At 44.3% G+C, this 115,471-nt stretch overlaps 3 protein-coding genes across 5 annotated transcripts in view; 1 reads left to right on the top strand and 2 right to left on the bottom strand.

The window, feature by feature from the left end:
• Positions 1–2,494: 2,494 nt before the first annotated feature.
• CMTM7 (CKLF like MARVEL transmembrane domain containing 7) lies at positions 2,495–59,617 on the top strand. Its single transcript, XM_059390782.1, has 5 exons — positions 2,495–2,691; positions 45,954–46,127; positions 52,922–53,020; positions 55,831–55,912; positions 58,983–59,617. Exons 1-5 carry the CDS (start codon positions 2,539–2,541, stop codon positions 58,994–58,996), a joined length of 522 nt encoding a protein of 173 aa, XP_059246765.1. The 5' UTR covers positions 2,495–2,538; the 3' UTR covers positions 58,997–59,617.
• On the bottom strand, positions 43,344–94,181 carry CMTM6 (CKLF like MARVEL transmembrane domain containing 6). Of its 3 annotated transcripts, XM_059390780.1 has the most exons (5): positions 93,947–94,181; positions 82,827–83,003; positions 78,732–78,830; positions 44,308–44,438; positions 43,344–43,552 (listed from the first exon to the last, which is right to left on the bottom strand). In XM_059390780.1, the coding sequence occupies exons 1-4, from the start codon at positions 94,082–94,084 to the stop codon at positions 44,316–44,318; spliced, it is 537 nt and encodes a 178-aa protein (XP_059246763.1). In that variant the 5' UTR covers positions 94,085–94,181; the 3' UTR covers positions 43,344–43,552; positions 44,308–44,315. The 3 variants fall into 3 exon arrangements, with proteins under 3 accessions (XP_059246763.1, XP_059246762.1, XP_059246764.1); XM_059390779.1 differs by lacking the exons at positions 43,344–43,552; positions 44,308–44,438 and adding an exon at positions 72,182–75,069; XM_059390781.1 differs by lacking the exons at positions 43,344–43,552; positions 44,308–44,438 and adding an exon at positions 77,761–77,872.
• A 15,150-nt stretch (positions 94,182–109,331) lies between these two features.
• Positions 109,332–115,471, bottom strand: part of DYNC1LI1 (dynein cytoplasmic 1 light intermediate chain 1) — a 41,672-nt gene continuing 35,532 nt past the window's right edge. Inside the window, exons 9-13 of the mRNA XM_059390778.1 lie at positions 114,525–114,584; positions 114,357–114,401; positions 113,579–113,699; positions 112,100–112,255; positions 109,332–110,267 (exon numbers count right to left, since the gene is read on the bottom strand). Coding sequence (XP_059246761.1) covers positions 110,155–110,267; positions 112,100–112,255; positions 113,579–113,699; positions 114,357–114,401; positions 114,525–114,584 — 495 coding nt within the window. The 3' untranslated portion in view covers positions 109,332–110,154. The remainder of the gene's footprint in view (positions 110,268–112,099; positions 112,256–113,578; positions 113,700–114,356; positions 114,402–114,524; positions 114,585–115,471) is intronic.

Genomic DNA, 115,471 nt, shown 5'->3' with positions numbered 1-115,471 from the left:
TTATGAGAGATAGTTGAGGTTAAATGAGATCACAAGGGTGGTGCTCTAATCCCGTAGGATTGGTGTCCTTATAAGAAGAGGAAGAGACCCCAGACCTCCCCCCAACCCAACTCTTTGTCTCTCAACCCCAGTCCCTATGCACAGAGGGGTGAGGACATGTGAGGACCCAGTGAGAGGGTGAGCATCTACGATTCAGGAAGAGCGGCCTCGCCGGAAATCAGCTCTGATGGCCCCTCGATCTTGGACTTCCTGCCTCCAGAACCATAAGAACAGAAGTCCTGAGCATGCCTGATTTGAACTCCTGGTTCTGCCTGTGCCTGAACTAGGTCTCATGTCTGCATTACCACACTTACACAAGCCAATGAATTCTTTTTGCCTGAGTTTGGTTTCTGTCACTTGCAACCAAAAGCACTGTGACTGATACAGAGTCAACTCTCATTTTATTATGTTCTTTCAGAAACAGGCAAAACAAATCTATGATGACCAGAAAAGTCATCATAATTACATTGGTGTAAATGAGTTGTAGTCAGACAGTGCCACAATAATTGAAGCCTTGGAACCTATACTCCCTCGGGGCAGGTGAACAGAGAAGAACTTGGGAATTCTTGAATTCTCACCAGCTCCTTGGAGATCATGCATCTGTTTGGCTTTCTCCCAGGGTGTGAAATCTTTAAGTGGGGTTAGGGAGTCCTCTGCCTAAGCCCTTGCTCCTCCAAGGGACAGCCCTTCCCACCAAGAGGCATCACACTAGCGTAGAAATCTCCATATTCATGGTAGCAGGTCTGATCTATGGAGTCTTTTCTTGCACACCAGGCCGGCACATTTGCCAAGCACCTTGCTCAGGGTTTTTTTGTTTTGTTTTTAAGATTTTATTTATTTATGAGAGATAGTTGAGGTTAAATGAGATCACAAGGGTGGTGCTCTAATCCCGTAGGATTGGTGTCCTTATAAGAAGAGGAAGAGACCCCAGACCTCCCCCCAACAGAGAGAGAGAGAGAGAGAGATCACAAGTAGGCAGAGAGGCAGGCAGAGAGAGGGGGAAGCAGGCTCCCCGCTGAGTAGAGAGCAGCGAGCCCAATGCGAGGCTTGATCCCAGGATCCTGAGATCATGACCTGAGCCAAAGGCAGAGGCTTAACCCACTGAGCCACCCAGGTGCGCCTGGTGGCAGTCTTCTAATTGGACAGCACAGGCAACCTGTAATTTCTGAGAGGCAGATTTTTTTGGTGATTTACAAATGAAGTTACAAGTTTGGCCACAAGGAACACTCTGCTCAAAGGGTACGTTGATAACATATCTGCCGGTGGTAACCCCCATTGGGCCTGTCTTCATTCAGAAAATAACCCAGAGGGGCTCAGTTCATGATCTTAGGTTCCTGAGATTAAAAGCCCTGTGTCAGGCTCTACACTCAGTGTGGAGTCTGCTTGTCCCTCTCCCTCTGTTCCTCCCCCTGTTCTCTCTCTCTCAAATAAATAAGTAACATCTTAAAAATAATAATCCAGAAGGGAAACAACCCAGTATGTTTCACAGCTTTTTTTTTTTTTTTTTAATTTTATTTATTTATTTGACAGATAGCGACCACAAGTAGGCAGAGGCAGGCATAGGGTGGGGAGTGAAGCAAGCTCCCTGCTGAGCAGAGAGCCTGATGTGGGCCTGGATCCCAGGACCCTGAGATCATGACCTGAGCTGAAGGCAGAAGCTTTAACCCACTGAGTCACCCAGGCGCCCCTGTTACACAGCTTCTAATGAAAGTAAACGTAGGCTCACCTTGTGACCCAGTAAGTCCGCTCACAGGTATTTACCTCAGAGAAATGAGAGCTTACCTCCACCAAAACGAACAAAACTTTCCAGAATGTTCACCACAGCTTTATTAGGTACAACAGGAAGATCTTAAATGCAGTGTTGAGTGAAAGCAGCCAGACACAAATGAGACTACTCGGTATTCCAAGTATAGCAAGTCCATAAACAGGCAAAACAAATCTATAATGACAGAAAGCAGAATAGTGTGGTTGCCTCTTGCTTGGGGGCCAGGGGTGCCATGAGGGAAGGTAGATTGGGAAGAAGCACAAGGGATCTTTGGGGGGTATTGGCACTTTCTATTGATCTGGTGATGGTTACACAGGTGTGCATATAAAGGGAAAGTAGTGGAGCTGAACCCGGAGGGTTTGCGCGCTTCAGTGGGTATAAAGTACACTTGAGTCAAGGCCTCTCCCCACATGTCCGCAGCGACGCCCACACAAACCCCCCGGAGGCCCAGACCCAGCTGGGGCCCGGCCCCCGCTCCCGGGAAAGTGCCGGCCAGCCCCACTGTCCGACTGTGTCCCGCCAAGGCGGGGCCGCGGTCTCCCGCGCGGGTCCTGGACGCGTGCGCCCCGCCCCCACGGGCGCCCCGCGACCGCACGCCCGGGCCCGCTCCGCCCCGGCCCCGCCCCCGTCCCCGGCCCGCCCCGGCTCGGCCCGCCCCGGCTCGCCCCGCCCCGCTTATCTGGCCGGTCGGCCGGGGCCCGGGAGGTGGCCGGCGGGCGGGCAGGGGCCGCGCGATGTCGCACGGAGCCGGGCTCGTCCGCACCACGTGCAGCAGCGGTGGCGGCCCGGGGGCCGGCGCGGGACAGCCGAGCGCAAGGCCCTCGGAGGGGCGGCTGGACCCCGTCTACCCCCGCACGTACTCGGCCCTGCTGAAGGTGGCGCAGATGGTAAGAGAGGCCGGGGCGCGGGGCCGGGGTCTCGCGGAGAGGCGGGGCAGGAAGGGGAGCGGGCGGTGGCGCGCGGGGCGGCTGGAGCCGGGCGGAGCCCGCGGGAGCATCGCTCGGCGGGCGGGGCGGGGCACGGCGCCGCTACGGTCAAGTTCGGGGAGGGCTTCCTTCGGAAAGTTGGGTGCGCTGCCCCGGCCCTGGAACTCAGCCGCGACGCCGCCCTCGCTCCCGCGGACGCAGGTCTCCAGGGCCCCAGGCTTTTTCCAGCCAGCCCTCTGCGGGGCCCGGCCCGCTTTCCGACAGAAAGCGCAGGCAAAAGTTGCTTTTCCTCTTCCTTCCTCTTCTTTGGGCCGCGCCGCTTCGAACCCGAATCTGGGGTGTTAGAGTCGCCAGGCGGGGCGCTGAGGCGGCGAAACCCGTCCTTCTCCCCCTCGAGGCCTCCTCTTTCCTCCCAACCGAAGAGAGCAGGGTTGCCCTGCTCTGGGCGCAGTTTCGCAGAGGAGAGGAAGTCCGAAGTTCTCAGTTCCCTGGTGGGGAAACGGAATGGGGATCCTCGGAGACAGCCGTCCTAGACCCCCGACCTCTCAAGTTCAAGGGAGGGTCCGGGTCTTAGGGGGCCGCTGGAAGGCAGAGGATCGATGGGGAAGCTCCGTTTTGAGGAGCCTGTGCACTAGTCCCCCTGCTAACTGTAGGGAGTATCCAACCCTGTATTTACTGTTTTTTCCTGTATATACATACTTACGGTAAAGTTTAATTTACCAGTTAGGCATAATAGGAGATTAACAATGACTAATAATAAAATAGAACAATTAAAACTATATGCTGGAATAAAAAGTATGTAAATGTGGTCTCTCACTCTCAAAATGCCTTTTTGTACGAACTCACTCTTCTTGTGCTGATGTGAGATGAAAAAAATGCCTGACGGATGAGATAAAGCATTGTGACATAGCATTAAGCTGCTATTGATCAGATGACTGCTTCTGCTTTATGGTTGACTGTGGGTAATTTAGCAAAGCTGCAGATGGGCAGTGCTGGGGAGTCCTCATTTGGGAGAGCCAGAGTCACCCGAATGGGGAGTCACCTATTAAGCCTGGCAGGCTGCAGGTCTAAGCCCTGAGTAGGACAAGCGTGGTGCAGGTGGTGGCCTCCACCAGGGCTGACGTCATCTGGCCTGTTCTCTTGTTCCCCACTCTTTTCTTTCTCCCCATTTTTTTTTTCTTCTTTAAACACATGTTCATCTTAAACACCTTTCCCATTCGTCTGATGTGTATTGTGAAACTAGGTTGGGCTCTTGGTGAGTCCACTCATTGTAATGTTTGCAGTGAGAATGGTGGCGGGGGAGGTGGTAGTTTTGAAGAGGCGTGTGGAGAAAAGAAGGTGGACATAGGGACAAGGTTACGTAGCCAGAAGCCGGTGTTTCCTATGGCAGGCCAGTCCCAGGATGCTGGACACTGTGAAAGCTTGCCCATGAGTCCAACGCACTTTGTTCTTGTGTGTGTAAAAGGGGCTCTCATTTCCTGCTTAGGCCAGATCTGAAGGGAGGGGTGCTGAGTTCTCTTTTCTCTAAGAAGGGTGTCTAGATGGACCAAAAATTAGGAAGTGTTAGCTATGAACAACAACACATTGTGCTGAGGAGTGTTGGTTTTGAGCCGGGCATTTTTGGACTCACATTAAGACTGCTGATCAGCCAAATAGAGGGGACCAGCCTACCTCTTCATCCTTAAAAGGTGAGCGGGAATGAGACAGACCCTAATGGAGACTGGAAGACATGTCATGAATGAAATAATGAGTTTGGTGGCTAAAAATTAGGATCATAAGGACTACTTCTTCTGGTCCATGAGTTTCATGGACAAAGGTCATGGGTTTAAGAAGGCTCCATGTTGGTCCATGAGTTTGGTGGGTAAGGTTTGTGGAAAAGAGAAAGCTCCATTTCATTGAAAGTTCCTCCACTAGCCTCTTCGCCTGTGGCCCTTATGCTGGGTTGCAGGTGATAGTCATAGGGCCTGTTGTTCCATAGAAGGGAAAAAAGACCTAGGGAATTGCTTCTCCATTGTACCCCTTAAAATCATCTTCACGGGATTCTAATGCCTTCTTCTTCCCCTGAGGAGGCCCCTGTGATTGCAGCCTGGTTTGAGCTGACCCCTTGAAAGTGAACTTGTCCTTGCAGGGTAATCATATAGAGAGACTCTTCAGAGTTGTCTACTTGGGCCTCTTATCTAACTCTTTCCCATTCTCCTCCTCTTCCTCTTCTCCTGGGGCCTGCATGGACATTTGATATTCTTTCGTCGTTTTCCTGGAAACATGTGCATAGCCAGGAATTAACCACATTGGGGAAGGGCAGATACAGCTAAAATGGCGCCACCAGTGGGCACTGTATCCATGGGTCTCTGATTTAGACCACCGCCATCTCATTTGCATCCTGAAAAGGCTGAACTGAATATCCTAGACTTCCCATTAAGTGTTTTCCTCATGGTCTGATCAGCAGACCTGTCAATATATTACCTTAAATAATTGAAAAGGCTGTTCCCTTTGAGAACAACTTCCTTTCCTTGCTTTGCATCTCTCCTGGGTCCACCAGTACCAGAAAATGAAGAGAGATAACAGAAAGAAAGTGAGTTTCTTAGTGAATGTTAGTACTTGTCACTTTAATGAATCTTTATAATCTTGTGGCTTCAGTAGTTTAGTTTCTTGGGTTTCCCTCTTTAGCCAAGAGACTGTCACACTTGGTGACCCTAAAGGAGCAGGTTTCTTTGTTGTTGTTAATAGCTCTTGTTTTTTGAACCCTATCATTGTTCTTTGTAAGGCACTAGGGAGGCATGCCTGGGTGGCTCAGTCGGTTAGGCATCTGCCTTCCGCTAACCCTAATCCTAACCTGAGCCGACGGCAGACTCCTAAACCGACAGAGCAACCCAGGCACCCTAAAAGACTACATATTCTATGATTTCACTAATTAACAGGTAAATTTCTAGAGACAAAGTTGGGTAGTGGTTGCTCAGGGCTGAGGAGTTTGGGAACAATGGGGAGTGGCTGCTAAGAGGTAGGTGGTTTCTTTTCGGATGAGGAAAATGTTCTAAAATGGATTGTGGTGATGGTTGCACAACCCTGTGAATATACTAAAAACCATCGGTTTGTACACTTTAAATGTGTGAATTGTATCTCCGTAAAGCGGCTAAAAGGAAATCTAGGGAAGAGTTTGGAGGGGGGACTCTGTGTGGTGGGTGTGGGAGCGCCACAACACAGGAAACTCCCCGGCCATCCTCCCCATCCACTACTAGACAGAGGAATGTCCCCTGCAGACCTCACAGAATCTGAGCCCAGGGGGGTGCCCTGAGGTCCGGAGGGGTCCAGATGGCCCTGTGTGTGACCTCGCCAGCATTCCTCATCAGTGCAGTTGTTCAGCAGACACTTATGAGTGCCATGTTCATCTTTGTTTCTGCGGGAGCAGGGGGCTGTGACCAAGCCCTTACCCTCAGGAAGTCTGTGGTTTCACCGAGGAGACAGATGAGTCCCAAAATTGACTGGTGGGGGAGGTTAAAAAAAGAGTCTGGTTGCCTATACTAGGAAGGAAGGAGAGAGGTTTGAAACCTTCAAGAAGGTCACATCTGAGTTGAAACTTGAGAGCTGAGTACAGGTTGGTGAGGTTGGGAGTGCACCTTTACCTCTGGAATGTCTTTATTCAGTATGTTTAAGTTGGAGATAAGGGATAGTTTGGGGGTGTTGGAGGAGAAGAGAATACAGCAGGACATGAGGAAGCACTTGGGCAGTCCTGATATCTAGAAGGAGGTGTCATCTCATTTCCTGGGTATCTTCTGTGTTCTCATGTGAGGCACATGGAAGACAGACCCTTTCCGCATGTGCAGAGAAACAGAGGCTGGTCCATATGGAGGGAAAATCAGATTGTGGTTTCACAAGCAGCAAATATAGAAACTTATATGTCCTCCAGAAGTTTCATTTATTTACTCAGCAAATATTTGAGCACCTGTTGTATGCTAGAACATGCTGAAAAGAAGAGTAAATAAGGCAGATCAGTCAAATAGGGGAGATAAACATTAATAAAACGATTATAAATCTGTAACTGTAAACTGGGACAGGAGCTCGGAAAAAGAAGTATTAAGTGTCATAGAGAATTAAATGGAGAGTCTGATCTGTCTGGGTGGTGAGGAAGGGCTTCTCTAAGGAAGGGATATTATATTGGAAGAATGAGGGAACGGCATTTCCTGATGAAGGAGAAACACAGTGACTCTGCAAGTCTGGAAAAAGGAGTATTGCTGTCGTTGGAGGGCAGGGGACAGAGGTGGAAGTGGTTTGGGTGAGACTGGAGAAAAATGCAAGGGCCAGACCCTTGGGGCCTGCAAGATCACCTTGAGGGTATGGTCCTTCATCTAAGAATACCAGGAAAGCGGGGCACCTGGGTGGCTCAGTGGGTTAAGCCTCTGCCTTCGGCTCAGGTCATGATCCCAGAGTCCTGGGATCGAGCCCCACATCGGGCTCTCTGCTCTGCAGGGAGCCTGCTTCCTCCTCTCTCTCTGCCTGCCTCTCTGCCTACTTGTGATCTCTGTCAGATAAATAAAGAAAAAATCTTTAAAAAAAAAAAAAAAAAAAAAAAAAAAAGAATACCAGGAAAGCATCCTGTCACCATCCACCCAAGTGGTGGTTTTCAAACCAGGGCTGTACCGCCCCCTAGAGGTTATTTTGGAACTTTATGGAAACTTGGTTGTGGCAGGGTTTAGGATCATATTATATATATACATTTTATTAATTTCGGGATAATAATGAGAGCATTGCCAATAATTAGTATCTTAAAGAGATGTTTTATCTGGAAGAAGCTTAAAGGAGCCTGCGCAGGCCAGGTGGAAGCTGAGTGGGGTTGTGAGTCAGGGGAGAGTACACTTAGTTTTCTGGCATGAGAGAGCATTCTAAATACCCTCCAGCAGGCCAGGGCGATTATGAGCTTCACTCTGAAAATTCACAGCCCAGTTCCCAAACAGAATTGGACTGTGGGGATGGGGGGGGGGGATCCCAGCCTCTGGAGTAGCTGGGAATGGACTTATGCTTGGAGACTGACCCAGCATAACCCAGAATGGTCCACCCCTCTTTGTTCTACTTTATGTCTCTGTAGCAGGGCAGCAGCAGCTGGGTTCCCAAATGCAGTCTGCACATCCCTGTCCTATTTCCTGGAAGGCAGAGGGTTAAAGGTGTTAAAGGCAGCAAAGAACCTCACTGCCAAGATTCTTTTACTCGTGGCCCAGTCCTAATCCAAGAACAATTTTCCATCAATAGCCAAACAAATAAAAATAATAAAACATAACAAGTTAGGAGCTTTATTCCCAATGACAGAAGTAATGCTTGTTCTTTGTAGAAATTTGGGGAAACATGCGGTGCCTGGGTGGCTCGGTCGTTAAGTGTCTGCCTTCAGCTCAGGTCATGGTCCCAAGGTTCTGGGATCAAGCCCCCCATTGGGCTCCCTGCTCAGTGGGAGGCCTGTTTCTTGTTTCTCCCTCTTCCACTCCCCCTGCTTGTGTTTCCTCTCTTGCTCTCTCTCTCTCTCTGTCAAATAAATAAAATCTTAAAAAAAAAAAAAAGAAAGAAAGAAACTTGGGGAAACACAAAAAAAGCAGACTGTCTGTTTTCCAAGATTAGTCTTTAAAGTAAAATCTTATACCATTTCATAGTAGACATCTATAATTTGGGGTAGTTTCTTTTTCTTTCTTTCTTTTTTTTTTTTTAAAGATCTTGCTTATTAGAGAGAGAGAGAGCACGAGCATGGGGGAGAGGCAGAAGGAGAGGGAGAAGCAGGGAGCCCCATGTGTGGCCTGATCCCAGAACCCTGGGATCATGACCTGAGCCGAAGGCAGACACTTAACCAACTGAGCCACCCAGGGGCCCCTGTTTTGTTTCATATAGAAAATTAGAATGACATATATCTATTTTGTAAAATGCCTTTTTTGGGGGGAGGGGCTTAATATGCGATAGATGTTTTCTTGTGCCACTTAATGTTTGTCTGCCATTTGGTTTTTAACAGCATCACTGTAGCCAGTCATGGCTGTACCAAGGTCTGGGTGAACAGCCCCCTCCCCCTTGTTGTGGCCCAGAAATCTTCCAGTTCTGTCCATGTACAAACAAAGCCGCGGTGAACTTCTTGTAGAGAAGTCCTGGTATACACATCCCTAAATCCTTCCTCAGGATAAATGGCAGTGACCTTTCACAGAGATAGAGATGAAGTGTTTTGTGCCCTTTGGAGCCTGGTGACATTAAACTGATATAAACGTTTTAATATCTAGAAATTAATGAGTGTCCCTTTATCATCCAGAAATTTCAAGGAGCCAGAGGTGATGGTAATAGTATTTGAAGTTGTAATAGTGTTTTTGGTGTCTGATGGTTTGGGAAAGGAACAATGCCATTGATGGGCTAGAAGATTCTGTAGTGCTCTTCAATGCACTTGAATCTGAGTAAAGACAACAGCATCTGCATAAATTTGAAGAATGATGGTACCACAGCTTATTTATTCAGGTTGCAAAGCATGTGCGTTTCTGCACTACTGGCAAGAATTCCCCTCCAGGGCACCCCAAAAACTACCTGCCTCCAGATTGGAAGCCAGTGGCTGGAGAAGAGGAAGACACCAGATGGAGGGTCCCCTGGGCTACAGGGGCTGGGGGAGCACAAGTGGGTGCGTGTGTGGTCCCTCATGAGGCAGAAGGGAGTCCCACGGGTGTTTGGGCATTACCGTGGGTATTAAAGACCCTCTAGGGCAATCCTGGGCCTCACTCGGGGACTCCCTGTGGGGGTCAGTATGTGTCGTCCAATTTCGGGATCAGGGAAGGGCTCCTCTCTGCTCCCTTCCTCCCAGGCCCTCGCCCTCCCGCCGTGCTCCCAGTGCTTCCTGCTCAGCGCCAGCGCCACTGGACCCTCCATCTGTTTCCTCCCCCTGTCTTCTGCCCTCCTGCGCCAGCCCAGGCGTGCTGCCCATGGAAGCCTCCCTCTGACCCGCCGCCTGCCACATGCTTGCCGCCTTTGTCACCAGTTTGGCTCGGCCGCTCCCTCGCCTGCTGCTCACTCTCTGGCATTCCTCACCGGGGCCTTAGCAACTCCTGGCATCCTGGCAACATCCTGGCGCAGAGCCGGCTAGTGGCTGGCTACTGCTGGCTGCTGGTGGCTGGGCAGCCCCAGGGACTTTTCGGAAAGAAAGGAGAATGGGAGGGATTCTCTCCCCACCCTATCCCAGCTCCCAGGCAGAAATCGCAATCAGAACCTAGAAGCTGCTCAGCCTCCTACAGAAAAAGAAGTTCACCTGGTTTGTGTTTTAATCAGCACCGATCTGATTGGAACATGGCCCTTCCTTTCCCCAGAGCAGCCATACTTTTTTTTTTTCCTTACTTCGGACAGGTAAAAGGATAGATGGGTTGACAGAGAAGGAGAAATTGTCTGTAAAGCACTTTCCACGTATTCCTCACGGAAAGGATTGCTGTGAAAGAGGGGAGGGGTATCATCCTGAGTTTTAAAGATGGAGAAGATACAGTTCCTTAAGAAGGGGATGGGAAGGAGGAAATAAAGGAGAAATGAATTACATCTTCCAGGTGCAGAGTAAATTGGAACTTTCTGGAAAGCATCGAGAATTACTAACTACCCTGTGACCGCAGCGTGGTTTTATTCACTTTGTTTTCTAGGTTTTCTTTATTCCCCTAAGACGGCGGCCGCAGTGCTAGTGATTGTGAAGAAGTCTTTTTCGAACTTTTCCTCTCAAGTGATAAAAGTGATACTTCAATAATAATCACAGAGTTGATCACTTACTGAGTTCTTGTTACCTCATTTAATCCCCCCATGATAAGTCAGTTCTGTCGTTACCTGCATTTTATAGATGAGGAAACAGAGGCAGGGAGGTTTGGTAACTTGCCCGAAGTCACAGCTGTAAAGAATGAGGCTGGGTTTTGAACCAGCCAGCTTGTGTCAGATCTTGAGCTCATGAATGGACAATTTGGGGTCATTTCATTCTCTTTGCCAATACCCTATGAGTATTTTCCCATGTCATTAAGCCTTATTTGAAAATGATGGGATATGTGCCATTGGTTGTATCTTAACTGATCCCGTCGGCTCCGCGTTGGTGGATAGGCTGCGGCAGATCTGAAGGGAGGGGCTATGAGACTCGACAGCAGGTGCCAGTGGCAATTTCACCCTTTGCCAGAGATGAAATCAGCCAGAGTAGGGAAAACTCCTCACTGGGGTATTGAACAGTATGTGTATAGTATTTCAGAAAGCATATTAACATGTCACGCATAGGGCTGCTGGAACGCTTGAGAGGAAACCATCACTATTATCCTTGTTTGTAAATCACAAGTGCCTCCTGGAAGGGTTGGGACCAAAGAGGGGAGCTAAGGTTTGTGTATTTGCTGTAGTATGTCTGGCAATTTCCCATGCAGTTTCCCTTGGTTTCACCCTTTCAGTGACCCTAGATTATTTATCTTCCCCTTCTTTTGGTTGAATAGAGGCTGAGAGGTGTTGTAACTTGCCCAAGTTTCAAATATTCATTTAATTCTGGAGCCAGCATTTGAAGCCAGGTGTGGGCAAGGCCTAGTCTTTTGCCACTGTGGTATGCCATCCATTCAGGTAGGGTAAGCAGGCTCCCAGTCTAGTCCAGGGTGGCAGATGCACCCCAGGGTGACCCCCCGTGAGTCACAACCCTGTGTAATCCATCCTCTTGAGTGTGGATGGACCCTGGGACTTGCCTCTAGCTGACAGAATACAGCAGAGCTGACGGGATGCCATCCCCATGGCTATGTCATGTCATATGCCAAGGTGAATGGATGTTGCCGATGCAGTTCAAGTCCCAAATCTTGTTGATTCTGAGTTAATCAAAACGAGATCGTTTCCAAGGGAGCCTGATTTACTCATGTGGAAGTCCTTAAAAGAAGTACTGGAAGGGGGGTTCACCTCGGTGGCTCAGTCAGTTAAGCGTCTGCCTTCGGCTTAGTTTATGATCCTTGAGTCCACACCAGGCTTTCTGTTCAGCCGAGAGCCTGCCTCTCCCTCTGCCTCTCCCTCTGCCCGCCACCCCCACCCCCTGCTCCTGCTTTCTCTCTATCTCAAATAAGTAAACAAAAATCTTTAAAAAGAAGAAGAAGAAGGTACTGGGTCCTTCTCAAGAAGGAGGTTCTCCTGCTGGCCCTGAGAAATCATCTGCTTTGGGAGTGGGGCAAGGGGCCAGGCAGAGGCCCATGTGGCAAGCATCTATGAGTTGTGTCTAGAAGCTGAGAGCAGCCCTCAGCTGATGGCCAGAAAAACAGACCTGAGTCCTACAGCTTAAGGAACTAAAATCTGCCATCAACCACGTGGCCTTGGAAGAGGGCCCCCAAGCCTCAGATAAAGCCCCAGGTTGGCCAATATCTTGCTGCAGCCTTGTGAGACCTAGTGCAGAAGACTCCCACCTGGGGCTCCGGGCCAGTGGAAGCGGTGACAGGATAAATAAATGTTCTAAGCTATTTAGTTTGTGGTCATTTGGTACACAGCTGTAGATAACTCCTGCACCCACAGAAGCCTCTCCTGTGTCTGCTCCTTGTCAGGGATGATGAGGCTACAGCAGTGCCATCCTTATAACAGTAATGACCATATTATTTTTATATGAGCTATGATCATACGTCACTGAATTCCTGGGCAGTGAATCTGGTGAGCCCTTGCTGTGGGCATTGTGCTGCCTGCTTGATCTGCAAGAACTCCACTTGTCGTTATAACATTTCTAGGAGGTGTCCATATTCCCATTTTACAGACGTGGGGGGAGGGGGCCTTCTCTGCAGCCTTTAGGCTTGTTAAAACTGCCTCCCCAGCAGTCCTCTTTTCTTCCATGGTCCCTTCCAGAGCTATTCTAAAAAATAAACTGATCCAAACAGAAGGTATGACTGTGTAATTTCTCAAATTATGTTTATTTTTTAAAAACAGATAACATGATCAGGGCGCCTAGTTGCTCAGTCAGTTAGGCGTCCAACTCTTGATCTCGGTTCAAGTCATGATCTCAGGGTCATGGAACTGAGCCTTGCATCAGGCTGCACACTCAGCTGGGAGTCTGCTTGAGATTCTCTCTGCCTCTGTCCCTCCCCTCACCAACTCACTCTCTTTCTCTCTCTCTCAAATAAGTACATCAGTCTTAAAAAAGAAATAGATAACAAGATCAAGATTTTAAAAGTATAAAAACTCGAGTTTCTACTCTCCCTCCCTGGAGGCCACCAGTGATACCAGTTTCTTGTATATCCTTCAGGAATTATTTTGTGCTTCTCTGTGTCTGTGTGTGTGTCTGTGCACGCATGTGTGTCTCTTCTCTCACCCCCGATGGGAGCATACTTAAACTCGCTGTTCTGTACTTTTGTTACTTAGCTTTCCATCTTGGAGCTAATTCCACGTCCATTCATAAAGAGTTCTCATTCTCTGTAACAGCTGCATTGCCTTGCAGAGAATGGATTTACCATCATTTATTGAAGTAGTCCCCACTGACAGCACTTGGGTTATTTCCAATCTTTTGTTCGCTCAGTGCTGTGGCAGATAGCCTTGTACATAACACAGTGTGGTACATGTACGGGAATATCAGAAGGAGAAGTCCCTAAAATAGAATTCCTGGACCAAATGTGGCCCGTTCTTGGAAGTCTTTCGTCTGTCTCAAAAGTCAGCATAACAGACCTTACCTTGTGATCTTCTCCTTCAGGCCGTCAGGCGTCTTCCACATTTATTGACATTGGGAAAGACTGCTTAGTGTTTGGTGTTCAGAGTTCCACTTAGCATTAAGATATTAAGAACTGGGAAAGTTTAGGGAACAAGAAAATTGTGTGACCAGCATTTTTCTTAGAATTTCCCAACATTCATCACAGGGAGTGTTGAAGTCCGCTTCTGTAGAGTAGAGCTAGAGATGTTCTTGTGCATTTGGTTGGTTCTGAGGGAGGGAGGCAGGCAGAGGCAGGAGAAGGAGCCAGACAAAGATGGGTTTTATAAGTCTAAGCATCGGCCTGATGTTTCAGGGTTCTCTGGAAAGTGAGTGTACCTTGATGTTTCAGGGATCTCTGGAAAGTGAGTGCACCCTAGAGATTCTCCTGTTTTGAGGCCGGGGAGCTGGGCCTTTGTACCCTTTATTGACTACAGACCTGGGGTGGTGGGGAGGAGATGAACCTCTGAGCCAGACCACCGCCCCTGTCTGAGGGGGAATCATTAATGCATGTGGGCGGGGTTAGCAGCAGCGCCCCCTGCAGTGCCTGGGCAGTGGTGCACCGACCTGGTTAAACGGAGCCTTTGGAATTGCTTGGGTCATTCTGATCTCTTCTGAGGCTCTGAGCTGATGCAGTCTGTGGCCAGCTGACTGCAGACTGCTTCCACCTGCAAAACTGGCTTATCAGTATTCTTGCCCCAGGCCCCCTCTGGATCTGCAGTGCCAGGCTGCTCAGCCTTCCAGACTTCTGATGTTACTTTTTGAGGTCCACTTAAATAGTCCTGTTATTTTTTGTCATTTCCTATTTGAAACAAGAGGAGAGGAAAACAAATCAACGTGTACTGGATGAAAAATAAACTCAATAGGGAGCAGAAGTATTTCTGTAACCTTTTAGAAGGGAATGATAAGCAATGTCACTGCCATCATACTGTAGTTAACTTGATTATATCTGTTTTAACTCCTTGGAAAAACTTAAGAACAGAACCACAGGAATTTTTCCTGGAGAAAAATAATCTGATTTCAGAGCTGGGGACTCTTTGACATACTGTTGTGAGTTTCACGTGGAAAAGGTAAAAGAGGCCCGTCTAACCTTTTATTGATGTGACCTGGTTTTACGAGGGTTCCTTAAATATTACCATTACTGAGCAGTACATCCTATTTATTGACCGCCGCTTAAGTCAGAGGTAAAAAATCTCTGTCACATAACGTACATTCCCCTGGATCTAACGGGGTCTCCTTGCTGACCTACTCTCACAATTTGTGGTAACATCTGTCCCCCATTTAGAGATGTGATTGCTACTTCAACATACAGTTGCTTGCTGTGATTTAGGGATGAAAAATTACTTTCTAGTTTAGTGGGTTGAAAGACGGCCCCCAAAATATAGGTCTGCGTCCTTACCCTTGGAACCTATGAACATGACCTTTTTTGGAACAAGGGTATTTTCAGATGTAATGAAGTTCAGGGTCTTGAAATCATTTATCCAAATGTACCTGTGAGATCCCTAAGTCCAATGACAAGTGTTTTTAGAAGAGACACACAAAGGAGAAGGGGATGGGGACTTTTGGCTTTGAAACCCTCTCCTACCTTCCCCAGGTGTAATAGGAAACCAGCCCCCCATACTGGGAGGGCAAGCAGAGCTGAGGAAGGAGGCACATTTAATAAACAAAGGGAACTTAGATACAAGGCTTTTCTTGGGCAGCAGCAAGATGAGGCAATTCTGTACCTGCCCAACAAACCTTAAAAGTTTACACCAAGGCCTTAACTGGGTTCAGTCACATATATGGTCCAGATGTTCTCCACATTGCCTCACTGTCTCAAGGCTGTGTCCTTGGAGCAGCCTCTAGGAATGGGAAGGGTCAGTGGAACCCACATTCCAAGGACAGGGAAGGGGCAAGGAGCTCTGAGTGCTGAGGTCCAGCTTACAGGTCAACTCGTGGTCACATTGGTTTGATGACCTTCTCCAACAGTGACATGAAGATGTGACAGAGATTGCTGTGATGTGGCCATGAGCCCAAGGGTGCACGGCAGCCACCGGAGGCTGGAAGAAGCAATGAATGGATTCTCCCTAGAGTCCCCAGGGAGAACTAGGTCCTGCTGCCACCTTGGTTTAAGCCCGATGATACTGATTTCTGGGTCTGATTTACAGACTTGTGAAAGAATAAATTTCTGTTTTTCTAAGCCACCAAATTGATAGTAATTTTTTACAGCAACCACAGGAAACTAGTACAGCCAGTTCAAGACTTTCCACTGTGGTTAAATTCTAAAAATCCTTAGCAGCGTAGACTGTAGACTTTTACTATTTTCTCCGTGTAGAGGCATTGCTTGCTTCTAGGAACAGTGTTTCAGAGAAGAGATGGCCATCCCCTGACACTCTGGATGGCAATTACATTTCAATCTTCTTTATTTTGGTACATCTTTTTCCTTAATAGCTTATTCAAAAAGAGAAGCAGTCCTTGAATTTCTGCTGAGAAAAGCAGGACCATAAAGATAGAGCAAACATGAAGAGAGCATTGGAGAGTCATTCTCAGATGCAGAGTAGAGACAAAAGATGAAAAGTACATTCCAAAGAACCGCTTTTGGCTTTCTTCGGGCATCGAATGAAATGTCCCCAATTCCCCCAAACCATTAGATTGCCAAGTAAATTTTATAGCATTCCAATAGAACTTTTAAAGATAAGATATTGCAGCCCCAAAATATGTCATCTTTTTTTTTTTTTAAGATTTTATTTATTTATTTTACAGAGAGAGAGAGACTGTGAGAGAGGGAACACAAGCAGGGGGAGTGGGAGAGGGTGAGGCAGGCCTCCTGCCGAGCCCTATGTGGGACTCAATCCGGGACCCTGGGACCATGATCTGAACCAAAGGCAGATGTCTAACGACTGAGCCACTCAGGTGCCCCCAAAATATGTCTAAAGGTGATTGAGTTAGCCCTGCTTGTGAAATAGTTGCAATTTAAAAAAAAATGTCTGTAGGGGCTCGGTTGGTTAAGCATCTGCTCAGGTCATGATTCCCGGGTCCTGGGATGGAGTCCCACATTGGGCTCCCTGCTCCGTGGGGAATCGACTTCTCCCTCTGCCTCTTCTGCGCCTCCTGCTTGTGTTCCCTCTCTCTTTCTCTCAAATAAAATAAAAATTTTAAAAATATATAAAAATTAAAAAAAAATACTTGGAGATGTGCCCTGTGACTTAAGTCTCTAATTATAAATACGTTTATACTTTTAATTTATAAATAATTCCAGATTTACAGAAACTTTGCAGGAACAGTTCAAAGAATTCTCCATATATCCTTCCCTGCAGATTCTCAACTATTAACCTTTTAACACACTTGTCTAATAATCATTTTGCATATATATGTATATATTATTTTTTCCTTGAATCAGTTGAGAGTAAGCTGCAGACGTCATGCTCTTTTGTCCAGGAATACTCCAGTATGCATTTCCTACCAGCCCTATTATCTCTCCCACCAGCCTTATTTGGATTTCGCCAGTTGACCCACTGATGTCCTTTTTCTCCTCTAGGATCCCGTCCTGGATCATGAGTTATATTCATTTGTCCTGTGTCCTTAATCTCCTTCAAGCCTGACGAGTCCTTTTTGTTTTTCGTGACCTTGACATTTCCAAAGAATCCAGGACAGAGCCACTCCATCACTGGACATTAAAGTTACTTTGGAGGGCAGTGTTTTATAGCCACGGTTGATGCAAAGGAAGAAGGGGAAGAAAACACGTCTGGATCCTGACATACACCTTATCTCAATTTTTATGCTTACGAGACCCTTTTGTAAACTTCCTTTCTGAAGTTAGTTGTTTATATGGAGCTTAACTGCCTGTCCTAGTCAAAAAACAACAACGATGACAAAAAGACAAAAAAGAAAGACTTAGCTCACATGTCACATCCTTGGGACAATGGCTAAATTTTCCGAGGGCTCGTCACCTACCATTTCCCATTCTATGAACTTGACAGGAATGACCTCACTTAATCTTCCTGACCTTCCCCTATCATTTAGATACTACTGTTTTTCATATTTCATTGCAAGCATCGGAATTCACTGTAATTGTGCAGTCAGTTACTGTGGTACAGGGTTCAGTGTGGTGACATATTTAGCTGTTCACCCCAAGCTCACGCTCCCTCTTTTGCAGTGTGGGCTGGTTCCTGATGGACAGTTGTATAGGCAGACATTTCCTGCCGGCTGTGTCCCTGTGGCTCTGCTGCTAGTTCTCGCCAGTGGAATCCTAGTAGAAGAGGTATTTGTTCCTTCCTGCTGGAGGCTTTTAAGGGGCAGGATTCTCTCTCTACTCTTTCCTTTTCTGTCAGCTATACATGGAAGCTCCAAGGCCCTATTTCTCATATTTTACAGATCAGGAAACAGAAACAAATCTAAGGGTAGAGACTGCCTGCTTTCCTACTAGACCACTCCTTGCCCTGCCCGAGAGGCCTTCTCCAGTGCCCTCCTCTGAAGTCATCCCCCTAACACCACCCTAACCCCACCACCCTGTCATTTTCCCCAGTCTTGATTCCCTCACAACAGTTCTTTTTTTTTCTTTAAGATTTTATTTGAGAGAGAGAGAGATAGTGAGAGAGAGCAAGAGCAGGGGGAGAGGGAGAGAGCAGACTCTCCACTGAGCAAGGAGCCTGACGTGGGGCTCCATCTCAGGACCTGAGTGAAGGCAGATGCCCAACCGACTGAGCCACCCAGGTGCCCAGTTTTGTTTTGTTTTTAATGAGTGAAAGTATATTTTCTTGCCAAAGCCCCTGGTAATAGCCCTCCTTTCAAAAAAGTCAGCCCACGTGAAACCTGGATCTTCTCAGATGGTGTGGTAATGCCATGTGGGGAGGTGCCTGTGAGAGGCTGGGGGTGGGCCCCGCTCTGGGAAGGGCCCCTGTGCCAGGCCTTGAAGCACCGCGTGCCCACAGCACTAACTTCAGGCCAGGATGTTGGTGGGGGGTCTCCCTGCGGAGGGAGGAGAGGATGAGGAAGATACAGATGAGACCCCAGTAGGGAGAGACTAGGATGCCCGGCCTGGAGTTTCTGGTAAAGTGACATTCGCTGCCCTGGCTGCTGGTGTGAGAGCACCTCTCTTTCCTATTTAGTTGACTTGACAAGTTTCCACTGACTCACACTGTGAAAAGAGCGGGTTGCTGTGCCAGAGCAAACAGAGACAAGCCTAGGGATGAGGGAAGTGTCTGTCAGTGTGTCAAGCTGTCAGGACAGGATTCCGAATTTAACACGATGCTGGCAGATGCTGAATAGTGGCATTACAGAATTGGAGTAAAGGCTAAACAAATCCAGTGCCAGATGTGGCGAGCTTGCTTTTGGATTTCTATTTCTGGCTTAGGCGCTAACCCTAGGGTGGGGTCCTGGTCGTGGCCCTTTGGCTGGCAGGGCGCTATTTCCTGGGACTTCATCAGACATGCCTGTTGTGAGGCTCCAGTGATGAACAGGGCAGGTCCATGTCTCCCCTGTGGGCACAAAATCCAGACCCTGAACAGGTGTCAGGTTTCATTACCTCTGAGGCACGGCTAAGAAAAAAAGAAAATGGTAATTCGATGACACTTCTCTTATTGGAATTTTTATTTTATGCTCATTGGAAGAGTTCTCTTACTTTTATTATTTATTTATTTATTTATTTATTTATTTGAGGGAAGAGAGAGGGGAGGGGAGAGAAGGGGAGAGGAGGGGCAGAAGGAGAAGAGGGAAAATCTTAAGTAGGCTCCATGCCCAGTGTGGAGTGTGATGGGAGGCGGGGTGCTTGATCTCAGGGAGCCGAAATCAGGAGTTGGACACTTCACTAACTGAACCAAAAGGCACCCCTTGAAGAGACTTAATTAAATCGGAGTTTTATATACTCTTAGGAAAACATAAAAAGAAAAACTGATGAAGGAAAATAAATTGCTTAAGATATTCCTTCAATCTTTTTTACCGTCAGAGCCCTCCTCTTCTAAATTCCTTTTTTTTTTTTTTTAAGTATTTTTACACACCCTGTTGTCCTTTGTGCCATCAAGAGTGAGAGCAGTGGAGCATTCCTTAGAAGAGTTCATAAAAGAGCTGAAAGCCGTTGGTGGTGGGCTCACAGGCTCTCTTTGACTCCCGCTCCGGCAATGATACCGAACACGCCTGATTCCCCATCCCGCCGTCTCAGCTCCACAAACCGTTGGTTCTCAGCGCTTTAAGGTGTGCGCCACTCGTGTCTCTGGAATGTTCTTCCATGCTGCTGACACCCTTTTGAAGTTTTGATGCCAGCATATGGCACAGGGCAGGGAAAGATAACTACTCCACAGCGACGGTCTGGTCGGCCAACGGCATTTGTAAGTTATAGCCCTGACTCCAGGGAAGTAAAAATGAGCAAGGTAGAGCATCTCTGAATGAGTCAGGTGTGGTTAGTGTCAGGGTGGTGAGTGTCATGGAGGCGGAAGGAGGGGATGCTGTGAGCACAGGTAACAGGGGTCCTCCCTAGTCCATAAGTCAGACTTGTCTAGGGAAGGAACCTCCCCTGAGTATGGGAAGGGGCAAGGCAAGAGAAGGCGGGAGTGTCTGGGAGGAGGGAACAGCCTTTGCAAAGGCCCAGCATTGGGAAGGAAGGTAGAGGGCTCGAAAGCTTCTTGGTCAGTTCACAAAATTGGCTTTTCGGTTGTGGTAGTATATGGAATTACTGCTAGCCACAGAAATTAAAAACAAAATTCACCCATGGCCTCACCATTCCACAGACTCCAGAGATGATCTAGTTTGGTCCTTGTCTGAGCGTGTACATGAAGTTTGCGGAGCTGTAATCCTACTGATTATAATCATGGATTCTGCTTCCTCCCTTTTTTTAAATTAAAAAATTCCTTATTTACTAACATGTCTGTTGCTATAAAGTCTTTGTAATTGTGCATAATATGTACAGTCATTGAAATGGATATTCTTTAATTTACTTAACCATTCACTTTTGAACATGTGGGTTGTTTTTGAGCATTTAGCTACTATAAATGATATTACATTGAACATTTGCCGAGGTTGGCAAACTACAGCCCCCTGCATCCAAATCCAGCCTGCCACCTGTTTTTGTAAATAAAGTGTTATTGGGACACAGCCAAACTCATTCACTTACGTGTATTGCATATGGCTGCTTTTGCACTGTAGTGGCAGAGCTGAGTAGTTATAACAAAGATTGTATGGCCTTCAAAGCCTAAAATATTGACTTACTGGTCCTTTACAAAAAAATTTGTCAACCTCTGGGGGCGCCTGGGTGGCTCAGTCTGTTGAGCATCCAACTCTTGATTTCAGCTCAAGTCCTGATCTCAGGATCATGAGATGGAGCCCTGCGACAGGCTCCATGTTAAGCCTGGAGTCTGCTTAAGATTCTCTCCTTCTCCCTTTGCCCCTCCCCACTTGTCGCTAAAAAACAAAGAAATTGTCAACCTCTGTTGTTGTACAATACTAGAGCTTTCTTCTGGTTAGCATTCATTTTCTTAAGATAAATTGCAGGAGAGAGGATTTTTTGCTCAGAGGATATGTATGTTATTTTATTTAATTCAAAGTGATTTCTAATTTACAGCCTGTATATGATCCATTTAGATGGTGAAATGTCATGGAGACAAATGAGCCAGTTTATTGACCATTATATGTTCTAATAATTAGAAGGTATTATTAAAACAACTTTGGTCAATTTTGTTTGTATTCAGAATTTACTAATTTATACCTTCATTTTAAGCTTCTTTTCATTCCCAGTATTTCTTTGAGTTCTTTGCTGTAACAGTAGAACACTAGCTTCTATAACAAATAGACCCTCAGTTCCAGTGCTTTCACACAATAACCTTTCCTCTTCCTTGTTCCCTGGCTAGGCACCACTTCTTACCTACAGCTCTGTACTTTGGAAGGAGGAGTACAGATTTTGATATCACTTAGCCATCTCTGCTATAGTTGCTATTTTTTTTAAATAGCATTTTAAATCATTTAAAATCATTTTTAATTACAGTTAGTTTTTTAAATTTTAAATCATTTAAAAATATATAATATACATATCACATATAATATATACTCAATATATAATGTGTATTATGTATAATTATATATGTTCACATAGTTCAGTTTTTGACTTTGGATCAGGTCATGGTCCTAGGGTCATGAGATCCAGCCCTGCATCGGTCTCTGTGCTGAGTGAGGAGTCTGCTTGTGATTCTCTCTTTCTCTCTCTCTGTCAACCCCACCATTCCCCACTCCCATGCTCTCTCAACAAAGAATTCACAAAGTCTAAAAGGATAAATTGGGTAAAGTTTCTATACACCTCTCTTGGGCTGCCACAGTTCCCTGTGGCAACATTGTTTCCATAGTTCACTTATACACATTGTTGGTTATCTTGCTTTTAAAAGTTTTTATTATGGGAAATTTTCAGCATCAGCCTGCTAAGAATATTATAATGACCCCACTCTGACCCATCACGCAGCTAGAACAATTACCAGTACATTGCCAACCTTGTTTCATCTCTGTCTCTGATCTACCCCACAGATTATTTTGGAGTAAGTCCTAGACGCCATATTTCAGTATGCATTCTTTTTTAGTAACAAACACTTATATTAGATTACTATTGTTACAGCTTAAAAAACTAACTGTAATTCTTTAACATCATCAAATATCCAGTCTGTTCAGCTTTCTTCAATTGTGTGTTTAAACAAATGGTTTGTTGAAATGAAGATCCAAACAAAAAACACTTATTGTGTTTCCTTTATGTTTCTCAAGTTTCTTTTATGTGCTCATTTTTAAATTAAATTTTTTTGAGAGACAGAGAGGATGTGCAGGAGTGGTGGTGGGGCAGAGGGAGAGAGAGAATCCTAAGCAGGCCCCACACCCAGCATGTAGCCCAACATGGGACTTGATCTCAAGACCCTGAATCATTACCTGAGCCCAAATCAAGAGTCAGACACTTAACTGACTGAGCCACCCAGGCGCCCTCTCAAGTTTCTTTTAATCTGTGCATTCCTTTCCCTCCTTCTTTTTCCTTATAAATTTATTTCTTGGACACACCTACTCATTCATTCCTTTGGTTCATTCCCATTGAGTAGATGTGTCTGAGTGCATCCTTATGGTATCATTAAGAAGTTCTCCAGTCCTCCATGTTTCCTGTAAATTGGCAGTTAGGTTTAGAGGTTCATCAGACTCAAATTTGTTGCAAGACCACATCATGGGTGCTGATGTGTATTTCCATCAGGTAACACGTGATCTCTCTTTATCTCTATTTTCATGATTGTTAAAATGGATTGGTGGGCCTGTGTGTTGTCAGCCTGAGCCCTTCATTATAAGGTGGGCAAAAACTATAAGGTTTTTGTTTGGAACTTGATTTCAACAAACCAGTTGTTTGTTGCTTTTTGATATTTTTCACCTTGCTGTTTTGATTTTACAGTATATATACACACATATTAGAAGTCATGGCATGGGATTCTGTAATACATAATTACTTATTTGCTTCTTTCCTCATTTGGTATCTGCCCCACAATTGCCAGTTGGGGCATGAGACCTGTTCCAGAGTCTGTTTCCAGGAAACTCTCTCCACCCCCTCAATCCTAATGACCAACCTAAGCTTTTCGGATTAAATTTTTATTCTTAACTTTGCACGGACTTTGAAAGTTTGTACGTGCTTCTTGTTCTTCGTAATGATACTTCAGCACTGTATTCATAGTTCCTATTTGGTGCAAATCCCTGCTCTTCCCTCCTCTTTGACATTTCTTACCAAGCCCCCTTCTGTCACCTTCTTCCTTTAGGAAGAGGGAAAGTACAAATTACTGAGATAATAAATACTCAAATCGCACAGACTGTCTGCCCCTGAACAGATGTCCACTTTTTTTTTTTTTAAGATTTTATTTATTTATTTGACAGACAGAGATCACAAGTAGGCAGAGAGGCAGGCAGAGAGAGAGGAAGGGAAGCAGGCTCCCTGCCGAGCAGAGAGCCTCATGTGGGGCTCAATCCCAGGACCCTGGGATCACGACCTGAGCCAAAGACAGAGGCCTTAACCCACTGAGCCACCGAGGCACCCCAAACAGATGTCCACTTTAAGTCAATATCCATCTCTGTTCCTTGGGGCCAAGGAGAAAGTTGAAGAAAAATAAAGGCCAAGCATTTCAGATAGAGCCCCTCCTCACTGGGGGGAAAAAGAAAGCTGATGAAGTGGTGGTTTCTATAGTTTCTCACTCACACACCGAAAGAGACTCCGAGAAGATTCAGTGAAGGAAGAGGCGGTGATAACCCAAGAATATTATGATACACAGCCTACAGCTTGTTCACCATACTAGAATGTTGCGTGGACCCAGTGAAGCTTTTATTTTGCACATAATACATGTAGAGCATGTAATTAGTACCCGGTGCTGTACTCAGTGCTTTTCCAGTATTACCCCGGATGAGCTAACCTCTAAATGAGGTCGTTTGTCATCCCCACATTCCAGATGGGAAAGCTGAGCCTCTGGCAGGTTATGTAGCTTTCCCGGGTCACACAGCTAGTGAAATCCCCACTGCTGGAGTGAGAGTCCGGTTTAGTCACCTAATCTCTTTGTGCCTAAGTTTCTTCATCTGTGAGATGGAGATGATGATATGGCCTGGTTCCTAGGCTACTATCTAGATCCTGTATGAAGCATTTGAGCTCTGAGGAAATGTTAATTATTCTATTACCTCCTCTCAGTGCCTGGTGCGAGCTTTACCCCTTTCTCCAGAAATCAATGGCGTCTGTTCTTCATATTGATAGTAGTCCTGTTTCCTACAAGGTCTTCATCCTCTTTTCCCCTTTGCGTGTCCCCTTCTTATTTCTTGGACTCCGTGCTGGTCCTTTTGATGGGAAAGTTAGATTGGCCTAGGTCAGTGTCGGAATGAGGAGAGAACTCATTCCCCCTCGTTCGGGGTACGTGGAACTTTTATTCTGCCCTCAGTTTTCTGGTGTTGAATGTGTCCTATGTGCCAGGCTCTATTCTTGACCCAACAGAGGTATCGAGACAATGAAGAAAGAACATAGGCTTTGCTCTTGTGTCTGCCACCCATCAGCTGGGTAACCCCAAGTCAGTCATGTCGCTTTTCTTGATCAAAAATTTTTCTCCTGAGCAGTAGGAGGCAAATGTTCAAGATTCCCTGTTGTTCTCAGTGTTAGGCATATGGACGTGTGTGCTGGGTCAGAGTGTGAATCATTGGGTACCTTCAAGAACACCTGGGCCCTGGCGTGGGTGAGCTGTGGGTGTTGGGGACTCTGCCATTTCTACAGCAGGGGAGTTTCTGGAAGGTTTTTCTGTCATGATCAATAAAATTCCAGGGCAGAGAAAAGGTCAGAGTTCTGAAAAAAAAGAGGGGGGCTATGGAAATGGCACAGTAAAGTCTTTACAAAGTGTAGTGAGGACTGGGGCCTCTGAATTTTTTCTTGTCCCCAGATCTCCCACTCTGTGGTTTGGCAGCATCATTGCACCATCTCCCTGCAGAATTTTTTTTTTTTTTTTTTTTTTTTGCTGTGGTGGGGCGGGGGTGGGTGGAGTTTGGTAACAGCTCTGTTGAGATATAATTCACATACCATACCACTTAAGGTGTTCAACTCAATGGTTTTTAGTATAGTCACAGAATCTGTGCTGCCATCACCACAATTCATATCAGAACTTTTAGAAGAGTTTTGTCTTTCAACACATGCGTAGAGTCATGTCTCTGTCACCACAGAGTGATAGAGGACAGCCCCATCACCCTCCAGAATGCCTTTGTGCTGTCCCTTTTTAGTCAGTCCCTCTCCCCACATCATAACCCCTTTGCCTTTCCATGTAAATTTTAGAATCAGCTCATCAACATGTACCCGTAAAGCCTGCTGGGGTTTGGTTGGGATTTTGTTGAATCCGTATATGGATCTGGGGAGAATTGGCATGTTAGCAGTGTTGCATCTCCCAATCCATAAACAGGTTTTGCCTCTCCACTTATTTAGGTCTTCTCTGATTTCTTTTATCATTTTAGTAGTTTGAGCAGTCTCTAAAGTTAGATTTATACCTAATAAATACTTTTTATACTAAAAATACTAATAAATACCTTTTTTCCTTTTTTTTTTTTTTTTTGGTGTTCCCATAAATAGTCCTAAGCGTTTTTAATATTCAGTTTCAGTTGTTCATTGCTAATGTAGGCAAACACGTTGACCTTGCAACCTGTGAGTGACATCGCTAAGCTCATGTATTAGTTCTTGGATCTTTTTATGGAGATTCTTTGAGATTTTCTACGTAGACAATTGTACTGTTTACAAATAAAGAAGTTTTATTTCTTCCTTTTCAATCTATATGTCGTTCATTTCTTTTTCTTGGCTTAGTGCAGCTTCCAGAAGTATGCAGAATAGGAGTGGTGAGAGATGACAGTCTGTCCTTGTTTCCTATCTTAGGGGGAAAGAGGGCAGCCTCTCACCACTAAATCGGATGTTAGCTGTAGATTTTTGCAAACGTGCCCTTTATTGGGTCAGGGGACCTCCCTGCTATCCTTGTTTGCTGGAGTTTTTTTATCATGAATGGGTATTGAATTTTGTCAAATACTTTTTTGGCATTAATTGATATGCATGTTTGGTTTTACATCTTTAGTCTGGTAATATGATGTATATACATTGATTCTCAAATGTTGAACCTGCCATGCCTTTTCTGAAATGAAGTTGAGTCACTTGTTGTGACTCAACTTTGTATATTTATATTTTTTATACATTGTTGGATTTGAAAGGCTAATATTTTGTTGAGGGACTCTGATAGCCTAGAAAGAGTAAGCTGACTAATGATTCAGCCCACTTCCAGTCTGTCCCTTCGAGACATTCACGTACTAATAGTCTGATGTGGGTTACTCAGAATTCTTTTCTCTCTTTCCTCATCCTGTGACAGCTTTTGTTCTAGGCTTTACCTGTTTCTCACTTCTGCCCACATGTTAAAACAAAAAACAAAACATGAGATTGTGGACCCAGTTCAGAAACAGGATTTAGGAAGAAGCATGGGAGCCTAGTAGCCAGATTCAAGCTGAGGGGCCTCCCCTTACTGTGGAGCTAAGTGCCTGCTGTGGTGACTGCCCTTGGAATTGCTGTGTTGGATTTATCCCTTCCCCTTAGCAGGTGCACAGGGGTGGGGCTTTGTTTACACCACACCCTCTGCTTCCTTTAAAGGCATCTGCACCAGGGCAGAAGCTGGGCTGCTTCCTGGGGACTAAAAGGCCCTCTTTGTCTTGTCACCAGGCGGCTTTTGTGTTGGTGGGAGAGGACGCTCGGTGACTCTGCAGTACGGTAAGGGGAAATGCAGGGAGTGGCTGGGTGCCAGCCTTCCTAGGTTATTTTTAATATGTGAAGGCCAAGCGAGTGGAGAACTTTCTGAAGGCAGGTCTTTGTTTTCCCCTGGCGTGCAGATGCGAGAGAAGTGAGAGAGCAGAGACATCGGAGAAGGGCCTGCTTGACACCTGCCTTCTGAAATGACTTCGCTGAACCTGGAGATGCAGGTCACAGTAGTCATGCCTTTGAGCTGGGGACAGCGTAGCTGCAGGAGGGAGGCGGGAAGGGCAAGGTGTCCCTTTTCTGGCCTGTTGGAAGGAGGTGGTTCCCCATGGGCACAAAGAGGCCTTTGTGCTCTCTAGAAGCCTAGGCAGCCAGAGGGCAGGCAGAAGAGGTCCTCTTTGGGGGGCTGCTCTCCCAAACGGGGTCAGAGAGCGGGGGTGGTGGGGGACAGCTAATGGCCTGCAGAATGGGTGAGGCCTGGCAGATTTTTCTTTAATCTGTGGCTCGTGTGTGAAAGAGTTTGGAATTGCCAGCTCTTTTTTTTTTTTTCCCCCAGCTCATTTTGAGCATTTTGTCAACACTCGGAGGAATCTGAGGCAGCTACCTCCCTACCAAGCTAGCAAAGGGAGTTTCCTGTTGGAACTCACCAGCTGCATGGACGAGGTGGTGGGAGGGTAGGGGTCATGCAGTCTGGGTCCTGGAGGGCCACCTTCTCTCCCACCCATCGCCTCTGGCTGATGCTTTCAGTCCTCGTTGTCTTGCTGGAACTAACAGAGCCTTCTAACTGACCTGAGTCTCTTCTCTCCCATCTCCAGCCCACTTACTGGATTAGGTGTCCAGAGATACAGTTTTGCCTGTGGCTCTTCTCTACTCAGTAACCTTCACTGGCTCCCCATTGCCCATCAATAGTGTCTACTTTTTGAGCCTGGCTCCTCCTCCTGCCACTCCTCCCTGCCAGCTTCATTCCCATCATGCCCCTTTACACGTGTGTGGGGTTTGCCCCAAATGGACAACTCACCTAGTCCCAAATATTCCCTGTGCCTTTGCATCCCTGGGCCTCCCTTTGTCATGTTCCCTCTGCTGGAATTCCCCATGTTTCCTTCACTGTATGTTCAAATCCTACCTCCTACAGAGTCCTTACAAGGGCCACGTCTGCCTCTCACAGAGGACGCCTGACCTTCTCCTTTTTCCAGACCCTTCCTCACAAACAGCACCTCTTGGACGGCATTTATCCCATTTTCTTTTAAGGTAGTTGTGTCTGGGTCTGAACATCCTCACCCTTTTGGAGAATCATTGTGTAAGAGCTACACTGCTAAGAGCTTCTCAAACATCCCATTTACTCTTCCCAAGAAAACCCTGAAAAGACTTCTAATACCTATTCTTTGTTGAATGTTTACTAGAGATGTTCCAAGCCGTTCTCAATATTTTGCCCAAATCGGCTCATTTAATCCTCCCATCTACTCTGTGTGGTAGATTTTATTATCCCCCTTTTAAAGATTTTATATATTTATTTGACAGAGAGCAAGCACTAGCAGACAGATAGGCAGGCAGAGAGAGAGGAGGGAGCAGGCTCCCTGCTGAGCAGAGAGCCCGATGTGGGGCTCGATCCCAGGACCCTGAGACCATGACCTGAGCCGAAGGCAGGAGCTTTAACCCACTGAGCCACCCAGGCACCCCAATTATCTGCCTTTTAAAGATGAGGAAACTGAGTCCCAGAATGGTTGACTGGCTCACTAATAATTGTGTTTGCTGAGTGACTATTGGACCTCTAGAGGTTGCCAGCCATGCTTTAGTGCTCCCACTTGGCTGTACTTACAGATTGAGCACCAGCCTTTGGCCAACACGCAGGACTCCCTTCTCTCCTCCTCACTGGGTCCCTTCTGATGATCAGACAGCCTTAACAATTGTGGTTTTCCATCAGTGACACATGCTTACAATCCCTTAATGGTCCTTGCATACTTGCCTTGTCGTTTTTTATCCCAGACTAATTTCTTCTTCCCCTGGCTGGCACTTTTTTGGCATGACACTGCCTGGGTTTTTAATCAAGGCCTCCCACGCCCACATTCTCAGATCCAACAGCCACTCACTTCTGGCATCAGGCCCAGGGCTGGATGCCAGGCCTCCTGCTGGGACTGGCCCCACAGCTTCTCCAAATATTTACTTCCCCAGGACACCCGCCAAAGTATGGGCCATGTAACTCATTCCCTGCATTACAGTTTCCTTAGGATTGTCTTGGGCAGAAGGGGAAACCAGCATAGCCTTGTATCCCTTGTGCTGAGCACAGGGCTGACACCGTGGTTGGTCCTTCCTAAATAATCACTGAATTAATAGCTTTATTCTTTCCCTTTTATTTTATTTTTAAAGATTGATTTATTTATTTGAGAGAGAGAGAGCACGCAAGCACAAGCAGGGAGGGGGGACAGAAAGAGAGAGGGAGAGAAACCCAAGCGGACTCCCTGCTGAGCATGGAACCCAATGCAGCGCTTGATCCTGCGACCCCGAGATTATAACCTGAGCTGAAATCAAGAGTCAGACACTCAACCAACTGAGCCACCCAGGCGCCCCTCTTCTTTCCGTTTTAAAAACCAGGGTTGCCTGACTGGGAAACCAGGGCTGTTTTGAAATCAGATGTGTGAATTAGCTTTTGCTGTCTGACAAATAGTCATAACCCTTTGGTGGCATATAACAACAGGTGTTTATTGCTCACATGACTGAGGTCGGCTGGGATTGGCCCTGCTCTTCGTGAACAAGGCTTGCTTCCACAGCTGGGGGTTGGCTTCTGTCATCTGATATGGGATATCACTGTCCCCATGTCTCCTGTCCTCTAGGCCCCTCAGGACAGTAGCTTAAGCAAAGAAAAGAGATGGGGGGGGCACCTGGGTGGCTCAGTCAGTTAAGTACCTGCCGTCAGCTCAGGTCAGGAACTCTTGGGATCGAGCCCCATGTTTTCGGGCTCCCTGCTCAGTGGGGGCCCTGCTTCTCCCTCTCCCTCTGCTCCTCCCCCTGCTCATTCGCTCTCTCTCAAATAAAGAAATAAAATCTTTTTTCCAAAGTGGGGGATGGGAAGATAGCATGGCCACAGAACCCACGTTAGCCCGAATGAACTTGTTGAACCTAAATCCCACGTGGGCAGCAGCACGCAGAGTGCACGTAGATACAGTTGGTGGTTGGCCTTGTAGCCAAATGAAGTCGTGCCCGGAAGCACACGTAGATGACTCCTACCAGCCGAGCTGCTCCCCTCTTTGTCCTCCTCCTCCTCCCTCGTGGGTTCTGGGCGACAGGGTGCCCTAGACCAAGAGCTCTCCAGAGTTGCCTCTGAGCGTCACTGGCATGTTTCATTTACCTCAAGCAAGCCGGGGCCTCAAGGGGCAGCGGTGTTAGCTCAGGCAGAGCCTCTCGTCTGCAGATGACTGAGGATGAGCATGGACTCAGTGCCGCGGGGCAGGGGTGGGCTCCATGGAGCCGTTCTCGCGTCATCCCCCTGTGGTGATTCATTACACAGTACTTCACGGCGAGACTCTCAGGGTGACAGCTGCCTTCCGGCTGAGCCTGGCCTGAGAACATTCTGAGGGGATGTACTGAAGCCGGAGTCCCAGGTGCAGGTCACAGATGTTGGCTGTCTCTCATCTGGGCCCACCGCTGCCTTCTGGATGGAGCTCCACTTCCTTGTGCAAAGAATCAGAACCTGAAACCCAGAACAATTCATACGCTACTTTCAAAACAGACCAAGCGGGGGCCTCTTCTGTTTTCATCCACAGTCCAGCTGCCCTGTGGCATACGAAGTTACCCCAGAACTCGGTGGTGTAAGACAGCCACTTCTTCTCTGGAATTCTGTGGGGGCAGGAATTGGGGCAGGGCCCAGTGAAGAGGCCTTGACTTTGCTCGGTAATGCCAGGGCCTGGGCTAAGAAGCCTTGAAAGCTGGGGCTGGGATGGGCTGCTGATGCTGGCTGGCGACGGGGCCCTTAGCTGGGGCTGTGGGCTGGACACAGCCACGCGTGGCCTCTCCAAGAGTCTGAGCCTCCTTGTAACATAGTAGCAAGGTTCCAGGTGTGAGCATCTTTTAAAACAGAGGGCAGAAGGAAGTCAGTACTGAGATCTGTTTAACACCATATTTGAGGTGGCCACCAAGGCTGTTGAGATCGATGGAGGGGAAATAGATTCTGCTTCTTGGTGAGGAACAGCAAGGTTCTGGAAGAGTCTGTGGGACTGCAAATGCTGCTGTGGCCGTTTGGGGAGTCACAGTCAGTGACTGTGCATAGATAGAGTGTTGGGTGCTCTGTTTACACCTCGTTACTGAGGCGGAAGCTGCAGAGAGCTGGGTTAAGCCTTCCTTGCCAGTCCTCCCCACCGCACCGTCCTGTACCCCCACCCCAGACCACTGAGTCCTTGGGAAAACTTTACAAATCAGGGCTTTGCTGATGCATTCATCTGCTCAGTCTCACAGCTTGGGAAAAACATAAAAGAGGCAGGAAGCAATAATACTGTGATTAGGAAGCACATTCTGGAATGAAATGGAAAACCTGAATCCCACCTCTGTGCATACAGCTCTACAACCTGGGGCAGATGCCTCTTCCATGCCTCAGTTTTCTCATCTGTGGAATGGGGGTAATAGAATTTACCCCCATGCCTAATGAAATTAGCCATTCATGGAAATAATAAACCTGCACCCCACTCAGGTCCCAGCAAGGGCTATAAGCCCTGCCCCTGCCCCCTTCTGGTCCTGGAGAAGATTCTTTGGCAGTCACAGTCTTTTATTTTGTTAATCATCTCATCAGGGAATCTCTGAGAAACACTAACCCCTTCTACCAGTAAGACCATGGCTACACAGAAGGGTCTTATCCAGCTGATTTTATCCAGTTTTCTAGGTCTTGTAATCATAAAAAAACAACAACAACAAATAGCATTTAATAGATTTTCTGTGTTTTCCCATTTCTGAATTAATATGTTGTATTGTCTTGGTTCTAAGATCCTACTGACTCTTATGCCCCAATAATGGGTCCGTTATTAAAGGAGCGAGACTGATACAAAGTGAAGGTCAAGCAAAGTTTTATTTCGCGCCAAGCATCAAGAATCTAACGGAACGTTCGCGGCCGCACCTCTTACAAGAGAGGGCGACCCTTCTCTGTTTCACAGACTAGCTTTTAAGGGCAAAGGCCATGCGGTCGGGCCTGGCCACGCACAGGTGGCCAGTGAGATTGTAACACACACAGGAAACTCCACAGTGATGATAGGTGACCAATTGAGTTACAATTTACCCTAGTAGACATTTGAACCAGCCTTTTACACCTTGATTGGGATTGGCGCCCAAAAGGCTCCCAAAGGGCGGGGCCCGTACTCCTTGGTAACCAGGGAGACAGTATGCAACCCCCCACTGATCGGATGTCTCCACCTGGCCTGACCCACCTTTGTATCTGGGCTTTGTTACCTGAAGCTGGTTTCCGGGACTTGTCTGCAAGTAAATCCCCTGGGGGAAGGGGAGCAGGGACAGTTTCTAAATAGGTCCTTACACTGACCGGAAGACCCTCCACTGATTTTAGAACCTAGAGGCAGTGGGGAGATCAGGAGCACTAATCTGTTGTAAATTAAGTTCCAATCTCAACAGCATCAGTGTGTGTGTGTGTGTGTGTGTGTGTGTGTGTGTTGCACATATACAAATCATAATTAAGGAAACACATTCTGTTCATTAGAATTTAGAAATATTGGAAAACACAAATGGGAAAATTAGAACCTCTTATGACACTTAAGAGCTAGGGAGACCCCACTGGCCAGCTGGTCTGGGGCATAAACTAGGATTATCCTGAACAAACTAGAGTCTCCACACCGCTCATCTAAAACCCTGAGTTACGATGAGCCATGAACCACATGCTGGGGACTTGGCTTCCGTTTTTATCTCTTGGCATACAGGCAAGGGTATTTTCACATTGTGACCTTTTTTCACTTTGGGACCCTTTTTATATTTATTACTATGTTGGGAATATCTTCCCAAGTTATTAAAGCAAGATTGTTTAAAGTATGTTTACTGTAATTATGAAAGTAATACATTTCAACATAGACATCTTTTAAAAATATGAAAAAACACCCAGGGAATAAAAATCACCCATAATGCCATCACACCAGAATTTTCATAGTTAACATTTTGTCTGTGGTTGTGTCCGTTACATGTATTGTCTCTAGTTTTATTTGTGTGGTGTGCGGTGGGAGGAATTAAAGCTTTGTGCCTGACTTTGTTTTTCTTAGGTAGTTGAACATTTTCATTAATGGGTACATGGTATTTTATCATGAGGGTGAGCCATAATTTAATCAATGTACTATTGAATACTTAGGTTTTTAAGAAGGTCTCCACTTTCATAACACTGTGTTATTCTTCTAAATAAATCTTGACTTATACCCATAGTGTTTTGTTTTTAATCCATGAGTGTTTTAATAGGATAATTTGGTGTTCAGTCCAGAGGTACATGTGGTAACTGATTTGATCCTCACAACGTCCTTACGAGGTTTATCCTCACTGGATGAGGAACTCGAGGCGAGGAAGAGTGAGTCCTGACAGCTAGAAAGTGGCCGCAGCCATTGAGCTGAGGCAGTCAGTCATACCATAGTCAAGCTGCCTGTCAGAAATAAGATTGGATTTACGTGGAATGGAACTGATGGCTGGAGTGTATGCTCTCTACTCATATCTGTGGAAAGTCACCCATCTCTCTGACTGCTGGGAGCCTGACACTAAATCCAAGGAGGGACAAAGTACTTGGGGAGTGAGTTCTCTCACTGAGTGGCTCCCTTGCGAGATCCAGGGAGGCCCAGACCCGGCCTGGATCCGCAAGGAGGTTTCATCTTGTGAGGGGCACGAGCCTGGGAAGAGGATACGGGTGATGGGAGGAGAGAGTAGAGAGTATGGTAGATGGGAGTGAGGTGCTGGGGGAGGGAGAGGCCCCTTCAGTCTGGGGAGCAGAAGGATAGAGAATGCCTTATGGACAGTATAGAGCTGTATGATATGGTAGCCTCTAGCCATGTGTGGCTATTGAACTTTAAATCAATTAAACATAAATTAAGAATTCAGTTCCTTGGTCTCACTAACAACATTCCTTTTTTTCTCTTTTTTAAGATTTTTTATTTGAGGGACAGAGAGAGCAATAGAGAGGGACAGAGGAAGAAGGAGAAAGAGACTCAGGCAGACTCCACACTGAGCATGGCACCCGACGCGGGGCTGGATCCCATGACCCTGAGATCACAACCTGGGCCGAAACAAAGAGTAGTTTCAACTCTGCCACCCAGGCGCCCCCCTCACCAGCCACATCGCCACTTGTGGCCATGGCCTACCACACTGCACAGCACAGGTAGAGAACTTCTCTGTCATCACAGAAAGTCCTGGTGGACATCGCTGGCCTAGAATCCTGCGTATGGCATCATGTGACCCTGGATCCAACTGGCTAAAGCAGAGACTGCTTTGTCAACAGGACATGAGGGAGGTCCCAGGCCTGCGTGGTGGCCTGGTTCTGGGCAGTGACTGGTGGACAGGGCTGCTCCCTGTGGAGAGTGTGGGATAAGAGGGGCTCAGTCCTGGAGCATGTGGCACGGTCTAGGGAGAAGGACACCCATGTGTAGACTGGGCCCTGAGCGATGAGGGCTGCCCACCAGCTCTTCCTGAGAGGCCTGTTCGGAGCGGCTCCCCTTGTCCTTAGGGCAAGCACCATCACCCAAGGGGACTTGGGGGATGGCATGCTCCCTGTAGCCTCAAGTCTGGCTGCGCTGCCTTGAGTTTTCCCTTTATTTCCTTATCTCGGCCCACAGGTAGGGGTGCTCCCTAGAGAAGAAGCAAAGATAAACCAGAGTTGAGAGAACTCTCCATTGGGAAAAGAGTTTGCAAGGGTTCTTAGCTTCTGGAGAGCAAGGATTTAGAAGCCAAAAGTGTTGGTAAGATTGGGGCGGAGGAAAGGTTTTAAAAGAATGAATCCGGGTTGTTTTGGGGCAGCTGCCCTTTTAGGGAAGAAATAGGTCTCATCTTAGTATAAGGCTTCTCATTTCTTTTTTTGCTTACAAAGGCTCTTTGGCTTATAAAATCAAACCGTGGATTTCCAGACGTCTGAGCGCCTTGGATATACTTTTCACACCCCACTGCCAAATTGATCAAAGCAGCTTGGCTGTTTTTCTGATCAGTCATGGAAAAACATTGCTCCAGAATGTTCCTTATATTCTTGGCAGAAGGCATGCTGTGTCCAGCCCACCTTGTACCAAGAACCACAGGCAGCAGCTGTCCACCTGGGGACAGCTGGTCACACCCCCATGCTCTCTGCCCCTGGGGTGATTGTTTGCCTCTGGAGGTGCTCTCTGCTCTGGTACTTGGTCTGGTGACCCCGTCACCTTCGGCTGGAATTGGGTTTATCTGAAGAAACCAAAAACCCTTGTCTGCTCTTGGATGAAGCCCCGTGGCATCAGTGTCCGGAACTGTTCATGACATGAGATTATTGATTTATTATTATAGTTTTACAGATAAAAGTAACAACTCCCTAACTCCCACAGGTGCCTTAATACAACAGAGATGACTGCAAATTTCAATTCCTTTCTCTCCCTTCATTATTCATTATTTCCCTGAGCTTTCGTTGTTGTTGTTTTTTTCATTCTTTATTATGGACAGTTTCAAACATCTATGAAAATAGAACAGCGCAGTGAGTGGTAGTGTTGCCCTCAGCCAGTGACCACAGCCACCAACCCTTAGCCAGTCCTCGTTGAACTATATCCTGACCCACTTAGTCCCCCCTATATTATTCTTTAACAGCTTTATCAAGGTATAATATACATCCCACAAAAGCTCCTGATTTCACGTGTGCAGTTCAGTGATTTTTAATGAACTTGATAGAGTTGTGCAGCCCCTCCCATAATCCAATTGTATTGGATTGGTGTATTTCCATCACCCCTGAAAGACCCCTTATGCCATTTGCTCCCATATTATTGGGAGGCAGACCTTCTACTGTGTGTTACCTTGTCCATTAATATTTAGCATGCATCCAAATTGCCGGGCATCCTAGTCACTTGTTATGGTGGCATCTGCTCGGGCCGTTCCTCTTCTGCTTAGGCCTAAAAGCAAAGCCCTGGCACCATGCTCCCTGTCCCAAAACCCTGGAGAGCCTGGGGGGAAGTGATTACAGAGAAGAGGCCACACCCCCTGCCTGGCAGCTGTTTTTTTACCCCAGGAACGCCCTTGAGACTTTAGCCCCCCCCCCCCCCCGCCCCGCTTAGATCTCAGTTGACCACTGAAGGCCTGTGCACTTGGAGATCCAACAGGGACATAGTCATGGTCCCCCTCTGTGTGCCCCGGGGTCAGCTGCGTACACACTGAGGAACAGGGGAGCAGAGGTGGCCTCAGCTGGGATATGAGCTTAAGAGTCAGCTTGTCTCAAACTAGAGCATCGCTCCGGCGTGGCCTACAGCTGGCATGTGCGTATTCTACACACTTCCTGATGACCCCTGGCTTCTGGGTTTGACGCCTCTCCTTGTTCCAGGCTGCACAGGAAACCAGGGAGTGTCCTGGTCTCATTCCACGTGTCAAGGTGGGATCTCTCCAGAGTGATGCTTCTACTAACTTCCTCTACTCCCCTGTCCACCTCACCCCCCTCCCAGGTGCAGATGATGGGGAATGCCCCTCCTCCCCCAGTGCCTGGGACACAGACGGGTCTCGGACTGCAGTCAGCCATCTGTTCATTCACATACTCACCAAATATCCTTGAGGCACCCAGGTAGCATCTAGGGTTCCTGGCCCTGCGGAGACAGCTGAAGAGTGATTCAAACCCCCATCATCAAACCCCCATCATCGTGGGGCTTACATTCAGGGATGACAGCCAAAACTAATAATAATAAATAGGTAAAAGTAAACAGCTGCTAGGCCATGATAAGGGCTCTGGAGCAGAGTAATTGAATAAGTCGCATTTACAAATGATAAAATCTTTTTAGAATGCAGTATATGTTTAAGTATGAGCCAATCTTTGAAAAGAAAAAAAAAATAATACATATGTTCTTTAAACATACCTATGTGGAAAGAAATACTCCAAAAGGCGAGGGGTGGTGCTTATCTTTGAGAAACGGGATGAGAGGTGATTTTTATTTTCTTAAATAGACACTTGCATAATTAATTTTCTATCATCAACAGGTATTGATTATATAATTTGAGTAACTTCGGTTTAAATAGGAGACTTAATATGAACAGCATTTTTTTTTTTTTTTTTTTTTAAGATTTGATTTATTTATTTGAGAGAGAGAAAGCAAGACACAGAGCAGGAGCCGGGGGAGGGACATAGGGAGAAGAGGAATCCCCACTAGCAGGGAGCCTAAAGCAGGGCTCCATCCCAGAACCTTGGGGTCATGACCTGAGCCAAAAGCAGATGCTTAGCCAGCTAAGCCACCCAGGCACCCCATGATCACCATTCCTAACAGGCTGTTTCTGAGTTGGAGTCCCAGAGCCCTGCTTCCAGTGGGAGGGACACTGAGGCAGAGTAGGATTTCCCTTTTATCATGCAGAGTTCTAGGCCATGCTCTGTGCTTGCTTGCAGGGGGTTGGGACAAAGGGTTCAAGTCCATGCTGAAAACGGGCCAGGAGCTGAGAGAGGGGCTGTGATGAGAACCAAGCAGGTCCTGGAGGCAGAGTAATGGCTAGTTAGATTCAGGGCCTGCAGCAACTCTGCCTGGCTTTGTGACTTGAAACAAGTTGCTTACCTCTCTGTGCTTCCTATTTCCTCGTCAAAAGGACAGTGATAATTGTACTGGGACTGTTGTGAGGGTGAACTTGTTTAACAGTTGTAGAGCACTTAGCCCAGGGCCTAGACAGAGGAAGAGTAAGAGCTTAGAAATGGTAGCACTTGTCATTTGCGGAGCAAGTCAAGGAGGGCAGTGTGACATCACAGACTGTGACAAGAGAAATATGGCAGGAAGGAAATTCACGTGAGAAACAAAAGCTGTGGGGACTGGACAGCCCCGCTGGCCATGCTCTGTGTCCTCTCTTTGCGAGCCCCCATTTTCCCCTTCTCCTTCCCCCCAGAGGGTTTGTCCCTTCTCCCTTCCTGCCCCCACTTCCACCAATCTCACGGAGGGCCAGCTGCCGAGCAAGAGTGCAATTAAGTTCCTTAAAAAAACCTTAGAGGGGGCGCTTGGGTGGCTCAGTCATTCTGGCATCTGCCTTCGGCTCAGGTCATGGTCCCAGGGTCCTGGGATCGAGCCCTGCATTGGGCTCTCTGCTCAGCGGGAAGCCTGCTTCTCCCTCTCCCACTCCCCCTGCTTGTGTTCTCTCTTTCTCTCTCTGTGTCAAATAAATAAATAAATCTTAAAAAAAAAAAAAAAAAGAGGAAGGAAAGGTGGGCTGTGCTTCCCTACCCCCAACCCTGACCCATCACCGCCTTCTCAAATGCCCCTACAGGACTTCTCCTGCTTGCTGACTTGGGAGCAGACACAGTGACCTGGGGGGGGGGGGGGGGGGGGCACGTGCTAGCTCAAGCCACCGAGGCATGGCAACCCGTCCTTCTGGAATAGGCTCACTCTTTACAGAGTCTTGGGAGGCAGACCTGGATTTGCTTCCTGGCTCCACCATCTACCATCTGTGGCAACTGACCCGCCCCTGGCCCGGAATGGGCATGGTGCGACCTCAGTATGGACGGGGGCAGGGCCAGGGTGACATGAGTTAGCATCCTACCAGCTGGCACCTAGTAGGTGTTCAGTAGGAGGGGGTGCCTGTCACTGCTGTGGCTTCCTCACGCCGAAGGGCTCCCAGTTCACTCCCTGGGCCTCCATGCCTCCTGCCCGGCCTCTGCCAGCACTTCTTTCGTCCCTCAGGGGTTTCCATGGCACTTAGCCTGAGACCTGTTCAAGCTCTATCATACATTATTATATTATATATTATTCTTTTTATTAAAGATTTTATTTCTTTGAGAGAAACAGAGAGAGAGAGCGCGCATAATCAGGACAGAGGGAGAAGGAGAAACTGACTCTGTGCTCAGCAGGAAGCCTGCCATGGGGCTGGATCCCAGGACCCTGAGATCAGGACCTGAGCTGAAGGCAGAGGCTTAACCCACTGAGCCACTCAGGTGCCCCAAGTTCTTCAAAATTTCTTGTGATCTTTGGAAAACCCTGTACTTTTCCTTCTGAAAAGTTTATAATGAATTTGTGATGGCGTAAATGTGGGTGTTTATCTGTCTCTTCCTTTAGATTGTAAGCTCCAGGAGAGCAGGGACTGTCTGTTACCTTGACAATGATTCTGTCAATAGTGCCTAGCACAAAGGAGGTAGGAAATCATTTTTGAATTGTATCAACAGAAAGGAGTGTAAGTCAAAACAAACAAACAAAAAACACCCCACCCCAGCCATTCCTCTCTGTCCCGTTCACTTTGCTGAGACACATTCACTAGCCAGTGATGAGATGCAGCTCCCAGGGCTCTGGCCATGGCTGCCATGGCAACGGGATGCTGCAGGTGCTGGGGAGCATGCGCTGCAGCGGGCAGGCACAGGTCCAAGCCGGCGTGTACTCACTAGCTGGGGGATTGGTGCAAAGCTGCTTCCTGTCTCTGTAGCTCAGCCTCCTTTCTGGGAACCCGCATTATAAAATGGGTGAGTAGTTGTAAAGCACTTCGAGCTCAGTGCACCATGCGTGGTCAGCATTAGGTATTGCCTCTGGGGAGCCATGCCATTAGGCTCTTCTCTTCCTGGTTGAATCATTCCATCCCCTGTGGCGTCTCCACATTGTCTCAGCTGCCCCTGGTCCTCCCTGATGACCCATTTCTCAGGGAGGTGACCACCCCTGGCCCTGTCCTTCCACTTTCATTCCTAGACAAAGCCGCAGGGCCTCCCCTAGTAACAGCAGGAGCAAGAGGCAGAGGACGTTGCTCTTGTTCTTGAAATTCAGTCAGCCACAGCAGAGACCAGAAAATAGGGTCAGATACTGAAAGAAAAACGACGTAGAGAAACTGACTTGGAAACCAAACAAAAAATGGTTTCAGTTTGCTTCAGTATAAGCACCAAACCATCAAGGTTGCTCCCTAATAAATGTCAGTTGTGCTTCTCTGAACCTTTCTCATACGAGGATAGTTTGTGACACATTGAGTGTTCTATCTCAGTAGGCTAAGTGTGATCTGATGACCTTTGCCAGCGAAGGGCAGGGGTGACATGGGTGACATGATGCTTGCCTAGATTGCCATCCAGGCTCTGTGGTGGAAAATCGATTAGGGACAAGGGGAGCATGGCCTGGCCTGAATAACAAGTAGAGAATGTTCTGGCTCCATCAGGAACGAGGTGTCTGGAAACCTTTACACCCCATTCTCTGGGAGAGCCTGAATGCCAGAGCCCCCGGGGTAGTTAATGAGCCCATTCAGCCAACTTGGAAAGGTGTTTGAGAGTGCCTCCAAAAGTCATTCATTTTTTCTGCATGCCAGGCATTGTGCTAGGTTCCCAAGTGAAGTTTAATGAAAAAGCACAATTCTCTTCTCAAAGCACTTGAGGCCATTAAGGGAGGGAGACATGCTTTTGTGTGTTTTTTGGTTTTTGGGTTTTAGTGCAATAGAGTGTTGTGGAGGATGACAGGATGACCCCAGAAATCATTCATTCACCTGATGCTGAATTCAATACCTATCATGTTCAGGGCACTCTGCTGGGAGCAGAGTCCTTAGAGGAGTTGGGAGAAGGATAGTGAACAAGGTAACCAACAAGAAAATACACATTTAACCAACAAACAAGGAGATACAGTATCAATCACAAGGGTTCCATCAGAGCAAATACTGGGACCCTGAGGGGCAGCCCGTGAGGCACCCTGGGGGCCCAGTGTGTCTGCAGGTGAAATGTCAGACACAAAACCCAGAAGCTATAAAAAATGACACATGGATTTGACTGCATAAAAAACTTTAATTTCAGTAAAACAAAAAGACTAAAAATAAAGGCGATGGAAAGACTATATTTGCAATCTCTTTAATAGGAGATTAATCTGATTAATAGATTAATTAGAATATTTTCAAATCCATAATAAAAATATAAACAAGAGAAAAATAGGCTGAAAATACGAACAGGCAATTACCAATAAACTTACAAAAAGGTATTCAACCCACTAGTAATCAGGAAGATGAAGATTAAATAACAAGATACCATTTCCTTTTTTTGTAAATGCTGATAGTAACCTGTGTGGGGAAGCTCCTCTTTTTCTGGATTGCATTTTGGCAGCAAACATCAAAATCTTCAATGAGAATATGCTTTCAGTTAGTCATTTTGATGAAGTCTTAGAATTTAAGTGAGGTTCGGTGGGGTGAGGTCCGGAGCTGATGACCAAGAAAGAATTCTTGAGACATCTTTGGTGCAAAATGGTGGTTTATTAAGCATGGGGACAGGACCTGTGGGCAGGAAGAGCTGCTGCCTCCCGGTTGTGAGGAGTGGTCCATTATATACTTGTAACTTGGGAGGGGGTCAGGGGTAGCGTAAGTCTCTAAGGAATTTTGGAAGCAAGGTTTCCAGGACCTTGACGGGCTAGCTGTTGTTGGGAAAAGGTCATTTATTACCATCTAATAAAACCTTAGTCATGAGACCCTTCAGATATGTATCTCGGTGGGCCATATGCTTGGGGATGATTGCCAGCACATATCTTGGAGGGTTTAGAGATAAAGGAAGTTTCCAAAGGAATTTTTATATAAGTAGACCCACAGGGTCCTGGTTGGGGGTGGGGAGCGGTCAGGCTAGGATTTCCTTTTGCTCTTAGCAAAGTATTAAGGTGGAAGCAGATGAATCCCTGGAGGAATGTCACTCTGCCTGTTTTAAGGACTTGTCAGTGGGCTCTAGATAGTAAGGAAATGTAATAACTTTTCTTCTGCCTGTTTTCTACGTCAGTTTCACTTCGGAGAGCCTTTCAGAAATGTTCATACATACATAAAGAGGCATGTCCAAGGATATTCTTTTGCAGGGTTGTGTATATTAGTAAAAAACGGGGGATTAGACAAATACCCCTTAGCAAAAGGTTGTTTAAGGTAGCGGTTCTTTGCCTTCGACAACCTTTGCCAACATCTGAAGACATTTGTGGTTCTTGCACCTAGGGAAGGGCTCTGCCTCGTGGGTGGAGACCGGGATCCTGCTAACCATCCTCCCGGATAGCCGCCACCAAAAAGAACTACCCAACCCCACATGCCAGTAGTACTGAGGTTGAGAAACACTGGGTCAAATAAAGCCTCAGCCAACTGAAAGCAAAGGGTAAATCTGTACCATTAAAGATCTCCAAGTTGTGTCCTTAAAAAAAGGATGCGCTTTTTTTTTTAACAGCTTAGTGTATTTTTTTTTTAATAATCAAGAAAAGAAAATAGCAAATTTGAAAAACCGCTAAATAATCAGTTGTCCCTTGAGGCGGCCAGTTTCTTATGTGTCCTTCCGGAAATAGTCCCAGCCTGGACAAGCGTATTTGGTTTTTAATAAGCTGCAGGTCCTTTGCTGCATAGTCAGTCAGAACCCAGTACACTAATTAGAGGCCTGCTTGAGACCTCCATCTGAGGACCCCTGACATCATGTTCTTTGGATTATTCCCCCTCCCTTGTGCTTTTGATGGCATTTTTTATTCATGGATACAGAACAGAACTGTATGCTGGGGTATGGGGGGCGGGTGGGAAGGAGCCTGCACCTAGAGCCTGATATCGGTGAGAGAGACGGGGATCCAGAGGAAGTAAGCTGGGGAGGGTTCTCTTGCACGTGGGTGTTAATGAGGTTCCCCAAGGGCTGTTTGGCGGTGATGGCCAGCGGGGGCTTTAACGGTAAGGTGGGGGGAAATTTCTGCCCACCGCAGGGCAGAATTCAGAAGTTAGAAGCATATCAAATTCTTCTTCCTGCCTGCCCACGGCCAAGCGAAGTCATTTATGAGCCCGCCTGCATCTACAAATGCACTTTGCAATCACTGACTCACCCCATCTCTGACTTTTTGAACAAGACTGGCTTTCATCTCCTAGGCTTTTCCAGAAAAGCCTCATACAGTTGGGTCTGAGACCTTTTGATGCTGGCTTTCATCAGCTACTTTTCTTTCTCCTGCCTGTCTCCCTCACTGAAACATTATTCCAAGGTCAGGGCAAAAACCCCCATGAGAAGGTGGGGTTGGGTGACCTGCCTGCATCCATCCCGGGGTTCTTGAAATATAAGGTGTCTGGTGCCATCTTCAGTCAGATGCCGGAATGCTCAGTGGACCAGACTTGGCAGGTGCATGGGAAGATCAAACCTGCTTGAGGGAGTGTTTGAGGGCACAGACTGCAGGCTGCAGGTGGTTTCTTTCTTGAGGGACCCCCACCCAGGCTGAGAACCCAAACAAGCTGCCTGGCGCCTGGCTGGGGAGACCAGGATGTTTTAGTTGCAGAATTCTGGCGGAGGAACATTCCTCTGGTGATGTCACCCTGCCTCATCTGTGCAATTTAAGCCCACTGCTGCTTCCAAAAAAATCATCTCTTCCCGCTAGTAAGAACTCCGATAGAATGAAGTCAGAAACAACACAGTTTGGGGGTAAAGGGGGTGGTTTCAATGTGAGATGATTCCAGCGATTCTGAACAGTACCACAGCAGGGGTGTGAGACCCTGACTCTGGGTGAAGGGGACTCATAGCATTCCTTTTAAACCCCCGGACATGTGTGCTAGAGATTTTATTTGCAACTTTCATGGCAGTTTGATATAAAAGAACAAACCTTTATGAGGGGAGCTAGAGGGCCCCTAGGGAAACAAGTTAGTCCGTTGGATGGATCACATTTAAGTTACTCTGAACAGAACCACAAGTGCCTTCCATTCCACTGTGTTTTTTATTTGCTTTTCTAACTGAAAACAAGAGGTCTGAGGGGGCCCTGGTTACAGCGAGGGGGGCGTGGTAGGGGGAAGCCATACCCCAGGGCCTTTTCTCCACGATGGTTTGGCTTGCTCATTCTTCTGCACCTTTCTGGCTGCCCCCAGAGTATTGATCTAGATGACTCAGGGGTCTCCAGCATTTGCAGAGGTTACTTGCTGGCCTAGAAGAGTTCCGAAAAGTTGAGATGTCAGTTAAAAAAAAAAAAATTTTTTTTTTTTTTTTTTTAAGGTGCGCTGGCCAAGATGCTGGCCATTTAAAGTAGGAATGGGTGAATTATTGGACAAAAAGAAAGATTTAGTTGCATGCATTAGTGTATGCCATCTGTGGTCTAAATGAGATTTTCCAAAATTGGGATTCTTTGAAGAAGAGCAAGTGGTAGGTGGCTTTAGGCCAATCGAACTGAATTCTGGATGTCTTCCTTCAGGAGAATGTTTTCCAGGCGGATCTGAGATGGTTTTGTGGTAGAGCAGTAACATCCTTGCTGCTACAAGGTCCTCAGCCCTGGGAACTCAGAGGGGAAGACCTGCACAGACCCCCCTATTCACTGGGAAACTCCCACATCTCTGTGTCACCATGAGAAAGAGGTGACTGTCACAGATGAAGAGTTGTACAGATTAGTCTTTGCATTAAATTAGACACAAATTTGCTTCTCCCCCTAGGAATGGCCTTGCATAATCCTGAGTTCTCTGCATTTTAAGGTGGGCCCTGAAGGCCCCCCTTTCTGAGAGGGGTGTCAGCAGGAGGTGGGGAGACCCATAGACATGGGGACTGATGAGCAGCCCTGGTGATCACGCCCAGTGCTGGGTGAAGCAAACCTCCCCTTGGAGCTTTAAAACAACCTCAGGGCATGAATCATTATATTATATTAGCAAGCCTGGCTGGCTTGAGAGGAACCGAAAAAATGAAAATACTCACGTTGCTCATTAGCAACGGGGACTAGGCAAATGTCGAGGGTCCCTTTGTGTCAGAGTCCCTCCGGCAAGCAGAGCACTCCTCGCACCCGCCTTCATCTTCCACGAGACTCTCTTCTCGCCCTTGTGCCTGTTCTGAGGAGTTTACCAGAATGGATTAAGGGTCTTCAGAAAACAGAGTATGTTTCACACTAACCCTTTCAACCGGTATTAGCTCCATTGTATGATTCAATGCTTGTGATAGACTCACATTTTCTTTTTTTAAAGATTTTATCTTATTGAGAGAGGGAGAGTGAGAGAGAGAGAGAGCATGAGTAGGGTGAAGGTCAGAGGGAGAAGCAGACTCCCACTGAGCAGGAAGCTCGATGTGGGGTTTGATCCCAGGACTCTGGGATCATGACCTGAGCTGAAGGCAGATGCTTAGCCCACTGAGCCTCCTGGGCGCCCCGACATTCACATCTTCTACAGCAGGTTTCTGCTGGGCCACATTTGAGACCAGATGGTTCTTTGTTGTGGGGACTGTCCTATGCATTTGGGGGTGTGCAGTAGCATCCCTGGCATCTACCCACTAAATGCCCACAGAAACCTCCCATAGTGGTGACAACCAAATGAGGCACTGCCGAGTGTCCCATAGGACACAAAGTCTCTCTGTCGCACATCTTTGCTCACTGTTCTGTAGGAAAGCAGCAGTAAAAAATCAGCTTTATCCAAAATTAAGTGTACTTTTAAAATTGGTCCCAAGGTTTTTTATACATTTAACCCTGTGTGTGTTAGTGGTTTGTTCCCTACATGGGGTGAATGGGATTTTACTCTTTTTGAGCGGCCCTCACAAAAACTTAGAATCTTCTCTCTCCTCTTCCATTCTGCTCTCCCATGGCATTCATTTGTTGCTAATAATCTACCAGACCTCTTAATTCATTAATTTATTAATTCTGCCCAGTCATTCATTTGCAACAATATACTGGGTGAGCTCTCACCACATGCCCAGTGATGAGCAGGCAAGCCTTGAATAACCAGGATTCCTTTGTGTTTCATAACATGTCCTCCTTCCTCGGCTTGCGTGTGAGGAGGGCTTATATTCTTGGAAGGCAAAACTAGCTGACACGGAGGAACGGGTCCCTGGAGTCAGACAGACTTGGGTTTTGAATCCCACCTCCACCGCTGATGAGCTGGGTAGTCTTGGACTAATTACTGAACTGGTGTACCTCAGTTTCCCAAATATGAACATGGGGGTGATATCCTCTCCCTGGCAGATTTCTGTGAGGCCTCCAGGAGATCATGTACATCGGGCATCAGTAAATGGTAGCTTACCCTCCGCTAGCTGATAACTTGTGACATAGGAATCGCCACCTTTGTGGGTCAGAAACCGTCCAATATTGGCAACTTCCTACAGGTCCACCTAATAGGGAAATAAATGGAATGATTCTGCTTGGTTATTTTCCTGCGTTCCTGCCCTCTGTCTGATGCAAACATAATGCACTTCAGCCTTAAAAGCACGCGCTCTGGGAACTTGGCCCTCTCCGGCCTCACGGCTAGTTTGTCAGGAAATCACCAGAAGTGCAGCAGTTCCTCGGCGGGCTGCTGTTGCTGGTTCCGTGGGCGTCCGTCGTGGGCGGGCCTGTGTCTGACGTGTCTGTATCTCTGTCCCAGGTCACGCTGCTGATCGCCTTCATCTGCGTGAGGAGCTCTGTGTGGTACAGCTACAGTGCCTACAGCTACTTCCAAGTGGTCACCATCTGCAACTTGATAATGATCCTCGTCTTTTATCTGGTGCACCTGTTCCGCCTCTACCGCTTGCTCACGTGCATCAGCTGGCCCCTGTCGGTAAGGGGGTGGCCTGGCCCCATTCTGGGCTCCCAGAGGTCAGGTTAGGAGCTGGGGCCCTGAGAGCTGACAGAGTCTGTCCCATCCGCCCTTCCCCCACAGCCGCCAGCATCATCTCTTCCTGCAGCAGCCCTGAACTGCTCACCGTCTGGCAGGCAGCGTCTGGCAGGCATCGCTGCCCATGTCCCGCTGGTTTCTTCCAGGGACAAGAAGGCTGTGCATGCGCTTTCTCAAGGGACAGAAAAGGGGACATCTGTGTGCATGAGGTGGGAGGAGGAAGCTGATAAAGGCCATGAGTGGTCATACTGTTATGACAAGATTTTTCATTTAAATGGGACAGTAGAGTCCGAGGAAAGATTTCAGAAGTTTCCAGGATGTTTTTCTTCCCACTCTATTATTTATTTAAAATAGCCTGATAGACATGTAGTTCGCATGCCATCTGATTGCCCATTTAAAGTGTATAATTCAGCGGATTTTAGCATACTCCCAGAGTTGTGCAAGCATCACCACAGTCAATTTTAGAACATTTTCCTCGCCTCAGAAAGAAACCCCATCGCCTTTAGCCAACACTCCCACCTCTCAGCTTCTCCAGCCTGAAAGCAACCACTGATCTACTTTCTGTCTTGTGGATCTTCTTCTTCTAGGTATTTCCTGTAAGTGGAATCACATGTGTGCTCTTCTGTGACTGGCTTCTTACACTTAGCAGTGTAAGATAAGCATGGCTTATCTCTGTCATAGTGTAGGCCAGTACTTCGTTTGTTTCATAGCCAAGTCATAGTCCATTGGAAGGACAGACCATGTCTTGTTTATTCATTCATCATGGATGGACATTTGGGTCATTTCTACCTTTTGGCTGTTATGACTAACACTGATGTGAACATTCATGTTTACAAGTCTTTGGTGTGGACATGTTTTCATTTTGCTTGGGAGGATACCTGAGAGTAGAACTGTGGGACCCCATGCTAACTATGTCTCATCTTTGAAGAGCGGCTGGACTCTTTTCCACAGTGGCTAACCAGTTGACATTTCCATCGGCAGTGTATGAGGGTTCTAAGTGGCTCCACAGCCTTCTCAACACTCATTATTTTCTGACCTTCTGATTTTAGTCATGCTAGCGAATGTGGAGTGGTAGCTCATGGTTTTGATTTGTATTTCTCTAATGACTGTTGATGTCAGTCATCTTTTGAAGAGCTTCTTGGCCATTTGTGAATTTTCTTCAGAGACAAGTCTATACAGATCCTTTGGCTGGTTTTGGATTTGGTTGTCATTTTATTTCTTAATTCTCAGAGTCCTTTGTATATTTTAGTCCCTTATCAGATAAATGATTGGGAGACATTTTCTCCCATTCTGTTGGTTGTTTTTCATTTTCTTGATAGTGTCCGTTAAAGCACAAGTTTTTAATCTCGATGAGATCTAATGTAACCGCTTTTCTTTTTTTGGTATATAAAAAAGTGGGTATAAAATCTAAAAAACCATTGCCAAATCCAAGATCATGAAGGTGTGCCTCTATGTTTTCTTCTCATAGTTTGTTACATTTAGATATTCTGTCTGTTTTGAATTAATTTTCACGTCTAGTGTGAGAAAAGGATTCAACTTCATTCTTTTGGAGGTAAAAATTATCCAGTTGTCCCAGCGCCATCTGTTGGGAAGACTGTTCTTTCCCCATTCAATTGTCTTGGCATCCTTGCTGAAAATTAGTTGATCGTAAACACATGGATTTACATCTGGACTCTCGCTTTGATCTTACCCCACTGTCTCGATTGCTGTAGGTTTGTGGCCAGTTTTGAAATTAGGAATTGTGAATCTTCCATGTTTTTAGGATTGTTTTGGATTTTTGAAATTCCATATGAATTTTAGAATCAGCTTTTTAGTTTCTTTCTTTTTTTTTTTTAAGATTTTATTTATTTGACAGAGAGACAGGGAGAAAGGGAACATAAGCAGGGGGAGCGAGAGAGGGAGAAGCAGGCTTCCTGCTGAGCAGAGAGAGGGGATATAGGGCTGCATCCCAGGACCCTGAGATCATGACCTGAGCCGAAGGCAGAGACTTAACCTACTGAGCCAACCAGGTGCTCCAGCTTTTTAGTTTCTGCAAAGAAGTCAGTGTGATTCTAATACAAATCATTGAATCTATAGATTGATTTGATATTGCCATCTTAACAATATTAAGTCTTGTGACCTAGGACCATGGAATTTTTCCCCATTTATTTAGATATTTGATTTCTTTCAACAACGTTTTGTAGTTTTCAGAGTATAAATTTTGTGCTTTTTGGGGGAGGGGAGCTTAAATTTGTTCCTAGGTATCTTATTCTTTTTGATGATATTTCAAATGTAATTATTTTCTTCATTTCATTCTGGGATTGTTCATTGCAAGTGGGTAGAAATACAAGAGATTTTTGTATATTGATCTTATATCGTTAGCCTTGCTGAACTCATTTTAGATCTAACAGATTGTTAATGGATTCCTTAGGATTTTATATAAGATTATGCCATTTATGAATAGAGATAGTTTCATATTCCCTTCCAATCTGGATACCTTTTATTTTATTTTCTTGTCTTACTGCAAGAAATCAGATGAATACCAAAGTGGCAAGACCACACCATCGTTTCTTGTTCTTGATCTTAGGAGGAAAGCATTCCATCATAACATCGTTAAATGTGGTGTTATGGATTTTTGTAGGTGTCCTTTATCAGAGTGAAGAAGTTAACTTCCAGTCCTACTTTGTTGAATGTGTTTGTTTATTTATTTATTTAGTATTTTATTTATTTATTTATTTGACAGAGAAAGAGACGAAGAGAGAGGGAATACAAGCAGGGGGAGTAGGAGAGGGAGAAGAAGCAGGCTTCCCGCTGAGTAGTGAGCCCGATGTGGGGCTCTATCCCAGGACCCTGGGATCATGACCTGAGCCGAAGGCAGACGCTTAACTACTGAGCCACCCAGGCACCCCTGTTTTTATCATGAAAATGTTTTTATAATGAAAAGGTGTTAGATTTTATCAGATGCTTTTTCCTCATTGAAATAATCATTTGGGGGTTTTCCCCTTAATATTCTATTAATATGGTATGTTACGTTGATTTTCATATGTGGATCACACATTTGCATTCCTAGGATAAATTCTTTTTGGTCATGATTATATAATTCAGTTTATATGTAGCTATAGGATTTGGTTTGCTAGTGTATTGTTGAGGATTTTTATATTTGTATTCATAAGAGATACTGGTCTGTGGTTTTCTTGTGATGTCTTTGTCTGGTTTTGTTATCAGGATAATACTGGTCTCATAGAGTAATTTTGGATGTGTTACCATCTCTTATATTTTTTAGAAGAGTTTATGAAGAATTGGTATTAATTCTTCTTTAAATGCTTGGTAGAATTTTGCAGTGAAGGCATCTGAGCCTGGGTTTTTCCTGTGGGTAATTTATTATTATTATTAACTCAAACTTGACTTGTTATAGATCTGTTCAGATTGTTTCTTTCTGCCTGAGTCATTTTCAGTAGTCTGTCTTTACAGGAATATGCCTATTTCATCTAAGTTTTCTAATTGACTGGTATATAATGTTCATGGTATTCCTTTAAAATCCTTTTTACCGGGGCGCCTGGGTGGCTCAGTGGGTTAAGCCACTGCCTTCGGCTCAGGTCATGATCTCAGGGTCCTGGGATCGAGTTCCGCATCAGGCTCTCTGCTCAGCGGGGAGCCTGCTTCCCTCTCTCTCTCTGCCTGCCTCTCCATCTACTTTTGATTTCTCTCTGTCAAATAAATAAATAAAATCTTTAAAAAAAAAAATCCTTTTTACCTCTCTGTAAGATCCATAGTGATGTCCCCTCTTTCATTTGTGATTCTGGTCATTTGAATATGGTCATCTATTCTCTCTCTTTTTTTCCTTGATCAGTCTAGCTAAAGGTTTGGCTGTTTTGTAGATCAACAAAGATCATGTCAAAGAACCAGTGTTGGTGTCACTAGTTTTCCCTATTGTTCTTCTGTTCCCTATATCATAATTTCTGCTTCAGTCCTTTTTTTCCCCTTCTTGCTTTTAGGTTTAGTTTGCTCTTGTTTTTCCAGTGTCTTAAGGTGAAGATTAGGTTTTTAATTTGAAAACTTTCTTCCTTTTAAATGTAGGTATGCACAGCTATACATTTCTTTCTGAGCACTGCTTTAGTTGCATCCCATAATTTTTAGTATATTATGTCTTCCTCTTCATTCATCTCCAGGTACTTTCTAATTTCCCTTGTGATTCTGCATTTGATTGACCCAGTAGTTAGGAATGTGTTCATTTCTACGTATTCGTGGGCTTCCCAAAATTCTTTCTGCTCTTGCTTTCTAATTTCATTTTGTTGTAGTTGAATAACATACTTCATATTATTTTAATCCTTCTCATTTGTTGAGGTTTATGGTTTAGCATATAGTGTCTCCTGGAGAATATCTTAACATGCATTTGAGAAGAATGTATGTTCTGTTGTTGGGTAGAGTGTTTTATCGATGTCTGTTAGGTCTAGTTGTCTTACAGCATTGAGTCTTCTGTTTCCTTCTAGGTCTTCTCCCTCATTGTTCCACACATCATTGAAAGAGGGGTACTGAAGTCTCCAGCTGTTATTTTTGAATTACCTGTTCCTCCCTTCATTTTGCTGAGTTTTTGCTTCATGTATCTTGTTGCTTTGTTACTAGGTGAATACCTGTTTGTGATTGTTCGGTTTTCCTGATAGATTGCCGTTTTTGTCCTTGTAGAATATCCCTCTTTATCTCTGGTAACATTTTTGTTTTAAAATTTTTGCCTGATACTAGTAGAACGACTCCAGCTTTCTTTTGGTTGCTGTTTGAATGACCTTCCTTTTCCTTCTTTCTGCTTTCAGTCTATTTGTATCTTTGAGTATAAAGTGTTTCTCCAACAGACAGCATGTAGTTGGTTTTTAAAAAACAACAACAACAACAGCAACACCCAGTGTGAAGCCCATCGTGGGGCCCGAACTCATGACTGTGATATCGAGACCCAAGCTGAGACACTTAACTGAGTCACCCAGGCACCCCTGTTACCTTCTTAAAGAACCAATCTGACAACCTCCACTTCTTGATTGGATTGCTGAATTGTTCACATTCAATATTATTACCTACTGTGTTATTTTGAGAGACACTTCTTTTGTGCTCCAAAGTTATGAGGCCCCTTTCAAAGTTATGGCACCTTTCTGCTTCTTTTGAGAACAAAAGAATGATGATGAGGACTGGTGATAATGAAGCAGCTGGAGGAGAGATTCCCGCAGGAGAGAAAAGGGCTGGGGGCAGGAATGGGGGAGTATGTGTTGGAAGGTAAGCTCAGCCCCACATTTTTGATGGGATACTGTGGAGGCATTTTCGATTTAGCAGTCTCTCAAGTCAGTTTTCTCTACCCCGTGTCGTATTCCTTTCTTCGTTTGAGAATCTTGGAGGTAGGGAACTTCAGTTACTAATCTGCTCTTCAGTCAAAATCTCTGTGGTCTACCTTCTGAAAGTCCTTTCTAGTCACTAAAGGAGAAATAGGGGTCTTTGATTTTGCACAGCTTTCAGATGAGCTGCAGCTTAAAAGTGGAATGCTTTTCCAAATTTTTTTTTTTTAAAGATTTTATTTATTTATTTGACAGAGAGAAATCACAAGCAGATGGAGAGGCAGGCAGAGAGAGAGAGAGATAGAGGGAAGCAGGCTCCCCGCTGAGCAGAGAGCCCGATGCGGGCCTCGATCCCAGGACCCTGAGATCATGACCTGAGCCGAAGGCAGTGGCTTAACCCACTGAGCCACCCAGGCGCCCCACTTTTCCAAAATTTAATACGTGCCTGCCCTGGGCAGAACTTTGCGAAGAACTAATTTCTGGATCCTCATGGAAGACAACTAAAAATGAATATGCTCCAGATCCAGAGGGAGTCCTCTTGTGGCCCTAAGCCCCAGTTCTCCTCTGATCTGGTCTTTAATGGGGAGGAAGAAGGAAGAAGGTGGAAGCCTTACCCTGCTGCTGAATGACCAAGGTTCAGCCTCATCCATGGCCTGTGGGGATGCCGTTTTGAGCCCGGGGGGTGAATGGGGTGCAGATGGATGGAAGCAGAGGCGGAATCTGCCCAGCTAACACACTCCTCAGCAGTGTGGCCTGAGGGCAGATTTCTGGAGAACAGAGAAGAGAGAAGATGAAATGAGGACAAAGCGAGGAGGCTTATTAGGGGCCAGAAAGTCAGCTCTCCCCAGCCCCACAAGCACTTCACAGAAGGCCCCTGACCTCACTCCTAGCTCTGACTCTAAGTCTGAGGGGACCAGCTTCTTAAGTCCACACCTAAAACTGTTCCCAGCGCGGGCGGCACTCCAGGCAGCCAGCAAAGCCAGCATGTCGTTAGCCCAGACCTTTCTCTGAAGCAGGGAGAGGTACACACCTCTTGAAGGGGCTTTGCTTTTCAGAGCTGGCATTTTCCTTTAAACTCCATAGCCTGGGAGTTGTGAGAAGCTGTTTGCTTTCAGTAGCTTTGGCTGGAGGTCAGGGTACTGTCTACAGAGTGCTCTCAGGAGTGGAGCAGACCTTAGTGGATATCTCTCCTCACACGACAAGTGTCCTTTCTCTCTGTCATCTCTCTGGCTGCCTGCCCAGCTCCTTTTCTGTCTTGCGGGGCCTCATCGTGGCCAGCCTTCCGTGACTGCTCCCTGTGAGCTAACTGCTCCTGTCAGGATGCCATGAGGAGAAGAGGTGATATTACTCCCTCCCCTCTGTTCCTCTCTTCTGTGCCCAGTTGTCCCTGAGAGCCAGGAGTAGACCTCCCGACCCACTGCTTTGCTTTGTTTTTGTCCCCAGGAACTTCTGCACTATTTGATCGGTACCCTCCTCCTCCTGATCGCCTCCATTGTGGCAGCCTCTAAGAGTTACAGCCAGAGCGGGCTGGTAGCTGGAGCGGTAAGGATGGTCTCAGGGAACCTTCACGAATGAATTCACTTCTAGAGCATTTTCTTCCTGATGGGCAGTGAGGGGATTGTTTCCTGGGGACTTTCTTCCCCAGAAAAGTACTCATCAGAACCCACCTAGCTAACAGCAGCCTCGAAAGAGCTGGGCCCACAGCAAAGGGTCTCAGCAGATGGCTGGTCAGGGTTCCTGGCACACTCAAATGGCCCCAGTGGCCTGGCCCTCCCTCTGCCAGCCACTTCTTACATCAGGGGGCCATTCGGGTCATTTGTTGATGGCAGCCTCAGAGCTGTGCAAAGATCCCAAGGCCTCTTTGGGGCCCAGGGGAAGAGCACGTGTGATCCATCAGTGATACCTGCCATGAGTCCTAGCTTTGCTGGTCCTTACTTGTAACAGTATTCAGGTCAAGAAACAACACTCCTAGACCTTTCAGAGGTGAAAACTAATCCATCTGGTAGTCTGAATAGAAGCATAGAAATGTTCAAAAATACAGTAATGTGGGAGCATTATTTACCACACCGACGCAAATATATGTATGTATGTGTATATGTATTTATTTTTAAAAGGCTTATAGATTCCTGTTAGCTGATTTCTGATTCAGCTAATCCGTTACAGTTGGGTGGCCTGATTTGCCTCACTATTGAGCAGATTAAATTTTTTAAATGAGGTTTTTTTTTTAGAGAGGGAGGGAGAGAGAGCAGGTGCATGTGAAGGCAGGGGAGGCACAGAGGAAGAGAGAGAGAATCTTAAGCAGGCTCCATGTCGGCACGGGGCTCCCTCTCACAACTCTGAGGTCATGACCTGAGCCAGAATCAAGTCGGATGCTTAACTGACTGAGCCACCCAGGCACCTTTAATTTTTTAAATGAATTTTAAAAAAAGCTTTATGGGACAATCGCTCTTTCATTTACATGTTAGCAAAAGTCTCCAGACTTTGGGCTGGGAGTGGGTTAAATGCCTGGAATTCCACTCAGGGGTGGGGTCTGTCCTCCAAAGGTGGGCACAGGCAGCACATTGATAGAGGGGGCCACCAAGCCTCTGAACACTCATCGGCTTAAGTACCCCACACCCCCCAGTCCCCAATGAGAGGGGTGGGTACCACCCCAGCTTCCCACCCGCCCCAGGACAGGCAGGCAGCTGGGGGAGACACAGAGGAGACTGGTGCATGGGGAGTTTCCTGCTGGGTTTTATGATTCAGGTTGCCCCAACCGCATTTGTTAGCCCTGGAATCCCAGTAAGCCCAATTTATCATACACCATCTTAGTAAATAGGATAAAGCCTTGGCCATGGGGAAGCCAGAATAAATTAAAAGATACAGTCCTTGCTTATAAGAAAAGGGTCATCCAGTGTAGAGTCAAAGTCAAGGCCCATGAAACAATGAGCAAACAAGGCATGGTCATCCAGAAGAGCGTGATGTAGCGATATAGTAAACTGTTCAATTATGCAGTGCAGACAGTAGGAGCCTGGGATGGCAGCTCATGTGCTAATTGTGCAGAACAGACCATGAGGGGCCAGGACAGGCTCCAGTAGGCTAATTATGTGCTGTAGACAATCGGTACAAAAGGAGCCAAGGAAAGGGGCCTGGGGGAGGGGAAGGCGGGTGTGGGCCTGTGGGGAGAGGGGGCAGCTGCTTCTGTAAACCAGCAGCTGGGCTTGAAAAGCGAACCAGGGCCTTGGAGACTGTGCCCTTGGTCTCTGGCTGCTCCCGGGCTCTTCCTGCTGCACATCAGCTCATTGTGGCCACGTCACCAGCCTGAAGCCATTGGTGAGTCCGGGAACACCCGGGCTACAGTCGACCTAGGCTCTGGAGCCAGGTTCCTAGGGCCCATGTCCCATGTCCGGCCCTCACTGGCTCGCGGCCCTGGGCAAAGGAGTTGACTTGTGGTCCCTCCATGTCTTCAGCTGCAGATGAGGGAGACGGGAAGTAACAGCAGCCTCCACCTAGCAAAGTGGTATGAGTAGAAGGGAACAGCACCCCTGATGGGCTTAGAACATGGGCACAGAGTAGGTGGTCGGTAAATTAGAGCTACTGCAGGTGTTCACAGGTGAGGAAATGGCTTCAGGCTTCGAAGGGCCAGACAGACACCAGAGGGTGCACCTGCTTCTCTCTGGACCATCGGAGGAGCCCTGCCCTGAGGCCCTTTTCCTCTCTGGGGGCCCTGTTCCTCCTCTTTAAATGAAGCTGGACTGGGCTGGGTCAGCTTTCCTAGGTCAGCGAGGTTAGCCACTTCAGCACAACGGGGAGCCTCAGAAAGGGAAGGAGCGCTGCCTCAACTGATTTTAGTCTACTATTGTTGAAGTATGTGCAAACATAAAACCGTGTATCAAGGCCTCAGATTCTGACTATTAGTACACAGCTATACAGCAAGACGGAACAGAAAGCCGTTATGAATGAAATGCAACCCTGCCCCATCAGTAAAGTCCATTTGAACGTTAGAAATGTAAAAACCCCAACTGAAATGTACAGTTCCACCTTTTCCTCTTTCGCTAACCCAGTAACTGTCTTGTGCAGTGTCTTGGCCTTAGCTCAGTTGTAAATACAAACCCGAACGTGGGCCCTGAAGTTGCCTGGAGTGAGGAGGGCCAGGAGGTGGAGGCCAGAGCCTGAGGGCCAGTCCTGAGCCAGGGCCCTGCTGGGGGAGGCCTGGGGACCGGCCCTGCACCTGAGCAAGGCCCAGGTGTCAAGTCACTCAATTCCCCAGGCTCCCTCTGGGCCACAGCTGGTACAGGAATGAGAAACATAAAGGACAGCCTGAGTGATTGGCCCTGGGCCTTGGAACTTCCTTTCCTCCCTGTCCTGTGCAGATCTTTGGTTTCGTGGCCACATTCCTCTGCCTGGCGAGTATCTGGATGTCCTACAAGATCTCATGTGTGACCCAGTCAACAGGTGAGTTCCGCTTGTCCAAACACAGGCCATCTCTGAAAGTTCCCTCTGCTGGGGAACGGGAGGACAGCCTGTTGTGGAGTTCGGTCAGCAACAGTGCTGACCAAACTCCACAACAGGGAAGGGCCCCACTGAAGGGGAGGCCTGGAGGCATGGGGCCTAGTTGGAAAGGTGGAACCCAAGACCCTCTGCCCTTGCCTCATTTCCACACCCGGGATACCCTCACATGTCCGCCTCTAATGCTGAAGCATTTTCTTTAAATCATTCCTAATGACAAAAGTGAAGTGCAGAGAATTTACAAAGTGCACATAAAGAAAAAAAAATTTCATGAAAACCATCTGTTATCACATTACCCAGGAAGAGCAGCTGCTGGGTGTCTGTCCTTCCAGTATTTCCTTTCTCTGGATGGAGGGATGGATGGGCGGATGTAAAGATACATAGATAGGTATAAAGATCTATAGATATATATGTTGCTTTTATTAAAGGATCAGACTTCTTGTGTTACTGTAACGTGCTCTTGTTCTCCTACTTAACTGCCTATCAGGCATTTTCCCCACATGGTTGAGGATTTATCTCCAACATGGTTTTTTTTTTTTTAAAAGAGTTTATTTATGAATTCATTCATTCATTCACTTTTAAGATTTTATTTTTTTAGTTTTTTTTTTTTAAGTTTTTTTTTTTTAAGATTTTATTTATTTGACAGAGATCACAAGCAGGCAGAGAGGCAGGCAGAGAGAGAGAAGTGGAAGCAGGCTCCCTGCTGAGCAGAGAGCCCCATGCAGTGCTCGATCCCAGGACCCTGAGATCATGACCTGAGCCGAAGGCAGAGGCTTTAACTCACTGAGCTACCCAGGCACCCCGTTTTTGTTTAGATTTTGACAAATCACAAGTAGGTAGAGAGGCAGGCGGGGCGGGGGTGGGGGAGCAGGCTCCCTGCTGAGCAGAGCGCCCAGTGCAAGGGTCAATCCCAGGACTCTGAGATCATGACCTGAGCGAAGGCAGAGGATTAACCCGTTGAGCCACCCAGGTGCCCCAAGATTTTATTTTATTTATTTATTTATTTTTTATTTTTTTAAAGATTTTATTTGTCAGAGACAGAGGGAGAGAGAGCGAGCGAGCACAGGCAGACAGAAAGGCAGGCAGAGGCAGAGGGAGAAGCAGGCTCTCTGCCGAGCAAGGAGCCTGATGTGGGACTCGATCCCAGGATCCTGGGATCATGACCTGAGCCGAAGGCAGCTGCTTAACCAACTGAGCCACCCAGGCGTCCCCCAAGATTTTATTTTTAAGTGACCTCTGTACCCAACGTGCGACTCGAACTCACAACCCTGAGATCAAGAGTCACACGCTCCACTGACTGAGCCAGCCAAGTCCCCTCTTCTCCCTCACTTTTAATGGCTGCATGGTGTGGCACTGACCCCACTGCACGTCTGTGTCATAGTTTGTCTCCTACTTGGGGTCATTATGTTTCATTTGTTTTTTTTTTTAACTCTTTGCTACTAAGCAGTGTTGTAAAGAACATCCTTGTAAATATAGCCCCATACTCATCCCTGATACTCTCTTTAGAATACATTCCTAGAAGTAACACTGCTGAGAACTTGAGCCAACAATTTTCATTAGTTCCCTTCTCTACTCCAGCCTTCCTTCCTCTGTTCTTCTTTCCTTTAAAAGAATACACTGCAGGGCACCTGGGCGGCTCAGTGGGTTAAAGCCTCTGCCTTCGGCTCAGGTCATGATCCCAGGGTCCTGGGATTGAGCCCCGCATAGGGCTTTCTCAGAGAGCCTGCTTCCCTTCCTCTCTCTCTGCCTACTTGTGATCTCTGTCAAATAAATAAATAAATAAATCTTAAAAAAAAAATACACTACAAAATAGCAGAGCATGTACCGTCTGGGGGTTGAGCTGCCCCGCAGAGGGCTTATTTCATCAGAGCTTCCATTTCCTTCCAGAAGCTGCTGACAAAAAGTTAACAGGACGCTGAGGGCAGGGACCCAGGCACAAAAGACCACAGGCTGTAGGATCCCATTGATGGGAAATGTGTTGAATAGACTCATCCCAAGAGGCAGAAAGTAGATGGCGGGGAGGGCATGGGGTGGGGGGTGACCAGGGGCTAGGGGACGGGATGGCAGATGGGCACGGGGCCTCTTGGAAGTGACGAGACATTTTCATATTGTGACAGTGAGTTCTGGTGCTGTCCTGTGAATATGTGTACACTTAGAAGTGTACAATTTAGACGGGTGGGTTATATGGTACCTGGAGTATATCTCCGTTAAGCTGTTTAAGGAAAAATGAAGGATGAAAAGTAAAGAAGAGTGTTTCTAGGTAACAGCTGAAGGTGATACGTGTGTAAATACTGGCAGAAACATAGGGCTTAAAGTTTGGGAAGGAATGGGGCACCTGGGTGGCTCATTGGGTTAAGCCACTGCCTTCAGCTCAGGTCATGATCCCAGAGTCCTGGGATCGAGTCCCGAATCGGGCTCTCTGCTCAGCGGGGAGCCTGCTTCCTCCTCTCTCTCTCTGCCTGCCTCTCTGCCTACTTGTGATCTCTCTCTGTCAAATAAATAAATACATTCTTTTTTTTTTTTTTAAAGATTTTATTTATTTATTTGACAGAGAACACAAGTAGGCAGAGAGGCAGGCAGAGAGAGAGAGAAGCAGGCTCTGCACTGAGCAGAGAGCCCGATGCGGGGCTCGATCCCAGAACCCTGGGATCATGACCTGGGCTGAAGGCAGAGGCTTTAACCCAGTAAGCCACCCAGGCGCCCCATAAATAAATAAATTCTTAAAAAAATTTTTTTGGGGGGAAGGAAGAACCAAAAGAAGGAGCTAAAGCAGTTCAAGTCCCTCTGAGGATATGCCTAGGCGGAGAGGGGTAGCAGGAAGGGAAATCCTCCCCGCACTACTAATTTTTTTCTCTTTAAGAAGTGTATTCAGAAAGACTAAAATCACTCCTAGGGCGGTTGGTGCTGGGTGGGGGAGGAAGTGCACTGAGCCCAGCTTGGGCTCGGCCCCCTGCTGTGTGGCTTCTCTGTGGGCCCTGCCAGGCCAGCCCTCTAACTTTGTCATTTCCTTCCCAAGATGCAGCTGTGTGACGCCACCCCAGGCTGGCCCCGCTGGAGGCCCTGCAGACAGGAGGGTCAGTGGGCCAGCCCCCATGAAGGGCTTCTGACCCTGAGCTCCTGTGCCAAAGCCCCATCCACGTAGGAGGGTGTCCTGGGCTCCAGAGCCACGCTGAGCCTCTTTCCAGTCCTTGGAGAATAGTCCTCCCCGCCTGGGAATGAAGACCAGCCTCCAGGGAGATCTGGTCTCTCCCTCCTGTCGCCTCAGGGACCCATGACCCCACTTAACTCACGAGGGAGGGGTTTCTGGAAACGCCTGCCTAAATCTGCTTCTGCTTCACATTCCTCAGGGGGAGTGAAGCCGCCTTAAGTCCCCTTATAGAAACCAAGCCATCTCCTAATTTATCTAGCTTGGGAAGTCCCTCTGGGAGAGACCCTCTTTCTTAAGTGAGGCACATCTGCAGAAGCAGTCTGCGGTCAGCCTATCCCGAGATCAGAGATCCTGGCTCCTTTTGGGCCTCAGCCTTAATTCCCATTGTGTGTTTGTCTGTGTGTGTTTTGTGTGTGTGCATGTGTGTGTGTGTGTGTGTGTGTGTCTGTGTAGGGGTGGGTGTGTGTTTTGTAATAAAATAATTGACTTGGCCAATTGCACAAGGATTTCTCATTAACTGAGGCTGTCAACCAGGAGTAGAGTGATGGGGCCCACAGAACTCATGGGGAAGCCTGGGGGCCCCACCTGTGTGTGTGCACACCACCCCCTCCCCGGGGAAGGAGAACAGCAGAGGCAGATTTGCATATTTTCAGAGTAAATTGGTGGTGAAGGGTGGAAGCCAGTACTGTTCACACACAAACAGAAAGCAGTATTCAAGAGCCACGCAAGCAGCCCTTTAAAAAGAAAAAATAAGGTAGGAGATTCTGGAACATACTACAACATGAAGAACCTCAAAGTCATGATACTGAGTGAAATAAGCAGACATCTAAGGACTAGAACCGTCTGATGCCATTTACAGGAGGTTCCTAGAGAAGTTACAAGTCAGAGACAGAAAGAATTGTGGCCAGGGACTGAGAGCAGGGACCGGGGAGTTCATGTTTAATGGGCACAGTGCCATTTGGGAAGAATGAAATGTTCTGGAGATGGATGGTGGCGGCGGCTGCCCAACAACATGATGCTACTGCACCCCTAAAAATGGTTAAACTGGTAAGTTTTATGTATCTTTTACCAAAATTAAAAAACAAAAACGCAATACAAGGCCTTCTGTCTAGGCACCTCAGCAGCTGGGAGAGCTACCTGGGGCATGGAGGAAGACAGAGCCCTGGATGCCACCCAGCCCATGCATAGCATAGCCCGTGCCATGTGCTAACCGGTGCCGGAGAGTCAAGGCTGCAGGATGTGGGTGTGAGACTGATCAGCCCAGGGGTGGTGCTATGTGTAACCCAGACTCCACCACCAGCTCCCCAGCTCCCAGTGGGAAATGACCCACTGGGCAGTAAAGATGCGAGAGGAGGGAAGACTGGGCCCTGGAGGGAGGACAGGGAGTCAGGCCAACCTGAGCCCCCAGAGAAGCATGTTGGCACCTGTGGCTCGAGGGGGCACTGGGAGACAAGGCCGAAGCTGGTCTGCCCACAGCCTCTGCCATAGGAAGCCAGCTCCCTGGCAAGCAGAGCCTCCTTGGGCCTGCCTTACAAGCCTTGAGGAGGGAGGGAGGGAGGAAGATGGAGGGTGGTGCTCTCTCTCGGGGAAGCCTCTGCCACCCACAAGAAAAACTTGCTTGGAGAGGCCCTCTGAGACAGATGTGGTGTGGTTCTCTCCAGCCGGCTGCTCTGGGCTACAGTAAAATGCCTCGCACCTTCCCTGAACAGACGGGCAGTGGAGCAGGGACCCAGGGAGGAAGCTGAGTGGGAAGCCAGGCTGGTGAAAGGGCTGGGATTTGAGGCCAGATCTGGCCCTCTCCTGGGCCTGGCCTGTGACCACCGTGCCCAGGGGGCCTCAGGAATGGCCAGGGTAGAGCTGGCCTAGGCCAGCTGGCTTCGTCCACAGACAGTTGGCTGTGGTGTCTGCAGACAGGCCCAGAGAAGGAAACAAGTGTGCTCCCGAGGGAGGTCCTGGCCTGACACACTCCTTGTGCTTGCAGCCTTGTGCTAGAAGCTTCCCTTCCAGACACATTTACCTGTTCAGCCCTCCAGCCAGGATGCTCAGATGACCCAGAGCTGGCCCATTCCCTGTGCCACCATCTCCCACCCAGGCCACCTCCCCAGCATGAAAAGCTAACTTTGTTGTCATGGAAGCACAAGGGTCTTTGGGCCCTCTCCACAGCAACCAGCACTTTGAAAATTCTGTGAGCCCTCAGGGGTGCTTCAGGCGGCTCATGGAGGTCTGATTTTATGTGCAGAAAATGTTAACCCCTTAAACCACACACTCTCCATTCTCAGTAACAAACACTGACACTAGAACCCCTCAACCCTCCTGCCGCCCCTTGGGCAGCCTCAGGGGACCCTGGCCTTGCGCCCTTAAGGAGGAAGATGCCAAGTGTGTGAGTCAAGTGTCTCCGAACCTGCTGTGTTCTGGATGGAACCAGAATTTCTCTGTCCCTGCACAGCCAAGACAAAGCAGGGGAATGAATCCAGAGAAGAGGTCTTACATGCCAAACTGGGGACTTTTCATATTAGTACCGTTCTTACAGTATATATTACTATAAATCGGTTATTTATACTAATAGCCTATTTCCTGTTTTATATAGTGGAGTTTCCACATGGTTTAGATTGAGAAGGGGGATTTCTGTTTAAAAGACAAAACAAAACAAAAAAAAACCCAACATTCCCAACCCCCTGAGAGGAAGGGAGCTGCCAGGCTCCGGGACCCTGGCCAGAGCAATCAGCCCCAGCCCGGGGAAGGGGACCCCGAGGGGCCTCCTCTTGAAGGCCACCGGGAGGGGAACTGGAGCCTGTGGACCTTGTAAGGTGAATGAGGCGACTGGCGGCTCGCTGGGGTTTTACCGTCGTGTTTTCCGTATATGAGGATTACTCAAACGAGAAAGACCGGGGTTAACTCCACGCTGAGTTGTGCAAAAAAGGAAATGCCGCGGTATCGAGTGCGCCCCTTGGCTCGGTTCTGAGGGGCGCTAACAGCCGGAATAACGGTCCCGCTGAATACCCATCTGACCCAAACTGAAAGGCCGCACTGCCCAGGGAAGGGGGTGTGCACGTGGAGGGGACGGCAGCCCCAAGTGCCCTAGAGAAGTGCAAGTCTGGATTTTCAGGCTAAACATTTCCTGGGTTCTAAAGGCTGCCAAACGAACTTTCAAAATGACGCGCTTCGGGCCGAACCACACCCGTGCGGAGGCTTCGCGCAGCCCGCGGGCCCTCGGTTTGCGCCCCTGCGGGGTCCGGGGAAGGAGGGTGCCGGGCAGCAGGAAGTCAGGGCTGAGGCCGGCGCGCGTCCGGGCTTCGCGGGCCGGCACCTGCTTCCTCCCGAAACCTGTGGGGCGGGGGCCCTCTCCGAGGTCCCCTGCCAGCAGGCGCCCCCGCTGGTGCCCTGCCACCCCTCTCGCAGCTGGCCCTAACTTTCCTTTGACGAAAACAAAATCCCGCGGCCCCGCAGGTGGCCGCCCGGCGCGTCCTCAACGAGTAGCGCGCGCCCTCTTGTGGCAGCGGGGCGCAGCGCAACGTTTAACCTTGAACTGTGACTGCAAAACTTTCCGTTTCCTCACCCCTCCCCATCTCCTTCCAGCATAACCTGCAGACTCTTCCATTCACGTCTTTGCTTTACTTATTCTGTAGCTCTATTGCAGTTATATGGATTGCCTAGAAAGTGCATATAACTACAGTAGTTATTTGTAATTACATGAAACGGTCACCACGCCCTCTATAATCTTTTGGGACTTCATTCTCTTACTGTTATGTTACAGTAACAGACACCCCTTTCCCTCCTTTACGCAACACTTTACATCCTCCGGGCCTCACGTATGTCTTGATACAAGCCATCGCCACAGTGCCAGTCCTGCAAGGGCTGTGACCAACTTCATGCCATCATAAGCACACAGCTGTGCTCCAGACCTCCACTGATGCCTGCCGGACTCTTATGTGGGAGCTTTCCTGTGGGCGTTGCCAGGGACCCCAGCCAGCACCCACACATGTATAACCCGCAAGTGCTGGACAGTGCCTACCCTACCCTACCCGCTGGGGCGCAGGTGTCAGGGGATACATCTGTTCTCCTTTCCCAGGATGTTAGGGTACGGTGCCAACCACCCCTCAATTAGACAGAGAACACTCTCAATAATGCAAGTCACACAGCGAGGTTTATTTCCAGCTAGCTGGGGTTCAAGTATCCACCCGGCGCAGTGGGTTTCAACAAGGACCCCGAGCACTCAAAGCCAGGGGTTTATATAGCATTTTCAAGGCACTTCCTCATAGCTACATACATCTCCTGCACCCCAATTTGACAGTTTAACTTTGTTTAACTTTTTGCCACTCTGGTGTCACCCTGGCAGTTAAGTGAGATTTAGGGTTAGAAGAATTTTCACCTTAATTACATTTCCTTCTGCCTCAGCCTCCTACAGTTTTATGGTGGGGAGGGCCACCTTTGGCCTCGAGGTACTGAGCCATTGAAAAGATGACCTTTCTGTTGTAAAGCACTAACTTTTTCCCTCAACATTTTTTCCCTGTGGCGCCATCACCTAACCGCCCTGGTGGTATATGCAGTGTTGGCCCGTTAGGGATACTCAGTAAAATGGCTTCCCGGCCTTCAGGATGCCCATTCTTTTGCTAACCCACTCTTACAGTACAAGGTGCCAGCTTTTGCTTTGCCAAGATGGCTGTACTTATGTCAGGGCTGGACTCGAGGTGGGTACAGCCTTGTTTTTCTTGGCCTTAACACCTGGAGCTGGTTTCTGGGACTTGTTTTTAAGTCCCCGGGGGAAGGGGAGCAGGGACAGTAAAACAGGTCCTTACAAGGACAAACTTCTGAGACAGGTTTTACATCACTTCTCCAAGATCACTTCTCCAAGACAGTTCCGTGGGACCAAGGCAAGAATCACATAGGGGCGGCCAGCTCGGTAAGGCATCCTTCTGCTGGCTCTCTCCTTCCCAGCTTCACTCCTGCCAACATGGGGTGGTTCGTTCATTGGGCTGGATATGTGGGCACAAGCAGGAATTACGAGGGGGCGGCATGAATAGCCTTACTCCGGTGTGGCCTTGGAAGACAAGGTGAGGGGAAAGAACTCCAATGGTCAAAGCACTGTGCAGTGCTTCTCATCATTCACTTGGGTGCAAGTGGCCTAACAATGAAAAACAGAGCCCTGGCAAGAGGTGAATGGCCAGGGATCTGGAGAGAAAGACCAGGAAGGCCTTGGGGTGGGCGGGGCAGAACGCCACCAAAATTCTCAAACAGGCAAATCATTTGAACAAGATGTGGATTTCCTATGAAATAAAAATCCTGGGTAATGAGGCCACTGAGCGCCAGGGAAAAAAAGCAGCCCCCGGGGGTTGAGGGAGGGGTGGGGGAAGCTTTGCACATGTCCATTGTTTTATGATTAAGAGTCAAGGGAAGACAGAATGAGAAGGCCAGGCGAAGTAGGACTGGCTGGGGGCTGTGAGGGTGCACAGGCCAACAGAAGTGAAAACCTGGGGCGGATTTCACAGCTCCTGTAGAGCAAAGACCTCAATCTGAGCTGATCCCAATCCGACTGCACTGATTAGCCATGGGACAAGGAGGGACAAGAATCAGGTATGGGATGGGGTCTCCAGGTTGTACCCCACTCTGCAGGAAGCCCCAAATATTCCTCAACTTATTAGATACTGGCTGTAGTTTTGTGGTTTTGTGGGGCACTTTGTTTTTTGGTCTGGACTCTGCTCGGGGCTCTTTTGCAAGAACCTGCTCATAGGACACACTCATGGCGACCTCTGTTGGTAGCTCATCTAAGGGTCAGTCAGAGGCTGAGCCCAGAACGGTGTTTACCCATATAATTTGCCAAGCATGATGATGGAAAACTTTGTGCCTTTTCCTGGAAGAAGAAAAAGTACACTGTCTTCTCGCACAAGGTTTCATATAGCCAGGGGTGCTGTGTGAAGCTTCCGAGCTTCCTTTCAATGGGACACCCAGGCCAGCCAATGGAAGGTGGCTTCAATGGAAGCCAGACCGTGGAAGCTTAAAGAACACGGTCCTGTCCATTTCCACAGTATGTGACATAATCATAGTGAATGAATGGGTTGCTACCTATCATACCTGGCTCTTGGTTTGCAGCCATTGCCGGCATTGCTAATACTTGATTTTCAGATCTCCTTAGGGGTGGGGGCAGGGGCATGGAGTGGGGGAATGTGCCTTCCCCCCACAGCACCCAGCAGTACACTTGGGTTGCTCCAAATTCTCCGGTGACAGAGCCTCTGTGCATGGGACACTGCTAGAATGATGTGAACTCCCTGTGGTTATGCATTTCCATAAAGGCTCCACAGAGAAAACTGCTCTTGCTGCATTACATGCCACCCAAGCCCAGCTGCTGAAAGCCGGATGGGCCCTAAATGAGGACGAAATCCAAGTGACCTGCCTTTCAACTGATCATCTTGGAAGCTGTATCACAGCTCATGGAGCTGTTTCACAATCAAGTTAGGACAAACTGGACCTGGGTGGCTGAGTCAGTTAAACGTCTGCCTTTGGCTAAGGTCATGATCCCACGTTTCTAGGATTGAGTCCCAAGTTGGGCTCCTTGCTCAGCGGGGAGCCTGCTTCTCCCTCTGGCTCTTGTGAATAAATGAGAAAAATCTTAAAAAAAAAAAAAGGAATTTTGTAGTAGCCACCAACCACAAAAGAAGTGGCCCTGCACCAAAACTGGCTGCTTTGCATATTAGCTATTGGAGACAGTACGTCTCAAGCCTGGGGATATTCCTACAGCCTCCGCCCCAAGTCAGCAGATAGGCCTGTTTGAGGGAGGGCCCCAACAAGGAAATCTTAGGGGTGATTCAGGTAATGCCATACCCTAAAGCCTCTGTGTCCCTCAGACGTCAAGGAACTACCGGTGTCTGATGGATCGCACAGCTGACTGGCCTCTGGGAATGGAAACTCCTGGGATTCTGGGCCTGTGAGCCTGTGAGCCCTGGAAGTTGAGGGTTTTCTCTTGCTGCCGTGAGGCAATCGCTAGCATCCAGGGCCCTAAACCAAACCATTTCCAACTTGACATTCTCATCTGGCACCTCTGAGCTAGATTCCAGATGGGACAAGAACCAGAAAGTCCTTTCCTGAGAAGAAAATAGATCTTCTGATGAAGGGCCAGACCCTGAGTTTTTAACCGTCTTCACTAAGAGGTGTTTGCCCTAATGAACTGCTAGTGTAAGGAAGGTCCCACCTAGCAAATAAGCCAGCTGGCAAGAATCCGTGATGAAACAGCCCACCCACCGCCAAGGCAAGCAGGTCCTGTGCAACGCTATAGGCGGGTCACGGCCCATAGCCGTGGACAACCTGTGCAATGGGCTGAACTCATGGGACTTCTAGCCAGAGTGCATCTCCCTGAGATCCAGTGAACAACATCCATATGCTGGCTCCTGGGCTGTCACTGACGGCTTAGCTGTATGTTCGGGTGTTTGGGCCACCCAGGCCTGGAGTAGTGACGACATAATCCAGTGAGTGTGCCCCCCACCCCGTAATTACAGGCACAATGTTTATGTTATACCCATGGTTACGTGAAGCAACCACATCTAGAGAAAAGCACTGAGATGAACACAGGGGAGGCGAGGGAGGTGTTAAAACAGGATGAAGTAAAAACTGCTAGGCCATGACAGTGCACTAGACAGGAAGGACTGATGGGCATCACTTCTAAGGTCTTTGTACTGGTTCAGGAGGTGAGGAGGAGTACCGATGACCGTTGTTAATATCTGACGTTGTTTAGAACGTCAGATATGCGTGCTACAAGTGTGAAGAGCATTACTGAAGAATTTTAGCTAATAAACGTGGCAGGAGTGATAGTCACCATTTTGCAACTTCTGATAACAGATGTAGAGAAAGGTCAAGGGATGGAAACTTTGAACGAATAAAGTTGATGGGATCAATGTCAGGCCCCCAACCATGAAGGGTACAGTGAGTGCAGGCTTGATTGAGAGCCTGGTAAAGTCCACACCATCACCCACAAGAAAACCTTGACAAAAGAAAAAGACTAATCTGATTTTAAGCAAGCCTTTAGAGTGATCTTTTAGTTTAGAGGAAACATGAGAAGGGAGAGGAACAGGTTAAAGGACGGAAGGACAGGGATGCCTGGGTGGCTCAGTTGGTTAAACAACTGCCTTCAGCTCAGGTCATGATCTTAGGGTCCCGGGATCAAGCCCCACATTGGGCTCCCAGCTCAGAGGGGAGTCTGCTTCTCCCTCTTCCTTTTCCCCTCCCCCACTCATGCTCTCTCTCATTCTCTCTGGCTCTCTCAAATAAATAAAATATTTTTTAAAATGCCACAAAGACACAAATAAATCCAGGATATCAGACATCCTACAAGAAGCCACAAATTCTCAGAGGTAACAAGAGATGCCAGCAACAATGCTGGATAACAATCTATCACAATCCCATTCCACTATTCTAATCAGAATATGTAATTTTTATTTTTTATTATTTTTTAAAAAGATTTTATTTATTTATTTGACAGAGAGAGATCACAAGTAGGCAGAGAGGCAGGCAGAGAGAGAGGAAGGGAAGCAGGCCCCTTGCTGAGCAGAGAGCTTGATGTGGGACTCGATCCCAGGACCCTGAGATCATGACTGAGCTGAAGGCAGAGGCCTTAACCCACTGAGCCACCCAAGCGCCTGGAGAATACGTAATTTTTAAAATAAAGATCCCATTCTGGAAACCTGCAGAAATCAAGTACCTAGGACACATCTGACAAAAGATGTGCTGGGACCTTCATGAAGAAAACCATGAGACTTGACTGAAAAACAATAAAGATCCAAATCAGTGGAGATTCTAGGTTTGTGATGAAGTTTATCATAAATCATTTCCCCCCAAATTAATCTACAAATTCACTGCAGTTCCAAGAAAAAAATAATGAGGGATTTTTATAGAACTTGTCAAACCTAGCTTAAAATTTTATACAATAAAATACCTCTGTAACCTTTCTCTCAATGTTACTGCAAACCTGTATTTTTTTTTTAAGGATTTTATTTATTTATTTGACAGACAGATTACAAGTAGGCAGAGAGGCAGGCAGAGAGAGAGGAGGAATCAGGTTCCCCGCCGAGGAGAGAGCCAGATGTGGGGCTCGATCCCAGGACCCTGGGACCGTGACCTGAGCCGAAGGCAGAGGCTTTAACCCACTGAGCCACCCAGGCGCCCCACCTGTAAGTATTTTTTAAAAGCCTTTAAAACAGGGGCACCTGGGGCGCCTGGCTGGCTCAGTGGGTTAAGCTGCTGCCTTCGGCTCGGGTCATGATCTCAGGGTCCTGGGATCGAGTCCCACATCGGGCTCTCTGCTCGGCAGGGAGCCTGCTTCCTCCTCTCTCTCTGCCTGCCTCTCTGCCTACTTGTGATCTCTCTCTGTCAAATAAATAAATAAATCTTTAAAAAAAAAAAAAAAAAAACAAAAACAAAAAAAAAAAAAAAAAAAAAAAAAAAAACAGGGGCACCTGGATGGCTCAGTTGGTTAAGCATCTCAAGTCATGATCCTGGGGTCCTGGGATCAAGCTTCACATTGGGCTCCCTCCTCAGTGGGGAGCCTGCTTCTCCCTCTCCCTCTGCCCCAACCCAACCCCTCATGCTCTCTAATAAGAAAATAAAATCTTTTTTAAAAGGTGCCAAGAATAGAACAATTTTAATCTTGTCCTATTAGATATTAACACTTTATCAGGTACAGAAAAATAGCCCAAGAAAGCCAGCCCTGGACCCACACAGATACATAAACCTTGTAAATGACAGAGGGAACACTGTCTCTTAGAGAAGGAAAGAGTCACTTGCTAACACGAGAAATCAGATGGCATGTGGTACTCACACCGTACACAGAAACCAAGGTACATTCAAGTACTAAATATAAAATGAAAATCTTTAAGATTTTATTTATTTGAGAGAGAGAGAGAGAGCACAAGCAGGCAGACGGGGCGGGGGTGATGGGAAGCAGGCTCCCCACTGAGCAGAGAGCCTGATGTGGGGTTCAATCCCAGGACCCTGAGATCATGACCCGAGCCGAAGGCAGTTGCTTAACCCACTGAGCCTCCCAGGTGCCCCTAAAATGCAAATCTTTAAACATCTTAGAAAGCAGAGAACATCTCTCACCTTGAGGTAGCAAGAATCAATAAGCAAAGACACAAAGTTAAAATATATAGACTTTGAGATTTATTTCCAAGGCTTATTACTAACAAAGTATAACATCTATAACATGTCAAGAGTTCTCAAATGAGTTAAAAAAAAAACAAAACCAAAACCCAAAAACGACTTCAATGTGAAAGAAAGGCAAAGGAGGGGCGCCTGGGTGGCTCAGTGGGTTAAAGCCTCTGCCTTCGGCTCAGGTCATGATCCTAGGGTCCTGGGATCGAGCCCCTTGTCTGGCTCTCTGCTCAGCATGGAGCCTGCTTCCCCATCTCTCTCCACCTGCCTCTCTGCCGGCTTGTGATCTCTGTCAAATAAATGGATAAAATCTTAAAAAAAAAAAAAAAAAAAAGAAAGAAAGAAAGAAAGGCAAAGGATATGAATGAACCACCTTTGATGTGGGGAAGCCATAAAGGTCAACAACCAAATGAGAAGATGATCAGGCTCACCAGCAGAAAGGAGAGTATACAATCAAATGAGAGACCACCTCTTCAGCCAAACTAAAACTAGTGCAAGACAAGAATAAGGAAACAAACACCCCTGTACACTGCTGAGAAGTCTCCACTTTGGAGACCATTTGGAAATATTTCGCCTTGTTGGAATTGCACCCACCCTGTGACCTAACAGTTTTATTTCTAAGTACACACTCTATATATAACTCTTGTACACGTGCATGAGATGCTCCAATATGTTCACTGCAAACCACACCAGAAGTTGAAACGGTCAAAAACAAACCACACCAGAAGTCTTCTATCCACAGAGGAGAGGTAAGTAAATTGTGGCATATCTGTTCAATGGAATACCAAGTAGTAGTTAAAGTGAATGAGTTAGAGCTGCATGTATCAGATGAATTTCAGAATTGAAGAAAGCCATCTGTAAAAGGATAAATACAGCCTAGATACCATGCTGTACATTGCTTATGGGTACATCTCTATACAGAGCACAGACCACAAAGCAGGAAAAACAGCCACCAAATTCAAGGTAGTGTTTGCCTTTGGAAAAGTAAAAAGAGCAAAATTCGAGGTGGTGGTACTTCACAAGAGAAACTTCATTTTCTGTTTTAAATAAGGCCCTTTCAAGAAAATCTGGTAAAAAGTTGGGCTCTAAAGCTGGGTGGTGTCTACAACAGGATATGATCTTTTGTACTTCTAGTGCTTGACATATTTCAATAATTAACAGTAGCCAAATGCAAAGATATCAGGAAAAGAACAGTATTTTCCTTTTTTTTTTTTTTTAAAGATTTTATTTATTTATTTGACAGAGAGAAATCACAAGTAGATGGAGAGGCAGGCAGAGAGAGAGAGAGAGAGAGAGGGAAGCAGGCTCCCCGCTGAGCAGAGAGCCCGATGCGGGACTCGATCCCAGGACCCTGAGATCATGACCTGAGCCGAAGGCAGCGGCTTAACCCACTGAGCCACCCAGGCGCCCATATTTTCCTTATTTTATTAAACCAATTTTTTATGGTACCATTACTTATACAATTATAATTTAAACATCAAAATCATTAGTTTTTCTATGACACATTGTTTTGGGGGTAGTCAGGCCTGTGAAACTTTCTTAAATGGGAATATTATTTCCCTTAGCTGGGGCCCGATCCTCAACTGGCCTTTGACAGACACTGTTGAATCCCAGGACAGTAGCCCTTCTCCGGCTATAAAACCAATCTGTTCCAGTAACAGAAGACTATGCTCCAAAGGGTGTTCCCACCTAAGGAGAGGAATTTGGACTACTTTAGGCCATTTCTTCAGTAATGCCATTCTGCACGTAAGTGATTTAAAAAGAGGCATTTAAAGTCTTCTAGTAAAAGACAAGTAGGTGAAGTCTACTGAGCGGCTTCTGGGAAGAAGGAACTCCTTAGGAACAGAGAAATACACAATCTCTTCTCTTCGGGCCTTTGGATATAGTCGTGCAAGTGGGTGATGTCTGGACATGTTGCCTCCATCTTGCTACACCAAAGATGGTTAATCCTAAGGATAAAAATTCACAGCAGAAGATGGATGGGCAGAAAAACACAGAGAGAGTCTGGGCGCTTCATAGTACCACTGAGCCACCAAACTCTGACCATCACAGAACCACCTCACCCAGGCTTCTTATGAAAGGTATGAACTGTTTAAGACCTTATGAACTGGTTAAGACCTGTTTAAATTGGGTTTTCTGCTCCTCGCCATTGACTGCACATCAATACACATTGTTCTTTATCAAAACAAAACACAAAACTCTGAAGAATGTACAAATTCCAGTGAGTTCTCGATGACTATAAAGATCTTGTTCTTTTTGTCCAGACTGGAGGCAGGAATTCTGCAAATGATACAAACAGTTGTAGCTTTATCAGAACCAGCCTAGTTGTTTCACACGTTCCCAGTCACTGGACTGTCTGAAAAAGAATGTGCCTATTTTGTTTTTAGCACTGTTTAGCCACATCGAGAAATGGGATGGGAGAGCCCCAATGTGCTTCTTTACAAGTATTTCAAGGTGTTCACTCCGTAACATTCCTCTATGGCTCCCTAAAAATACTGTTTGAAGGTGTGTTCTGTCTTGGCAACAAGAGGAACAGCCCCTAGGTAGGAAGAGGGCTTGTTTCTTTTCTGCCTGTGCCCCATACCTGGGTGGACCCACAGTTCAGTGTCCTACACAGGGACTTACCACATTTTTGGAGCCAATTCCTAGAACTCTGGAGAAAGGTCTCATCTCAGCATCAGGCTTCCTTTTTTTTTTCCTGAAAGATTTTATTTATTTATTTGAGGTGGGGGGGCGGGGGGAGAGAGAGAGGGAGAGCAGGGGTGGGGGAACTCAAAGGGAGAAGCAGACTCCCCACTGAGCAGGGAACCCGATGTTAGGCTGGATCCCAGGACTCTGGGATCAGGGCCTGAACTGAAGGCAGCCTCCTAACTGACTGAGCCACCCAGACACCTTGAGCATCAGGATTCTGAAATAATGAAACAACTACAGAGTCAGACAATAAAATGGATTTATTTAAAAAGACTAAAAAATTTGACATTGAGAGAGATGATAAAAAAAAGACGCACAGGATTTAAATTGATAAATACAAAAGCAATTGGCCATAAACAATGTAAAAATACATTTCCCAGTCCCCAAACAGAACATAATTTAAGTACAATTATAAAATTTTTATACTGTACGTTCATTTCCCTTATAATTTTTAAAAACTACTCTAAACAGTTTATTTGTATAAAATATAACAAATTAAGTCTAATATGGCTGTTAATAAAAAATTGTGTTAAACTTCAGTTTATTGAGTGTGCCCTGTTTTGGACATAGAAGGGGTTTTGGTCCCAAGTTCTCCTTGAAAACTTTTTATTTTCCACATGGTCTTTTTCCTCTCATTCCTTCTATAGAAGAGGGAGGCTAATCCGTCACGGGTCCCATAACCACCACTATGAAGAATAGTTCTAGAGTGACCAAAAATACTAGTGAATATCTGATCTTTCTGAAAAGGGAAGGATTAAGTGGCAGCTATGAGGCCCACTTGTGCCCCAATCAAATAAATGGAAACAAAGCCTCAGAGCAAGCAGAGCTGAAGCTCAATGTCAACGCGCTCCATGTGTGAGGCCGGCGGGGACATGTCCATCAACCTCAACTAAGTCTGTGCGTGGGGATGGGGGGGCAGAGGTAGCCCAGACCACTTGCTGTGAAACCCAGCTGGGTCTAGATGGTATTTCAAATGACAGTGGTACAGTTAGATGGGAAATTCCAGAACCTGCTGACCAGAAGTGGGTTGTCTTTGCACTGCTCTTCATTCTTGCAGACCAGACCCAGGCTATTTCTCCTCTCTTGGATGCCATGCCCAGAAAAACAACAGCATCAGTGATTGGTTTCGTTGCCTCCCAGGGAGGCAGTGGTGATTACACCATCAGCACCAGCTGGCACCCACGCTCTGGTAAAGGGCTAAGGTCCTGAGTCAGTGAAGACAGAGCAGAGGCTGTGTCTGGCCATAATGATGAATTCTGACCACCACATTCACCACCTTGACTAACACACAAATGAGAAATTTAAAAAGGGCAGGGCCACTAAATTGTCTCACTGGAAACATGATTCCACTCCTTCCTATAGAAAACCCAGGCCGACTAGCCCAGGAGACCTCCACCAAAGTCTTGAAGAACACCAGCTGCATGGCTCACTGCCTGAACTCTAGAGTCCGGAGTCAAAAATCCAAGAAGAGGACAAGACAGGTCTATTCTGAGAACCACTTGGTCAGAAAGGTCTGATCTTGAGCGCCTTGTCTGGTGGTCTCTAAGACAGCCTGCCAGCAGAGACAATTCTCCCAACTAGTTATGAAGTGTCTCTTGAGAATGGGTTGACTACTGCCTTACACCATCATTAGTATTCACCAGGCCGGGATTTGCTAGATCCTCACTTCCTTAAGAAGGGCTCCCCCAAACAGAAGTTAGAGTAATGCCCAATGTGGGAACAAGAACCCGAAAGATCCTGCTACATATACTATGCAATTAAAAGAGCCCCAAATTGTGGACCACCTAAAGACCACCACCATCAAGCAAGAGTCAGAGCTAGACACTCACCTCTGTCAGATGATGAAGCAGCATACGGACCATGGGGATAAGAAGACAGAACAAGGAGAATCTCGAATAGATGAAAAATCAAAGGCTGGGGTCTTAAAGAGGGAAGCCTTCAAGGAAAACACTTACTGAGACTTCCAGAGCTGTACTGGCTTCAGTAGAAATGACCGTATGCCAGTAGGGGAAGGGACCAATTCTGAACTCCTAGTGTGAACTTATCTCTTCAGACAGTGGTAAGTGCTTGAAGACTGTTTTTATAATTCCTTTCACTGTATGGTGCAAAAAGTCTATCTTCCTTATCTTTGGTCCTTAGCCATGAGAGTTACTTCCATTTCTTCTAAGTGTTTTATAATGGTTGTTGGTTCTTTTTTTTGGTGGTGGTGGTGGGGTTGTTTTGTTTTTGCTTATCACCAACCACCAAAGTGCAGTATAAACGTGGGGTTTCTGATGTTGTTGCTTTTATATATACAAAATACCAACACCTCCTATATAGTTTCTATTAGGCTATAAAAGGTCTCAGAAAGAGTTAATATTATCCTAAAATGTTAAACAATTTTAAGACTGACATACAGTAAAGCCTGGGTATTACATTTTTAAGGGGGAAAAAAAAAACCCTAGTCCAATATTTTAAATAGTGATCTCTTAAATATACATTAAGTTGTATCTGATCATCAAAAAAAAAAAAAAAAACAAAACCCCACCACAACAACAAAAAACAAACAAACAAAAAAAACCTAAAAAACTCCTGGCTAAACAAATTAATTTGAAAATAAAACAATTTCTAAATGGATAAATTTAATTATGCTGGCTGTACAGTCTTAATTTGAAAGCTAGGCCTAGTTAACAATGACGGAATAAATTAGAATCAGTTGAGCTATGAGATTTAAAGAAACTGTCCTCACGTTCAAAACAAAAAAGCAGAACCATTTCATGTGACAGAAGTTTTAACTGTTATTTAAAAAGAAATTTTTTTTTTAAACCCCCAAACACTGACCTAATTTGCGGTGACTGACACATGGGCCAAAGTTAATAAAACTGCCTTCCTGCCCTTCCCCTTGGTCTCCAAAAGAAGTGGTTTAACAATTACACAAATTCTAGATGAGCTTCGGCCAGGGCTCAGGCGGCACGCAGTCAATACCTTATGTAACACCCGGTCCCCAAAGTCCTTAAGCATTAAGTGGTTCTGTGAGGGCCCCTGCGCTCCTGGCAGCCTCTGGTTTCCTCATCTGGGATTCCTGTCGTCTCTCGAAGAGCATAATGACAAAGTCAGACAGGAACATAATACTTGCTAGAAATCCAAACACCTGAGGTGAAGAAAGAGCAAGGGTTTATGTGACAGATTTTGGAATATAATCTCCCATTTCCTACTTGGCTCTGGGAGTGTTTTATACAAACAAGACGATTCACCAATTTTATCCACATTTACTTTTTAAGATTTAAGAGAGCGTGCACAGAGAGAGAGAGAGACCAAGAACACGCATGCACAGCGAAGAGAGCACTAGAGTGAGTGAGAACAAGGCCGGGGCAGGGAGGGATAGAGAGCACTAGTAGAGGGAGGGTTAGAGGGAGAAGGAGAAGCAGACTCCCTGCTAAGCAGGAAGCCTGACAGAGGACTCAATTCCAGGACCCCAGGATCATGACCTGAGCTGAAGGCAGATGTCTAACCAACTGAGCCACCCAGGCATCCCTATCTTATACACATTATTCTTAATCCTAGTAATAAAGGAATTTTTAAGGGCATCAAAAAGACAGATGTTATAAAAAGAAATTCTAGAATAATGGCTATTAGTTGAAGTTTCGCAAAATAGAGATGTCCTGTCTTACATGTGCATGTGTACGTGTGGGGTGCCAACCTATGATACTAAGTTTAACAGAGGAAAAACAAAATCCTATAAAATGATACAAAACACAAGATTATTAGCCATGGTTAGCCTGACCCCAGAGGAGGGAAGCGAACTATGTGAGTAGGGAGCTGAGCACAGGTGAAAATGGCAAGAAGTAATCACTATCCAGTGTCTGATCAACAGAAACTCTATTTTTAAGATACGTCTAGGTTACATTACCTAAAAACCATTTTCCAGTTAACTGTCACACTGTAATGACACAGCAACATGACACTACAACCTACTCCCTCTTCCTTAAAATCACTTCCTCATTGTACTCTTCTAACATATGATCAAACCTTCTGAGAGTTCCGTCAAGACGGGATCTACACTAGCAAAACTCTTAAAGAAATGGGGCAAAGAACTGCTCTGTAAAAAGGAAAAATGGATGCAGGTGATGGCTAAAGTCCCTTCCACCTCTAACACCCCATCTCTCCATGATTTTTATTATTGTTTTTTGGTTTTATTCCTATTCCAGTTAGTTAACATACAGTGTAATATTAGTTTCAGGTGTACGACACAGTGACTCAGCACTTCCGTATGTCACACTGTGCTCATCTCAAGTCACTCCTTTGTCCCCATCACCCATTCACCCATCCCCTCACCCACCTCCCCTCTGGTAACCAGCACTTTGCTCTCGATTTTTTTTTTAAGATTTTATTTGACACAGAGAGCAGAGGGGGAAAGAGCAAGCACAAGCAGAGGGAGCAGCAGCAGAGGGAGAAGCAGGATCCCCGCTGACCTGGGAGCTCGATGTGGAACTTGATCCCAGGACCCTGGGATCAGGACCTGAGCCGAAGGTAGACGCTTAACCGACTGAGCCACCCAGGAGCCCCTGTTCTAGATTTTTAACATTTTGCTGTCTTCTGCTCCAGTGTCTTAACCCTTTACTCCCAACCCCTCTCTCCTAAAGAATATGCATTCTGCCTCATGCCACTGTGAAGCAAACTCCGCTCCAAATTCACTAATTCACCCAAACACCCCAACACGTCTGTCCAACCTACAATTAATTACCAATCCCACATCTCCAAACCCAAGTCACTTCTCCCCTCTGGAGTCTTCATTTTGGCTTGATGGCATCTTGGTATCTATCCCCTTATTTGCCCGACGAACATATTACATAATTTAAGGACAGACCAGATGTCATCGTGTCTGTGAAGCCATCCCTGATCCCCTTGAGAGCTTTGGGCCATGCAGGACATCCAGAGAAATGATCGTCCAGATCTTTTGCTCACATACTTCAATTTCTTTTTTTTAATGGCTTCCCTCACTCATTCTAGTCTGCAAATTTTTTCATAATTTAAACAGTTGCAAAAGGTAATTTCCAGCGTATTATACTGAGTTCTTAAACTACCATTACTCTTAAATATATGCAATGAAATCGAAATACTGTGATAATCTAACACATCACCTGATTGTAACACACAAATAAGCTGTTTTAATAGCTCAGAATTTCATGCCATGCTCTCTTTCCCCCTTCAACTCAATTTTCCTCAATTCTGTTTCATTTTTTCCAAGGATTTTATTTTATTTTTTGAAGATTTATTTATTTTAGGGATGCCTGGGTGGCTCAAGTTGGTTAAGCCACTACCTTCAGCTCAGGTCATGATCCCAGGGTCCTGGGACCGAGTTCCTCCTTGAGCTCCTTGCTCAGCGGGGAGTCTGCTTCTCCCTCTCCCTCTGCCCCTGCCTGCTTGTGCTCACTCTCTCTCTCTCTGACCAAAAAAAAATTATTTATTTTCGACATAGAGAGGGAGAGAGGGAGCAAGCTGGGGGAGCAGCAGAGGGAGAGAATCTCAAGTAGACTCCCCACTGAGCTCAGAGCCCAAGGTAAGGGCTCAATCTTACAACCCTGAGCCAAAACCAAGAGTCAACTACTCATCCAACTGAGTCAACCAGGGGCCCCACTCCAATGATTTTCTAGTAATATATATCCACACTGCAAAACATTTTACTGATCACTCTTACCATACTCCTCCACAATAAAAATATGTATATAAACTGAAATTAACCATAACAGTCTATTAAAACTGATTTTCTCTTCATGTACCCATTGGTTCATGTGCCCATGCAGAAATACTCCTTGTGGCTGGAATGAGTCAAGGTTCAGCATTAATTTAATTTGTTTTATTTTACACTTGCTTTACATGTGTGCTTCGTAAACAGCACTCCTGTGAACAGGTAGATAGAACCATGCAAGGCTCTGAACTCCTGCAGAGTTGTTCTGTAATTAAAAATAGTTTTAATGATCTATTTAGCTGACAAGTCAATTAATTATAACTTCACTTTCGCCATGAGACAAGGATTAACTGGAACCCAGCTGATTTGTAAGAGGATTTGTTACACAGCTATCAGTTACTCACGTTCATAAGACCAGCACCAATTCGGGTGCATGATCCCTGATTTGTCATTCCCAAATCCAAAAACCCACAAAAGTGCAGTTTTCATAATTTACTGGGCTCAAAAGTGGCATGAGGTAAAACTATTTAGAGTCTTTATCCTTTTTACTGTGAATATTCATCCTTCAGAAATATTAATATGTTGGATTACAGGGTGCTGCCCCAGGTCCTCTGAAGGTCTGAAGGTGTCATATAATATGTGCAGGATTACCTTTTGAAAAACCATAATATACTGAACTCCTAAAAAAAAAAAAAAAATTGCCCCTCCCCTAAGGTTTCCAGATAAAGACATTTATTTATCTTTTATTATAAAGACTGAACCTTTGGATCATTTCTCTCATGTATTCTCTACACCGTGAACAGGGCCTGGCATGTAGGTGTATTTTTAATGGACTGCAAAGTAGAAAAATATAGGATAACGAAGTCAATTCTACAACTTCCATTAGCAGTGACATGTTCATAAGTGGAGTAAATGGATTTTTATTCTAGATTCTAAAGACGGGTTCTTAGGTTGCTAGGGCTACCGTATTTATTTGCACTTAGGTCCTCTATTCAAAATTACGCTAAAAAATAAGTTACAAGACAAACTACTCTCCCATACTGTATCACTTGGCAAGTACTTTCCAAGTTCCGTATTTCTAAGGAAACAAAACTAAGCAAGGATTCGAAATATGAGATACTCACAGTTGCAGCGATCTCAGCTTTGGTCCTATCATGTGTGGAAACGAAAATGATGGATGCCAACAAAAACACAAATCCTGTTCCCGCAGTAAGATAAAAATCCTGTAATGTGCATAAAGAACATAGTTAGGTTGACAGAAACAAATGCTTTTGTTTTTTATTTTTATTTTTATTTTTTATTTATTTTTATTTATTTATTTATTTGACAGAGAGAGATCACAAGCAGGCAGAGAGGCAGGCAGAGAGAGAGAGGAGGAAGCAGGCTCCCCACTGAGCAGAGAACCCGATGCGGGGCTCCATCCCAGGACCCTGGGATCATGACCCGAGCCGAAGGCAGCGGCCTAACCCACTGAGCCACCCAGGCGCCCCTGTTTTTTATTTTTAAAAAACTTCAGCAACACAGTATTTTCTGTGTCTATTTTCACATAGCCCAAACCTACATACTTCAGCTTCTAACTTTTCCATCAGTCTGGCATTCACTAACACCCCCCACCAACCCCGGCCATAAAGGAACACTATCCACACTTTGGACATGGCGTATTCAAAGCACATCACAAGATAATCTTTTAATTATTTTTATTTATTTATTTAATTTAAAGATTTTATTTATTTATTTGACAGAGAGAGAGAGATCACAAGTAGGCAGAGAGGCAGGCAGAGAAGGAGAGGGGGAAGCAGGCTCCCTGCTGAGCAGAGGACCCCCCCCCCCATGCGGGGCTCGATCCCAGGATCCTGAGATCATGACCTGAGCCGAAGGCAGAGGCTTAATCCACTGAGCCACCCAGGTGCCCCACAAGATAATCTTTTAATAAGAGCAGTTCCCCCAAAAGGTCGTGTGTTTGTGTTTTTCTCAAGGACATACTGATATTATCAAAGTCAAAGGTTTATTAAATCCATCTTACTTCCAGCCAAAAAACCCAAAAGGCAGAAACAAAAAATTTTTCTTCCCTTTCAAAGTCCAGATGGTCCCTGACTTAAAATGGTTCCACCACTTAGGATTTTTAACTTTAAATGGTGTAATTACACGTTCAGGAGAAACTGTGCTCTAAACTGTGAATCTTGATGCTGTCTCAAGCTAACATGGTATGGGACGATCCTCCATCGTGATGCTACACGGCGGCGGTGGCTCCTGGCCACCCACCAGTCACAAGGGTAAACAACAGGTATGCTGACAACTCTTCTGTACCCACACGGCTGGCCAGGCTGTTGGCCATTTTCAGTATAGTACCCAATTACATGAGTCCATACTTTAATATCGAACAGCCTTTGGGCAATGATTTTGCCCAACTGGATGCTAATTTAAGTGTTCTGAGCACACTGAAGGTAGGTCAGGCTAAGCTATGATGTTCAGGGGGCCAAGTGCATTAAATGCACTTTGACTCATTTTTCAACTAACGACAGGTTTATTGGGATATAACCCCACTGTAAGTTGGGAAGATCTGTATTCTATGTTAGGAAGGCCTCTCTGAGGGTACTTCAGTGCCTGCAAAGCACTCTAGAAAAGAGAATCAGAAGAACCACCTGTCATTAACTACATAAAATTATGCCAATAGTATGTTTTCTAGATACTTAAGCTTTCTGCAGTAACATACTGCTTTCACTTGTTCCAAGTGAGTGACCCAAAATGAGCTTTTAAGTTGAATTTATCTACTCTATCAAAGCTTCCTTATCTCCTCATGATGCAGCTCATGACATGAAATTCTCCCTAGGTTTCCAAGGGTTTTCTCAGGTATAATCTTATAAGGCTCCTCACAGATGCCTATTGAAACCAGTGCTTGACATGCACACTTGACTCAGGAGAAACTGGTAAAAATGATGGCCATTCCAAAGGGTTTTAAGTCTGATACTTTCGGAGTTTTCTGAGGTGCAGTCTCCTAAATCTAATATCAATAAGGCATCCAATACAGAATTCCTATATGTCAACTGTGCATTTAAGATTAAAAAAAAAATTAAGAGATTTTCTCTTTGCTTCTAAAAGAGGTGGTTTTTCTGCACTACTCTGCTTTTCCTATTTCTTTGAATATTATTTCAAATCTGTGACATACAAATAAAACTACATTTACTGATATCTGGAGAACATTTAAGGAGGCATTAAACAAGACAACCATTCTGAGGCAGAAGAACGTGGTGTTAGGGCACTTGGGTGGCTCAGTGGGTTAAAGCCTCTGTCTTCGGCTCAGGTCATGATCCCAGAGTCCTGGGATCGAGCCCTGAGATCCCGCTGAGAGGGCTCCTCTGCTCAACGGGAGCCTGCATCCACCTCTCTCTCTCTGCCTGCCTCTCTGCCTACTTGTGATCTCTGCCTGTCAAATAAATAAATACAACTCTTAAAAAAAAAAAAAAAAGAAGAAGAAGAAGAAGAAAGTAGTGAAGAAGAAACATGGATTCTAGAATCAGACTATTTGAGTTCAAATCCCAGTTATACTACTACTTGGCTCTATGACTTTGAATGAATTCATTATTTGACATCTGTGTGCCTTAGTTTCTTCATCTACAAAGTGGGAGTAATAACAGTTCTTCTTCAGAGGTTATTCTAAAGATTAGAGTTAATCAGTAGAAAAGGCTTAGATCAGTGCCAGGCACACAGTAAATGTCCTGTTAGTGTTGGGTGTTGTTACTCTTAACAGAACCTGGGCCTCAACAGCATGGAAGAGAAAAGATCCCACCCTTCAGATTCCCCCTTATTTTCCCCCACCCCCCAGACACTACCACCACCACCACCACATTCTCAAAACATTTTCTGTAAAATAGAAAACTTCTCTGATATTAGAAAGTATTTAGGTACATTAACAGAGCAAGAGTAAAAGTGATTTTTAAAAGTTTTAAACAAACATGAAATCCTTATAATGTTAGGTGAAACGTACAACATATAGGACTATGTCTCTTAATCACCTATGAACAGAAAAAAAAGACCCAAAAGAGATATAGTAAAATATTTATAAAAGCTGTTTTAGAATGAAATGACTGATTTATTTTCCCCTCTAACATTTTAATATCAGTACTTACTTAAAAATAACTTTTTAAAAAATAACTTTCAAATGCTCCTTTGATATAATAAACGCTTCTCATTGTTTAGTTAGACCATTAAACTGGAAAATATTTTAATCTTGTTTCTTATCAAAAAGATCAATGTTGTATCAATGTACCAAAGGGTATACAGAACAAAGTACATCTTTTAGGTTTATATTAATATATGACCCAATGCTTACTTCCCATTAGTTTAAAAAATTAACAGAATCTTACTGGTTTGTATTGCTCATTATCCCTTGTTCTTAACAGTTAAAAATTCAACCTCATTTGTATCTTTTCCCTCAGAGAGATGAATGGCAACCCTGACACATACAATTCTTCAGAAACCACTATTATTAGCTCCAGTGCTACTGAGGAAGGAAACATCTCCATTCTTAAGTACAGTAAACATGTGAATCATCTCATGTGTCATCTCACAAATCCACACTCTACTCAAATAAAAATGTGCGCCAGCAGATGGTCTTCAGAAAGTTACGCAACACTGATCCTGTGAAAATAAAATTCTCGTGTGCACTTTCATTAAAAGGGAAATTTCTGAACAATGAATTCAACAAGTGCCTTAATTCACTTACTGGTAACTTCTTTCATAACAACAACAACAACAAAAAATCAAAACAAAATAGGTAGCATCATGTGGTACTTTCTCTGAAAAGCTCCAGAAATATATCACATTAGCTCATCACTCTCTCTCACGTCTAACATAATGCCTGGTGTAGAGCAGGAACCCAATGGACAACTATAGAACCCATGAGGGATGCTCTGAAATGTGAGAAATCGAAGTGACAAAAATCCTAATCTTTAAAAAATGCCTAGTGTGAATGAGACTAAACCACCAATCATTGTAAACTCCTGACCTCATCTGTCGCTCCCTTTCTGATTTTACTTTCCCCCTCTCCCACCCCCTTGCTTGGCAGGAAAAATGGAGTTGCTCAGGGGCAGAGCTGGTACCATGGGGAGCGTCTTCTCATGCTGAGTTTTAAAAGCAACACTCGTCTGAGTGACAAAACTACACAAGATTCCAAAAGAGCCATGTTCTTCGTCAAGGGGTTCTATTTTCTTCACGCTTACCGACTGCTTGACTTTGGGAGTATCGACTTGGTCGTAAACGGGAGTGCAGTACACAATGAGGATGAGGAGACTCAGAAGAAAGGCACTGCAGCTTACGAATTCAAAAAAGTAAAGTCCTCCACACAGTGTGCACTGTGACACGACTTCCTCGCAGATAAAGGCCAGCAGGGACAGCAACTACAAAAGAAGCAAAGCGGTTTACTCAAGTGTTCTCCACAGAAACCGGTATTCAGAAAACTCATCTGTTTACTCAACTCTGTGAAGTGGAGACTGCAGCAAACGAGATTACTGGCTGGACCTGATCCCCACCGAACTTCACAGTCCGGCTGCCTTGAAGGGAATCCAGGGACACGAATAATTAACTACCAAGTGCTAAAAGCTAGACTTGGGGGAAATACAGGGTGTTGCTGTAAAAGCACACAGAAGGGACCCTCTGCTTGCGGGTCAGAAAGGCTTCCTGAAGGAAAGCGGAGACTTGATGGGAAAGGAGGGTCAGTTGCGGGGGTTGGGGGGGTAGGCAGGTGGGGCACCTTTGTGAAGGACAGGGAAGGAAGCTCCAGGCAGAGAAGGAGCAGACGCAAACCTGGTGGCAAGAGCACCTGGCATCCTCCCACCGCAAGGCATGCACAGATCCCACCACCTCCACTGAATGGACAGAACAAGTTCAGTGAACCTGGTTCAGGTACCCAGCGTGAAGGAAGGGGACGGCAGCACAAAAACATTGAGACGAGGGCACCTGGGTGGCCCAATGGGTTAAGCCTCTCCCAGGCTCCTGGGATCAAGCCCCGCATCGGGCTCTCTGCTCCGCAGGGAGCACGTTTCCTCCTCCCTCTGCAGGCCTCTCTGCCTACTTGTGATCTCTCTCTCTGTCAAATAAATAAATAAAATCTTAAAAAAAAAAAAAAAAAAAAAAAAAACCAAAATCGATGTGACAAGACTAGAGGCATAAGCGGAGGCTGGATCTAAATGTCCTTGATTTCTAGTTTTAAAAAGTCTGGATTCTAGGAGTTTTAAAGCAAATGGGTGACACGTTCAGGCTTATGCTTTCAGTGGTTCTCGCTGGCTATGGCATGAAGAAGGGGCTGGGGAAGGGCCAATCTTGGGGCAGATGTCCTGTCGGAAAGCTGATGGAAGAAACCAGGGGAAGACAGTGAGCTGCGTAGTGATAATGGAGAACAGCTCCTGCAATCACTGGGAGAGGCAAGAGGTGACAGAAGCCCTTATCAGCATGGGTACAAATAATGGAGGAAAAAAGATAACAGACTTGAACACCTTAACTTAAAGCAAAAAGGCATTTTATTCACCAATATTTTGAAACAGGGCTTTTCTCGGACTTTGAGCCTACTAACTGGAATTCCACTTCCACATCATGTTTTCTGCATTAACCACTTTCTTCATCTATTATTATCACTTGCAGACTAATGCTTAGTTGAAGTGGAGCAAGACCTGGACACTTGAGAAGCAGAATGCAGAATCCTTCTAGATTTTGACTAATTCTACTAGCCCTTTACAGTTATCTCACTCTTACTTAATTCCACAGAAAATACTGTAGTAATTTATTTTTCAGACTTTCCAAAGCATTCAATTTAGTTTTCACAAAAACAATTCCTTTTCCCACTCAATTTCAGTCTGTGTAATATTTAATTAAATGTTTGACCATAAAGAGTATAGTTGGTAGTAGTGGGAATAACCCAAGTCAACTAATGGCAGAGGCAAGAGTGCTCAAGACACGCGTGGGTCAGAAAGCCATGCACTGAATGGACAATGGTACTGAATGGACAATGGTAAAGTCCAGCGAATCTGGAAACTCAATTAAATGCAAGTGGGATTTAGTAGCACTCCCATTGTTGTATATAAGGTGTTAATATACTGAGGACTACACTGCAGAAAAAAAGAGTCAGGATTTTTTTGCCCCCCCACCCTTTAAGAGGCAAGCATGCTGGGAAGAGAATACATTCTGTTTTAAAGGTGCTGTGTGTGAGGGGTTTGTGAAAGAGTTAAGGGAGGTGTCTAGGAGGCAAAAGGATATAAGGTCTGTGGCTCGGGGGAGCGGTCTAGGGTGGAGATGAATACATGGGCATCAGCCAGTGAGATCACCCAGAATGAGGAAAGCCAACTTTATCCAGAAATCTGAGCTAACCCAAGATCCAAGGGATGTGCAGAGGGGGTAAAACCAGCAAAGGACAGTTAGGAGCAGCAGTCCAAAGAGGTAGCAGAGCAAGGAGAAAGTGTTTTTACAAAGAGAAAGTAAGCACGGGTAATGAATGGTACTTAGAAGTCAGGTAAGAACAACACTGAAACACTGACATCAGACTGAGCTACAAGGCGGCTGCTGGTGGCAACAGCAAGCCCATTGCAGTGTAGTCAACCAGGGAGGCTGAGATTATAGGACACATGGTGGGAAGTGAGAGGAAGACAAAGCAGTGGAATAGAGCCAGAAGAGTCAAAAGGGATAGCCTAACAAGAGCGGCCAGATAGGGGAGTAGCGGACAAGGTCAAAGGGAAGGGAATTTCAATACGGGAGAGAACTTAAATACTTAGGCAGAAACCAATAAGGTGGGTGGGCCTAAAGACAACGAAGAAAAGAGGCTCTCTATAGATAGGATTCAAAGCCCAGATTTGGGGCTTAACTCTTCTCTAGAAATAGGAAGGAAGAGAAAGAAGAGAGGTTCACTTGGGCAATATGTGTGGTTTTGTGAAAGCCAAGGGAGTTTCCTTCAAGCATTAAGACCATCAAAATGACTGGTAACCTAAATCAAAGCCTATTGGGAAATGCCATTTTGCCCCTCAGACCAGTAGAAACAACCAGATATATTAATAGCAACAAGAGTGCTACCAAAATCAGCAGATATGTTGCATATTATAAAAATGTTATCTTACAAAGTATTTTCATTTTTTAAAGATTTTTACTTATTTATTTAGAGCATTGAGAAAGCAAGCATGAGTTGGGGAGTACAATGGGAGAGAGAGAGAGAGAGAGAGAACCTCAAGTAGACTCCCCACTGAATGTGGAGCCTGACTCGGGGCTCAATCCCACGACCCTGAGATCATGACCTGAGCCGAAACCAAGACACAGAACACTTAACCAACCGGGCCACCCAGGCTACAAAATATTTCCATCAAACAGTAGTCAGTGGTACACCACTCTGGAAAACAACTGAGCGGTTTCTTAAAAACTAAACACCCAGTCACTGTATGGCCCAGCAACTGCATTCCCACATTCTGCATGTGACCAGGAAAAATGAAAATTTATGTCTGTGCAAAAACCGATACATGAAAGTTCATTACAGTTTTATTAATAATGGCTCTGGAAACTGGACACCAAGCACATGTTTTTCTTTGGTTAAGCAAACCATGATATATCCTACCATGGACTACTACTTAGCAATAAAAAGGAACGAACTTCACACATGCAACAACTTAGATGAATCTCCAAACTATGCAGTGAAAAAAATCCAAAACTCAAAGGTTACATACTACAGGATTTCATTTATTTATGTTTTTAATGATTTCTTTATTTATTTCAGAGGGGCTGGGGGAAAGAGAGAGAGAGAATCCCAAGCACTCTCTATGTTTGGGGTGAAGCCCAACTCAGGGTTCAATCTCATAACCCCGAGATCATGACCTGAGCTGAAACCAAGAGTCAGTGGCTTAACTGACTGCTTCACTGAGCACTGACCCCTTGCCACACACACACACACACACACACACACACACACACCCGCCCGGTTCCATTTATACAGCATTCTTGAAGTAACAAATTACAAAGCTGGAGAACTAATTAGTGTGGCCGGGGGAGAGGGGAAAGGTGTGGCCATAAAGGGGTGGAGGGAATCCTGTGGTGACTAGACAGTTCTGGAACAGTTGTGGTAGTGACTCTAGGAAGCTACACAGGTCACACACACATGCACACAAAGTGCAGAGGCCCTCCCTGTATGTTTTGTTTTACAAGTTCCTGTGAATCTATAAATATTTCAAAATAAAAAGTTCAAAAGCAATGGTCAAACCTAAATTGGTATGAAGGTCTCTAAGGGATTTTCTCCCCCTCCAACTGCCAATACATAATTTCCTATATACACACAACTGAAAAGAATCTATACAGGGATGAAAACAGAGCCTTTATTATGATTTCCTACAAGTTAGTAAAACATAAAATAGTCCAGCATATCCCAAATACCCACCTTCAGACAGATGTTAGGTTAGGTAAGGTGTTCCCAATTATTACACCATAGGATAAAAAGTGACACACCAATACAAATCTCAGAAAGTCATTGTGTAAACTTACTTCCTTAGTCTCCTGTAATTATAATTACAGTCATAATTACATGACTCCTGTAAAATAAAATACTAAATGTCTAATATTCCATGTGTTTTATTCTTGCTTCTGTGTTAAATCTTACCCAACTTTTAGGAGTTTCTCTATGACAAATTTGCAAAATAGACCTCAGGTATATAAAAGTCAATTAATTGTGAGAAGATGTCAACCTAAGACTCTATCTGGGGTCTGAGACAAGTTGCTCAAGAGCCATTCATATCACAATAATTAGGTTATCAGGAATGCTCATCTGCGTAAGCCATATGACAATACCATCTTTTCTGCAGAGATAGAGACTGCTTGTCTATTCTCAGTAAGAAAGGGCAGGACCCAGCTCAGCCAGCAGCAGTAGGTGCCTTCCTTACCACTCCTGTTCCAAACTTATTAACAGGAGTTAAGCCTCAGGGCAGTATTAAGAGGCAGATTCTGCCTGGACATCCTGAGAGATTAAAGGGGTACAATATCAAGTTTGGACATTTACTGGCTCCTATTCCCAGTTAAAGGCCAAGAAATCAGCACTACAAATTATATTCAGTATGAAGTTTTCTCCTGACTCCCCATCTGTCTGATATTCCAAACCTTCCTATATAATCTCCGACAGTACTCTATAGTATCTTTATGTTGTATACCTGCAACGAACACGTGTCAATTCTACCTCAATTACAAAAGATTTTTTGAAGAAGTGCATTTTGAGTATTATTATCCAACACCGTAAAATGTATAGGCACATTAATGATAGAGCAACAAGATCAGTGTACAAGAAATAAGAAAACAGGGGCGCCTGGGTGGCTCAGTTGGTTAAGCGACTGCCTTCGGCTCAGATCATGATCCTGGAGTCCTGGGATCGAGTCCTGCATCGGGCTCCCTGCTCTGCTTCTCCCTCTCCCTCTGACCTCTCCTCTCACACTCTCTCTGACTCTCTCTCAAATAAATAAAGTCTTTAAAAAAAAAAAAAAAGAAATAAGAAAACAATACACCTCCTAATTGACCATCCCTTATATGCAGATTCAGGAAATCTCAGGAAAATGCTTGGATTCTCAGGGACTAATAGTAGCTAGACAAGGATAAATGGAAGAGCCAGACTCAACCAGGGCCAAGAGACACATGGGATCTGGATAGGCAGAGAACATTTCAGGTGGAGGATGAAAAAGAAGAGATTCATGAAGGCAAGAATTTGCATGGTAAGCCCCAGAGGTATAATGAGGTGACTGACCTGAGTGGGGAGTGATGATGAAAATGTTTAAGGAACTGGGTGTGGCTACGTGATGATCAGGCCAGGGAGCAAGGGCTTTCGGATGAAAGCAACAGGGATTACCGGCCTGGTTTAGCTGGTTAGAAGACAGGAGGAACAGAGGACTGGGTGGGGCCTGAAAGACTATCGCAGTTCAGGATTAGGAGGGGAAAGAGCAGCTCACACCTGACAAGCAAGAAATGGGGGTCTAACACTTTGTAAGAAAACTCCTCAATAAACAAGTGAACATACTCCATATCCCTGATTTAAACAATGACGGGGTGAGGTGGTGGTGGCATCGCTGATTTTAATCGTATTTCCTAATTTATATATATTTTTTGGTAAACACTTTTTGTATTAAAAAATTTTTTAAAAATGTACTGTGAAAGTTAAGGGAAGGAATAATTTCAAGAAATGGATAGTCACCAGCATTAAATACCAAAGTGGTTAAGGATAAGAGAGGTAAGGTCACTCGGTAAGGAAATCATGATGAATGTTAAAAGTTGAAAGGCTCAATTATTATTTTCTGGTACATAATTTTACTCTCAGTAACATGAAGACGTCACATTAAATACGGCTTACTGACTATTAAGAACCTAACAACATTATTGTCAATGTGACTGCTTCTAATGACAAAAAATCTTACCCAAACAGAACTATGGGAACTGTCAAGCCTTTGGAGCTGGGAGGTCCTTGGAGGGCAGTCTCCCACCCTTTTGTCTACAGGTGATGGAGTGAATCTCTGACAGCGAGGTTCCATGCTGGCCAGGCACAACCCAAAACCCAGGTCTCCTGACTCCCATTCTTGCGCTTGTCCCCCCCCCCCCCAACCCCCGCCAACCTGATCCCCCGCCCCACTGAAATGCTGTTTATTAAGCTCACTTTACAACTATGTATGTTCGTGTGGGTTTTCCCTTAAAACTGGATTTTGGAAGTTACAATCAGATTAATGTGCATTTCCCCTTTTGCTGTTAAATTTTACATTAAAACCAATGTGCTAGGGTCAACACATTTGGGAAATCTTCGTGACTAAAATGCGGCTTACTCACAGTTCTGGTGATTTAAACATTCAGATAGTGACTACCCTGTGTCTCTCTTCATTTCAGTTTCACTACCCCTTCTGAAACGTCAGTCTTCCTTAAAATTAACAGTCGTTATAGTAAACATGAAGTCTCCATCATTGATCTTTAAGAGTCTACTATTAAAACATTTCTTACAAAAAGAACTTTCAAATGTTTGCCATTCGTTATAAGGCCTCACTATAACATTAATTTGTGAATTAATGAACTTATGACCAAAGCCTACAGTCCTATGTAAAGTCCAAGTAAACAAATCTGTCAGCCTGAAGTTAGGTTAGGCCTTGCTTGCCTTGGGCAAATATTTACTCTCACAAAGGTTCAAGGATATAATTTGCTGACCTTATGGATCTTCCTCAAGGTTAAAAATAGAGCACTACCATTTAGTACAGATCAATTTTCACACTGAAATAATGAAGAAAGCATGAATACAAGAGAAATTACTTCTCAGTGTCTTGTTTCTTGGCACTTTAAATCACTGGTGATTGCCCGTCTGAAGAGTCATTATAACTACAGTAAGTTGCAGCCATCAGGACATTCAACTGGTACCATAAACACAATGTCAGCTTGTTGCAGAGAGAATATTACACATATTCAAATCATTCCACCAGCTTACTAGCAAGGAACTAGGTTGCCCAATGTCAATTTTCCCCTGAAAATAAAAACTCCCTCAAAAATAACAATAAAAACTTGACAATATGTGTATGTGTGCATAATGACCAATCTAAGGACAAAATAAACTGAAAAAGAAATAAACTGCATAAACTTAGGACTGCAAGGACTCCTGGCATTGCATTTCCAGCCGAGTATTTCTTCTTCAGCTCTGGAAGGGCAGATAGTAGTTATGGGTTGCTTAAGTTTTAGACAAGCCTTTGACGAAATTAAGGTTTTATCTGAATGGTAGCAGACACAGCTATAGAATTCCAAGAGCACAAACCTCAAGAGCTGGTTATACTCCTTATCTCTAACCTCTCCTGTTTGTAGGCTCCACTCTCGACCTGCTTGGTGTTCAGCTCTGTACCGGCACACCCCACAGAGACTCAGAGATTTGTAAAAACCTTAAATGGTGAAAAGAACCTTGGAAATCCAACTCCATCTCTTTGGACTCTTAAGAATTTCCTAAGCCCAGAGAGTCTGATTTTTAAGTTTGAGAGTAAGGTTCCTTTTCCTTTTGGAGTTTTGAGGCTCTAATAAGATTTATGGGTCTAGAATAACATACCCAGACATGGAAATGCACCACATTTTGGGTAAAATGTCACAGGGCTTGCACGTTCCTAGTTTAAGTACCTCCTCTTCTGACTATGGGTTTCTTCATTACAGGTGTTTCCTTACTGGAGCTCTGCAAATCTACTTAATTAAAAAAAAAAAAGTTATCTAAAGTAAAACAATCTAAAGGCAGAATGTGACTTAAGGCAAAGAAGACTGTGCCTATTGCCCCAGGCTAGACGACAGCTTTAATTTAATTTCATTATAACTTCCTTGGAACTTCCTGGGTAACTCCATAATATACACTCTTGTAAAGAGATAGAGGCCATCACTCAAAGCAGAAATGAAAAGACAACAATCAAAATCAAAAGCAATAATAAAATATTTTTTAAAATCTATATTAAAGAAAGTATTCTTTTTAAATATTTTATTTAAAATAATTTTTTTAAAGATTTATTTATTTATTTATTTGACAGACAGAGATCTCAAGTAGGCAGAGCAGCAGGCAGACAGAGGGTGGCGGAAGCAGGCTCCCTGCTGAGCAGAGAGCCTGATGTGGGGCTCAATCCCAGGACCCTGAGATCATGACCTGAGCTGAAGGCAGAGGCTTTAACCTACTGAGCCACCCAGGCACCCCAAGAAAGTATTCTTATAACATTACAAATCCCCCATAAGTAAATAAACGCATACCTATTTAACTGTACTTCGCTTTACTGCATTTCACAGGTGATTACATTCTTCAAATCGAAGGTCTGTGGCAACACTGAGCCAAGCAAGTCTACTGGTACCATTTTTCCAAAAGCATTTGCTCACTTCATGTCTCTGTGTCACATTTCAGTAATTCTTGCAATATTTCAAACATCTGCATTATTATATTTGCTATGATGATGTGATCAGTGATTACAATTCACTGAAAGCTCAGAAAATGGTTGGAAATTTTTTTTTTTTTTTTTTTGGTGATAAAATATTTTAAATTAAGGACAGCCTGGGTGGCTTGGTTTGTTGACCATATGACTTGATATCAACTCAGGTCATAATCTTGGGGTCCTGGGATTAAGCCCCTTGCTGGGCTCTGAGCTCAGTGCAGAGTCTGCTTGTCCCTCTCCCTCCTCTCCTTCCGCTGTTTGTGTTCTCTCTCTCAAATAAATAAATAAAACCTTTAAAAAAAAATTTAAAAGTCATTTTAAATTATGGCATGTATATATATATTTTTAGACATAATACTATTTTTGAACAGTTAACAAACCATAGTATAGTGCAAACATAACTTTTATATGCACTGGAAAACCAAAACATTCACTAGACTGGCTTTACTGTGATACTCGCTTTACTGTGGTGGTCTGGAACCCAACATGCAGGGACTCCGAGATAAGCCTATAAATGGATTTCAAGAAGAGACATTAGTTTTTATTCTTTCTCTCCTTCTCCTTATGATGGGGAACAAGCAGGAACAACCAACCCTTGTAAGGCAAATTCATCTCCTTTTCTCCCATTCAAGTAAAAAGTCTATCACCAAAATTTCTGGTTGTAGGTCTAGTCCAGGGATAGGAACCACAGTCTATTAAACTGTAAATAAGGTAATGAAAAATTTTACTTCAGCTGTGCCATTTCTAATTAGAAAGGAAAAACAGACAACTGAAAATTAGATTTAACAGGCAGGACGCCAATACTGATGATGTCTGTAGGGCAGCAAGAATACTTCAGATATAGATACTAACCTTTTCTGTTCTAAAAAGTTCTTCTATTGGTGTAGATACATTTCAGCTTCACTACAGAGGAGCATCACTGGTATCTCAAAGTCCTGTTAAGGCGCACCTGGATGGCTCAGTTGGTTAAGTGGCTGTCTCCGGCTCAGGTCATGATCCCAGGCTCCTGGGATCAAGCCCGGCATCAGGCTCCAGCCCCGCATCGGGCTTCCTGCTTGGTGGGAAGCCTACTTCTCCCTCTCCCTCTGCCTGCTGCTCTGCCCACTTGTGTTATCTCTCCAACTCTCAAATAAATAAAATCTTAAATAAAAAAATAAAAGTCCTGTTAGAACTGACAAGAGAACAGAAAGAAGTATCTCTGGGTATAAGGAGCACATGATACAAAGGAACAATGCAGAAGGGAGCCTTCGATGCCTGTTAATAACTGAAAGGCTACCAAAGAGGAACTCCCTAAAAACAGGCTGGAGAAATCCAGACGCTCTCAGTTCCCTAGGCCACACTTTCAGCTGCCTCCAAGTGATATCCAAACTATTCCCACATGTGATCATTTGACAACCAGAAAGTAGTGCCTGTTTTCTGAGAGCATTTTTTTAAAAATTTAATAAAAGTAGGTCATCTGAGTTCTAAGAATGTAAGTTCTGGTTATTGGAGTTCTAAGAATTTAAGCTCTTCCCAAGGAAACCAACTGGCTATTTTTACTTGAGAGGACTAAAGGCAAAACAAAACAAAACAAAACCCTAAAAAACAAAAACCAAAAAACACCAAGCAAAATCAACTTAGGAACACTCTAGGCAGTCTGACTTTTCCTCTGGCAGAAAATATTCGTCGTTGCTTAAAACAGAACATAGTGTGTCCGTATGTGTATAACTGGAGTTAAAATCCAAAGATGTTTGATATTTTCACTATGAGGTTTAAGGTACCTTTACTGCCTAAAGTGAACTAAAACTCAGTGAGATTCAGAGAGGGGTAAACCATGCCCTCCTTTTGCCACCTGCGCGCAAATACAAGCTGTCCTTTCACTGTGTACTTCGTATACGCATACTGCTCACTCAGAAACAATTCACTGGAAACACCCATCTCAATGCCGTGCGCAGTAACGAAGACTTCGCCCAACAAATTAAACTGCCCCCCCCCCCCACGGGCTCGTACCAGGAAAACCACAAGAACCAGGAAAGATAAACAAAAGGCACTTGGAAGTCTAAATACAGGCACTTTGGTCGATAATGCAGCCTAACAGCTGGGAGAGGAGACGGAGGTCGTAACAGAGGATGGAGTGAAAGAAGTCTAAGCGGCTGACTAGGCTTTCCGACGCATTTCCTGGACCCGCGCAACACGCTCGGGGGCCCAGGTCGTCACCGGGAACCCAGTGGGGGTGAGACTGGGGTGGAGAGGCTGCCCCACGGCGGGAGGTAACGCCCCCCTTTCCAGCCGAGAGAGAAGGAACTGGGGGTGTGGAAACCGCCGCTTCCTGAACAAGCAGGTCGAGAAGCACCAGCTCGGCAGCCTCCCACGCCCGCAGGCCGGCGGCTCCGAGGCCAGACCCCTTACCCCCGAGTCCGGCTCGCCCACCCCGGCCGCGGACTTACCAGCTGCAAGGCTTTGAGCGCGAGCCGACGCATCGGAAGCCGGCCCAGGGAGAAGTAGGCGGCGAGGGCGCTCCGGGCGCCCCTAGCCGGGCCCGGGTCCTCCTCCGTGGTGGGGCCATACACCGCTCCATTCTCCATCGCCCGGGAACGCGGTGGCCGCAGAGGTGTCGCCGCGGACTTGACCGACTCCAGAAGGACCACCAGCAGGGCCGTCACTTCCTGGGTCTCCGCCCACGCTTCCGCCCCGCCCCGCCCCGCCTCGCCCCGCCCCGCCTCCGCTCTAGCCCCACCCCCAACCCCTGCGTCTGCGTCTGCGCCTTAGTCACTCGTCCAACGTACTGAAGTTCTTGGGGGGAAACCTTCGCGCAAAGAGAACGGCATGTCCTGAGGACCGAGTTAGGAAGGAGAGAAGAGGAAGTTGGAGTTGTAGGCGGAGGCCACATCATGTAGGGGCCTTGTAGAGCAAGGAAAGAAATGTGGTTTCATTTTGAGTGCAGGGCGTTGTCTGAAAGGACTTTCAGGATTGCTCCCTCCTGCATCTCTCTGAATTCCTTTCAGGCTTGTCAAAACCATTTAGTTTACTTGTCTCTTACTTGTGCACCAACTTCCGCAGTAATATATGTTAATTTTGTCTCAACTTAAGGAAATTCATATTTTTATATTTTAGCAACTGAAGGTGACTGCGTTCCATGTCAGGCACACATATTCTCTCCTCAACAGTGTAATGTAGGTACTATCATTACTTTCATTTTACAGATGAACACACTGAGGCCAAGAGGGGGAATATATCCAAGGGCAGGCGGTTAGGGGTAGCTGGAATGCAGACCTCCACAGTCCGCCTCAACCTTGTTGCTAACATGGACTCAACAAACCTCAGCCTCTAATCCATCTCACCGTCAGAGCTTCAAAATCCATGCAAGAGGGGAGGGGCCACTGCTGCCGCCTACTTCCATACTTAATCTAGTCTCCTCCCTGGTCCCAAATCTCCCTTTCTTCCTCTGGTAACAGAACAAAAGCCCCCATTCACAGGAATAGAGACAAGGAGATACTACTCTGCCGCGGCTGTCCATACGGCCAGTCCAAATCAGCCCTCTGTCTTTGATTAAATGCCTTATAAATGTCCTGCCAAGCAGCCACTGATTGTGTTCAATGAGATGAGACCATCGTGTTTTCACCAGGGCTACAAGGACTCACAGCCCTGTTATTCTTCCAGTTGCCATCATCCCAAATCAGACATTACCGAAGTCTGAAATTTACTTTGAAAATCACTCAAGGGGCGCCTGGGTGGCTCAGTGGTTTGGGCTGCTGCCTTCTGCTCGGGTCATGATCTCAGGGTCCTGGGATCGAGCCCCGCATCGGGCTCCCTGCTCCGCAGGAAGCCTGCTTCTCTCTCTCTCTCTCTCTGCCTGCCTCTCTGCCTACTTGTGATCTCTGTCTGTCAAATAAATAAATAAAATCTTAAAAAAAAAAAAAAGAAAATCACTCAAAGAAAGAAAGAAAGAAAGAAAAAAAGACAGGTGGAAGAGCAGAGAGAAGGATAAAAGAATAAACCTGTGACAAAGTAACCACAGTAACATGTTAACGAGGTAGTATATGCGTGACTACTGGGGTCGTTTCTTAATTCAACTCTTCTGTGTTTGAACATTTTCAAGATAAATTATTGAGGGGAAGTTATATTTAAAAATTTTGATGGAGGAGAGAAGATGGACAGGTTCTCCCAGCCCTCTCAGTCTACTTAAGGTGCACTATGCTCTAGGGGGTCTCTACTTCTTGAATTTAGAAGAGGATAAGAATTTAGCTCATGATTCACAAACTTTGGGATGCGTAAGAATCCCAAACTGGGATTTTTAGCTGGGAAGTTAACTAAAAACAGAGATTCTTGGAGATCTGCCCCCAAAGCTTCTGAATTTGGGTGTGTCTTGGGAACATACTTTTGTAACAAACTCTCCAGAGGATACTGGTGAGAAATCCAAGCATACAAAGGAACACTATTTTATGATGTGATAAGAACGAAAGCCATTACGCAGAGGACAGCAGATGTACCATAACTTCTTTTGTCCTGATTGATTTAGGGGTGCCCAAATCAGTTAGATTAAGGCACGAATATCCCTCCTAGTTAAAAAATTGTTGTTACAATAACAACTGTGCATCGCTTAAGTTTTCTTGATAAAAATATCAAATAAAGAGTTTAGGGCTTCATGAACAGACACTTGAATTAGGGACCCCATTTGATGGGTGCATCCAGTAGGAAAACTGTCATGTTTGGTCATGGATAAACAACACTGAACAGTTAAATGCTGAGATTTGCCACAGCAAAATGAGAAATCTTATTTATGGAGAAAAGATCTACCAAAGAGAAAAAAAGAAAGGCTCATTTAAGTTTTGAAGAATATTCTTTTTTCTCCTTCAATATTATATAGTTAGTATTTCTTAAATGAGACAGAGGAAACATTCACAAAAAGAGATGGTCTGGGAAAATACACTTTGATGAGATTTTAGACATTCAAAAAATAATTTGGTGCTACTTTTGTCCGTTGAGATTTTGATTTTTCAGCCGTGCCTACTCAAAAACTTTTATTGGCTTTCTTATCTATATTAGCACAGTTAGGCAATAATGTGGATACAAAGTCGAATCATAGATGAAGTCCTACAATAAGGCCGCAGAAACCTCCCTAAAAGACCATGTCATGAAATAGAAAGTGATATGTGCTACAAAAGAGATACAAATTAAAAGTGCTGGGAAAGAGCAAAGAGAAATCACTTGTAGCTAAAGGATCAGCCTGCTGGAATTTCAAGCTGGGGGTTAAAGGATACTTACCCTTGGACATGCCAAAAACAGGACAGAGGATACTTACTGTAGGCAGAGAGGCAATAGGAAAGAAGCCAAAGAAAGTATACACAGGCACAGAGATGGAAGGAAGGAAGGACAGAGAGGTGTTACAGAAGACAATATGTAGGAGGTAAAATCAGTGAGACTTGGAGACTGGTTTGTTTGAGGAGGAAGGAGGCATTAACCCTTGTCATTGTCAAAGTATAAATTTCGAAGAATTAAAAAGATGACTGTCATATAAGTATATAGCGAGCATGTTTCAGAGGTTAAATTTATTAGTAAAGCAATCAGGAGAAAGTAAAACTGGTCCAGAGGAGGATACAAGAGATGGTGGTATGTGTGTATATCTGTGTATATATATTATATGGATGTATGTATAGTGTTTAAAAATACATAGTGAAAGGGAAAAAATGCAGGAATATGGTTGCTAGGTTAGACTCAAAATTGACTAACCTCTACAAGGACAATAAAATTGTTGCCTTTGTGATTAACTCTAGCTGAGATAAATCATTTCACCTCTATCAGACAAAAATCATTTGTAGCTTATCAATCTTCTGTAATTAACACCTAACTTCACAGACTCTGGGCCCAACTGAGTAATAAATAGTAAGTCACATCAAATTATCTTTCAACCGACAATGACCCGAAAGAGGGTTTGGTAGATGATTTGCTGCTAGTCCAGGGGTTGGCAAACTTTTTCTCTAAAGGGCCAGATAGTAAGTCTTTCGGATTATGAAGGACATTTAAGTCTCTGTTGCAGACATATAAGTCTCTGTTGCAGCCACTCACCTCGATCTTGCTGTTGTAGAGTAAAAATAAATGCCATAATGCTGTCATATTTCAATAAAACTTCATGAAAACAGGCATTGAGCTGGATTTGGCTCATAGTTTGCCAGCCCTGTTCCTGTTCATTATTTCTCAAACTTGAGTGATCATCATAATCACTGGAGGGCTTGTTAAACCCCAGACTTCTGTGCCCCACCTCCACAATTTTTGCCTCAGTAGATCTTGAGTAGAACCTCAAACTTTACATTTCTAACAAGCTCCCAGGTGATGCCTGATGCTGCTGGGCTAAGACCATACTTTGACACTATTCTAGTAGGACATAGGAAAGGGCAATCAATAATCCTTTTGCCTTACTTCCAGGTTTTGGACCATTTGTCTCAACAAAAAGCAGATGAAAAACTCAGATTAGGATGGAGGTTTCAGTGCCAGAGGGCATCACGTGGAGTTCCTGGTAAATTGTTTCAAACTTGGATCTGGAGCATTGGAAGAGATAAGGCATTTGGGGGGACACACAGAGAACTGACAGAACCATACGAATGTTAAGGGGAAGCAGCTATAGAAAGGAGAGGATTTAGGCTAAAGTTTTGGAGGGAGTGGGAGAGAAGGTGAGGAGGCAGAGAAATAAAGAGGTATTTATTGCCAGCATGAGAACACAGGAAGTGGTGCTGTGGAAGGCAAAGCAACAGTCTTACCTTTTCCTTGCTAACGTTTCCAAACACCGCAGAGTGGACAAGAATGCCAGATATGCAAAGAAAAGTTTGGATCAGAGATCTTCTTGGGATGATAGTTTATCAAGTTCCTCTCCGGACAAACTAGAATAGAGAGGAAAAGACATCAACATGTTCAATCTCCACATTTCATTTATACCAGCAGAGGGCTGCAAGGGCAAAGGAATGCTAATAATGCTTTTTGATCTAGGGTTTCTGCTCTCTGCAGGGAGTTAATTCCACAGTGGTATTTGGCCTGTGGGGCAAGGAGGACACCATGGGTCGCTTAGCGCCCTTGCTCTCATTATCAGTTGGGTATTTATTATTATTATTATTTATTTATTTAAGAGAGAGAGGGAGAGAGAGAGAGATCACAGGCAGGGGGAGGGGTAGAGGGAGAAGCAGGCTTCTGCGATCCTGGGATCCTGACCTGAGCCAAAGGCAGATGCTTAATAACTGAGCCACCCCAATGCCCCATCAGTTGAGTATTTTACTACAGGACAATCTGATTAGTTGGGGGACAGATGTGATGGAGAAGGGTAGACGCTTCTGATTGGGAAGAAAGAAGGTGGGGGCCAGGTTGGGATTTGGATTACGGGGAGTCCCTGTCATCAAAAGGCCACCCTTAACACAAGACTTTCCCTCATGGCTCATAGAGTCATTAAAGATTATAGAAAACCGTGTTAGAGGTTTGTTGTTGTTTTTAAAAAATAATTGTTTATTTTAGAGACAGAGAGACAATGTGAGAGGGAAGGGGCAGAGAGGAAGGGGACAAGCAGACTCTCCAATGAACGTGGAGCCCAACGTGGGGCTCAGTCCTATGCCCCTGAGATCATGACCTAAGTAAGCCAAAATCAGGAGTCAGATGCTTCACCAGCTGTGCCACCCAGACACGTCCCCGTCTTAGAGATTTTTCCTCATCGTTGAATAAATATTTTTTGAAAATGTGAAAAATTAACAAAGATCTCAAAGGAAAATCATACAAAAGGGTATCCTTAGAGAAATGCTGCTCAGCCTTTATACCTTCCATTTCATTTCACACAACCACCCGCCCCAGGTCACAACTTCTGACTGTTTCTGGCGATCTTTCCTGTGTCTCTTTGGTGGAAAGAGACAGATACCATCTTGGAAGTTGCTCCCTATCAGTTCATGGAAATCAGCTTCACATTTTTTTCTGAATAATCGCATAGTACTCCATTGTGTGGCTGTGCTACAGTTTATTCATCCAATTTCCTGTGTACGGGCATTTAGGTTGCTTCCAATATTTTGCAATTACAAATAATGCCGCACTGAGTATCTGTGTGAATACTACGTTTGTACTGTCAGATAGGAAAGTTTAGGGTAAGTTCCGTGATTGCTGAGTTTGAGGGGGTCGTTTCTTTAAATACTGCAAATGTCCCTCACTTTGAGAGGTAGTTTTGCACTCCCAGGAGCTGTGAGTGAATACATCTATTTCCGCATCCCCTCTCCAATCAAGCGTTGTCAGGCTTTTGAATTTTTTTCATTCTGATGGGAAGAAATAATATTTCAATGTAGTTTTGATTTGCATTTCTTCCTAAGGAAAGTTAAACATATTTGTCTATGTTCAAGGGCTGTTTTTATATTATTTTTTACTTGTCTGTTCATGTCCTTTACCTATTTACTTACATTCTAAAGGGGTTTTGGCTCCCCACTTCTATTTTAAGAGTTCTTCGTGTAATTAGGAATATTAGCTCTTTATCGGTGGTATATTACGAATATTTTCTCTCTACATTTTTATTTGCCTTTTGGCTTGGCTTATGGTGCTTTTTGTCATCATGTGTTCTTCAATCATTTTTATGTACCTGAATTTAATTTTTTTTTATTACCTGTGGATTGAATTAAAGTTAGAAAGCCTTTTCCCACTCAGATGCAAAAGCGTTTCATTTTTTATTTTCTTTTAGTACTTGTATGGTTGCATATTTTATATCTAGGTCTGATACATTTGGAATTTATTCTTGTGACTGATGTTAGGCATAGATCTAATTTCTTCTTTACAAAGAGCTAGCAGTTGATATATGTATATACAATACATATATTGGATATATGTATATACAATATATGTATAGTATATAAATATATGTATAAAATATATATATTTTTTGTAAAACAAGCACACAAGGTAGCAACTGCCTTGCAACTGCTTGTCAGAAGAGGTCTGATTACACTAATACATTTAGGGTAATATCTAAAAATGATTGCTTGAGTCATTTATGCATGGGACTAATGTTTATGATATTTATATAAATTAAAACGCCTTCCCCTGTGGCAATAAAAACTTAAATGTGTGTGACCCCTCACAGTTTACATAGCACTTCTACAAGCTCCCTCTTTTTTATCCTCACTTGTGACCCTACACCTGGACACGTTGTGCTGGCCACCATGCAGATGATGAAACTAAGGCTGCAGGACAACAGAGGCCTCTTCCACAGTCATGTGACTAGTAAATGCAGGTAGCCCAGCTCTTCTGGCTCTTTCCACAGTGTCCTGGCACTGCAAGTCTTGTACGTGAAGGTTCTCATGGAGGTGGTTGCTAAGATGCTTGGGTATCTCGCAGGGCAGGGCTGAAGTAAGTCTATTAGACTTGAAGGTTGCGTGTGCTCCTCCAAATGTCAAGGAGTGCTAGAGCAGCGAGAGATGTGGTCATCACCTGCCATCTACAGTCCTTTCTATGTGAGCCAGACTCTAGGAGACAGCAGAGTGCATACACACAAAACACAGAAGAATACAAGTCTCACTCAGCCAACGGTGGCAAAGTTGCAGCGTTCCAGACAGAAAACATTTCAATAGAAGATGCTGGAAGAGTCACATTCTACAGTGTGTCAACCAAAACTTTGGAATGAAAGCCTTGTTTTAAATTCTAAGCCAACACAGGGCAAAATCAAAAGAGTAATTTGACTTTGGATTATAACAACAGTTCTCAATGTGGTCAGCGGACGCTGCCCCCCAGAGGTCTTGAGACCTTTGCAAAGTTTTTGGAAGGTCAAAACTATCCTCATAAGACTACTAAGAGGTCATTTGGCTTTTTCACTGTGTGGACAGTCGTTTGCACTGCTGGTCGAATAAAGCTACTGAGTTCTTCCAAGTGTTGACATGTCTTACAGAATATCAAACAAATCACATTTTTAGTAATATTACTGATCTCTTTAGAAAAGTTTAAGAGATGAGGTGCCTGTATGGTTTAATCAGTTAAGTGTCTGCCTTCAGCTCAGGTCATGACCCCAGGGTCCTGGGATAGAGCCCCCCAATAGATAGAGGGTTAGGGTTAGGGTTAGGGTTAGAGGGTTAGGGTTAGGGTTAGGGTTAGGGTTAGACAGATCGATGCATTACACTGCCACTGACCTTTATAAAACTACGATTTCTTGAGTTTTAGAAACAAAATCTACAATTATAAGAGCTATTAAGATACTCCTACCCTATATATATATTTGTGAGGCTGCATTTTCTTCACAGAATTCAACCAAACAACATGAGATCAGATGTAATACAGCAGATAATAGAATCTAGGTGTCTTCTAGTAAGCTAGACATTAAAAAAAATTGTAAAAACGTAAAACCAATGACACTCAATACATTTGTTTTGTAAAAGTTATTTTCTATAAAAAATGTTATTTTTTAAAAATATATTTTATTTATCTATTTGAGAGAGAAAGAGAGAGCATAAGCAGGGGGAGGGTCAGAGGGAGATGGGAGACACAGGCTCTCCACTGAGCAGAGAGCCCAATGCAGGACTTGATCCCAGCACCCTGGGATCATGGACCTGAGACCAAGGCAGACGCTAAACCATCTGAGCCACCCAGTCAGCCCTAAAAAAGGTTATTTAATATCTAATAGCCTTACTATTTCATTTTAAAATTTTCAGCTTTTATAATACATCAAAAATAGATATATATGGCCCATATTTTTATGTTTTAATATGACCCACATAATTAATTCTTTGGAGTCTCCTTATTAACTACAAGTGTAAAGGAGTCCCATGACAAAAAATTGGAGAATCATGGTATTTGAATTTTAGAAAAAAATCTTAACCTAAGAGAAGACAGGAAAGAATTGTTGCCAGCTAATTCTAAAGAGATTTTGGTGATACAATGGTATTGAGATACCACTCTGCCCCAAATGTGTTAGTGTGTATGTATATGTGTATATATGTCTCTATGTAGCCATAGTTTTAGAAAATGGAGAGTAACAACTATTTCTCAAAGTATGATCATATCCCTCTATTCTCTAGTTATATGATTGAGAAGTATTTTTAAAAATATTCTTGAATCCATGTACTTCTTCACATTAATAACTTTGTATTTTTTATTGTATGCATGAATCATAATTTTTCCCAAGATTCCCTAAAATAATGATGATCATAGGAGAAGTCTTACACATTCAGCAAGAATTCCCTGACATCGACTGCCATCCTATTTCAGCACAGGGAACAATTGTTTGGTACAGACATTAATAAGGTGCTACATGAAGGAGGAATTCCCATATTCTGACATTTTGCAGATTGAAAAAGTAATTTCTCTAAAAAATGAAGCCCAAATAAGAAAACTGTAATGGATATTACCATTTGGGCTATTGTTAAGTTCCACAAAGGGCCTTATAAATTGATGTCAGATAGTTTTAAAGAAACAAATTGACAAGATTTACACCAATCTTTAACAAACTCTTTACAAAGAATACAAAAAGAGAAGACTTCCAAACTTGATTTATGAGGTCAACATAATCTTGATATCAAACACTGACAAAAACATGATGAGAAATAAAAATTACATGCCAATCTTTCTTAGGCGCATAATGTAAAATCCTAATAAAATGTTAGCAACTCAAATCCAGCAATATAATAAAACTAATACATCAAGATCAAGTTTGATTTATTTCAGAAATACAAAGTTGGCTTCATATTCTTAAAAGGTAATGTCAATGATATCATTAACAGGGAAAAAAAAGAAAATGAGTATCTCCATAAAGAAAAAAAAGTTTATAAAATTCAACACTCATTCATGATAAAACTCATGATATAAAGTAACTAGGAAAGAAGAGAACTTTCTTTGCTAGAGTATCTACAAAACGCATGCAGCAAAAACACTCAACAGTGGAACAGTAAAAGCTTTCACTCTGAGATGGGGAACAAGATAAAGATGCTTCCTCTCATTGGTTCTGTAGTATTCTGTACTGTGTACAGGTGTCATAAAGCAAGACAACATTAAAAAGAAGGAAATAAAACTTGCTATCTGCAGGTAACATAACTCTATGTAGAAAAATCCATAAAAAATTTCACATGAACTATTACACTAATAAAGGGATTTGAATAAGGTTTCTGGATAATATGATAAAGATGTATTTCTATACACCAGCAACAAATAAAATGAAATTTTAAAAGGATGTCATTTGTGACAGCATCAAAAAATTCACTGGAGGGACGCCTGGGTGGCTCAGTTGGTTAAGCGGCTGCCTTCGGCTCAGGTCATGATCCCGGCGTCCTGGGATCGAGTCCCACATCGGGCTCCTTGCTTGGCGGGGAGCCTGCTTCTCCCTCTGCCTCTGCCTGCCACTCTGTCTGCCTGTACTTGCTCTCGCCTCTCTCTCTATGACAAATGAATAAATAAAATCTTTAAAAAAAAAAAAATTCACTGGAAAAAATAATCTACCGACAGGAGGTGCAGGATGATACATTGAAAAATATAAATATTGCTAGAGAAAATCTACGTAAGTGGCAGGATAGTCCTATACATAGTTTGGAAGATGTTTTAAAGATGAAAAATGAACCTCAAATTAATCTATAAACTCAAAGCAATCTCAATCAAAATGCAGAGTGTGTGTGTGTGTGTGTGTGTGTGTATGGACAAGTTAATTCCAAAGTTTATATTGAAATGCAGAGTCAAGAATAGCAAAAGCAATCTTAAGGAAAAACAGTATTGGAGGACTTGATTACCAGATAGAGGACAGAGATTGAGAGTGTAGTATTGGTATATTATAGGCAAACTGGCAAATAGAATGGAAAGTCAAGAAACAGAATTATATATAAATTGACAAATTATGACAAGGGGGCACTGCAGTGGGGTGAAAAAGGATGATTTTTTTCCAATACTGGTACTGAATTAATTGATTACCCATGGTAAAGAAAAAAAAAAAAATCTTGTTCCCTACTTCATACCATGCATAAAATCAATCCCAGGATTATAGAAAAGTAAAATAAATCCTTTAGAAAAAAAAATCATAGACTATCATCACCTTGAAGGCAGGCAAAGATTTTCTTTAAAATAGGTCATAAAAGCAAAAACAATAAAGAAAAGCTGACAAATGAAACATTAAAATCAATAACTCCTATTCATCAAAAGATACCAATAAGAGGGTAAAAAGGCAAACCACAAAATGAGATGATATTTACAATACATATTTGACCAGGATTAGCATCCTGAATATGTAAAGAGTAAGTCAGTAAGAAAAAGTCAGATAGTTTCCCCCTCACCTTCCTCCCACCCTTCTCCCCAACCCCCTCCCAAAAAAAAGAAAAAATAAAAAGGACAAGACTTCAAAGACTCTTGAACAGGTACTTTACAAAAAAGGGGATCTATACGGCCAATAAACATGAAATATGTTTACTTCATTAGTTATCAAGGAAATACAATTAAAACCACTACAATATCCTACTGTATACCTGCCAGCATGTCTCAAACTAAAGAAAGACTACTAATCTACTTTCTGCCTCAATGGATTTGCCCATTCTGGACATTTTGAATAAATGGAATCCTATATCATGACTTTATTGACTAGTTTCTTTCACTTAACATGTTTTCAAGGCTTATCCATGTTATAACATGTATCAATACTTCATTCCTTTTTATGGCTGAAAAATTTTCCATTGTAGCATATGCCACATTTTGTTTATCCATTTTCCTGTTGGTAGATGATTGGGTTGTTTATATCTTGTCGCTATTAGGAGTAATGCTGCTATAACCATTTGTATATGAGTTTCTGTGAGGACATATGTTCTCATTCTCTTATCTAGGAGTGGCACTGCTGGGTTGTATGGTAATACAACATGTTTATTCTTAGGACATGTATACTCTTGTATATTCTTAGGAGGAACACCACATTGCTATCCAAAGTGGTTGCCATTTTACATTTTACATTCCCACCAGCAATGCTGAGGTTCTAATTTCTCCACATCTTGTCAACATTCTTTGCCAACATTCATTTTTTATTTAGATTGTGAAGTGGTATCCCATTGTGGTTTGGTTTGCATTTCCCCAGCTGCAAATGAGAATAAGCATCTTTCCTGTGCTTGTCATTTGTGTATCTTATTTTTTTTTTTTTTGAGAAATGTCTATTCAAATTCTTTGACCATTTTAAGTTTAGGTTCCTTGAGTTGTAAGAATTCTTTGCATAATCTGGATACTAGACTTATTAGATATATCATTTACAAATATCTTCTCCCAGGAATGGAAATTCTTATACCTTTTTGGAAAAACTGGCATTATCTACTAAAGCTGAGTATACACATAGTCTTTGGACCTAGCAATCCACATCTACGTACATATGCAATAGAAATTAGAACATATTTCCCACCAGACACATCTGAGTGTTCATAACAGCACAATTCATAATAGCATTGGAAAAGCTGAAAGCTGCTAACACCCTGTAGGGAGGCTTAATGATGATCCTACAAAGATGTCCACATCCTAATCCCTGGGGACCTAGGACCCTTGTTTGGCAAAAGGACTTTGCAGATGTATTTAGGATTTTGAGGAGAAATGAGACTTCCAGTTTCCAAGCCAGCAAGGAAGGAGTTTGAAAGTCATCTCTCTACTCTAACAAGCAAAAGGCTGAAGTTAAAAATCTACTCTTTTTAGATTTGTCAGAGAAGTGAGGTCCCAGGGCCAACCCTTGTCCCCTGAATTAGAGATTGGCAAGTGGACATAGAATAACAACTTGCTTAACTAGAAACTCCCAAGCAGAAACCTCTGAGGGTGAGAGTTCTGGGGTAAGAAAGTCTAAACTGTAATTGACAAGTTGCTGGAGACTAACAGCAGTCAAGTCTGTGAGTTAAAAACCCCCAGTCACAAGGGGTTCCCCACGCTTTTGTGAGTTTTACCTCCACGAGCTCTACCAGGATGTCAAAGGGAAAAATGAGAAAAATCCCCTGGTGTTCCCCATCTAGCCATCTTGTCCACCTCAGGTGTAAGGCCTTGGGGGTGGAAATGCGGCCTGGGAAGGACTTGTGAAGTTCACAGCCCAGGGGTGCAGGTTCACTGACACCTAACCACAGGACTAGGGAATGCTTCTTCTCCCCCCAACACCTGACCACCTCATTACTAACGGTCTATTCACTGGAGTAGTTTTTACCCAGTGTATCATGTCCAGCTGTCAACAGAAAATTACAAAGCATAGTAAAAGGCAAAAAGTATTTTGAAGAGACAGAAGCAGCATGAGAATCAGATTCACATATGGCAAAAATGATGAATTATCAGGTCATGAATTTAAAACAACTATGATTAATATGCTAAGGGCTCTAACAGAAAAAGTAGGCAACATGCAAGAATACACAGGTAATAATAAGCAAACAGATGTAAATTCTAAGGAAGAATAAAAAACAAAGGTAGAGTTAAAAAAAAAAAAACTATAACAGAAATGAAAAGTACTTTCCATGGGCTAATTAGTTGACATGATATAGATGCGGAAAGAATCTCTGGGTGACAATATATGTTAATAGAAACTTCCAATACTAAAAAGCAAATAGAAAAAAGACTGGAGGGGGAGAGGGGCAAGGAACAGAATATCCTAAAACTGTGGGACTACAAAGATGTAACATATATATAATGGAATTACGAGAAGAAAGGAACAGAAAAATATTTGAAGCAATAATGACTAAGAATTTCCCCCAAATTAATGTCAAGACACTAAACCACAAATCCAGAAAGTTTACAGAACACAAAGGATAAATTCCAAAAAACTACACCTAGGCATAACATAGCAAACCGCATAAAATCAAAGACAAAAAACTTTGAAAGAAGCCAAAGGGGAAAAAAAAACCACCTACGAAGGAAGGGGCAAAGATAAGAATGACGCCCAATTTCTCTTCAGAAACCATGCTATGCTAGCAAGGAGAGTGAAGTGTTGAGGGAGCTTACATTGGATTGCTCAGGTGGGCCCAAGTTAATCACAGGGTTGCTGACACGAGGGAGGCAGCAGGTTCAGAGTGAGAAGCCATGTGGCGGACGCACCCAGCTGAAGATGCTATGCGGTTGGCCTTGAAGATGGAGAAGGGGCCAGGAACCCAAGGAATGCAAGCAGCCTCTAGAAGCTGGAAAGGAAGGAAACGGATGCTCCTTGGAGCCTCCAAATGAAATCAGCACTGCTGACACTTTAACTTCAGCCCAATAAGACTGATTTTGGACTTCTGACCCCCAGAATGGTAAGATCATAAATTTGTATGGTTTTAAGCCACTAAATTGTGGTAACTTGTTACAGCAACAATACGAAACTAATATACACCCATCAATAGCATAATGGATAAATTATAGCATATTTGCATGGTGGAGTATTATGAGGCAATGAAGACGAATAATTATTATTGCTACATGCATTTGTTGATGTGTTGGAGAACTAAAATTGGAAAGACTTGCACCAAAAGAATATAACTCTAAGATCCCATTTGTATAAAGCTTAAAAATAAATAAAACTTATCTATGTGGAAGTTGGGGCATTGGTCACTTGGTGGGTTAGGCAGGGGTGCTGATGAGGAGGGCACATAGTAAGCATATAGGATGCCAGTAATGTCTGTCTTGATTTTGGTGCTGATTAGTGATCTTTCAAACCATGTAACCTGTAATCTGTATACTTTTCTCTAATGTATACTTCAATAAAAAGTGCTTAAAAACCGCACTTAAAAACAAAAAAGATTTAAGTAGTTTAAAAACAAATTCTTGCAAAAAATAGGGGAAAAATTGGTTTAAGATTTAAACATGGTAAACACAAGGTTGCAGATTAGTTAAAACTGAATACCCTATAAAGTGAATAATTACAGTTCTTTCCGCTAATGACTCAATTAATTCCAAGGATTTTCTAGTACATCTCCAATGTCACACAGAAAAGAATGAGTTGGCCTAGACACGCAAACACAGCAGACATACCAAAGTATACCATGATGCCTAGTCAGTGATTTTCTTTCATTAGTCTCCCTTATTTCATCAAGCACTACTTCAAAATAATCTCTTTACAACACCATGACTGCAGAACCCTTTCCAGACTAAAGATTCTATCAGTGGCACTTTTCGTCTCCTATTTCCTCAAGCAAAAATGCTTTTACAAATTCATTTTTCCATGCCTGTGAACAACCTAAGTTTTTCCCATCTTGAAACAAATTATTATCCTCTCATGTATTTTTAGCATTTACACTCAACTATTAGGAGCCAAATACTGTCTAAAACTAAAGATTTTAAAGTTTTAATGAAAGGATTATGTTAGATAGTAGAGGTATTTTCCTCAAACATTTTGCTGAAGAAAAAAATCTTTGGAGTATTTATTTTAAAGTAATAACGAAGGCCAATGTAAAGGGCAATAGCCATTTGTTCAATAAAGTTAAATGTGCATGTGTTCTCTAGTTGAATTTCAGTAAGAAGTCAAATTGTTCTTATGAAGGTTCTAAAACAAGCATTTAAAAACAGTACTGAAAATTCAGGTGGAACTACCAGCAGGTGTTCTTACCTGTGAGAAAGGACCTATGTGTCAGTGCATCTGCCAAGCTTTTAAATCAGTTTCTGCCCAATAAATAATGATAAAAGGCTACATTTTATCTACTAGAAATGCTAACATAAGATCCTGTAGTTCAAGACATGCTTGTGGGGAAGATGTGCTGATCAAGGTAAACTCCCAATTTAAGGAAACTTATAGGATAGTGAATCTCATGTATTCACTTGTCTCTTACAAAGATCAGAATACTTAATATAATCCTATTAAATCTAACATCTCAACATACTAATGAATCTTAATCATTGTCCAATAAATACAAATTATGTGTAAGAGAATGCAGCAAGTTATTTGAACCTGAATGCAGAGAATAAATACTTTATTAACTGATTACAGTTGAAAGTCACAAACAAAAAAGGGGTATATTAAGGCAGAGCCATATATATATCTATACCTATATGTTGATATAGATATAGATAGACAAATCCAAAGACTGTTACCTCTTTACATTTTAATAACCTCTGCATTTTTCTTTTATCCATTTAGGCAGTGTGCTTTCTTTTCTTCTCAGTTAAAGAAATGAATCTTGGCCAGTATTTCAAAATCATATTTTGATGACAAATTACAGGATTGTGGGTTGAGACAATGACTAGTGTATAAAATGCTATCTGATAGTTTTCTCAGCATATTTCATGTGTGGTGTTATATTTACGTTGGTGTGGAAAATCTGACAACTGATCATCTTCTCTTTTCCAGCAAAACTAACACAATTTTTCAAATGATTTTAACAGTCTTAACTAAAACAAGTTTGGACTTCCAAGTCAGTCAAATGCCCAAAGCATATTATTTTCTGCCTTTCCTAAACCCTCTTATGTTTTAAATAGCCCGTAGAGTATGATCACATGGCTATATTTCTGACCTATAAATTTTGAGTTTTTCAAAATCCAAAATTATTTCCTTATGCAAAGTGGCAATGCAAACAGCAATCCTACGTAGTGTAGAATAATTTTTCTTCTGTATAGCTTCCTTTTATAAAAATGGGCAACCACAAAAAAAAAAAAGAAAGAAAGAAATTTAGTCCATCTGAAAAAGCACTCCAGTTCCCTAATTCCACTTTTGAAGGAGAAGGCAGAGGCCAGTTTACATTATCCCAGAAAACTGAATAAATGGCTTTATTTGGTATCTTCAAGAAGCTTCTCCTTCTGTAGGAGACATAGGTGTTGTAGGAGAAACTGTAACTGGTTTGCGTGCAATTCTGTCTAGTTCTGCGTGAACATCTGACAGGACAGGCTTCTGGCCTACATTGAAGGAAAAGAAACAAGATTTAGATAGAAGTCAAAGTGTCTTTTACACCAATGTCTCTTCATTTAAAAGCTGCCAACAGTTTCATTAACTTTATCTAGCATACTAAGTTATATAGACATCCTTAATTTAAAAATAAATCCTACAAAAAAAATAAATCCCCTCATTTTACATTATTGGGTCTGTTACTAAATGGAAGTAAAACTAGCACCTATCACTTAATCTCATAAAGATATTTGTTAAAAAAGGCATAGGACAGTAAGAACAGTAAAACAGAAAACAGCAACAAAATTTTGCAATGTAGAGAGAGTAGAATTTTGCAATGTAGAATGAGCAGTAACCATATCTGCAGTCTTGGGAAAGCTTCATCTTCTACACTGGCAGTGGGAAAAGCCAAGAAGTAATTGTTTATACCCAGAAAACTGTAAAAGGTTCCAAAAATGGTGGCTGCACAATGGTATTTGTGGAAAGGGTGGCAAGAAGATGGGATTAAAAAGGGAAATGGGTTAAAAGGTCTGTTTAAAGGGTAGTTACACAAGCAACAAAAGAAAAATAGACTGAACTTCATAAAAATTAAACACTTTAGTGCTTCAGAGGACACTATCAAGAGGTGAAAGGATAACCAACACAAGGGGAGAAAACATCTGCAAATCCTTTTTCTGATCAAGATCTAGGACACAGAATATATAAAGAACACTTAAAATTCATCAATAAAAAGACAAATAACCCAACTTAAAAATGGACAAAGGACCTGAGTAGACATTTCTCCAAAGATCTACAAATGGTCAACTAACAGAGGAAAGATTCTCAACATCATTAGCTATCAAGGATATGCAAATCAAAGTCACAACGAGACTTTACAGTCACTAGGATGGCTCTATTCAAAAAGATGGACAAAAACAAATGTTGGAGAGGATGTGGAGAGATTGGTACCCTCATTCTCTCTTGCTGGAAATATAAAATGCTGCAGTTTTGCAAAAGACTCTGGCAGTTCTTCAAAAACTTTAAATATAGAGTTACCGTATGACCCAACGATTCCTCTCTGGGTATATACCCAAGAAAAATGAAAACATAAAACATGGCATTTGTCAAACATCTGTCAAAAGCATATGTTCACAGTGGTTCTATTTATAATGGCAAAAATGGAAACAATTTAAATTCCCATCAACTAATGTGGCATATTTATACAATGGAATTTTATTCAGTAAGAAGGAGGAATAATGATACGTGCTACAACGTGGATGGACCTTGAAAACACTAAAGAAGGCATATGCTATATGATTCCATTTATATGAAATCTCCAGACAGGCAAATCCACAAAGACAGAAAGAAGATCAGTGGTTGCCTAGGACTAAGGGATTCCAAGGGGAAAAGTTACTGCCAATAGGCCAGAGGTTTGTTTTTGAGGAGATTAAAATGTTTCAAAATTAGATTATAATGGTTTGCATACCTCTGTAAATATACTATAATACTGGATTATATACTTTATTTTTTAAAATATTTCTTGAGCATCCTTTTTAAGAAACCATTTTTTTTTTTTAAGATTTTATTTATTTGATGCAGAGAGAGTGTGCACAAACAGGGGGAGTGGCAGGCAGAGAGAGAGAGGGAGAAGCAAGCTCCCCACCAAGCAGGGAGCCTGATGCAGGGGCTCCATCACAGGGCCTTTTGGATCATGACCTGAGATCATGACCTGAGCCAAAGGCAGATGCTTAACTGACTGAACCACCCAGGTGCCCCTAAATTGTATATTTTAAATGAGAGAACTTCATGGTATGTAAATTATATCTTGATAAAGCTATTTAAAAAAAAGCTCTAGGAACATTACCGGATTTCTTGGCAGATGGTGGTAAACCACTGCTTCCACCTCCAGCCCCACCTCCAGGGCTACCACTGCCCACACCTGGGCCTCCTGGAGAGCCAGTCTTTTTACTCAGCAAACTATTGAAGAAATTTGCCAGAACACCTTCACTTGTAGCTCCAGCTATTAAAAAAAACCCAAAACCGAAAAACTTTCACTCAAAACATTAGATTCTTCTATAAATTATTATTATAGTAATCACACCCAGAAAGCAATTAATACTTAAAGTTTAAGAGCTGTGTATTCCAAATTCAAGTCTAGTTTAATCTTTTGACCCTGGGTAACTTAACTCTAAACTATTCACGTTTAAAAGAAAGTATGAGTAAACTTTAAGAGTATAAGATAATTATTAAAAAATTAGAATGTTATTTTTAAAAAACCAAAAGCATTTAGAACCGATGTTAGATGCTATTATATCTCCCTTTTGAAAAAGGTTCTTCAAAAATGTAATTGTTGAGAAATGTTTGCTTCGAGTATTACAAAAAGCTACCTAATCCTGTATGAAAACCTGTAGAAGTTCCAAGAGAGCAATGGGTAAAGGATAACAAGGAACAATTCACAGAAGAGAAATACCAGGGACAAAGCTCTTACTGGTATTTAGAGAATGCTATTAGGTCGTGGCAAAATTGCAATGCTCAATGTAGATGACTTGTAAAATGAATAAGCCATTTGAAACATATTATCAAAAGGCACAAAAATGGCCTGGCCCTACAGCCTATGTCATCCTCAAGTTCAACATGAGACACCTTTGTATGTTCCAGGCCCTAACACTTGGGACTTCGTTGGAATAAATGTTTGTCTGGAACGAAGGGAGAACCGACTGGGGAGGGTCCTGACCTCTCTGGTCAGCCTGTGCCACCTCTGGCCACAAAAGTTGGGTCAGGGTGGCTGCAGCAGAATCAGGCTATCTAGCACCTAGCAAGGTGCCTTTGTACCTCAGATGTTTTAGGTGTGAGGTGTTTTCAGTGAACCAAAGTTCTGATACCTTGTTTACATGTTTGTTTTTACGGCACTTCAATCAATGTGGCTTTAACCAAAAAATAAAGTGTCCCAGAAGGAAGCCTTAAAAAAAAAAAAAAAAAAAAAAATTCCCACTTATGGCAATTATTCCTACTGAAATAGCTATTATGCACATAGTTTTTTTCTTTATGTTAACTGCAGTTAACCTATTAACAGATGAATTTCTTCAATGACCTACCTCAGGAGAAGGTTAAATATAACATAAAACTTTCATAAAGCTTAAACCATAGATATGATATATTAAGGCTATACTATAAAACTTTGGTTTGAAGTCTGATTAACTATGAGATTATACTGACAGAGATATAGGTTAGAAGCTACTGCACAAAACAAAAACAGCTATGGAAAAAAGGTGGGAAGCTAGGTAGATTTCCTTTTAGGGTGAAACGTATTGTATTGTTTTCTTTAGAAAAGAGAGAAATGTACCTTTCATGTTTGGATCAATTTTTTTTGACCCTGCAGGGATGGGTGACACACTGGCAACATTGGATGACACGGATCGGTTTGGTGTTCGAGGGGAGCCTCCTGGGACTCTCGGTGAGGCATCCTATGTAAAAATAGGGAAGCCATAATTATCAAAATAGGAAACTTCCAACTTCACCAAAGTTATTATAAAAAGAAATTAGTTTTTAACTGCCCCCCACCCGTTCTACCGGTACATTTACTCTGAAAGCCATTGCTAAAAAACGTTTAGCAATTGTGTCCTCATTATCAGAAAATACCAGAGACCCATCACATTTTAGAATACAAATTCCCCTTACATGGGAAAAGGATATATTGATAATGGGGTGTGATTACAAGTATAAGCATGGGAGTCAGAGCTGAGTTCCAATCTGGACTTGCATCCTACTAGCTGTAAAAACTCAGGTGAACCATAAGGTCCTCCACAGACTCCATATCCCCACCTGCAGAATGGGGCTGGGAGTACCTGTCTCACAGGGCTGTTGTAAGGATAAGGAAATAACAGATAAATGATTCCACACAGTAACTTGTGCATGACAAATAAGGCAAAATGGATCTTTAGGATTTAAATATTCTAATAAAGGAGTGAAGTTTACTCTTTAAGATGTCACAAATCCCAAAGAATTTTTAATTCTTCTATCAAAGCACACCCATAGGAGGCATGTATACGAATAAGAAAAAAAGGAACTCAACCAATAATGTATGGCACTTTAATAATTTTGTCAAAATCTGTAATACTGACCACAGGCCTTCCAGCTGCAGTTGGTGGCTGCTTTGCTAAAAGGGACTGAAAAACACACAAGAGTTCTAAGGTTAGACACTTATAGCATGTACTACTGTATTTTGAAAAGTATGTAGGAATGGTTTACCTATTAACCACTCTAAATCTGCTTCTGATATAATTTCATACCTGTAACTTCATAAGAAACACTTGATCATCTTCTGCCACAATTTCCTTCTCATGGACAAACTGAAATGAGCAACATATAAATCATCAAGTCTAATATAGTATGCTAAAACCATTAATAACATACTTTCTAGACTAATTATTTTTAAAAAAATTCAATACAAACATTACATATATTTACACGAGTGAGCTGCCCGACCCAAGCCCCTATGCAAAGCTGTCCAATGACCATCTGCAATAGTATAAATGTTTGATAGCTGTGCTGTCTAATACTCTAGCCACCAGTCACCTGTAGCTATTGCACATTTGAAATGTGGCTACTACTGGGCACCTGGGTGGCTCAGTAGGTTAAGCATCTGAGTCCTGACTTCGGCCCAGGTAGTGATCTTGGGCTCGGGAGACTGCATTGAGCATGGAACCTGCTTCAGATTTTCTCTCTCCCTCTCTCTCTGCCCTCCCCCCACCTTGTGTCCTTGCTCTCAAAAAAAGGAAAGGAAAAGGAAAAAGAAAAAGTAAAAGAAATGTGGCTACTGTGAATCAGGTAGTGAAAATTTAATATTATTTAGTTTTACTTAATATGTATTTAAAAGCCATATGTATTTAAAAGTTCCAGTAGCTGCGGAACTGGATAACACAACCTTAAAGTCAATAGGTATATTAATCAGGCCTATGTCAACCAACAGTTAGGTGTTTTAAAAGGGCCAATAATATCCCAGGTGAGTGAAAAGTGACTTGCGCCTGGTTTCTCTGAAATAAAAATAAAATGGCTCTTCTACCTGCTGAATAATTAGGCAAAAAGAAGCAGCAACCATCTCTCGCTTCTACTATTTCTGTACAATATATGCTATGGGTCTATTTCCCACCAGCAGCCAGAGTAATCCTTTGAAAAGGTCAAGCAGATTATATGACTCCTCTGCTCAAACTCCCCCTCCACTCGCTTTCCATCCCAC

Source organism: Mustela nigripes, chromosome 2 (assembly GCF_022355385.1).
Source record: "Mustela nigripes isolate SB6536 chromosome 2, MUSNIG.SB6536, whole genome shotgun sequence".
NCBI classification, from domain to species: Eukaryota; Metazoa; Chordata; class Mammalia; order Carnivora; family Mustelidae; genus Mustela; species Mustela nigripes.
The sequence above is the reverse complement of the archived record's forward strand: the minus strand, read 5'-3'. Positions and strand labels throughout refer to the sequence as shown.

What these genes read in the sequence shown, in the direction of transcription:
- CMTM7 (XM_059390782.1), top strand. Translation starts at nt 2,539, where the DNA reads ATGTCGCACGGAGCCGGGCTCGTCCGCACCACGTGCAGCAGCGGTGGC. An exon ending in GCATCAGCTGGCCCCTGTCG is followed by an intron (nt 46,128 to 52,921) that starts GTAAGGGGGTGG and finishes TTTTGTCCCCAG; the next exon opens with GAACTTCTGCACTATTTGAT. An exon ending in GCGGGCTGGTAGCTGGAGCG is followed by an intron (nt 53,021 to 55,830) that starts GTAAGGATGGTC and finishes TGTCCTGTGCAG; the next exon opens with ATCTTTGGTTTCGTGGCCAC.
- CMTM6 (XM_059390779.1), bottom strand. Translation starts at nt 94,084, where the DNA reads ATGGAGAATGGAGCGGTGTATGGCCCCACCACGGAGGAGGACCCGGGC. An exon ending in CTCCCAAAGTCAAGCAGTCG is followed by an intron (nt 78,831 to 82,826) that starts GTAAGCGTGAAG and finishes TGCACATTACAG; the next exon opens with GATTTTTATCTTACTGCGGG. An exon ending in AAGCTGAGATCGCTGCAACT is followed by an intron (nt 75,070 to 78,731) that starts GTGAGTATCTCA and finishes TCTTCACCTCAG; the next exon opens with GTGTTTGGATTTCTAGCAAG.